Source organism: Pseudophryne corroboree, chromosome 2 (genome assembly GCF_028390025.1).
Source record: "Pseudophryne corroboree isolate aPseCor3 chromosome 2, aPseCor3.hap2, whole genome shotgun sequence".
Lineage (NCBI taxonomy): Eukaryota > Metazoa > Chordata > Amphibia > Anura > Myobatrachidae > Pseudophryne > Pseudophryne corroboree.
In genome coordinates this window covers 164,109,718-164,253,896 of record NC_086445.1, presented here as the reverse complement: position 1 = coordinate 164,253,896, position 144,179 = coordinate 164,109,718, and the positions used below count along the sequence as shown (strand labels likewise).

General features: G+C 46.1%; 1 protein-coding gene and 2 pseudogenes across 1 annotated transcript; 1 reads left to right on the top strand and 2 right to left on the bottom strand.

Annotated features, from left to right (window-relative positions):
* The first annotated feature begins 66,106 nt into the window (after positions 1 to 66,106).
* Positions 66,107 to 66,225, top strand: LOC135051388 (5S ribosomal RNA; annotated as a pseudogene).
* A 17,150-nt stretch (positions 66,226 to 83,375) lies between these two features.
* C2H13orf42 (chromosome 2 C13orf42 homolog) lies at positions 83,376 to 143,284 on the bottom strand. The gene is made up of 3 exons (XM_063957046.1): positions 142,818 to 143,284; positions 86,458 to 86,605; positions 83,376 to 83,983 (listed from the first exon to the last, which is right to left on the bottom strand). Exons 1-3 carry the CDS (start codon positions 143,232 to 143,234, stop codon positions 83,757 to 83,759), a joined length of 792 nt encoding a protein of 263 aa, XP_063813116.1. The 5' UTR covers positions 143,235 to 143,284; the 3' UTR covers positions 83,376 to 83,756.
* On the bottom strand, positions 133,012 to 133,130 carry LOC135052208 (5S ribosomal RNA; annotated as a pseudogene).
* Positions 143,285 to 144,179: the final 895 nt, after the last annotated feature.

The window sequence follows — 144,179 nt, the reverse complement described above, 5'->3', positions numbered from 1 at the left end:
GTTGGAAGGGAGGGTGTCTGACGTCAATTCCGGTCCTGGACAGGCTGAAGTGATCTCAGTGGCTAAGTAAGTCCTGGGCTGCGTTCGCACACTTGCACAGCTAAAATACACTCCCCAATGGGCGGTGACTATCTGATCGCAGGGATGCAAAAATCGCTGCCCTGCGATCAGGTCTGAATTACCCCCATTATGTCCACACAGTCACACATAAACACACAGATACACATACACAGATATACATACACACACTTTCTCGAGCTCACTCACTCTCTTTCCATCCACTTACCTAAGGAAGTCTGGCTGGCTGGAGCTGCTCATTCTCCTGTTTCTATTCCTCCTCATCAGCCTGGTCCCATGTAGCTCTGACCCCTTTTTGGGTCCTGCACACTGTGCTGTCACAGGGGAGGGGAGAGGACGCTTAAAGCATCCGGCACCACTGCCTGTCATACAGTGTGACATGCGCAGCAGCAGGGAGGTGCCAGGCTGGAGAGGCTCTCCCTTTCTATCTCTGCTTCCAATTGCTTCATTAATCCCGGGGGGGGGGGGGGGGGGGAGTGGGTGGCTTTGGGGAGGGGTCTCAGAGCACATCTGTGATTTTTCACTATTTTAGGAAAAATCAGCCTTGCTCTGGAGATGGGTGTACTTTAAATTTCCCACCGGCAACTGGATTCCTCCCATAGATTTGGGTGAGCAGTGGCACACGCAGGGGATGTTTCTGAGTACCCAGAAGCCCCACCTGATGATAGCAGAGGCACTGTGATGAAACTTTCCGAGATTTAAGTGATATTCGCGGGCCTGTGGGGAGGGGGCGGAGCCTATTTATGTAAGGTGTCTGGCTCCACTGAACAACCTTGGGTCCTGCTGCAGTACTTACAAAGTGTACAGTAAGTGAAAGTATGTGTGTGTGTAATGTGTATGGAGGCAGAATTACTACCATTTAGATGAATTTGCTTCTAGTTAATATATTGATAGAAGGAATTATATTATATGTATATATGTGTATTGGAAGGAGATATATATATATATAGTGGAGAATGAAGGCGGCACTCACGCAGGCTGGTGCAGATGTAGAAAAATCAGTTTATTGATCCAACATGTTTCGGGGACTAGCCCCGTCCTCAGGGCTAGGACGGGGCTAGTCCCCGAAACATGTCGGATCAATAAACTGATTTTTCTACATCTGCACCAGCCTGCGTGAGTGCCGCCTTCATTCTCCACTGCATTCACTGAGGAATACACCTCTGGGAGGGCACCGCAGCACCTTAAACAGATATAAGAGGAGTGCCGGGATCTTTTGTATGTATATATATATATATATATATATATATATATATATATATATAATTTGCGCAGCCAAACTCTCTTTCCCTCAGATAGGATGGATTGCCTTAGCACTCAATGCGCTTGCCTGTCACCCTGCTCTCCCGACTCCCCACTCTCCCAGCTCAGGCTGCTGCTCCATTAATGGTCAGTGGCAGTAGCTCCATCGGAAGGAAGATGGCAGCCAAGGATGCCGACTACACTGACCCCAATATACCCCACAAATGTCACCTATCGTGCCTGTACCTGTGTCTGTATAGTAACGCTGGCTACGCATGCACTGGGAGGTCAGGAAGCCCACCTCTTACAAATGCTGCGTTTGCCACTGGTGAGGTGTGTCCAAACTGAAATATAAATTGCAATAAATCTAAATGAAGCTGTCTAACATGTGTGGGTTACATACAAAAGCCGCCAGCATTTACCCTGCACAGAAAAAAATATACAGTACATGCATTTATTCCCCTTGCACGACCACATGGTTTGTTCCAGACACAAAATTACTTACTTTTTTCTCTGACGTCCTAAGTGGATGCTGGGACTCCGTAAGGACCATGGGGAATAGCGGCTCCGCAGGAGACTGGGCACAACTAAAGAAAGCTTTAGGACTACCTGGTGTGCACTGGCTCCTCCCACTATGACCCTCCTCCAGACCTCAGTTAGAATCTTGTGCCCTGCTGAGCTGGATGCACACTAGGGGCTCTCCTGAGCTCCTAGAAAGAAAGTATATTTAGGTTTTTTATTTTACAGTGAGATCTGCTGGCAACAGACTCACTGCAGTGAGGGACTAAGGGGAGAAGAAGCGAACCTACCTAACAGGTGGTAGTTTGGAGCCAGCTCCAGAGGGATCGACCGCAAGACCCGACCTTGGTATTCGTACCCGGAGCCGTGCCGCCGGCCCCCTTACAGAGCCAGAAGCAAGAAGTGTTCCGGAAAATCGGCGGCAGAAGACTTCTGTCTTCAACAAGTTAGCGCACAGCACTGCAGCTGTGCGCCAATGCTCCTCATGCACACCTCACACTCCGGTCACTGATGGGTGCAGGGCGCTGGGGGGGGGGCGCCCTGAGGGCAATATAAGACACCTTGGCTGGCAAATCATCACAATATATAGTCCCAGGGCTATATATGTGATAAATTACCCCTGCCAGAATCCATAAAAAAGCGGGAGAAAAGTCAGCCGAAAAAGGGGCGGGGCTATCTCCCTCAGCACACTGGCGCCATTTTTTCTTCACAGTGCAGCTGGAAGACAGCTCCCCAGGCTCTCCCCTGTAGTTTTCAGGCTCAAAGGGTTAAAAAGAGAGGGGGGGCACTAAATTTAGGCGCAATATATGTATACAAGCAGCTATTGGGGGAAAAATCACTCCGTTATAGTGTTAATCCCTGCATTATATAGCTCTCTGGTGTGTGCTGGCATACTCTCTCTCTGTCTCCCCAAAGGACTTTGTGGGGTCCTGTCCTCAGTCAGAGCATTCCCTGTGTGTGTGCGGTGTGTCGGTACGGCTGTGTCGACATGTTGGATGAGGAAGGTTACGTGGAGGCGGAGCAGAGGCCGATAAATGGGATGTCGCCCCCTGTGGGGCCGACACCAGAGTGGATGGATAGGTGGAAGGTATTAACCGACAATGTCAACTCCTTACATTAAAGGCTGGATGACATAACAGCTGTGGGACAGCCGGCTTCTCAGCCCGCGCCTGCCCAGGCGTCTCAAAGGCCATCAGGGGCTCAAAAAACGCCCGTTACCTCAGATGGCAGACACAGATGTCGACACGGAGTCTGACTCCAGTGTCGACGAGGTTGAGATATATACACAATCCACTAGGAACATCCGTTACATGATCTCGGCAATGAAAAATGTGTTACGCATTTCTGACATGAACCCAAGTACCACATAAAAGGGGTTTTATTTTTGGGGAGAAAAAGCAGCCAGTGTTTTGTTCCCCCATCAGATGAGTGAATGAAGTGTGTAAAGAAGCGTGGGTTCCCCCGATAAGAAACTGGTAATTTCTAAAAAGTTACTGATGGCGTACCCTTTCCCGCCAGAGGATAGGTCACGTTGGAAGATATCCCCTAGGGTGGATAAGGCGCTTGCACGTTTGTCAAAAAAGGTGGCACTGCCGTCTTAGGATACGGCCACCTTGAAGGAGCCTGCTGATAAAAAGCAGGAGGCTATCCTGAAGTCTGTATATACACACTCAGGTTCTATACTGAGACCTGCAATTGCCTCAGCATAAATAGTGCTGCTGCAGCGTGGTCTGATACCCTGTCAGATAATATTAATACCCTAGACAGGGATAATATTTTGCTAACATAGAGCATATTAAAGACGTCGTCTTATATATGAAGGATGCACAGAGGGATATTTGCCGGCTGGCATCCAGAATTAATGCAATGTCCATTCTGCCAGGAGGGTATTAGAAACCCGGCAGTGGACAGGTGATGCTGCCTTTATATATTCTTTATTTTGGTTTTACAGAAAAAGTAAGGACGTTATCAAAAGTACAACAAGTCGTACAGTGCAGAAATACATGGGTTAAGATACCAGTAAAATATACAACATCCAAAATCTACACAAAAAACAAGACAGAGGTTAGAGGGGGGAAATGGGAATAGAATCAGGGGAGGGGGATGAGCGAGCTAATCAATCTTAATTAGATATTAGTTTGGGTTCCACACAGCAAAGCGAGTTACACAGATAAGCGGCATCATGTTGAGTCTAGTGGGATCTGGTCTTTGTAGGTAGAGGTAGATCCAAGAGAACCACGTGGCGACATAATCGGCACGTGAGTTAAGGACTGAATGAAAAATATCCTCCATTGATCTATAAAATTCTATCCGCTGAAACCATTCCCATATTTGAGGGGGGGCCCGGGACTTCCAATGGACTGGTACCACAGCTCTCGCTGCGTTATTGAGGTGTTTGAGAAGGGAGTGTTTATACTTTGCCAGTGGAATTGTAGTGTGGGAGAGCAGCCAGAAGTCAATTCCAGTAGGCGCTTGAAACCCCAGGATCTTGGAGGATATTTGAATTATTTGGTTCCAAAAGGTAGTGATCAGGGGACAGTCCCACCATATATGGAGAAGGGTGCCACATTCTTTTCCACATCTCCAACATAAGGGGGATACTGAGGGATAAAACTTATGTAGCAGGGAGGGACAGCGATACCATCTAGTAAGCAGTTTATACTGTGTTTCAATAACTTCTAAGCTTGTAGAGCAACGGGACATAACTTCACAGTGCTTCTGCCAATTGATGTGTATCCCTCTAGGTATGAGATCTGCATCCCATTTCGCGCAGAAAGCGGGGTCGCCGGGGTAGCGACCATGTAGCAATATCTTATAGATACCAGACACGACATATGAGGGTTCTGAGGATTGGCAGCACATTGTTTCAAAGGGGGTAAGACTACCAGTCAATGCAGCAGCTGTCCTGTGAGATAAAATGAAATGGCGAGTTTGGAGATAGAACCAGAAGTCAGTCGCAGGAATATCAGTTCCCTTCCTAAGGTCATTGAAAGCTTTGATCTTCCCTCCAGAGAGCAAATGTGTAATTCTAGTCAAGCCTGCCCTGCCCCACCTAGCGGCTACACCACCACCCATACCTGGTCCAAACAGCGGGTTGTCAAGGAGCGGGAGAAGCAAGGAAGTTGATGAGGAAAGGCCCATTTTAAATCTCAGTGTTCTCCATAGAACCAAGGTGGGCCCAACCGTCAGATGTGAGGAGTGGCCAATGGTTCCAAGCCAGGGTACTGCCTGTAAGTGTAGACCCGAAGACCGTTTCTCCAAGTCAACCCACTGTTTAGAGCCGGCGCCAGTTCGTGACCAATCCAGGACCCTGTTCAAAATTGTAGCCTGATAGTATGCCGAGACCATGGGCAGTTGTTGGCCCCCCTGAGCTTTCCTTAAGAATAGGTAGCAGTGTTTAAACCTGGGTTTTCTGCCGCTCCAAACAAAGTGGCTGATCGCCTTGTGCGCATTTGCCAAGAACTGATGGGGGAGCTTTAAGGGGATAGTTTGGAAAAGATAGAGCAGCCGTGGCAGGATATTCATTTTCACAATGTTCATACGGCCTAGCCAGGAGAATTTCTGTTGGAGCCACTGCGACATTTCCTTACGCAGTTTTCGCAATAAAGGAATGTGGTTCAGAGTGACAGTGGTCGAGAGGGAGGAGGGGATCAGAATGCCTAAGTATTTAATATGTGAGGGGTGCCAGGCAAATGGGAATGTAGTCTTTAGGGACAAAACTAAGTCCGTGGTGAGAGAGATACTAAGGGCCGTTGATTTAGCATAGTTAATCTTGAAGTTGGACAATGCTCCAAAGCGTGCAAATTCTTTCATAAGCTCAGACAGGGAAACAGCAGGATTTGTAACGACCGCCAGAAGGTCGTCCGCAAATAATGCAAGTTTATGTTCGTTTCCCACCTTCAGGCCAGTGACATCCGGGTTCTGCCTAATGGCTCTAGCCAGAGCCTCCATGCAGATAACATAGATCAATGGCGACAGCGGGCATCCCTGTCTAGTCCCATTAGAGATGGCTATCGGGTCAGAGAGTATTCCGTTTACCCGCACTTGTGCTGAGGGTGCTCGATATAGTGCCAAGATTTTTTGCAAGAACATCTCTCCCAAGCCCAGCCGACGCAGCGCGACCTCCATAAAGACCCAGTCGATACGGTCAAAGGCTTTCTCAGCATCTATGGAGAGAAGCATCATGGGAACCTTAGCGGTGTTCGCATGGGCAATCAAGTCAATCACTCGTATGGTGTTGTCTCTCGCTTCTCTGCCACGTACGAAACCAACCTGGTCCGGGTGTATTACTGTTGGAAGCAGCTGACACAGGCGGTTCGCTAAGAGTTTAGCATATAATTTAAGGTCAACGTTAAGGAGGGAGATTGGCCTGTAACTAGAAGGCAATGAAGGGTCTTTTCCGTCTTTAGGGATGACCGTGACATGGGCCTCCAGGGACTGGTTTGAGAAGGGGGCCTGTGGAGAGATAGCGTTGCATGCACGGAGCAGGAGGGGGAGAAGTTTATCCTGAAATGTTTTGTAATAGGATATGGGAAAACCGTCGGGGCCCGGGCTTTTTCCAGACGGGGAGGACTTCAGAGCGGACTGCAATTCGTCGGCTGTAAAAGGGACGTCAAGGGCCTTAACTATAGCAGGGGAGAGGGACGGGAATTTAATCTCTTCTAGATAATCCTCCACTGCCTTCCCATGTAATGACTGCTCGCAGTGGGAGCGCTGAGACGTCAGATTGTAGAGTTTCGTATAATACGCATGAAAGATCTCAGCCATCTTACCGTCAGAAGCATGGGGGACACCAGAGGAGTCCTTAATCTCTCTGATATAAGTCAGGGATCTTAGGGCACGAAGGGCGCGGGCAAGAAGTTTCCCGGGTTTATTACCCCATCTGTGGAACTTGTGTCTACAGCAGCGGAATGCCCTACGAGTGCCCTCATCCAGCAAGCCATTAAGAGAATATCGAGCGTCTTGCAGTTCTGCTAACACGTCTGAGGTTAGTGTGGATTTATGAATAAGTTCTAACCGTTTAATTTTAGCAAGTAGCACTTCCCGACATTCATTTTTTTGTTTCTTAAGGAGGGAGCCCAGTTGGATGCATTTGCCCCTAATCACACATTTATGGGCTTCCCATACCGTCACTGGGGAGACTTCACTAGTCATGTTAAGAGCTATATAGTCCTCAATAGCACTGTCCAGTTGGGCCCGGCAGTCTGGGTCTCTGAGGAAATGCTCGTTAAAGCGCCAACGCCACTGACGCGGGGGGTGGGGGGTGGGGCATTGCAAGGACAGGGTAACCGTGGTTGGGGCACGGTCAGAGACGACTATTTGACCTATTGTGGCATCTACTAGAATATCGAGGGAGTTATGGTCTACAAAGAAATAATCAATACGGGTGTAAGAATTGTGTGCGTGGGAGTAAAACGTGTAGTCCCTATCTTTGGGATGGAGCAGGCGCCAGGTGTCTATTAACTGAAAATCATGTAAGATTGACTTAAAGCGTCTAATATCATTCATAGAGGATCTAGGCGCTCCCGTTGAAGTATCTAGAAGAGGCTCCAACGCCCAATTGAGGTCGCCTCCTACCACTAATACCCCTGCCAGAGATTGTTCTATCAATTCCAAAGCCTCCCTCACAAAGCGAATCTGACCCTGATTAGGAAGGTAAAGGTTAACAAATGTAAAAATTTGGTCAGCGATGGTAGCCTTCACCATCAGACCCCTCCCGTCTCCAATAGGGATTTCTAACACGTCATGTAGTCTAATATGTTTGGCAAACAGAATTGCAACTCCCTTAGCCTTAGCCCCAGAGAAATCATTATAATACCCCTGCGGGAAATGACGGGAATGCAGCTTCGGGGAGGCACCCTTTTTAAAGTGCGTCTCCTGAAGGAACACCACGTCTGCTTTGTCGGTGTGTAAAGGGTGTAGGAGCCGGGACCTCTTCTCTGGGATATTGAGGCCTTTTACGTTAAACGATATTAACTTTAAAGTAGCCATAGTGATCTAATATTCGTGAATACCAGCATTCTAATTCGCTGTGGTACCCACACAACCCTACTAAAAGAGCAGTCGCCCAGAACACCTTGTCTGAGTAAGGGGAGAGGGGTAGGAAAACACAAGAGGGGGGGGAGGGAGGGAAGTGACAGAGACAAAAAGAGATAAAGAAAACAGCTGTCAATGCAACAGCAATACTCTGCATCGTTAGTCATGGGAGACCAGCAACGGCCCATGATCTACAAATGTATAGCAGAGCAAGGGGGGGTCTGGGGGGAACCGGGACACATCCCCACAGGTAGCATTGAGGTATAAACAATACTGTTCAAAATTATTCAGTGGATATAACAGTTCTAGTAAGGGAGAAACTAAATCAGTAAACTGCAAAAACCCAGTAGGGCAGTAGGTACATGGAGGCAGGACAACGTAACAGGGAGTGTTAGTCCAGTATAAGGGTGACAACCTAGAAACCAGGAAACAAACACAGAAACCAAGGTATATAATGTGGCAGGGTGTATCAGTACGTAGGCATCCATGAATGGCAGTCGAGTACTGAAGCAGTCACCAGAGTAGACTATTCAACCTGCATTGAAAGAACATCGTAAAAGAGAAAATAACACTGGTAACTTAATAAACATCTCCAATAGTCACGTGTCTTTATGATTCGTAGCCGGAATTTCTGTCCGTCTCCATCACCCCGTGCCATCCGTGGTACCCGCATCATCAGGCACAGATGAGGGTTCTCCGGACGTATCATTCCGCCGCCGCCTCCGAGGATTGCGGACTCTTTGCCACCATTCCCTTTGGGGTGGTGGAGCCAGTGAAAGTTCAAACGGGTCCAGCCAGTTAGGGAGGCTCTGGGCCGGGATATCCAAAGCTAAGCAAAAGTCCTTGACGCCATCATATTCCTGCAGAACATAAAGGGATCCTTTATAAGTCACTTGGATAGATATTGGAAAACCCCACCGGAATTTGATGTTACGGCTTTTGAGTTCATCTGTGATGGGGCGGAGTATACGCCTCTGCTGTAAGGTAGACCACGAAATGTCCGGGAAGATTTGTATCTTCTGGCCCTCAAAAGTAATGTCCGGTGCCCGTCTGGCTGCTCTGAGAATCTCCTCCTTCTCCTGAAAGTAGTGGAGTCTGCAGATAACGTCTCGGGGTCGTTCCGTCGGCGCTCCTCTAGGGCGTAAAGCCCGATGTGCTCTGTCAAACACCATCTGGTATTCAGAATCCATCTCCAAAAGTTCATTAAATATTTTGGTTAGGGCAGATTCAAGATTTTGGGACGCGACGTCCTCAGATAGACCCCGTATTCGTAGGTTATTCCGGCGACCTCTGTTGTCCACGTCATCGAGTCGTCGACCCATGGCTACCAGAGAACACGACTGCCGAGAGATGAGATCATGGAGATCAGAAATTTTTGTATCCGTCTTTTCAGAACAATCTTCTAGTGTTACTACTCTATCTGCAACTTGCGTGATGTCCGACTGCAAGGAAGAGAGACGGGTCTGAATAGAATCCTGTATTCGTTGTTCCATGGATTGAAGCTCTTGCTGCAGGTCCTGGCGGGTAGGCAGGGACCGCAATGTGGAGAGAATGGTAGATAGGTCCGAGGACTTCCCCACAGGAGAAGATGGCGGAGGGAGAGCAGGTTGCTCTCCAACTGTCTTGCCCGCCATGACTCTGGATGGCAAGGAGGACGAAGAAGGGGTGGTTGAGGCTGAAACAGTTATCGGCAGTCGGAATAGCGTTTGAAAGGCCTTGGTTCGGGATGATTTGGCTGAGGCAGATGACCCTTTCTTGGTAGACCGTCTGCCCGGCATGAGGCACGATGCTAGGCGTGAGCAGAGGGGGTTATCGTCGAACTGGGTATCCATGTATAGGTATGGGTGTCATATCACGCGTTCCCCCCAGCGTGGCTTGATCAGGTCATTGTAGTTTAAAGCCCAGGCACCATAGTGTGAAGGGTTGAGTATCGTAGTTGGAGAGTGTCGGCGTATCGGTCATCCATCTTGGTGCACTCCTAGCCCACTCTCCAGAAGTGCAATATAGTATAAGAAAATCTGGGGAGAGGGGTGTAATTCAAGAGTTCGCCACAGGAGGGAGATCCAGTCCCAGCAATGGTATGGAGAGGTGAAGCTGGCTGCGTGTCTCTCAGCAAGTAAGAGCAATGTCAGTGTGCAGAGACACGGGGGTCAGGGGATGGGGGACAGTAGATGTACCACATATACCTAGTCTCCGTTCTATTGTACTGTAATGGTGTGTGGCAGGATGGTCCAGAGGCAGCCCAGTACTTATAGGGAGCTGAGTGGGCATATAGCCCACAACCAATATGGCGGCGCCGGCTTCACATACAGGGCCTCCGGGATCGAGTTATTTACTGTGACCCCGGAGCGTTCCGCAGCATTGGTGGTAGTGCAGGAAAATCCTCCCGTCAGTAAGGCAGTCCTGAGGCCGAGCGGGCGGCGGGGCCCGGCGCAGCCTCCACACGCGGCCACGTCAGCTCCGGCGCACCGCAGTCACCCGGCGCCGGTCACCAGGTCTTCGCTCCGGGCCTCACAGCGGAGCAGGAGCTCTCCAGCCGGGCTCGTTAGTCAGGGGGAGTGCCGCAAAGGTGAGGCAGGGATGGGGGGACCGCCGTTTCAGTCCGGCGAGGCGCCAGCAGGTCACTTCCGGTCTGGGCTGGCAAAATAAATTGAGGCCCCGGCTTCGGGTGGGCGAGTAGGCCGCAACCTGCACGGGTGCAGGAGGCACCCGCCGGCTCTGCAGACCCGTGTGCTCGGGGGAGAAGAGGGACGGGGTATAGAGAGAAAAAAAAAAGGGACCTCGGGCTCTCCTTTTAGCAGGATTAATGGGTATTTCAGGCAGGAGCTCTGATGCCACACATCTGCCTGGGTTAAGCACCAAGCCACGCCCCCCCCCCCCCCCCCCCGTGATGCTGCCTTTAAAAGGCACATGGAGATTCTGCCTTATAAGGGTGAGGAATTGTTTGGGGATGGTCTCTGGGACCTCGTATCCACAGCAACAGCTGGGAAGAAATTTTTTTACCTCAGGTTTCCTCACAGCCTAAGAAAGCACCGTATTTTCAGGTACAGTCCTTTCGGCTTCAGAAAAGCAAGCGGGTCAAAGGCGCTTCCTTTCTGCACAGAGACAAGGGAAGAAGGAAAAAGCTGCACCAGACAGCCAGTTCCCAGGATCAAAAATCTTCCCCCGCTTCCTCTGAGTCCACCGCATGACGCTGGGGCTCCACAGGTGGAGACAGGTGCGGTGGGGGAGCATCTCGGGAACTTCAGGGACCAGTGGGCTTGCCCACAGGTGGATCCCTAGGTTCTGCAAGTAGTATCACAGGGATACAGGCTGGAGTTCGAGGCGACTCCCCCTCGCCGTTACCTCACATCAGCCTTGCCTGCTGCCCTCGGAGAAAGGAAGGTTGTACTGGCGGCAATTCACAAGCTGTACTTCCAGCAGGTGAAATCAAGGTACCCCTCCTTCAACAAGGCCGGGGTTACTATTCCAAAATGTTGTGGTACCGAAACCAGACGGTTCGGTGAGACCCATTCTAAAATTGATCTCCTTGAACACTTATATACGAAGGTTCAAGTTCAAAATGGAATCGCTCAGGGCGATTATTGCAAGCCTGGTGAATTTCATGGTATCACTGGACATCAAGGATGCTTACCTGCATGTCCCTATTTACCCTCCTCACAAGGAGTACCTCAAAATTGTGGTACAGGATTGTCATTACCAATTCCAGACGTTGCCTTTGGTCTGTCCCTGGCACCGAGGTATTTACCAAGGTAATGGCCGAAATAATTATCCCGTACTTGGACGATCTCCTTATAAAGGCGAGGTCCAGGGAGCAGTTGTTCGTCGGAGTAGCACTATCTCGGGAAGTGCTACAACAGCACGGCTGGATTCTGAATATTCCAAAGTCGCAGCTGGTTCCTACGACGCGTCTACTGTTCCTGGGTATGGTTCTGGACACAGAACAGGATAAAAAGGGTTTCTCCCGGAGAAGTCCAAGGAGTTGTCGTCTCTAGACAGAGACCTCCTAATACAAATACAGGTGTCGGTGCATCAATGCACGCGAGCCCTGGGAAAGATGGTAGCTTCTTACGAAGAAATTCCATTCGCCAGGTCCCATGCAAGAATCTTCCAGTGGGATCTGTTGGACAAGTGGTCCGGGTCGCATCTTCAGATGCATCGGCGGATAACCCTGTCTCCAAGGGCCAGGGTGTCGCTGTTGTGGTGGCTGCAGAGTGCTCATCTTCTAGGTGGCCGCAGATTCGGCATGCAGGACTGGGTCCTGGTGACCACGGATGCCAGCCTTCGAGGCTGGGGGGGCAGTCACTCAGGGAAGAAACTTCCAAGGCTATGGAAAAGTCAGGAGATTTCCCTACACATAAATATTCTGGAACTAAGGGCCATTTACAATGCCCTAAGTCAGGCTAGGCCCCTGCTTCAACACCGGCCGGTGCTGATCCAGTCAGACAACATCACGGCGGTCGCTCATGTAAACCGACAGGGGCGGCACAAGAAGCAGGATGGCGATGGCAGAAGCCACAAGGATTCTCCGATGGGCGGAAAATTATGTGTTAGCACTGTCAGCAGTGTTCATTCCCGGAGTGGACAACTGAGAAGCAGACTTTCTCAGAAGACACGACCTCCACCCGGGAGAGTGGGGACTTCATCCAGAAGTCTTCCAAATGATTGTACACCGTTGGGAAAGGCCACAGGTGGACATGATGGCGTCCCGCCTCAACAAAAAGCTACAAAGATATTGCGCCAGGTCAAGGGACCCTCAGACGATAACTGTGGAAGCTCTGGTAACACCGTGGGTGTACCAGTCGGTGTATGTGTTCCCTTCTCTGCCTCTCTTACCCCGGGTAATGAGAATAATAAGAAGGAGAGGAGTAAGAACTATACTCATTGTTCCGGGTTGGCCAAGAAGAGCTTGGTACCCAGAACTCCAAAAAATGATCTCAGAGGACCCATGGCCTCTGCCGCTCAGACAGGACCTGCTGCAGCAGGGGGCCTGTCTGTTCCAAGACGTACCGCGGCTGCGTGTGACGGCATGGCGGTTGAACGCCGGATCCTGAAGGAAAAGGGCATTCCGGAGGAAGTTATCCCTATGCTATTTAAAGCTAGGAAAGAAGTGAACGCAAACCATTATCACCGCATATGGCGGAAATATGTTGCGTGCTGTGAGGCCAGGAAGGCCCCAAAGGAGGAATTTCAGCTAGGTCGATTTCTGCACTTCCCACAGTCAGAGGTGACTATGGGCCTAAAATTGGGTTCCATTAAGGTCCAGATTTCGGCTCTATCGATTTTCTTCCAAAATAGAACTGGCTTCACTGCCTGAAGTTCAGACTTTTGTTAAGGGAGTGCTGCATAGTCAGCCCCCGTTTGTGCCTCCAGTGGCACCGTGGGATCTCAACGTGGTGTTGGATTTCCTGAAGTCGCATTGGGTTGAGCCACTTAAATCCATGGAGCTACAATACCTCACGTGGAAAGTGGTCATGCTGTGGGCCTTGGCGTCGGCCAGGCGTGTATCAGAATTGGCGGCTTTGTCACACAAAAGCCCTTATCTGTATTTTATATGGATAAGGCGGAATTGAGGACTCGTTCCCAATTCCTTCCTAAGGTGGTATCAGTTTTTCATGTGAACCATCCTATTGTGGTGCCTGCGGCTACTTGGGACTTGGAGGATTCCAAGTTACTGGACGTAGTCAGGGCCCTGAAAAGTATATGTTTCCAGGACGGCTGGAGTCAGGAAAACTGACTCGCTATTTATCCTGTATGCACCCAACAAGCTGGGTGCTCCTGCTTCTAAGCAGACTATTGCTCGCTGGATCTGTAGCACGATTCAACTTGCACATTCTGCGGCTGGACTGCCGCACCCTAAATCTGTGAAAGCCCATTCCACGAGGAAAGTGGGCTCTTCTTGGGCGGCTGCCCGAGGGGTCTCGGCTTTACAACTTTGCCGAGCTGTTACTTGGTCGGGTTCAAACATTTTTGCAAGTGTTTACAAGTTTGATACCTTGGCTGAGGAGGACCTAGAGTTTGCTCATTCGGTGCTCCAGAGTCATCCACACTCTCCCGCCCGTTTGGGAGCTTTGGTATAATCCCCATGGTCCTTACGGAGTCCCAGCATCCACTTAGGACGTCAGAGAAAATAAGATTTTACTCACCGGTAAATCTATTTCTCGTAGTCCGTAGTGGATGCTAGGCGCCCATCCCAAGTGCGGATTGTCTGCAATACTTGTTTATAGTTATTGCCTAACTAAAGGGTTATTGTTGAGCCATCTGTTGAGAGGCTCAGTTATATTTCATACTGTTAACTGGGTATAGTATCACGAGTTATACGGTGTGATTGGTGTGGCTGGTATGAGTCTTACCCGGGATTCAAAATCCTTCCTTATTGTGTCAGCTCTTCCGGGCACAGTATCCTAACTGAGGTCTGGAGGAGTGTCATAGTGGGAGGAGCCAGTGCACACCAGGTAGTCCTAAAGCTTTTTTTAGTTGTGCCCAGTCTCCTGCGGAGCCACTATTCCCCATGGTCCTTACGGAGTCCCAGCATCCACTACGGACTACGAGAAATAGATTTACCGGTGAGTAAAATCTTATTTTTTTTTGTTTTATCTCCAAATCAAAATCAGGTCCTGAGTCAATTTGATACCTGTATGCTATATTCATTCTATTTCATTTTTTGTTTTTGAAAATTACATTTTTATTGAGTGTTTATAAAACACATATATACAGAAAAGGGGGGGGGGGTACAGAAAGAAGAAAAGGGGATTGGGGGGTGGGGGTGGGGGGGGGGAGCAAATACACAGATACAAGGTTGTTAGGCGTTTTGCCTACCTAGAATCAACAGGCATAAATAGGCATATATGAACTTATATACACATATAAATATAAACATGTACTGGTCAGTAACGAAATACAACAAACAGTTGCCGAAAGAAAACAGACTCTTGGGAAAACCCGAGTGTAGACACCATACGAAGAGGATGTCCTGGGTCTATCATGGTACCGTAACAGCCCTATAAGCACACCAGGAAGACCAGCGGGACGAATGGTCCGATTGGCGGCTGGAGAAGGGCAAGCCTGCAGTCTCAAATTCGTAGTGAGATTGAACTGCACGTTCGACCTCTATTACAGTTGGAATCTGAGCTGTACGCCAATATTGAGCAAGCAATGATTTGGATGAAATCAGGATATGGCCTATCACATATTGATCAGTTGGGGAAATATTACCTGGGAATATATGAAGGAGGGCTAATTTAGATAGTGAGGCAATACGAAATCCTAATACCTTAGAAATAAGAGCGAATACCACTGACCAAAAATTTGTGAGAGCTGGGCAGGACCAAAACGTATGGAGCAAAGTACCAATATTATTACAATTGCGCCAACACATGTTGGAGCTGGATGGCCAAATGGAATGGAGTCTAGATGGGGTTAAATATAGGCGATGGAGAAGTTTGTAGAAAAGTTCCACATGGGACATGCATTTGGATAAATGAAAACAAGCATAAAATACCCCTCGCCATTCATCCTCTGAAATCGTGCAAACGAAATCTGTCTTCCATTTTTTCAAAGAATTTAATTTCAGGGGGGAATAGAGACCAATTATAAAATTGTACCACCGACTTATACCGCCTTTAGTGTCAGTTCTATCCAATAACACTCGTAACTGTCTAGGGAGGTGGAAAACTCCATGGGGGGTCAACGTGACACTATGTAGCCAGTGACGCAACTGTAAATATTTATAGAGATCCGTTTGCGGGAGGGAAAATCTAGATTGGAGCTGACTAAACGGTAGAAGGGCACTATCCTTGAATGCTCCGCCTAGTGAGGACAGACCATGGGATACCCATACATCTAGGTTTAAATTCGGGATTAGGGAGGCTACACCAATTAATGACAGGTCCGCCGATGGGAGATGGTCGTCCGTCATTGTAGAAACCAATTCGAGCCATGCCTTACGTGCTGATAACGCCACAGCTGAGCGTGACACAAAACGTAGACCCTCTGATTCCGGGAGCCTTAATACATCAGCTAACGGAAGCGGGGAGACTAAACCTCTTTCTAAAATAACCCAGGATTTGGGATTATCTTCAACCATCCAAGCACCGGTTTGGGAAAGGATACATGCTATATGATAGGATCAAATATCAGGGAATGCTAACACCCCTTCCAATTTGGGGAGTGCCAATGTGGTCCAGGCCAATCTGGGTTTCTTCCCCTTCCAGACGTAATGAATAAACGCTGAGTTAAATTTAGCTTACAAGGCCTTAGGGATCAAAAGTGGAATCGTCCTAAACAAATATAATAACTTGGGGAGTACCATCATTTTTAAAGCCGCAATGCGGCCCATCCAGGACACGTGATACATCATCCAGTCAGACAACGACAGGGAAATGTTACTGAGGAGGGGTAAATAATTACTCGATACAAGGTCTGAGACCCTCGGAGTGATCTGGATCCCCAGGTATTTTATACTCCTATCCTGCCATGCATAATTATATTGAGCTTTCAAAAAAAGTAACTGAGGTGGAGGGCGATTAATCGGTAATGCCTCCGTTTTGAAGGCATTCAACTTATAATATGAGACCGAGGAATACTCCTCCAACGTCAGCTGTAATTGCCGAAGCGATGAGACTGGATTTATCAGAGTGAGAAGAACGTCGTCGGCGAATAGGCTAATCTTGTACTCACGGCCATGTACGACCGGACCTTGCACTGAGCTATTGGATCGAATTGCTTCCGCCAGGGGCTCTATTGCTAGCGCAAAGACTAACGGGGATAGTGGACAACCCTGACGGGTGCCATTGGTGATTTGGAACGCAGAAGAGAGGATGCCGTTCACAAAAACTCTAGCCGTTGGGTTCGAGTAAAGCGCTTTTATAAAGGAAAGAGCCCTGCCCCCTATTCCGAGCCTCTCAAGAACCGCAAATAGATATCCCCAGTGAAGTCTATCGAATGCCTTCTCCGCGTCCAGCGAAAGCAAAAGGAGCAGCCGCGAGGACGCGGAGAAGGCATCCAACACATCAATGATCCTCCTGGTATTATCTGGGGCCTGCATGCCCTGAACAAAACCAACCTGATCACATGTCACCAAGGTGGGGATCAGAGGGTTCAGCCTAGTAGCTATTAGCTTCGTGTAAATCTTCACATCGGTGTTCAGGAGGGCTATTGGGCGGTAATTGACCACCGAAACCGGGTTCTTTCCCTGTTTAGGGAAAGTGACAATCCTAGCCTCCAACATTTCAGATGGGAAAGTCCCCAATGTGGAGGCTTCATTAAACACCTGGAGTAACACTGGGATCAACATCTCCTGGAAGTGAGTGTAGAACTTATTAATATAGCCATCCGGGCCTGGGGCTTTATCTACAGGGAGGGCTTTAATAACCCGCCGGAGTTCACTCTCCGACCAGGGGAGTGACAGGGATTGGAGGTCCGATGACTCTATATGTGGGAAAGACAAATTCTCTAAAAACTGATTAATAACAGCAGGAGTTCGTTGTGGAGTTAAGGGATCATCTTTCAGGTTATACAGAGAAGTATAATAGGTGGCAAAAGCAGATGCTATGTCCACCGGGTCTGTCACTTTTGTACCATGCGGATCATTAACAGGGCCGGTTCCGGGGCTTCTGGCGCCCCGGGCGGCATTTGGGGGCGTGGCTTCGTACAGGGGGCGTGGTCATTTACACCCCCTGTACAGACTGAAATGATGTGCGGTGCGCGATGACGTCAGCGCGCACCGCACAGCAAAGGTCCTCTCCACGAAGGGAAACTAGACGCGTAGCGTCTAGTTCCCTTCGTGGAGAGGACCTTTGCTGCGCAGTGCGCGATGACGTCATCGCGCACCGCACAGTAAAGGACCTCTCCACGAAGGAAAACTAGACGCGTACGCGTCTAGTTTCCCTTCCCAGCGGCAGCGGGGGGGCACACAGCAGCAGCGGATCTTGCCCTGGTGCGGCGCCCTCCTGCTTGCCCGTGGCAAGGTCCGCTACTGATCATTAATTACCTTCACCCGGTCCCTCACCGTCTTTGGTCTCAGTTTCCTGGCCAGCAATCTGCCTGCTCTATCTCCCTGGATGTAGAACCGTTGCTTCAATCTAAACAGATTCTTCTGAACTTCCGCCAGCGCGAGGACATTCCACTCCTCTCTAACCTTAAGAAGTTCTCGGTATAGGGATTTATCCAAAGGGGTAGATTTAAGTTTATTCTCGAGAACAGCCAGCCTGTTCTCCACATTCTTCTGGAGGGCCGCCCTTTGCTTGCGCAGCCGGGCCGCCGCTTGTATCGCTGACCCGCGGGTGACCGATTTGAGAGCACACCAGTGCGTGAAGACCGACGTGTCGGCCAGGTCATTAGTGGTGTCAAAGTCAGAAAAATATCTCTATGCACACTACCATATTTGCACCTCACACAGGTCCGTGCTGCGCGTGCGTACGCTCTCCCGTACGTGCGCATACTCACAGTCGCGGGCACCCGCAGGCGCACGGTATGCGTATTTACGGTAGAGTTTATGTGATCGTAGCGTGCGACTCAATCATTACATATTTTCACTATATAATGTATTTTTTAGATCATGGTCCCTTTGATAGATTCTGAAAGTTTGGTTAATATAGCATGTTCCTGAACAGAGAGATCCCTCTTTGTATTGTACGAAGGGGCTAACAGGGGTCATACAGTGGTGTTTGGTACCCATCGGAAGAGTATTTAAATAGCAATATTCCGGTGTTGGTTTGGAGCGGATTAATCGCTCATGCGAATAGTTATGGACATAAGAAGTTTATGTCCATCTACTATTATTTGTTCTTATTTAGTCATGCGGCGGGAAACTCAGTATCCCACCCACCTGAACAGTTGGAAGCAGTCACAGCCCACCTGTATGAATCAACCTATGACCTTTTGTTATAATGCGAAGCCGAATTCCTGTGTCCAATGAACAATGAGATTGTAGGGACCATTGAATTGTATTGTGTGTGGGGCATAAATAGGCAGGCCGACCATATCCAGTTCACTCTCTTCAACGGTTCTCATTGCTGATAATCGGGAGCTGGATATCGAGGCGCATGCGATCGTTTCCCCTTGTGCGTAAGTGTTTCTCCGCAACTATATTGATCTTCTTGTTATTGTGGGCCAATCTCTCTCAATTTCTCTCTCTCTCTCCTTCTCTTTCTCTCTCATTTTCCCTTAAATTGTATTGTATTGTATTTCCTGTGTAGTTATCTGGTTAGGTAGTCTATGTTATATTGTAGTGTATGACTTGTATTGTGTTTAACTCTTTTGCAAGTATAGCATTCATAATATATATTTTAGGCGTTGGACCCTGAGCACGGTATCTGTGTGTTTCTTATAGTATTAAGTATTCTCAGAGCGTCGGTGACGCTCAAACAGCTTTTAAGGTAATAAGGTTATACTGTGTTGCATTTACACTCTAACATTACACTAAGGTTTTACTGCACAATACACTGTTTATGGTTTAGATACAAAGGTTTAATATAGTGAGCGTCAGCGCCGCTGGTGATCTCCTCGTGGTCCCGAGCGTCCGCTACGCTATAGCGAATCATTACGTTAGTCAACAGCCAATAACGTGCCTGCCTGTGATCTCTTGGCCGTGAGTGAACGTGACGCTTGAGCGTCTCGATCACGGCGAAGCAATTGTTACGCAACTAGCGTACCCTTACGGTACTTCATACGTAGATAGCGTACAGTGTTCTTAGACCTCATAAAGGGTATTATATACGATAAATATTTAGCTTTATCAGTGGCTAGGTACATGGCGAGTGTTTGAGTAATGGAGGTCCTGGCCTCTTCATTAGAAAGAAGATGGTCTCCGAGGCGCCATGGACAGGGCGGAGTACCAAACAGAGAGGAATCCCATCTAAGGGATAGGGCGGAATGATCGGACCATGCAACTGGCAGGATAGAAGCTTTTTTAATCTGTTGGAGGGTCCATTTATCCGAGAACATTAGATCGGTCCTGGAGTACGATCCATGTACCGGAGAATAAAAAGTATAGTCCCTACCAGTGGGGTTTTTGGCTCTCCAGACATCATATAATTTGTATTTGTGTGTTAAATGTCTAAACGCCACGGAATGATCACATTTAGATAGAGCTTTCGGACACCGGTGCTTGGATGTTTTATCTAGGGTCGGATCTAGTACCATATTGAAGTCTCCTAAAAGAAGCAAAGATCCCGTTAAGCAGGATTGGAGGACGTTACAGAACTTCCGAAGAAAGGGGATCTGTTTGGAGTTGGGGGCATAGACTACCGCTAAGGTGACGGGTTTATCATCTTATTTGCCTATCAGTATCAAATATCTGCCATCAGAGTCAGAAAGTTGTTTGGTCAGTAAAAAATTGCAGGATTGGGATAGTAAAATGGCCACCCCTGCCTTTTTGCTAGGGCCATTGGACATGTAACATATCAGGAACTTATTATTATGAAATGTAGGAGGAGAAGGAGACCTGAAGTGGGTTTCCTGTAGGGCGACAATGTGGGCTTTCAACTTAGCAAAGTGGGAAAGTGCTAATTTTAGCTTATTAGGGGAGTTCAGACCCTTGACATTTAGAGAAAGTATATTAATCATTGGGAAACACAAAAAAAAAGTGCGTCTCGGCTCTGACCAGTAATAAGATACTAAAACGGGAGTGTATAAATGACCGCATGCTGAAGAGCATACGCCCAAACCTGTTACCTTGTGCTGTCTTGTAACAACCGTAAGTTGAGAATAGGAAAAGGCAATGGGGGGTAAATAGAGAGAAATATGGGACTAGAAAAAGGAGACAAAACATGCACCGTATAGGTGCACCCTTAGACCACCAAAAGCGGTGGCACATTGGGGGAAGTGGCATCTGCAGCCACCACCACCACTCTAGAAAGCCAAAAAAAAAGAAGAAGTAGGAACAGGACTAAGTACAACAGAAGCTGGAATCCCCCGGTGCTCCGCCCCCGACCGAAACAACTCAGGGACGGGACAGCGGAGGAGACACATATCTGTGAAACACATAGCCTACCCTCTATTAACTGCAACAACAAATAAAAACAAACCATGGTAATATGGAGAACAATTATCAGACAAACGAACCAGAAAATGGAGTACATATAAAAAAGAAACATGAATCTACTCACGTAGACGGACCCTACATTAAACATTAGTATCAATTGGAGTCTGTGTTGCAGTCCGCCAATTGAAGTCCTTGTTTGAAAGACTGAGCTAACTCGGGTCGTCTAAAGAAAATAACTGGGCCAATAAACATAAGGTATAACGATAATCAAGGTGATTTACGTATAGTGGACCACTCTTGGGGTATTCCGGGTGCATGTGGGCGGCTATCGGAGATTGCCTCCAAGTTCCAGGAAGCCAGAACCCGGGAGCCTTCATCCGGAGAGGTGATGACATTTGTATAACCATTTCGCCTGACAATCAGACGTGTGGGGAAACCCCAGCGGTACTGGATATTTGCTTTCCGAAGCGCTCTTGTGATTGGGGTAAAGGACCTCCGGAGTGCCAGCGTAGCCGCCGATAGGTCCCCAAAGACTTGAAGATCTCCCAATATTGAGCCTGAGGTATCCGCAGCTCTCGCAGCTTGGAGCACCCTTTCTTTAACATGGTAATAATGGAACCGAATGAGGGTGTCCCTGGGTGCTTCCTTCGGGGCCGAACGCGCCTTGGGTAGGCGGTGGATGCGGTCCAGCAGGAAATCTGAGAGATGATCTGTTGGCAACAGTTTCGTGAAGAGGTCAGTAACAAACTCTGTTAAGTCAGAATTAGCCACGGACTCCGGGATCCCTCTAATCTTCACATTATTCCGTCGCGATCTATCTTCGAGGTCTCCAACCTTACTACGTAGTGCCGTTACCTCCACTTGCAGGTCTTCATGCAAAGAAATGAGGTTGTTGTGGGATTTGACCACCTCTTCTAATTTGCGTTCTAAATGGTCAGTTCGCTGACCTACAGCGTCAACGGATTGTTGGCAGCCGTGCAGAGCCAGTTTAAATTCTTGCGAAATGTCCGATTTGATGGAGGCTAGTAGCTGCTTTATGGAGCCAATCGTCAACGAGGCATCATCCCCCATCCCGGTCGCCATTACCACAGTTGACGGAGATGGGTCTGAAGAGGTATGAATTGCAGCAAGTGGTTTGGATTCCATATCGGTCGCGGGTTTGCCCTTGCCACTTTGTGATGAAGGCGACTGCTTGAAGAAGCTCACCGGTGGGGCCCCGGATGGGTCTTTCTTACATTTAGGTGGCATTCCGTCTCAGAGAAGGGGAAGATCTGTGGACGTTAAGCACAACAGACCCGGATATGGTGCTATGTTGCAAGTACTGTCCCGTGCCTAGAGTGTCACATTAAATATCTATAGACATATAGAGCGGTGGTGGTGTGAATACATCAATCTACCACGGAGGCATCACATTCGCGTGTCACGGTCGGTCCGGATAAACCTGCGTCTACTGGGGACCTGCAGCAGTGTACATATTATATATCAAAAACACTGAGAGGTAAAGGCTTGTAATTGCGACCAGTGACCCCTAGATGGTGCTGAACCTGCATGAAGTATACTGATACAGGGAAATCCTTGCGACCCAGGGTGAAAGGGTGCACAATCTTCTATATAGTGGCACACAAAGGGGTGTCAAGGGTCATACAGTGGTGGAAGGATCCCAGACTCGGACCAGCCTAAGGCCTGTTCCTCCCACAGCACCCAGGTACACTACCTCAGCCTGTCTGATGCTGGCAGAGAGATCCAAGATGGCCGCCGCGTCTCCTGGCTGGCTGCCTTGCTGCAGTCTCCCTCAGCCAGAGGTCCTCCTGGCTCACTGTGGCCGCTGTGCCTGCTCTGGGGGGGTCAGGGGAGGCTTGTAGGGTGAGCTGGTGGTCCGGGGGGGTCCAATCGCGGGTACGCGAATCACGCGAGGCACCGGCTTCTGGACGCGACTAGGCCGCAACCTGCGGGAACAGGCCGAGCTGTTCCCCGGCTCCACAGCACTCAGCGCCCTGCACCGGGGGTCCCCAGGGAGGCAGATAAGGCCGTTTTAGGGCACCTCAGTGTGCATTAGCCCCTAAGGAGAGAGAAAACGGGAGCTCAGCAAATGCACTGCTGCACTCCTCCACAGCTAGGCCACACCCCCATTCTATTTCATTTTGATTGTCATTATTGAATTTTTTGGTTGCGTTTTTGTGGTCTATTGCTGGAAAATCTTTATACTGTTGAACAAGGTAAGCTGGCTGCAAATTATGATGTTTTAAACTGGGCACATATGGAGGCAATTCAACTCTCAGTGAAAGGCAGTATAACTGCTACTATTGGTAGATACTTTGCTGGGAAAGTTACTTATCTGAGTAGCTGTTATTGTTACAGGAGCAGTAATGAATTACTCTGATAGATTAGGGCTTGTGGCCAGGGCCAGTTCTAGACCTTGTGGCGACCAGGGCGAAAGTTTCCTGTGGCGTCCCCTTCCCTCCCCTCCAGGTAAAATACAGATGGTGCATGCTGAGGGCGTGGCTTCTTCATAGGAAAGGGGCATGGCTTCTTCATAGGGAAGGGGCGTACCCACAGTTATCCCCCTGTACTTGTGCCCGCTGTAACTGTGCCCCCAGTAGCTGTACCCCCAGCAGCTGTGCCCCCAGTTAATTTTCCCCCAGTAGCTGTGCCCCCTGTAGTTGTGCCCCTTGTAGCTGTGCTCCTTGTAGCAGTGCCCCCTGTAGCAGTGCCCCTTGTAGCTGTGCCCCCAGTTGATTTGCCGCCAGTAGCTGTTCCTCCTGCAGCAGTGCCCCCTGTAGTTGTGCCCCCTGTAGATCTGACCCCAGTAGCTGTGCCCCCTGTAGTAGTGCCCCCAGTATGTGCCCCCTGTAGTAGCGCCACTTTGAAACCCTAAAAAACCCACAATACTTACCAGCCTCGCTCCTGCTTCTGGACCGCTGCTGCTGCTGTCTCCGGGCGCTGGCTCCTCTCTATGGGAGAGACGTCATGACGTCTCTCCCATAGCAGCGCCGCACTGACACTAGGGGTCAATTTTGACCTCTAGCGTCAGTCAGCGACGCCGGCTGCAGCGGGCGCACGCGGCGCTCACTGGGGCCAAAAAGCGGGGAGGGTGGATTAGTAGCGGCTCTTGCCACAGCGGCGGCGCCCTCAGGGCCGCTACTGCTTGTGGCCACAGATAGTGATGAGTTACATTGTTAAATTGTATGGGGCTTTCACATTTATTGATAAATTGTTCTCAGTAAGATATTTTATACTCTCAGTACTATGTAATAAGCATAGTTCTATGATGATATGTAACAAGTAATTGAGTTCTCTGGCCCTGAGATCTAACATCCCGCATTGCCAATATGCACTCTGATATGCAACTGTACGAGAATGCTAAACCTGTCCTATCGCCACTGAGTGCAGCAGTGAGAGATTACACTGCTTGGTTCTATCCATGTGCATGAAAGGAGTAGGAGGGATCTCAAGAGTTCCCTCTTCTCACTCTGCAAGCACTTTCCATACAGGACTATGGGGGTCATTCCGAGTTGATCGATCGCTAGCTATTTTTTGCAGCGCTGCGATCAGATAGTCGCCGCTTATGGGTGAGTGTATTTTCGCTTTGCAAGTGTGTGAACGCTTGTGCAGCAGAGCAGTACAAAAACAGTTTGTGCAGTTTCTGAGTAGGTCTGAACTTATTCAGCTGCTGCGATCACTTCAGCCTGTCCGGGCCCAGAATTGACGTCAGACACCCTCCATGAAAACGCTTGGACACGCCTGCGTTTTTACAAACACTCCAAGAAAACGGTCAGTTGACATCTACAAACACCCTCTTTCTGTCAATCTCCTTGCGATCGGCTGTGTGAATGGATTCTTCGTAAAATCCTTCGCTCAGCAACGATCCACTTTGTACCCGTACGACACGCCTGTGCATTGCGGAGCATACGCATGCACAGATTTGCAGAGTTTTTACCTGATCGCAGCGCTGCAAAAAATAGATAGCGTGCGATCAGGTCGGAATGATCCCCTATGGGGACAGTTTCAGCGTGACACGAGTTGTTTTGAAGACCCCTGGTAGCTAACTGTGAGCTATTGTTGTCAGGGAAAGAGACCTATATTGAACTCAAATAAACCTGAAAAGGCAAATGATACAAAGATAACTGATATGTTTTTCTCTTTTGCTTACACTAGCGGTAGGACTGAGTAATAGAATACTTATTTATTTATTTATTTATTAACAGTTTCTTATATAGCGCAGCAAATTCCGTTGCGCTTTACAATTGGAAATAACAATGATATAACAAACTGGGTGATAACAAACAGTCATAGAGGTAGGAAGGCCCTGCTCGCAAGCTTACAATCTATAGGGAAATAGGCATGTGTACACAAGGAAAGGTGCTATCTATTGCATAGTTGTCCGCCAGATTGCAAAGGTTCTTGGTGGGCTAGTGGATGCAATTTGATAGGAAGGTTTATGAAAGTTATGTGGACGGTTCTGGAATTTGATATGCTTGCCTAAAGAGGTGAGTTTTCAGGGAACGCGTGAAGGTTTGGAGACTAGAGGAGAGTCTTATTGTGCGTGGTAGGGCATTCCACAGAGTGGGTGCAGCCCGATGAAAGTCCTGCAATCGTGAGTGGGAGCGAGTAATGAGTGTGAATACTTCAGCAGTACTGCTTGTATTTCTAACAGAAGTTTTTTTAGTTTAAACTTTTTGGCTATGTAGAGATTTAGAGGAAGCTGGCAACACATGAACCACCTGTTATTTCCAAATTGTCATGGTCACGATTGACTGCCATAACGTTACATTCATACAAAGAGAGACTTTTTATAAGTTGATTAGCAGCAGAGCAGTAGCTAGGGCACAGGGCCTAGGCTGAGGCAGAGTTGCTCCCTCATGGCACAGCTAGGGCACAGGGCCTAGGATGAGTTGCTCCCTTATGGCACCTTCATTTGCCTTGCCAGACACCTTATGCATCTTAGAAAACCGCTGCAGGGCTGCTTTTGGCAGTCAGCTTTTTCCTTGTCCCAGTGGCTCATCCCCCTCATTGGGATCATAATGCTGTCCAGAGTATCCTAAGGACACTTGTGGCGCTTAGCTACTTCCTCATCCCAGTGTGGGATCATAGAGCTGTACAGAGTGTCCTAAGGACACTCGTAGCACTCAGCTACTTCCTCCTCCTGGCAGCCATTACACCATTGTGGGGGTGGTGCTAACAGGGTGTTTTATTGCCCTGCTTCTGCCCTGCGTAGCAGCGTTTTGCGGTCTTTATTACCTTGCCCTCTTGAAGTGGTTTTCAGAGGATTAATGAAAGTAATTTAATACTCAGGCAGGGTTGTTTATTTTCATTGTCCTGGGATAAAATACAAATTGCTATGTGGGTACAAATTATTACCTTATAAGAAAGTGTCAGGTAGCTATGAAGAGCATCTAGATTCTCAATGAATTCCATTAGATTCCCTCCCAAAGTTCGTAACATTCGATCATATCCAGACTGCTTACAGAAGGAGAAGAAGTAGGTTCCAAACAGCTTGAGAACTTCTTCCTCAGATACATCTAAAAACACAATTAAAAGAAAACACCTGAAGCATTGAAGATTTTGTTTTCTTTGGGGTTTCAGTATTTTTCAGGTTGTGTGAAAACTACTGTATTTATTAAAGGGAAAGTGACCGGAAGATTGGATATATAAGGTTGAAGTTTCCCAAACCGCAGGGAAGGATGCAGGGCTGAAACTAGGTTTTTCAGCACCCGGGGCAAGGCAGTAATTTGTCGTCCCCCCCCCACACACACACACACACACACACACACACACACAAAATCTAATTATTTTACACCCTGTTATGTCACACAATAGAGACCCTTATTAACAGTAGTAATGCCCTTTATAGCACAATATTCCACACACTAGTATCCCTTATACATCTTATGCCACACAGTAGTAATGCACCTTATGTACATAATGCCACACAGTGGTATTGCCCTTTGACTGAAGTTCATAACATGGGACCATGGGAGAAAGGGTGGTGGGGTGGAGGAGAGAGAGAGATGAGAGGGGGGAATGGGAGAGAGAGAGGGGGGAGAGAGTGAGCAAGCCCAGGCTTGGAATGGCAATGAAAGTAAACAACCAGTTACCACACTACGTCACTGATGAAGATGCAGGCTGCCACCATCATACAGTCATGTCCTGTACATGCACAGTTTCCCCACCTTCGGAGTTGTACACAAACCATCGGGTTAGCATACAAGTCTAAATTAGGCCCGCATGCAGAACCAGATTAAGACCTTATGGGGCTGGTTTGGGGCCCCCTCCTCCGATTGGGCTTGATGAGGATACGGCCATAATGCAGCCCTTAAACCCACAACAGAAGCATCTGTCTGTAACACCAATTATTAGGTAAAATCAGAACCTTGAAAGAATCACAAAGAAATCACTCGGCAGCGAGAGATAACGTGTGACACTCAGGGGACCTCCCCAGTCATATTTGGAGCTAACTATTTTTGAAAATCGGCAATAGGGCTACCAAGGTTGAGAGCTGAGGAATAAAATGTTATTGAAATGTTCATGATAAATCAGAATATTATCAAAGTAGGCAGAAGCAGAATTCAGGTGAGGACTGAAGGCACAGAAAGAATATGGGAGAAGCATGAAGGCCAAAAGGCCTGGTTACAAATTGAAGTAAACCCAAGACGCAGAAAATGCAGTCCTATGTTAAAATTCCCTGTCCAGTTCAATCTTTCTATAAGAGGACTCTATATTTATGTTCTCTGATAAAATCTGGGCAGGTTGCACAAAATTAAGCAACCTCAGCAAAAATAACCAGACAGAAGAACCTAGCTAGAACCTGCTGCATTGCCTTTTCTTGGCCTAAATGGCACACCAAAGCAACTGAATGGGCCAAAGACAACACTTTGTTTGGGAAAGGTGTGGTGACCACCAGCTACCTTATAACCTCCCCATTTGTCTATGCTGGTCCTTCTGGTACATAATAGCTTACAAAACGAAGCTATAACATTTTTAATGCCTTTGAATGCCCAGACTCCCCTTTGGGGAGCTCTAAGATCGCAGATTGATGAAGGGGGAAGAGCCAACAAGTCTTCATTGATATTTTGCACCACCACATCATTAGCACTATGCAAATTGTCATCATTATGCAGATTAGTATCATGCAAATCCACATTATTATTATTAGGCAGAATCGCGTTGTCATTAATATCATCATATGCAGTCAGCTCTTCAGCTCCCCCTCCCACTGCAATGTATTGAGAGACCCTGCATTTTGATATATTCTTTGTTCCACTTACATCCTTATACAATGTTCTAATACAGAAACCAGTAAGTATGATATAGTCCTCCAAAGCTGACCACCTTAACAGTATTATGTCAATGTATCAACAGGTTTCTGACTGCAAGCGCAGAGTTTGGTCAGGATCAGAATAGGCTCTAATACAGGTACTTGTAAGAAAGCACTTACTAAGTATACTGCAAGCTTCTTTGATCATTCTCAATGTAATAACATCATCATAAACTTCATAAGTCATAAATGTATCCTGTACTTCAGCCAAGCCTCTGAAAAAGAAATAGAATTAGTTGTACTATAGGCCTATGTTACAGCAGAGTGCTTACAGATAACATTATGGATGGACTAAAGAGTTTTTTTGTTCGATTAATTAGTTTTTCAGGTAATTCCATTCATCCATTTTATATATTTCAACAGATTATGAGAAATAACAGGCAAAGGTGGAGATGCGAGAGCACAAAAATCAAGTTTACTTTGTACCTCAAATTGTATTATTATTATAATAACATCAAGGCCCAAATGTAATAGCCTGTGATTTTTAGCCACCGGTGCAATTTTGATGATACAGCCACTAGCTAAAGTGGCAATTGGTTTTAAGGAAAGAACAGCCAGGTTTTGCATTAAAAATATTTGCTGTGGGGGTGTGGCCTAACAGCCTAATATAGAGGTCCCTTTCTAGGAGAGTTTGTGTGCTACTCTATGGCAATCTGCTCTCATCCCCCAAATTTACCTCCATAGGGCCTCACAACCATCATCAACCATCATTCTGTGAGTCTTGACAGTCAGCCACCTGCATTGGAGTAGGGTTGTTTTTTTTTGTGAGAGCATTGCTTGCAGCTTTTGCTGGAGTAACACCAGGCTTGTGGAACACTGTCTCTGTTTGATTCTCCATGCAGTCTATGGTCTCTTCCCTGATCCCCCTGACAGAACAAACTGCACCCCGCAGTTCTTTTGGGGTTGCCTTCCACCCACCATCTGAGCCAGGCGATAGCTGTTTCCCTCCTGTCCACAATCATATACTTAATCAACTGGATGCAGCAGAGAGATTCAACTTTCTAGTGCTCTGTCTTCCATCCCGTGGCTGGGCATGATCAACAGTGGCTCCTAGAGCATCTGAAGCTTTGGAGTCTGTCTAGAGGAGGCAGCAAAATATGTCTCTGGGAACACTGCTCTCCATGAAAAGCATCCGTTCTGTTTTAGACAACCACTGTCCCCTGGTGACATGTGATAGTGCATCTGCTGTTTCTGCTGATGAACCAGTGGTGCTTCTCCCGCACCTGCCTTAATCAATGCTTCCCATCACAGAGCCTCTCACCATGTGCTAGGTGTGTCCAGTATGGGGGTGGGGGCTAATTCTGCCTGACATGGAGTTGGGGGATGCTAAGTGTGCCCTGTATGGAGAGGAGCTAAGTGTGCCATGAATGGAGGGGAGCTAAGTGTGCCCTGAATGGAGGGGAGCTAAGTGTGCCCTGAATGGAGGGGTGCTAAGTGTGGCCAGTATGGGGGTGTGCTATATTCACCAAGTGTAAGTGGAGGAATGAAAAGAGTGCCCATTTAGAGAGGGTTCCCAATTGTGTCCATTAGGGAGAGGGGTAGCTAAGTATGTCCAGTAGGTCATATGTTGATAAGTGTATCCGTTAGGCACATACACTGTAGTAACAGTCCCTTACTTTGTCAGGGACCTCAGACCCCTAGATACACCCCTGATCTGTGAAAACATTGGCATAGCATACAGCTATCAATCAGGCCCAATGTTATTTTCCTGAATGCCTTGATCCAAGAGAGAGTCCACTTCAAAATGGTTAAACCTTGCTGTGCTTCCTTCCCTACACCTCTCCCTCATACTCTATGTATCCTTATTCTTTGTTCATTCTTTTTTTTAAACACCCCCCCCCCCCCCAAAAAAAAAAAAAAAAAAATCCAGGAGGAGTACAGAAGCCAGCTCCCTGAACATTTATAGCATTAACAGTTCATCCTCATGGCCACAATCAGAGCAAACATCCTCTCTTATCTCGACCCTTCCATTGGACAAGGAATTAGGGCTGGGAGCTCTACAAGTGACTACTAGCGATTGAAGCTGCCTTCCGTCTGGAATTGTAACAAGCCATGGATGACCTTAAAGCAGAGATTGCAGGTCTAGGCAGCAGGATAGACATGGTCTTGAATGTAAAACTTAAGACCTATGTAGATCACAAGCTGCTTTTACAGTTATCTGTTCAGAGCTGGAGGCATTGAAGGAAAACAAAAGGCTTTTTAAAACAGGTTGAGTTGTAATAATGTGAGGCTCTGTAACATTTCAAAATTATCAGTCCCCTCAACCTTGCCATATATTTGATGTTGCTGTTTAAACAGATCCTCACTAATGCCTCTGATCATGAACTCCTGATGGACAGAGCTTTCACAGCTCTTAGAGCTAGGTCCGACATGGGCCATATCCACTAAATGTTATTGTAGGTAGTAGCTACATTGTACCATAGCTCCGTTATTATAAAACTAAAGAAAACAATGGTTGCCTTGCAGTATCTTTTCAAAATGCCCAAACACTACCAGGGTTTGTTTTATCCATAATCCAGAAGAGTCAGGACTTATCACCAGGATTCTCCGCCACTATGACATCAGATAAAGATGATGCTTTCCATTCCAGCTACAAGTTTTATCAGGTACCACAGTACTCTTTGCAAAAGCACTGGCTCAAGGCCAGACAGTTCTCTGAAAGTGTGACATCTGCCTTGACCAACCTTCCTCCCATACTAATCATGGGTCTTCCTCTCAACCAAGCAATTCACCCACCCCGGAGTGGAAGAGAGTTGAGTCCCGTTATTCAAGAAATGTGTAGGGATGGACATCTGTTTTAACACCATCTATGTTTTTTTGTTGATGGTAGTAGTTTCACCATTTGATGGCGGCTTTCCGATGGTAGCCGCCATCAACTGGTGTGGAAGTGACGGCCATCCAATGTTAAAATAAAGCTGAATTCATCTGTTTAACATGGAGAATGGCAGTTAGTGGCTAAGAATTTTTTTGCACATTCCTAACCTTCGGAATGTTTTCCTCATCCAAATCTTTTTATATAATGGTTAGTTACCATCGCATTGAAGGTTTCAATGCTGGAAGCCCAACCATCATTTGATGAGGGTCGTCTGCTGTCCATCCCTAATGCGGTGGTGTCTAAATCATCCCAGCCAGTAGAAGTGGGGGACTCATTCAAATTATTGGCTGGACAGGAGAAGGGAAGTGGAAGTGGGTAGGGGCAGCATATGTGCTGCTTCTGATCGGAGTTGGCACAGGCTATGTTGGCCTATGTAACATGTTATTCCAGGTACTGCCTCATTATTGCAAGAGGCAGCGCATGGCTAATGCTGGTGCCAAGGAATTGACAATGGGACTGTCCTGCTGGGCATCTGCCATCTCACCCTTGGCCCAGTCTGCCCCAGGTGGTTAGCTAATGCATTCTGAATATGGGCATCTCTGCTATTTGCTATATTGGGAACTTTTTCCAATCCCAGGTGGTCTGCGGTGGCAAAAAAAAAAATTGTATGCCACAGCAATTGCCCAGGACATAGGCACAGCTTGCTAGACCCAAGCTATGCCCCTGAATTTGTGTTAGTTTTGTATTATTTTTTTGATCAATTCCTTAGTTATGTATTTTCACAGTTTGCATATATTTGCTGTATTCTGTGTATTATATATGCTATTAGTGATCACATTTACTGCCATGTCCACCTTATTCCTCTTCTTTCTACAGCTTTGTTTTTTTATCCATTGTTGCTAAGCAACAGGTCTGCTCCAGTTTTTATATGGGCTATAAATACTGTTTGTGCAATACTGAACTGTTACCTGGATAAAGATGGGATGTTTCCCACAGACGCCTCAGTTTTGTTAATTAAATAAATTATTTTTACAACTAGCAATGCTAGTGCTTCCATCATGGCTTTTTATATATCCAATTATATTTTTAAGCAAGACGCAGGAGCAAGGCAAGGGAAGTATACAGTGAATAAAAAACAACTCTTGTTTAAAAACAAAAAACCATGCAGTATCTGACAAAGATCCCTGTACACGGGCTCTGTGTCATTATACACACATATAGCCATGTCCAATTGTCTCTTCAGCAATCATTGAGTGATAAATCTTTGTCCTTTTGGATATTTTTTGGAAAGAACTTACTGTCTGTAACTGTTAAATTACTTTTTTAGTGTGACATTGTTCATGTTGCAAAAACAATTTAATAAAATAAATAAATTAAATTTAAATATGCTGTTTCCACAAGTTTTATACTTACCAGTGATAATCGAGCCCTTGTGTTATGAAAGTCTACATCGGTGAAGAACAATTGCCAAAAGAGGACACATCTAGTAAATCATTAAAGTAACATTTGCTGATTTTCAGTGATATCATACAGGAATGATCACTTCATATTTTTTCCTAGTCACTGTGATCAGCACTACTATATAATTTATTAATGAGGGCGAGAATGTCAGGGACAGAGTGGGGAAAGACAGAACATTTTAAAATTGAATAATTCTTTACATTTTAGATATTGTGATCCAGGCCGAATTATTTTGTATAAAAATACTTCTATAATTGCAGTGTTTCAAGTCTCCCCTTTTCCAACCATAAACACACCATTTCCCCCTTTCCTGGTTAGTTCAATGGTTTTAGGTAACCTCCAGGTGAGTTTCACTTTCAGCCTCTGAATAATATGTAACAAGATGTTGGTTTGATTGATCAGAGTCTGGACATTCACTGTGTAAGTTGTAAGATAGCTTATATATAACTAGCAATTTATACAGCTAATACCTATTTTATAATTGTCATTAGATGCATGATTTTGAGATTAAAGTGAAAAGTGAGATTATTTTAGAGTTTACCAAATATATTCAGTAAAGTCCGGCAGACAACTAATAACTTATATCTATAAATCATTTATGCTGCTATCACTGATAACGCAAACAGTCCCCAAGCCACATTTTAACGTAAACTACTTTAACAAAATACATGCAATCGCAATAGTACTTACTTCAGTTTCAGCCAGGTGTCATCCCCAAATTTTTCTATTACTAGCGATTTTAAACAGGTATTGATAAATCCATACTAAGTAAATAAATAAATAACTTGAATTATTTACTGATGATAACTCTGCACTAAATACTTCAGTAATAATTTCTATCATAAGAACATTGTTGTTAAGATAATTTAATTTTAACATTTCATTATAATATGCATTATATTAATTGAATTTTACAATACATGTATAGTATAATAAAAGCAATATTGACTTTTGTAATACTAACAATAATTTGAATTTCTAAAACTTTTTGTAAAAAATAATGTAATAAAAAAATAAATACAAAATACACATCTTGTTGTGTGTACAGTAACCTGAAGTAAAGTAAGCTTTCCTACCATGGTCCTGCAGATAATGATCGTGTGTCTGTGCCAGACAGCTCCTCACTGGACTAATAATATCCTTCTATGTCACCTGCTGTACTATTAGCCTTTGCCAAGAAAGCAGATTATATAAACGTACTGTACATCTAAGCACACCTGGGGTTGGGAGGACTTGACATGGCAATCATGAAACATTCTAAATTAATAGGAAGCCAAAATTCTTATTGTGTAACATTCAATGGGAGCCCTCAGAGAATAGCTGGTGATTTTTATTTTTTTAAAGAACATTTTGGGTCTGATTCTGACTTTACCGGACGGCTGTGGCAGCCGTCTAACTAGCTTATGCTAATGAGAGAATTTGCCCGTGTAGAAATCCATGCGATTGCACATAGAAGCCTATACCCTCCACTGTTTTACCATCTGCTGGGTGCATAAGATCTGTTTGAAACAGGCGTCCCATGTCCGTCTGCACGCCGACGCTTCCACGACACTCCCATGACATTCCGACTAGATGGAACAGATCCAAGTGTATGCAAGATCGCTGCTCGGGCACAGCTCAGAAATGACTATTTCACAGATATTGTGGTTCAATAAGAACACATCAATCCATATGCACTAATGAACTCTTGGCCTCATTCACATCAGCAGTGCCAGATTGAGGTCCACATGGGCCTGGAGCTGAGATTTAGGAAAGGCCTATTATGTCACAGGTAGTGTGATCAGCGCCGTAGAGAAGTTCTCCCAGGTGGGAAGAGGGGGTGTGGTGACATGCTCACTGCACTACTTCCCCACACTAAATCACTGCACAACCTCCCCACACTACATCACCAAGCTACCTCCCCACACTATTATTACTATGATATTTATCCACACTACATCACTGTACTATGCTGCACTACCTCTCCAGACTACATTCCTGCACTACATCTGCCTACCCACACCACATTACTGCGCTACCATTGCACACCACATTACTGCCCTACCTTCCCACACCACATTACTGCGCTATCTTCCCTTACAACCATACTGCTGTACCTTCCCACACCACATAACTGCGCTACCTTCCCACACCACATTGCTGCGCTACCTTCCCGCACCACTATACTGTGCTACCTTCCAGCACTACTGTACTGTGCTACCTTCCCACACCACTATACTGTGCTACCTTCCAGCACTACTGTACTGTGCTACCTTCCCACACCACTGTACTGTGCTATCTTCCAGCACTACTGTACTGCTACCTTCCCACACCACTGTACTGTGCTACCTTCCCACACCACTGTACTGTGCTACCTTTCCACACCACTGTACTGCGCTACTTTCCCACACCACCATACTGCGCTACCTTCCCACACCACCATACTGCGCTACCTTCCAAAAGCACATTACTGCCCTACCTTCCCACACCACATTACTGCGCTACCTCTTTACACACTATCACTACACTACCTCCCCATATTGCTTTACTGCACTGTCTCACCACAATACATAACAGCACTATGCTACCGCCCCATTCTGCACCACTGCACTACCTACCCATACTACATTACTACTCTGCCCCCCACACTACATCACTACCTACCTACCATAATTCATTTCTACACTGCCCCCCCTCACTACCCACCCATACGGCATCACTCAATGCCTCCCTTCACACACATTACATGGGTGTAGTATGTGTTGCCGGCGGTCGGGCTCCCGGCGAGCAGCATACCGGCGCCGGGAGCCCGACCGCCAGCTTACCGACAGTGTGGCGAGCGCAAATGAGCCCCTTGCGGGCTCGCTGCGCTCGCCACGCTGCAGGCACGGTGGTGCGATACGCGCGCCACGCTATTTTATTCTCCCTCCAGGGGGGTCGTGGACCCCCACGAGGGAGAATAAGTGTCGGTATGCCGGCTGTCGGGATTCCGGCGCCGGTATACTGTGCGCCGGGATCCCGACAGCCGGCATACTGAAGACCACCCCATTACATAACAGCACTAACTCCCTACACTACATCACTGCATTACACTGCACTCTCTCCCTCCCATTACATGAGAACAGACCCTACACAGGCACTTACCAGTTAGGAGAACTGGTTGCAGGCACAGAAGCCCCTCCTCTGGAGAATCAGCATAGAGTATAGGCTCGGATATGACAGGGGGTTAGGAGAGGCGGGTCTGAGGATGGGGATGGGAGGAACAGGCAGCTGGGAACATAGGAGCAGAAGGGGGCAGGCCTGGAGGTGGGAGGGGCTATCTAGACATCTCTTCCTAGTCACAATGCAGTGGCAGGGCAGCCCATAGCTGGGGGAGGGACCAGCCACAGCATACCAGTATGTTAGACTTGGTAAACCAGCAGAGATGAGCAGCAGGGCGGGCGACACTCGACACGGGGTAGAGGAGGGGGATGTTGATGCTGGAGGGGGCGTGGCCATGGATGCTGCAGGCTGCAGCATCCATGGCCTATCTACACCTGCATAGAGACTTGCAGAAGCTGTGGGCCTATCCTGGAGAGCTGCAGCTCCATCAGCCCCATTGTTAATCCGGCCCCGCACATTATTTGCAAATGCGAATAATTGTGCAATGAGCGATTATTGTCATTTACTGTAGCAATGATAAAAAGGAGTGGTGGAGGCGTGTCAGTGGGATGGGTGCGCAATTTCTGTGATGCGGGGTCTGTAGTGGGCATGTTGTGGGCGTTGCAGTCATACTATATGTAAAACAGATTGCAGGAATTGTAAACACACCAACACCACAGACTGAGTAGCTAGAGGGCTACGCAGACTGTGGAAGTTCTGATGGCAGCAGCAAAAGTTTCGATGGTCAAGCTAATAATTGCAAAATCACAGGTGGCTGATGGTGTCATAGTGATGTGGAGAATGCTGTTTAGTGAGCTGCATGCCTAATTACACAAATAACACTTTTCTGTAGATATGTATGTTGTCATGTGTATGCTCATTTTAGCTCTGTGTTGTGCATAACTTACTACTATTGTAACTTAAACATTTTACATGTATGTATTGTGTTTACACCATGACCCTTAATACTACAATATAGCGAGAAGGGTGCAGGTGCTCCATACACCATTAAATTATAATTATAACAACCATCATATTTGAGGTTCTTTGCATATATTGGCAATATATGAGCCTGCCCACCTGCTTCACGGTGACCTTGTTGGACAGGTCCCTAACATTATAGGGGTTCACCTCTGGGGTGCAGAGCACCCCCAAACCACCCCAGCCATAACACCCCTGGGCATCACACAAGGTAGCACATCCCATTATAAGAAGCTAGGGTGTGCAATCCAGGCCCCCTCTCCACCATGACCCTTAATGCCTGCCTAACATTATTCTGACAAGATGCAAATCATCCCAGCACAGTAGTGCAATATGATTTTTGAACGCCATATTTTAACATTGCTACATTATTACCAATGACCGTCGCCTCTCCACCGCCCTGGTCACTGCTTCCCATGCTCGAGTTCAAGATTCTGCCCGTGCTGCACCCCTTCAGTGGAACGCACTCCCCGGCTCCATTAGACTATCCACGACCTTGCAAAGCTTCAAATGGGCACTAAAATCCCACCTATTCATCAAAGCGTACCCTCCCGACTCATAACCTAGTCCTTAGGCTGCTCCTCCACCCCCCCTGCCTCATGCCTTGAACATCTCAGCTTTTCTTAAATACTGCCATCAGGCTTCCTCCTGCTTGCTTGCACTTCATGTCATCTGTCTGTCGACCCTTCCCACTAGATTGTTAGCTCTTCAGAGCAGGACCCTCTTTCCTCTTGTTATCTACGCCCTCTTCTCGACACATTTCACTCGCAGCTCTCCCCTACTCAGCGACCATCTTTACCCGCTTTTTCTACTGCTGGTAAAGGCTCATCTCTATCTATGGCCGCCAGCCCCAAGTAGTACGATGATCACTCCCTCACTACTTACATCTAAGCTGTATTTTGTTATGAGAATTGTGCTGCTCTTTGTTACCTGTACTCTATTTCTGTTATTTATTCACTGTAATGCTAAGTTTTATCTCCCTGTACTGTCCTTTGTACGGCGCTGCGAAACACTTGTGGCGCCTTATAAATAAAATGTAATAATAATTTCTCTGACGTCCTAGTGGATGCTGGGACTCCGTCAGGACCATGGGGAATAGCGGCCCTGCAGGAGACAGGGCACAAAAGTAAAAGCTTTAGGATCAGGTGGTGTGCACTGGCTCCTCCCCCTATGACCCTCCTCCAAGCCTCAGTTAGGTTTTTGTGCCCGGCCGAGAAGGGTGCAATCTAGGTGGCTCTCATAAAGAGCTGCTTAGAGTAAAAGTTTTGATAGTTTTCTTATTTTCATTGAGTCCTGCTGGCAACAGGCTCACTGCAACGAGGGACTTAGGGGAGAAGAAGTGAACTCACCTGCGTGCAGGATGGATTTGCTTCTTAGGCTACTGGACACTAGCTCCAGAGGGACGATCACAGGTACAGCCTGGATGGGTCACCGGAGCCGCGCCGCCGACCCCCTTGCAGATGCCGAAGTAAGAAGAGGTCCAGAAACCGGCGGCTGAAGGCTTTTCAGTCTTCATGAGGTAGCGCACAGCACTGCAGCTGTGCGCCATTGCTCTCAGCACACTTCACACCAACGGTCACTGAGGGTGCAGGGCGCTGGGGGGGGCGCCCTGGGCAGCAATGTTAATACCTTTTCTGGCTAAAAAGAATACATCACATATAGTCCCTGAGGCTATATGGATGTATTTCACCCCTGCCAGGTCTCAGAAAAACCGGGAGAAGAGCCCGCTGGAATAGGGGGCGGGGCCTATCTCCTCAGCACACAGCGCCATTTTCCCTCACAGAACTGCTGGTGGGAAGGCTCCCAGGCTCTCCCCTGCACTGCACTACAGAAACAGGGTTAAAACAGAGAGGGGGGGCACTTATTTGGCGATATGATTATATATATTAAGATGCTATAAGGGAAAACACTTATATAAAGGTTGTCCCTGTATAATTATAGCATTTTGGTGTGTGCTGGCAAACTCTCCCTCTGTCTCCCCAAAGGGCTAGTGGGGTCCTGTCCTCTATCAGAGCATTCCCTGTGTGTGTGCTGTGTGTCGGTACGTGTGTGTCGACATGTATGAGGACGATGTTGGTGAGGAGGCGGAGCAATTGCCTGTAATGGTGATGTCACTCTCTAGGGAGTCGACACTGGAATGGATGGCTTATTTAAGGAATTACGTGATAATGTCAACACGCTTCAAGGTCGGTTGACGACATGAAACGGCCGGCAAACAAATTAGTACCTGTCCAGGCGTCTCAAACACCGTCAGGGGCTTTAAAACGCCCATTTACCTCAGTCGGTCGACATAGACACAGACACGGACACTGACTCCAGTGTCGACGGTGAAGAAACAAACGTATTTTCCTTTAGGGCCACACGTTACATGTTAAGGGCAATGAAGGAGGTGTTACATATTTCTGATACTACAAGTACCACAAAAAAGGGTATTATGTGGGTGTGAAAAAACTACATGTAGTTTTTCCTGAATCAGATAAATTAAATGAAGTGTGTGATGATGCGTGGGTTTCCCCCGATAGAAAATTATTGGCGGTATACCCTTTCCCGCCAGAAGTTAGGGCGCGTTGGGAAACACCCCTTAGGGTGGATAAGGCGCTCACACGCTTATCAAAACAAGTGGCGTTACCGTCTCCAGATACGGCCGCCCTCAAGGAGCCAGCTGATAGGAGGCTGGAAAATATCCTAAAAAGTATATACACACATACTGGTGTTATACTGCGACCAGCTATCGCCTCAGCCTGGATGTGCAGCGCTGGGGTGGCTTGGTCGGATTCCCTGACTGAAAATATTGATACCCTTGACAGGGACAGTATTTTATTGACTATAGAGCACAGAGAGATATTTGCACTCTGGCATCAAGAGTAAGTGCGATGTCCATATCTGCCAGAAGATGTTTATGGACACGACAGTGGTCAGGTGATGCAGATTCCAAACGGCACATGGTAGTATTGCCGTATAAAGGGGAGGAGTTATTTGGGGTCGGTCCATCGGACCTGGTGGCCATGGCAACAGCTGGAAAATCCACCTTTTTTACCCTAAGTCACATCTCAGCAGAAAAAGACACCGTCTTTTCAGCCTCAGTCCTTTCGTCCCCATAAGCGCAAGCGGGCAAAAGGCCAGTCATATCTGCCCAGGGATAGAGGAAAGGGAAGAAGACTGCAGCAGGCAGCCCATTCCCAGGAACAGAAGCCCTCCACCGCTTCTGCCAAGTCCTCAGCATGACGCTGGGGCCGTACAGGACCCCTGGATCCTACAAGTAGTATCCCAGGGGTACAGATTGGAAATTCGAGACGTCTCCCCCTCGCAGGTTCCTGAAGTCTGCTTTACCAACGTCTCCCTCCGACAGGGAGGCAGTATTGGAAACAATTCACAAGCTGTATTCCCAGCAGGTGATAATCAAAGTACTCCTCCTACAACAAAGAAAGGGGTATTATTCCACACTATATTGTGGTACTGAAGCCAGACGGCTCGGTGAGACCTATTCTAAATCTGAAATATTTGAACACTTACATACAAAGGTTCAAATCAAGATGGAGTCACTCAGAGCAGTGATAGCGAACCAGGAAGAAGGGGACTATATGGTGTCCCGGGACATCAGGGATGATTCCTCCATGTCCCAATTTGCCCTTCTCACCAAGGGTACCTCAGGTTCGTGGTACAGAACTGTCACTATCAGTTTCAGACGATGCCGGTTGGATTGTCCACGGCACCCCGGGTCTTTACCAAGGTAATGGCCGAAATGATGATTCTTCTTCAAAGAAAATGGACGATATCCTGATAAGGGCAAGGTCCAGAGAACAGTTGGAGGTCGGAGTAGCACTATCTCAAGTAGTTCTACGACAGCATGGGTGGATTCTAAATATTCCAAAACCGCAGCTGTTTCCGACGACAATTTGCTGTTCCTAGGGATGATTCTGGACACAGTCCAGAAAAGGGTGTTTCTCCCGGAGAAGAAAGCAAGGGAGTTATCCGAGCTAGTCAGGAACCTCCTAAAACCAGGAAAAGTGTCAGTGCATCATTGCACAAGGGTCCTGGGAAAAATGGTGGCTTCTTACGAAGCGATTCCATTCGGCAGATTTCACGCAAGAACTTTTCAGTGGGATCTGCTGGAAAAATGGTCCGGATCGCATCTTCAGATGCATCAGTGGATAACCCTGTCTCCAAGGACAAGGGTGTTTCTTCTGCGGTGGCTGCAGAGTGCTCATCTACTAAAGGGCCGCAGATTCGGCATTCAGGACTGGGTCCTGGTGACCACGGATGCCAGCCGGAGAGGCTGGGGAGCAGTCACACAGGGAGAAAAATTTCCAGGGAGTGTGATCAAGTCTGGAGACTTCTCTCCACATAAAACAATGCTCTAAGCTTAGCAAGACCTCTGCTTCAAGGTCAGCCGGTATTGATCCAGTGGGACAACATCACGGCAGTCGCCCACGTAAACAGACAGGGCGGCACAAGAAGCAGGAGGGAAATGGCAGAAACTGCAAAGATTCTTCGCTGGGCGGAAAATCATGGGATAGCACTGTCAGCAGTGTTCATTCCGGGAGTGGACAACTGGGAAGCAGACTTCCTCAGCAGGCACGACCTCCACCCGGGAGAGTGGGGACTTCATCGGGAAGTCTTCCACATGATTGTGAACCGTTGGGAAAGACCAAAGGTGGACATGATGGCGTCCCGCCTGAACAAAAAACTGGACAGGTATTGCGCCAGGTCAAGAGACCCTCAGGCAATAGCTGTGGACGTTCTGGTAACACAGTGGGTGTACCAGTCGGTGTATGTGTTCCCTCCTCTGCTTCTCATACCCAAGGTACTGAGAATTATAAGACGTAGAGGAGTAAGAACTATACTCGTGGCTCCGGATTGGCCAAGAAGGACTTGGTACCCGGAACTTCAAGAAATGCTCACAGAGGACTCATGGCCTCTGCCGCTAAGAAGGGACTTGCTTCAGCAAGTACCATGTCTGTTCCAAGACTTACCGCGGCTGCGTTTGACGGCATGGCGGTGGAACGCCGGATCCTAAGGGAAAAAGGCATTCCGGAAGAGGTCATTCCTACCCTGGTCAAAGCCAGGAAGGAGGTGACCGCACAACATTATCACCACATGTGGCGAAAATATGTTTTGCGTAGTGTGCGGCCAGGAAGGCCCCACGAAGAAATTTCAACTCGGTCGATTCCTGCATTTCCTGCAAACAGGAGTGTCTATGGGCCTCAAATTGGGGTCCATTAAGGTTCAAATTTCGGCCCTGTCAATTTTCTTCCAGAAAGAATTGGCTTCACTTCCTGAAGTCCAGAAGTTTGTCAAGGGAGTACTGCATATACAACCCCCTTTTGTGCCTCCAGTGGCACTGTGGGATCTCAACGTAGTTCTGGGATTCCTCAAATCACATTTTAAACCGCTCAAATCTGTGGATTTGAAATATCTCACATGAAAAGTGACCATGCGGTTGGCCCTGGCCTCGGCCAGGCGAGTGTCAGAATTGGTGGCTTTGTCTCACAAAAGCCCATATCTGATTGTCCATTCGGACAGGGCAGAGCTGCGGACTCGTCCCCAGTTTCTCCCTAAGGTGGTGTCAGCGTTTCACCTGAACCAGTTTATTGTGGTACCTGCGGCTATTAGGGACTTGGAGGACTCCAAGTTGCTAGATGTTGTCAGGGCCCTGAAAATATAGGTTTCCAGGACGGCTGGAGTCAGGAAAACTGACTTGCTGTTATCCTATGCACCCAACAAACTGGGTGCTCTTGCTTCTAAGCAGACGATTGCTAGTTGGATGTGTAGTACAATTCAGCTTGCACATTCTGTGGCAGGCCTGCCACAGCCAAAATATGTAAATGCCCATTTCACAAGGAAGGTGGGCTCATCTTGGGCGGCTGCCCGAGGGGTCTCGGCTTTACAACTTTGCCGAGCTGCTACTTGGTCAGGAGCAAACACGTTTGCAAAATTCTACAAATTTGATACCCTGGCTGAGGAGGACCTGGAGTTCTCTCATTCGGTGCTGCAGAGTCATCCGCACTCTCCCGCCCGTTTGGGAGCTTTGGTATAATCCCCATGGTCCTGACGGAGTCCCAGCATCCACTAGGACGTCAGAGAAAATAAGAATTTACTTACCGATAATTCTATTTCTCGTAGTCCGTAGTGGATGCTGGGCGCCCATCCCAAGTGCGGATTGTCTGCAATACTTGTACATAGTTATTGTTACAAAAATCGGGTTATTATTGTTGTGAGCCATCTTTTCAGAGGCTCCGCTGTTATCATGCTGTTAACTGGGTTCAGATCACAGGTTGTACAGTGTGATTGGTGTGGCTGGTATGAGTCTTACCCGGGATTCAAAATCCTTCCTTATTGTGTACGCTCGTCCGGGCACAGTATCCTAACTGAGGCTTGGAGGAAGGTCATAGGGGGAGGAGCCAGTGCACACCACCTGATCCTAAAGCTTTTACTTTTGTGCCCTGTCTCCTGCGGAGCCGCTATTCCCCATGGTCCTGACGGAGTCCCAGCATCCACTACGGACTGCGAGAAATAGAATTATCGGTAAGTAAATTCTTATTATTAATGTACAAATCATTTATAAATATACCAGGTTATTTGCTAACATCGATGTATAAGCGATGCATTGATTCTCGTAATTTTGAGTGAATGTACACATGTCGCATTTGAAGCTATGCATGCAATGGGAGTGGGCTAGATTTGCAACGGGGTTGTAGTATACGCAGATGCGTTTGTGGGTTTGGCTAGAAGTCTTTGCAGATATGCCTTTGCGATCGCAATAAGTGTGCGTTCAGCTGCAGTTGCAGTCTGTGCTGAATCAGACTCTCTGTCCATGTGCTGATTTGGTGCATTCACAAGTTCGTTTTGTGGTGCATGTGCTGGATACTGAGGTCTGTCTCCATTTCCACTAACCAGAATCAGCCCCTTGGTGCATCCTTCATGTTGTGTCTTTCCTGCAGAATGATGCAGTGGGGAAGCTGCATAGTACACCTGTATGTATCTGTGTCTGTGCAGTGGGGAAGCTGCATAGTACACCCGTACGTATCTGTGTCTGTGCAGTGGGGAAGCTGCATAGTACACCCGTACGTATCTGTGTCTGTGCAGTGGGAAAGCTGCATAGTACACCTGTACGTATCTGTGTCTGTGCAGTGGGGAAGCTGCATAGTACACCTGTACGTATCTGTGTCTGTGCAGTGGGAAAGCTGCATAGTACACCTGTACATATCTGTGGTTGTGCAGTGGGGAAGCTGCATAGTACACCTGTACGTATCTGTGTCTGTGCAGTGGGAAAGCTGCATAGTACACCTGTACGTATCTGTGTCTGTGCAGTGGGAAAGCTGCATAGTACACCTGTACGTATCTGTGTCTGTGCAGTGGGGAAGCTGCATAGTACACCTGTACGTATCTGTGTCTGTGCAGTGGGAAAGCTGCATAGTACACCTGTACGTATCTGTGTCTGTGCAGTGGGAAAGCTGCATAGTACACCTGTACGTATCTGTGTCTGTGCAGTGGGGAAGCTGCATAGTACACCTGTACGTATCTGTGTCTGTACAGTGGGAAAGCTGCATAGTACACCTGTACGTATCTGTGTCTGTGCAGTGGGGAAGCTGCACAGTACACCTGTACGTATCTGTGTCTGTGCAGTGGGAAAGCTGCATAGTACACCTGTACGTATCTGTGTCTGTGCAGTGGGAAAGCTGCATAGTACACCTGTACGTATCTGTGTCTGTGCAGTGGGGAAGCTGCATAGTACACCTGTACGTATCTGTGTCTGTGCAGTGGGGAAGCTGCATAGTACACCTGTACGTATCTGTGTCTGTGCAGTGGGAAAGCTGCATAGTACACCTGTACGTATCTGTGTCTGTGCAGTGGGGAAGCTGCATAGTACACCTGTACGTATCTGTGTCTGTGCAGTGGGAAAGCTGCATAGTACACCTGTACGTATCTGTGTCTGTGCAGTGGGAAAGCTGCATAGTACACCTGTACGTATCTGTGTCTGTGCAGTGGGAAAGCTGCATAGTACACCTGTACGTATCTGTGTCTGTGCAGTGGGGAAGCTGCATAGTACACCTGTACGTATCTGTGTCTGTGCAGTGGGAAAGCTGCATAGTACACCTGTACGTATCTGTGTCTGTGCAGTGGGAAAGCTGCATAGTACACCTGTACGTATCTGTGTCTGTGCAGTGGGAAAGCTGCATAGTACACCTGTACGTATCTGTGTCTGTGCAGTGGGAAAGCTGCATAGTACACCTGTACGTATCTGTGTCTGTGCAGTGAGAAAGCTGCATAGTACACCTGTACGTATCTGTGTCTGTGCAGTGGGAAAGCTGCATAGTACACCTGTACGTATTTGTGTCTGTGCAGTGGGAAAGTTGCATAGTACACCCGTACGTATCTGTGTCTGTGCAGTGGGAAAGCTGTATAGTACACCTGTACGTATCTGTGTCTGTGCAGTGGGAAAGCTGCATAGTACACCTGTACGTATCTGTGTCTGTGCAGTGGGGAAGCTGCATAGTACACCTGTACGTATCTGTGTCTGTGCAGTGGGAAAGCTGCATAGTACACCTGTACGTATCTGTGTCTGTGCAGTGGGAAAGCTGCATAGTACACCTGTACGTATCTGTGTCTGTGCAGTGGGGAAGCTGCATAGTACACCTGTACGTATCTGTGTCTGTACAGTGGGAAAGCTGCATAGTACACCTGTACGTATCTGTGTCTGTGCAGTGGGGAAGCTGCATAGTACACCTGTACGTATCTGTGTCTGTACAGTGGGAAAGCTGCATAGTACACCTGTACGTATCTGTGTCTGTGCAGTGGGGAAGCTGCACAGTACACCTGTACGTATCTGTGTCTGTGCAGTGGGAAAGCTGCATAGTACACCTGTACGTATCTGTGTCTGTGCAGTGGGAAAGCTGCATAGTACACCTGTACGTATCTGTGTCTGTGCAGTGGGGAAGCTGCATAGTACACCTGTACGTATCTGTGTCTGTGCAGTGGGAAAGCTGCATAGTACACCTGTACGTATCTGTGTCTGTGCAGTGGGGAAGCTGGATAGTACACCTGTACGTATCTGTGTCTGTGCAGTGGGAAAGCTGCATAGTACACCTGTACGTATCTGTGTCTGTGCAGTGGGGAAGCTGCATAGTTCACCTGTACGTATCTGTGTCTGTGCAGTGGGAAAGCTGCATAGTACACCTGTACGTATCTGTGTCTGTGCAGTGGGAAAGCTGCATAGTACACCTGTACGTATCTGTGTCTGTGCAGAGGGGAAGCTGCATAGTACACCCGTATGTATTGCAACACCCTGCTAAGGTTCTTGTATGAGTTATAGTTTACGATGCTTATGTGTGTTACAGGTAGGGGTATATAGAGGAATGTTAAAACATAACTATAGTTGCTCTTTGGGAAGGTAATAAGTGTTCCCCATGACAGAGAGATTGAACCGATCTGCACAGTATGGGTACAGGGTCTGGGAGTATTATCATAGAAAGGATTCATGTTAGCAGGAAGGGTTAATACAAAGCCGGGGGACACGAGCCAGCTCGTGCAATGGACCATTGGCGGGACAGATCCGGGCCACTGCGGGAGAAGATATATAAGGGAGTGAAAAAGGTCCGTTGGTTCGTTGACCGGGACTACCTGGAGGAGAGATAAGCTGCGCAACGCCAGGCCTGTCAAGAAGTGCGACACACACCTGATCTAAAGAGAGACTATCCCAGGGAAAGAGGGAGATTGGGACCCGGTGGAGAAGGAACTCCGGTGTGGAACGGCTGAGAAATCCGGCTTTAGTGTCTCCCGCTGGGCGGAGCGGAGGAGGCGGGCTGGAGGGACGATCAGCGCGGCTGTGGGCAGCGGAATCAGAAGGACCTCTCTGGTGTAATACAGGTCGGGGAGGAGCTGGGAAGACGCTCCCCTATCCATCATCCACGGAGGTGGAGGCCGGGCGGTTAGTGACAGTCAGATAACGGTAGGGGGCGGAATTACCTTAGTCAAGTCAGCCCAGAAGGGGAGTTACCGCCTGATAGTGACAGCAGAAGGCAGGACCGTAGTTCCGTCTAAGGTACCTTCTAGAGCAGGGGTTCTCAAACTCGGTCCTCAGGACCCCACACAGTGCATGTTTTGCAGGTAACCCAGCAGGTGCACAGGTGTATTAATTACTAACTGACACATTTTAAAAGGTCCGCAGGTGGAGCTAATTATTTCACTTGTGATTCTGTGAGGAGACCTGCAAAACATGCACCGTGTGGGGTCCTGAGGACCGAGTTTGAGAACCTGTGTTCTAGAGCATCACTGCAGCAGTTTCACTGAGAGAAGTGTAGTAATTTCACTGTCTCCATACTACAACTGTTAGTGTTAATGACCCGGACTCTTGTTAATCCGTTGTAACCACTAATGCATAGGTGGTATTAACTGAACTGTGCATACATTATAGCTGTGAGGTACCAGCAACTCTCTGCTTCAATACCCATTTAGTCTGTTTGAGAGACAGCCACTGTTTAATTGCTAATGTCAGTCACTCACATAGTAAATCCCAAGCTATAAACCGAACTGGTACCAGTAAGTTCCGCAGAGTTCACACCCCAATCAAAGTGTCTCTACTTTTGATATTCTGGTACCAAAAATTAAGCTACATTATTAGCAAGGAATTGACTAGTTACTGATACTTCTCTGCAAGGATACTATACCTTCGTGAGCTTCCTCTCACACACCAAGGATATCAGACAACATACCTATGGCAGGATTACAAATGTGAAGTAGTGTTCTTATCACAAGGCGTTCAGCCTCAACAGTAAGACAGAAATTACGGTACCGCACCGTATACTTAATATGTGCATCAACGGAAGAGAGCGAGTACTCAGATAAGATAAGCCGGCAGGGACAGTTTACTGGACATTAACACATACAGTGTGCAGAGACCAGACTAATTTAGATAGATTTCGGGGACGACACAGTATAATTTAGTCTGTTAAGATTTGTGATAGAGTAAAGTGATGAAACTTGAAATAATTTTTGTTTAAGGTAATTTAGTAAACCGAAGTAACGAAGAATTCTTCAACAATGAGTTCCAGTACATTAAATTGATCGTATTCGTGTTGAGTCTTACATTGATATATGGTGATGTTAATATACTATGATATGTGAGAGTATAAAAGTATTTGTAAAGCACAGTCGTTAATAAATTAATTCACTATAGAGCAACGTTTTCCCCAATTCTTCACTTGGAAATTCTGCTCCGCCTCTCCATAGACGACTGAATCACCGAACCCCGGTGAGGAAACCAGGTACCGAGTCATTCTATATATACATTTATTAGACTTATTAGTTATCATCTGGCTCAGTAATATCAGGGAGATTACATAAAATTTGGCGTCCAGCGAACAGGATTGCGAACAGATATATACAATATATAACAATATAACAATTATATAACAATTTATATAAAAATGTCAGACAATGAACAACTACCGACAACAAGCACAGCAAGTGCAGCCGGCGCACCAAGTACAACAAGTACTACAAGTACGACGAGCACATCTGCAATAAACATGACAAGTACGGCAAGCGCACCAAGTACAACAAGTGCGGCAAACACATCAGCGGCCACTAACGGGAATCCTATTACTCTTCCTTATTATTTCTCTGACGTCCTAGTGGATGCTGGGAACTCCGTAAGGACCATGGGGAATAGCGGCTCCGCAGGAGACTGGGCACAAAAGTAAAGCTTTAGGACTACCTGGTGTGCACTGGCTCCTCCCCCTATGACCCTCCTCCAAGCCTCAGTTAGATTTTTGTGCCCGAACGAGAAGGGTGCACACTAGGGGCTCTCCTGAGCTGCTTAGTGAAAAGTTTAGTTTTAGGTTTTTTATTTTCAGTGAGACCTGCTGGCAACAGGCTCACTGCATCGAGGGACTAAGGGGAGAAGAAGCGAACTCACCTGCGTGCATAGTGGATTGGGCTTCTTAGGCTACTGGACACCATTAGCTCCAGAGGGATCGAACACAGGCCCAGCCATGGAGTCCGGTCCCAGAGCCGCGCCGCCGGCCCCCTTACAGAGCCAGAAGCAAGAAGAGGTCCGGAAAATCGGCGGCAGAAGACATCCTGTCTTCACCAAGGTAGCGCACAGCACTGCAGCTGTGCGCCATTGCTCCTCAGCACACTTCACACTTCGGTCACTGAGGGTGCAGGGCGCTAGGGGGGGGGGGCGCCCTGAGCAGCAATAAAAACACCTTGGCTGGCGAAAGTACATCACATATAGCCCCCAGGGCTATATGGATGAATGTTAACCCCTGCCAGATTACACTGAAAAACGGGAGAAAAGGCTGCAGAGAAAGGGGCGGAGCCTATCTCCTCAGCACACTGGCGCCATTTTCCCTCACAGCTCCGTTGGAGGGAAGCTCCCTGGCTCTCCCCTGCAGTCACTACACTACAGAAAGGGTTAAAAAAGAGAGGGGGGCACTAATTAGGCGCAGTATAAACAATACAGCAGCTATAAGGGGAAAAACACTTATATAAGGTTATCCCAGTATATATATATATAGCGCTCTGGTGTGTGCTGGCAAACTCTCCCTCTGTCTCCCCAAAGGGCTAGTGGGGTCCTGTCCTCTATCAGAGCATTCCCTGTGTGTGTGCTGTGTGTCGGTACGTTTGTGTCGACATGTATGAGGAGGAAAATGATGTGGAGGCGGAACAAATTGCCTGTAATAGGGATGTCACCCCCTAGGGGGTCGACACCTGAGTGGATGAACTGCTGGAAGGAATTACATGACAGTGTCAGCTCTTTACAAAAGACAGTGATTGACATGAGACAGCCGGCTACTCAGCTTGTGCCTGTCCAGACGTCTCATAGGCCGTCAGGGGCTCTAAAGCGCCCGTTACCTCAGATGGCAAATACAGACGCCGACACGGATACTGACTCCAGTGTCGACGGTGAAGAGACAAATATGACTTCCAGTAGGGCCACACGTTACATGATTGAGGCAATGGAAAATGTTTTACACATTTCTGATAATACGAGTACCACCAATAGGGGTATTATGTTCAGTGAGGAAAAACTACCTGTAGTTTTCCTGAATCTGAGAAATTAAATGAGGTGTGTGATGAAGCGTGGGTTTCCCCCGATAAAAAAACTGATAATTTCTAAAAAGTTATTGGCATATATCCTTTCCCGCCAGAGGTTAGGGTGCATTGGGAAACACCCCCTAGGGGGGATAAAGCGCTCACACGCTTGTCAAAACAAGGGCTCTACCCTCTCCTGAGATGACCGCCCTTAAGGATCTTGCTGATAGAAAGCAGGAGGGTATCCTAAAATGTATTTACACACATACTGGTGTTATACTGCGACCAGCAATCGCCTCAGCCTGGATGTGCAGTGCTGGGTTGGCGTGGTCGGATTCCCTGACTGAAAATATTGATACCCTAGATAGGGACAGTATATTATTGCCTGTAAAGCATTTAAAAGATGCATTTCTATATATGGGTGATGCACAGCGGGATATTTGCCGACTGGCATCAAGAGTAAGTGCGCTGTCCATTTCTGCCAGAAGAGGGTTATGGACACGACAGTGGTCAGGTGATGTGGATTCAAATGGCATATGGAAGTATTGCCTTATAAAGGGGAGGAGTTATTTGGGATCGGTCTTTCAGACCTGGTGGCCACGGCAACAGCTGGGAAATCCACGTTTTTACCCCAGGTCGCCTCTCAACATAAGAAGACGCCGTATTATCAGGCGCAGTCCTTTCGTTCCCATAAGGGCACGTGGGCAAAAGGTTCCTCATTTCTGCCCCGTGACAGAGGGAGAGGGAAACGGCTGCAGAAATCAGCCAGTTCCCAGGAACAGAAGCCCTCTCCCGCCTCTGCCAAGCCCTCAGCATGACGCTGGGGCTTTACAAGCAGACAGGGAGGCAGTGTTGGAAGCCATTCACAAGCTGTATTCCCAGCAGGTGATAATTAAGGTACCCCTCCTGCAACAGGGAAAGGGGTATTACTCCACACTGTTGTGGTACCGAAGCCGGACGGCTCGGTGAGACCGTTTTTAAATCTAAAATCTTTGAACACTTACATACAGAGGTTCAAATTCAAGAGAAGGGGACTACATGGTGTCTCTGGACATCAAGGATGCTTACCTTCATGTCCAAATTTACCCTTCTCACCAAGGGTACCTCAGGTTTGTGGTACAGAACTGTCACTATCAGTTTCAGACGCTGCTGTTTGGATGGTCCACGGCACCCCGGGTCTTTACCAAGGTAATGGCCGAAATGATGATACTCCTTCGAAGGAAGGGAGTTTTAGTTATCCCTTACTTGGACGATCTCCTGATAAGGGTAAGATCCTGGGAACAGTTGGAGGTCGGTGTAGCACTATCTCAGGTAGTGTTGCGACAGCACGATTGGATTCTCAATATTCCAAAATCGCAGCTGGTTCCGACGACTCGTCTTCTGTTCCTAGGGATGATTCTGGACACAGTTCAGAAAAAGGTGTTTCTCCCGGAGGAGAGAGCCAGGGAGTTATCCGAGCTAGTCAGGAACCTCCTAAAACCGAGCCAAGTCTCAGTGCATCAATGCACAAGGGTTCTGGGAAAAATGGTGGCTTCCTACGAAGCAAAGCCATTCGGCAGATTCCACGCAAGAACTTTCCAGTGGGACCTGCTGGACAAATGGTCCGGGTCGCATCTTAAGATGCATCAGCGGATAACCCGGTCACCAAGGACAAGGGTGTCCCTCCTGTGGTGGTTGCAGAGTGCTCATCTTCTAGAGGGCCGCAGAGTCGGCATTCAGGACTGGGTCCTGGTGACCACGGATGCCAGCCTGCGAGGCTGGGGAGCAGTCACACAGGGAAAAAATTTCCAGGGCTTATGGTCAAGCCTGGAGACATCATTTCACATAAATATCCTGGAGCTAAGGGCCATTTACAATGCTCTCAGCTTAGCAAGACCTCTGCTTCAAGGTCAGCCGGTGTTGATCCAGTCGGACAACATCACGGCAGTCACCCATGTAAACAGACAGGGTGGCACAAGAAGCAGTCAATGGCAGAAGCTGCAAGGATTCTTCGCTGGGCGGAAAATCATGGGATAGCACTGTCAGCAGTATTCATTCCGGGAGTGGACAACTGGGAAGCAGACTTCCTCAGCAGGCACGGCCTCCACCCGGGAGAGTGGGGACTTCACCCAGAAGTCTTCCACATGATTGTAAACCATTGGGAAAAACCAAAGGTGGACATGATGGCGTCCCGCCTAAACAAAAAATTGGACAGGTATTGCGCCAGGTCAAGGGACCCTCAGGCAATAGCTGTGGACGATCTGGTAACACCGTGGGTGTACCAGTCAGTGTATGTGTTCCCTCCTCTTCCTCTCATACCAAAAGTACTGAGAATTATAAGACGGAGGGGAGTAAGAACTATACTCGTGGCTCCGGATTGGCCAAGAAGGACTTGGTACCCGGAACTTCAAGAGATGCTCACGGAGGAACCGTGGCCTCTACCTCTAAGAAGGGACCTGCTCCAGCAAGGACCCTGTCTATTCCGAGACTTACCGCGGCTGCGTTTAACGGCAGGGCGGTTGAACGCCGGATCCTGAAGGAAAAAGGCATTCCGGATGAAGTCATCCCTACCCTGATCAAGCCAGGAAGGATGTAACCGCAAAGCATTATCACCGCATTTGGTGAAAATATGTTGCGGGGTGCGAGGCCAGTAAGGCCCCGATGGAGGAATTTTCAACTAGGTCGATTCCTGCATTTCCTGTAAACAGGAGTGTCTATGTGCCTAAAATTGGGGTCCATTAAGGTTCAAATTTCGGCCCTGTCAATTTTCGTCCAGAAAGAACTAACTTCAGTTCCTGAAGTTCAGACGTTTTGTAAAAGGGGTACTGCATATACAGCCTCCTTTTGTGCCTCCAGTGGCACCTTGGGATCTCAATGTAGTTTTGGGGTTCCTAAAGTCACATTGGTTTGAACCACTTGAGTCTGTGGAGTTAAAATATCTCACATGGAAAGTGGTCATGTTGTTGGCCCTGGCCTCGGCCAGGCGCGTGTCAGAATTGGGGGCTTTATCCTGTAAAGGCCCTTATCTGATCTTCCAGACAGGGCGGAATTGAGGACTCATCCTCAATTTCTCCCTAAGGTGTTTTCAGCGTTTCACGTGAACCAGCCTATTGTGGTACCTGCGGCTACTAGGGACTTGGAGGACTCCAAGTTGCTGGACGTAGTCAGGGCCCTGAAAATATATGTTTCCAGGATGGCTGGAGTCAGAAAATCTGACTCGCTGTTTATCCTGTATGCACCCAACAAGCTGGGTGCTCCTGCTTCTAAGCAGACTATTGCTCGTTGGATTTGTAGCACAATTCAGCTTGCACATTCTGTGGCAGGCCTGCCACAGCCAAAATCTGTAAAAGCCCATTCCACACGGAAAGGGGCTCATCTTGGGCGGCTGCCCGAGGGGTCTCGGCTTTACAACTTTGCCGAGCAGCTACTTGGTCAGGGGCAAACACGTTTGCTAAATTCTACAAATTTGATACCCTGGCTGAGGAGGACCTGGAGTTCTCTCATTCGGTGCTGCAGAGTCATCCGCACTCTCCCGCCCGTTTGGGAGCTTTGGTATAATCCCCATGGTCCTTACGGAGTTCCCAGCATCCACTAGGACGTCAGAGAAAATAAGAATTTACTTACCGATAATTCTATTTCTCATAGTCCGTAGTGGATGCTGGGCGCCCATCCCAAGTGCGGATTGTCTGCAATACTTGTACATAGTTATTGTTACAAAAATCGGGTTATTGTGGTTGTGAGCCATCTTTCCAGAGGCTCCTCTGTTATCATGCTGTTAACTGGATTCAGATCACAGGTTGTACGGTGTGATCGGTGTGGCTGGTATGAGTCTTACCCGGGATTCATAAATCCTTCCTTATTGTGTACGCTCGTCCGGGCACAGTATCCTAACTGAGGCTTGGAGGAGGGTCATAGGGGGAGGAGCCAGTGCACACCAGGTAGTCCTAAAGCTTTACTTTTGTGCCCAGTCTCCTGCGGAGCCGCTATTCCCCATGGTCCTTACGGAGTTCCCAGCATCCACTATGGACTATGAGAAATAGAATTATCGGTAAGTAAATTCTTATTTTTGGGGCTCCGTGGCTTCCCACGTATGCAGGAAGAGATGCGAAAGGAAAAGATTCCAGTAACTTCACAGAATTTAAAACAAAACTACAGGGTATGTTTAGACTTTACCCATTGACTAATTTGCAACAAGTAGAAATCTTGGTTGGCCAATTGAAAGGATCAGCTCTGAGAGAAGTGCTGTCTTGGCCACTAGAGGAATGGAAAACAACGGATCAAGTGTTCCAACGTCTGGCAATTATTTTTGATACTAACACGATATCAGAACTTAAGTCCCGTTTTTATTCTCGCAAACAGCAATCTTCGGAGTCGTTGCGGGATTTCGCCTTGAGTTTGCAGGAGGCATTACGCGACATTCAAGATGTGGACCAGTCAGAGATAAGAGAGGTGGATGAAGTCTTAGTGAGTCAATTTATCGATGGTGTAAACTGCGAAAATGTCAGAAGTCAATTGAAACTGCTAAGGATGCAGAAAAATACAGCCTCCTTCTTAGACTTTAAAGAAGCGGCCATTAAAGTGATCGGTCCTGTACAATCTAAGCAAGTGTTTTTCCCTGAATTGCCCGGCTATCAGGAGCGGCCGGATGAAACTGAAACTGTTAGCCGTCCATGCATAGAAGTGACAAGCTCCAAGAAAACTACCCTGCAAGGTATGCAAACTCCTAATTCTGATCCGGTTTTCATTTTAAAAGGTCAAATCGAAGAGTTGACGGTTTAGATGGCTGCTATGAACCGGGAGATGCAGAAGCTCGCTAGACCCAATTCCTCTGATCGAAATATAGCAAATTGGCGTAGAAACAGACGAGAGGCAAGGAATGATTGGTGGGAACCGTCCCAGGGGAATGGTCGTAGACCTACTGACCGATTTGATTCTCAAGGGCATCCCATCTGCCGTATATGCAATAGGAGTGGTCATGTGGAGAGAGTATGTCGTCAAGAAGAGCCTTTAAACACCAAGGCCCCGAGGCCGGAGACCGATCCTCGGGGAGATCAGACAGAATAGGTCCTACCCCCGAAGAGTTGTGCCCTAGATATATAGGGCAGTGCCCCGTCATTACTATCTGGATAAACGGGGTACAAGTACCAGCTACTTTGGATACGGGTTCTCAAGTTACCACCATTCAACAGAATGTTTTCCAGCAGTACTGGGGAGGAATGGGGATGGTTCCACCACCACCGGCCTGGCTTCGACTTGTCGCCAGTAATGGGTTGAGCATCTCCTGTCAGGGATATTGTGAATTAGACTTTCAGATCGGGCAGGCACGGTTACCCAGACAGGGCTGTATCATCACGAGAATATCACTGATCTGGTTTGGGAGTGTTGTGGACTCGGGGTTTCTTCCGGTGACCGGGAAAAGGAACCGCAACTGGGCCGCAGCAGAGATGGCCGAATGTTAGTTTTCCTCATGCAGGATCAGGTCGGCAAACAGGAGGCACACGTGGATGCTGAAGGTCTCCTGAAAGACAGAACTTGAAAGGTGCTGGTGAATCAGAGAAGAATACCAGGTGCTGGAGGCACAACTGCGCTTACGTGCGCTGGGGCTTGGAGACACTGAAGTGTTTGTAGGCGCTGAAGTGCTTGGAGGCACTGAGATGCAGGGAGGCGCTGAAGTGCTTGGAGGCGCTTGGAGACACCGAGGTGCTTGGATGCGCTGAGGCGCTTGGAGGCACTAAGGTGCTTGGAGGCGCTGAGGCGCGTGGAGACACTGAGGTGCTTGGAGGCGCTAAGGCGCTTGGAGGCACTGAGGTGCTTGGAGGCGCTAAGGCGCTTGGAGGCACTGAGGTGCTTGGAGGCACGGAGGTGCTTGAGGAACGGAGGTGCTCGGAGGCACGGAGGTGCCGGAGGCACGGAGATGCTCGGAGGCACGGAGGTGCTTGGAGGCACGGAGGTGCTTGGAGGCACGGAGATGCTCGGAGGCACGGAGGTGCTGGGAGGCACGGAGATGCTCGGAGGCACGGAGGTGCTTGGAGGCACGGAAGTCTGGCGATCACCACTCCTTGGGAACTGATGATACTCAGGCACTGATGCAGTTCCTGGTGCCTGAATTTATACTTCCCACCACCAGCTGGTTGGTGGGAAGTGCCTGATGACGTCACCCGCCCAGACGCCGGGCCGAGCGACGGGAGCCGGGAGCCGCCAGCGAGGACGGCCGCAGAGAGGACCAGCGCGCCCGGAGAGGTAAGTAAGGGGCGGCGGCGTGACAGAGCATAGAGGATCCCACTGTGCCTCCCATCATCGTGGGAATGAATGTACTGCAACAATGTCCAGGTGATCTGATCGCGGCTCTCCGAGCCGAGGTAATCTACGCGTCACCCGCCTGTCAGCAGGCCCTACATAAGACCATCAAAATCCTTCAAGGCCGACAACGATTCCTCAATGCCTTTGGGGAGGTAGGCAAGGTGAAGACAGTTGACGGAAAACCTATCATTTTGCAGCCAAATACTGAGACCATTGTTTGGGGAAAAGCTCGGTGCGGGCCTCAAGGAGAAAGTTATAATGCTATTGTTGAGCCGAACGCTATGTCCAGCAGAAAAGATATTATAGTAGCACGAGCCTTTGTAACTGTGGAAGGTGGGAGAGTTCCTGTAAGGATACTCAACCCTCATGATCACTGTGTCCGACTGCATCGGAATAGTACCCTGGCAACACTGGTGTGGGCTACATTTCAGGATGTAATTGATGTCAGTTCATCACCAACACAAAGTGTAATTCTTGATGAGAATGGAAGAGTTGAGAAGCAGTCTCTGTGGTGGGAAGACATTCGAATTGGGGATAGTCACACCTCGGTAGAACTTAAAGCAGGCGTGTTGCGAGTAGTAAAGGAAAATTCTGACACTTTCAGCAAGAACTCGGCTGACTTTGGGAAGGTTACTCAGGTTCGGCATCACATTCCAACCTGGAGTGCACCACCTATTAAAGAGCGATACAGACCGTTAGCGCCAGCATTGTATCAGCCAGTTCGTAATATGTTGGAAGAAATGGCAACTTCGGGAGTTATTCGTGAAAGCCACAGCGCCTAGGCAGCTCCTATAGTGCTGGTTCGGAAAAAAGACGTAAGTCTTCGCTTTTGTGTCGACAATAGGAAGCTGAATCAAATAACCCATAAGGATGCTTATCCCTTACCGAGAATTGAGGAATCCTTAACAGCACTGAAAGCTGCCACCTACTTTTCCACCCTTGATCTAACCAGCGGTTATTGGCAGATTGAAATGGCACCGGAGGATAGGGAAAAGACAGCATTCACGACCCCTATGGGATTATATGAATTTGAGAGAATGCCTTTCGGGCTTTGTAATGCTCCCGGAACCTTTCAGAGAGTAATGGAGCATTGCTTAGGACACAAAAATTTCGACATGGTACTCTTATACTTAGATGACATCATTGTATATTCCAAGTCCTATCAGGAACATCTTCAACACCTCAATGATGTCTTCAAGAGGCTTGCCGAGTACGGCCTGAAAGTAAAACCATCCAAGTGTCATCTGCTGCAGACCCAGGTCCAGTATTTAGGACACATTGTGAGCGCTGAGGGGATTGCACCAGATTCAGAAAAGGTTGCAGCAGTACAAGAATGGCCAGTCCCGACCACGGTTAAAGAGGTACGGCGATTCCTCGGATTTGTGGGCTATTATTGGAGGTTTATCGAAAGATTTGCTCATGTGGCAGCACCTTTGCAGGAGTTACTTCGCGGCATGCCCAGAATTCATCATAATGAGAATGAAGAAAGAAAGGAGCATCTGAATTTTTGTGCGCACTAGTGGTACTAAATCTCGAAGAGAGGTTTTCCCAGCCCTTCACCAAAAGTTACTAGACAAAAAAATAGAAAGATACTTCCACCAGCGCAAACAGTTATAAGAAATGGATACTTATTCCAATATCGTTGATGGTATTGGCAACTTTGTTTTTTTCTCCCAGTCAGATGTCATAGAATTTACAGGAGAGAAAATAAAAATACCATAGTGTGATACAGTTTTTAATCAAAAAATCAACAATATATAAAAATATCCCTGCAAGGATATTGTATAAAACAGATAAAACACCGTTTTCACACAGATTTTCACACTGAACATATGATTATAGGCAGCTGGGTATTGAGTGTAATTACCAATGTAATAAGAGAACTGTGTCACGAGTTCTCAAATAAGCATGCACCAAATGAATTCCATATATGTCAGCAGCATGTGAACACACTTAAAAAAGCTGGGATATCCTAAACCGATCCGTGAGGTGGATAATTACCAGTTCCAGATGAAGAACTGGCAGCGCTCAGTTCTTAAACGCTTTTTGAATCGAGAGAAAGCCCTGGGCTGCAGCTCCAAGTCCCTCCGTTCTGTCCGCACTCAGGATCGTCTGGTTCCCCCAGCAGCGGCACCCACGCGTTCCGACCCTCACCAGGGGTCTTTCTCAAGGTAAGCCGTAGAGCAGAGTAGGTTCATACTTCTTTGGAGGTGTTTAAAAACCTCCCGCTGTCTCATGATTGGTCCCGGCGCGTGAGTCTCTATACAGCACAAAACTACATGTCCCATGACTCCTTGCGCAAGGACCGTCACATCCTGTTTCCTGAACATCGCGTCTCGTTGTGATGGTGACGCGTGACAGAGAGAATTTTGGCTGTTTTAAATTAAAAATGCAACATCTTAGTATTGTCACATAGGTCCCAGCCATAAAATCTAATTAGAGCTTAATAATGAACTTATTTGCTATATCCCGCAACCAATTTCAAGTGACATATCCACATACAGAATGAAAAGTTTAAATGGAAATGTTTTGATAAAGAACGGAGTCAGTGTGAAACATTAGAGATAGACATAGAAAAGTAGGAAAAATATTTTCTAGAGGAACCACTTTACCTCGAAATCGGTATTTAAACCGCCTGGTTTTAATGTTCCAAATCCATATATCCTTTTCATCTCTGTTTTTGCCAATTGGGCATTTGTGTCCCTTTTTCTCCAATGTCCCTTAACACACTGAATACCTATAAAAATTTTTATAGCCTTTGGGGAGCAGTCATGATGTCTACGGAAATGGTCTGACAGGGCATGGCTCTCCAAGCCATTTTTAATGTTCCTCAAATGTTCCCCTATACGGACCTTAAGGGGTCTAGAAGTCCTACCTATATAGGATAACCCACAAATGCACTCGATGTTATAAATTACATTTTTCGTATGGCATGTAATAAACTCGTTGATTTCCCAAGTGTTGTTATTGATTATCACTTGGGAAATCTTACCAGTGCTTTTTGTTTTGATGGCTTTGCACCCTAAACAGGTCCCGCACCTAAAAAAAACTTTCGTTTTTATCCCTACAGTAGGTTTTAATGAGGGGAGGTCACTCCTTAATAGGTTTGTGCCAATATTGGGAGCTCGCCTATATATATATTTGGGTCTTTGGGAACTGGTAATTATCCACCTCACGGATCGGTTTAGGATATCCCAGCTTTTTTAAGTGTGTTCACATGCTGCTGACATATATGGAATTCATTTGGTGCATGCTTATTTGAGAACTCGTGACACAGTTCTCTTATTACATTGGTAATTACACTCAATACCCAGCTGCCTATAATCATATGTTCAGTGTGAAAATCTGTGTGAAAACAGTGTTTTATCTGTTTTATACAATATCCTTGCAGGGATATTTTTATATATTGTTGATTTTTTGATTAAAAACTGTATCACACTATGGTATTTTTATTTTCTCTCCTGTAAATTCTATGACATCTGACTGGGAGAAAAAACAAAGTTGCCAATACCATCAACGATATTGGAATAAGTATCCATTTCTTATAACTGTTTGCGCTGGTGGAACTATCTTTCTATTTTCTTGTCTAGTATCATAATGAGAATACCCGGGTGATGTGGACGGAAGTACAGCAAGCAGCGTTTGACAAGTTGAAGAAACTGTTAACCCAGGCGCCAATATTAGCATACCTGGAAAACATGCACTGTGTGGGCTCCCGAGGACCGAGTTTGAGAACCTCTGCTGTACAGGAACGCCTAGAATGGCCTACTCTACTTCCGGAAATTACGTTTGTATATAACAACACAGAACATAGTTCCACGGGATATACTCCGTTTTATTTGCTGTTCGGGCGGGAAGGAAAATTACCTGCGGATTTGAGATTAGATGTACCCGCAGAAAAAGAAACCCTGCATACTGACTGGGTACGAGAACACCAACAAAAATTAAAAGCGGCACGGGCCATAGTTGATCAAAGGATGGCCAATGTACGACACCGTCAAGCTGAATACTACAATGAGAATGCTCTCGCCGGACGGTTGGAAGTGGGCGACGTTGTCTGGAAAAAACACAATAGGCGTCAAAGCAAGCTGGACAGTTACTGGGAATTAATGCCTTACACCATTATTGAAATCCCACGTCCTGAAGTCGCAGTGTATAGGGTTTCCAGAAACAACGGTGAATCATCCCTAATAGTCCATCGTAATCAATTGAGGAAATGCCAGAGTCTAAGCGCAATGGATGACACTGATGAAGAGAAAAACACATACGGATCAAGTCCAAGTACAATGTTAGACTTCAGTGATCCTATGAGCATCATAAAATTGTTTTGGCCAGTCGGGATGTGTAGGATTTCCAATAGCGAAAATGCTATCAATGAGTCCGCAATAGCCCCTTTAGACGGGAGAGAACAAGAAATATATGAGATTCTCGCTTCTCCAACAGCAGTGCTAGATGTAACAGAGGTAGCAGATCAGGATGTAACAGAGTCTGTTCCGGTATTGCGAAGGTCAGAACGAAGTACAAAAGGTATTCTACCTCTTAGATATCGATATTAAGTATGACTGAGCTTCACCGAAATTACATCAAAGGTTATCTAAATAGCCCAGACGATGTCTACCCGGATAAGAACACGATTTGAGATTCACTAGGAAAAAGTAAAGGAAGTGCGTGCAGATACGCATTTTTCCAGCAGGGGAGTATGTAATACCCTGCTAAGGTTCTTGTATGAGTTATAGTTTACGATGCTTATGTGTGTTACAGGTAGGGGTATATAGAGGAATGTTAAAACATAACTATAGTTGCTCTTTGGGAAGGTAATAAATGTTCCCCATGACAGAGAGATTGAACCGATCTGCACAGTATGGGTACAGGGTCTGGGAGTATTATCGTAGAAAGGATTCATGTTAGCAGGAAGGGTTAATACAAAGCCAGGGGGACACGAGCCAGCTCGTGCAATGGACCGTTGGCGGGACAGATCCGGGCCACTGCGGGAGAAGATATATAAGGGAGTGAAAAAGGACCGTTGGTTCGTTGACCGGGACTACCTGAAGGAGAGATAAGCTGCGCAACGCCAGGCCTGTCAAGAAGTGCGACACACACCTGATCTAAAGAGAGACTATCCCGGGGAAAGAGGTAGATTGGGACCTGGTGGAGAAGGAACTCCGGTGTGGAATGGCTGAGAGATCCGGCTTTAGTGTCTCCCGCTGGGCGGAGCGGAGGAGGCGGGCTGGAGGAACGATCAGCGCGGCTGTGGGCAGCGGCATCAGGAGGACCTCTCTGGTGTAATACAGGTTGGGGAGGAGCTGGGAAGATGCTCCCCTATCCATCATCCACGGAGGTGGAGGCCGGGCGGTGAGTGACAGTCAGACAACGGTAGTGGGCGGAATTACCTTAGTCAAGTCAGCCCAGAAGGGGAGTTACCACCTGATAGTGACAGCAGAAGGCAGGACCGTAGTTCCGTCTAAGGTACCTTCTAGAGCATCACTGCAGCAGTTTCACTGAGAGAAGTGTAGTAATTTCACTGTCTCCATACTACAACTGTTAGTGTTAATGACCCGGACTCTTGTTAATCCGTTGTAACCACTAATGCATAGGTGGTATTAACTGAACTGTGCATACATTATAGCTGTGAGGTACCAGCAACTCTCTGCTTCAATACCCATTTAGTCTGTTTGAGAGACAGCCACTGTTTAACTGCTAATGTCCGTCACTCACATAGTAAATCCCAAGCTATAAACCGAACTGGTACCAGTAAGTTCCGCAGAGTTCAGACCCCAATCAAAGTGTCTCTACTTTTGATATTCTGGTACCAAAAATTAAGCTACATTATTAGCAAGGAATTGACTAGTTACTGATACTTCTCTGCAAGGATACTATACCTTCGTGAGCTTCCTCTCACACACCAAGGATATCAGACAACATACCTATGGCAGGATTACAAATGTGAAGTAGTGTTCTTATCACAAGGCGTTTAGCCTCAACAGTAAGACAGAAATTACGGTACCGCACCGTATACTTAATATGTGCACCAACGGAAGAGAGCGAGTACTCAGATAAGATAAGCCGGCAGGGACAGTTTACTGACTGTGGGACATTAACACATACAGTGTGCAGAGACCAGACTAATTAAGATAGATTTCGGGGACGACATATTATAGTTTAGTCTGTTAAGATTTGTGATAGAGTAAAGTGATGAAACTTGAAATAATTTTTGTTTAAGGTAATTTAGTAAACCGAAGTAACGAAGAATTCTTCAACAATGAGTTCCAGTACAATAAATTGATCGTATTCGTGTTGAGTCTTACATTGATATATGGTGATGTTAATATACTATGATATGTGAGAGTATAAAAGTATTTGTAAAGCACAGTCGTTAATAAATTAATTCACTATAGAGCAACGTTTTCCCCAATTCTTCACTTGGAAATTCTGCTCCGCCTCTCCATAGACGACTGAATCACCGAACCCCGGTGAGGAAACAAGGTACCGAGTCATTCTATATATACATTTATTAGACTTATTAGTTATCATCTGGCTCAGTAATATCAGGGAGATTACAGTATCTGTGTCTGTGCAGGGATCCGGTCTGAAGATCGACAGTGTCTAGGTCGACAATGTTTAGGTCGACAGCCACTAGGTCGACATGGATGGAAGGTCGACAGGGTTTCTAGGTCGCTAGGTCGACATGTGCTAGGTCGACAGGTCTAAAGGTCGACATGAGTTTTTCACATTTTTTTTATTTTTTATTTTTTCATACTTAACGATCCACGTGGACTACGATTGGAACGGTAAAGTGTGCCGAGCGAAGCGGTAGCGGAGCGAAGGCACCATGTCCGAAGCATGGCGAGCGAAGCGAGCCATGCGAGGGGACACGGTGCACTAATTTGGGATCCCGGTCACTCTACGAAGAAAACGACACCAAAAAAACAAAAAAACTCCTCATGTCGACCTTTAGACCTGTCGACCTAGAAACCCTGTCGACCTTCCATCCATGTCGACCTAGTGACTGTCGACCTATAGTGGTCGACCTAAACATTGTCGACCTAGATACTGTCGATAAAACGAACCACACCCGTCTGTGCAGTGGGGAAGCTGCATATAACACACATACGCATTTGGCTTTGTGCAGTGGGGAATCTGCATATAGGGGGTAATTCCAAGTTGATCGCAACAGGAATTTTTTTTAGCAGTTGGGCAAAACCATGTGCACTGCAGGGGGGGGGGCAGATATAACATCTGCAGAGACAGTTAGATTTGGGTGGGTTATTTTGTTTCTGTGCAGGGTAAATACTGGCTGCTTTATTTTTACACTGCAATTTAGATTGCAGATTGAACTCACCACACCCAAATTTATCTCTCTCTGCACATGTTATATCTGCCCCCCTGCAGTGCACATGGTTTTGCCCAACTGCTAAAAAATTTCCTGCTGCGATCAACTTGTAATCTATGTAGTGTGTGGCTGGACCCCTACATAGATCTGCCTAGTTGCAATGGTTTTGTAGTAGCTTCATATAGTTAGAATCTGTCGGCTTGCTATGCAGGAGCAAATATGTGTGTGTGTGTGTGTATATATATATATATATATATATATATATATATATATATATGGCACCAATATTTTTCTTGCCTCCGGGCAACTGGGACAAACTTACGCCACTGACTATGATACATATCCATACACAGTAAGACTCTGTTTAGCCATTCCTTATTCAATGGATAAATGGTTAGAACGAACAATGCTTCCTCACCTTCTTTATACCTTCCACTTTGCCGTTGCTTTCCTCTGAAACCGGGTTGGTATCTATATTCCAGTGCAAAGGATCCTAACAGCGGCATCCCAACAGATTTTGGCAAGTCATTTAACCCTAACCCACCCCACCGTGCAGGGGCCTGCCCTAACCCACCCCTCCTGCCGCCTTGCCCTAACCATCCCTTTCCGCAGTCTAACCCTACACCTAACCGTAACCCCAGTACTTACCTTTGGGATCTGTTGGCATTCTGACTCTAGGGATGCCGTTGTCGGCATTCTAAGCTCTGGGATAATTAACTACATCCCTGAAACCCCATCTTTTCTGATCTATTTCAAACCGCAGCTAATTACCTCCCCCAGGGCTATCCAATTAGCCCCAACGCCGCCACAGGGATTTTGTTTCGCCTGCCTCAGGCAGGTGAAAGCAAATCTGCGATAAGCATGCATTTTTTACTCAATCACGGCCGCAAAAACACATAGGCCTGTGGCTTTTTGTGGATCCTATGTGTTTTCACATAGGGGCTTATTGGCTAGTCCAAAATGTTTTTTTTTTTTCAGGACTAATTGGATACCTTCCTTAAGGGGGGTACTCACAGAGCGATCGCTGCTTAAAATCTAAGCAATCTGACTAGATTGCTTAGATTTTAAGCAGTGATCTCTCCTTGTGTACCCCTCACAGCGATAGCGTTGGTGCTAGGCTAGATTGGCCTGCATGCAGGCCAATCTAGCAGGTCGCTCACTTCACCCGCTGGGTGAAATGAGCGCCACCCCCCCCCCCCGCACGCTCAGCACACATCTCTCCCCACATCTGCCAGTGAGTACTGGCCTTTAGGTTGCTGTATCGAGCAGTGATTACAGTGTAGAAGTGGACAAGTGGAGAGGTTGCTCATTGCAACCAATCAGCATCAAGATAACACTTCAAGCACATTTTATAAAAAAAATAGGTAGATGTGGATTGGTTACTATGGGCATCTTCTCCTCTGGTCCACATCTCTTGTCACTGCTTCATATGTACATCACCCTTAGGCTGTGTACACAATGGGGGTCATTCTGAGTTGATCGCTCGCTAGCTGTTTTTAGCAGCCGTACAAACGCTATGCCGCCTCCCACTGGGAGTGTATTTTAGCTTAGCAGAAGTGCGAACGAAAGGATTGCACAGTGGCTACAAAATAATTTTGTGCAGTTTCAGAGTAGCTTCAGACCTACTCAGCGCTTGCAATCACTTCAGACTGTTCAGTTCAGGATTTGACGTCACAAACACGCTCTGCGTTCGGCCAGCTACGCCTGCGTGTTTCCTGGCACGCCTGCGTTTTTACGAACACTCCCTGAAAACAGTCAGTTGCCACCCAGAAACGCCCACTTCATGTCAATCACTCTGCGGCCAGCAGTGCGACTGAAAGGCTTCGCTAGACCTTGTGTGAAACTACATCGGCCGCTGTGAAAGTACGTAGCGCATGCGCATTGCGCCGCATACGCATGCGCAGAAGTGCCTTTTTTTGCATCATCGCTGCACAGTGAACATTTTCTGCTAGCGATCAACTCGGAATGACCCCCCTTATGCGATATCGCATGTGGTACGGCAGATAACCCTCTGATTAAATAGCCAAGTCAGGACATTGTTTAGGAGAATCTGAACAAATCTACAGAGGATCTATACACACAGTCTGTCGTGAACAAATTATGACAAATATGGTCTTATATGTGTAAAATAATTTTTCTTTGCAACAGACAGACCAATGATCACACTGTGGTTTTGTGCTTTTGTGCTGGATTTTATGTGAAACATTATGCTTTTCATGTGATAACATATGGTATTCCTGCAAAGTATTTAGTAATTCATTTATCTATCTAACCTTGAATTTGTCTAAATTCAGACTGACGTATTATTTCAATTACCAGAATATTATTCCACCAAGCAATTTGCTTGGATTATGCAGACATTTATACCTACCTTGTATTTGTCTAATTCAGACTGATATATTGTTTGAATTACCTGGATGTGCACATATACATATGTATACTTTTTTGCTCTATTGGCACACTTCATTCTGCCAGTAGGGAAATTGTCACATACTCACAGATATCACCACAACTTAGTTGTGGGAGACAGTGAGTATGTAGAATTTGTTTTGCCCTTCTTGAGGATCTTTTTTTATGTTTTTCTTATGGTTCCTTATAAATTCTTATTACTAGTATGGCTGTATTTGAACGCTACATTTTGGGCAAGCAATTGGGTATCTGACAACGTTAATACACTCGGCACCAGTGTTAATATCAGGATACGGGCCGCCCCATGTACAATTTTGGTATTGTATATATGTGAATAAATCCCTTTGCACTCGGCTTCATTTTTTCACCCAAAATACTGGGACATAGTGTCCAGATACTTTGAAGTAACTGGGATTAATTTTCCCCATACTTTTTCAGACCAGCCCAAACCTATTAAGCAATTGGTTTCTCCATACGCAGATAGGTATATACTTGACTATCTACAGTCATACCATGCTGGACATGCCCGACCTCGTCTGATCTTGGAAGCCAAGCAGCATTGGGCCTGGTCAGTACCCGAAAGGGTGACCCTCTGGGAATACTGGGTACTGTAGTATCAAGGAAAACACCTTCCGTGTATATACCCTTCATTCACCAGTAATCCTACCGCTATCAGTCTTTGCAGTACTATTATCTGTGTTACCTATTAGAAGGAGCCCGGAGTCGTCAAAGCCGGTTTTCCCTGTTTCTCTCACATGAATATACTTATGTATAAAAATTCATAAATCTATAGAGAATACAGGATTTACCAAATTTTCGCTCTGATTAAATTCAAACATCAATACTCGCTTATTCTCAGTGGGTGTGCGGACAAACCATCTGCCACCTACTTTACACTAAGTGAGTCACATATCGTCACATTGTGATTTAATACTTTTTTTATCACCTTGCTGATATATACAGCATTATTTGTGTATGTTGTCTGTCTCCCCCTTTTTTTCCGTCTGATATGAAATAAAAGTTACGTTTTATCTTTATAATTACATTTCACACCATTCTATCTTCATCTACAAGTTAATTTATAAAAAGTGTGCCCCAGAGAGACACCAAAACAGTCTCTTTTTGCCTCTATGCAAAAAAAACCCTACAGGTACGGCAGATATCGTATGATTGCATACAATATCATGTAATGTGTACACATGATATTGCATGCGATGCGTGCTCCCGCGTGTCACATGCTACATCCTCCGTTGGACCTGCATGCTGGTCCAACGTGCGATGTTGATAACGAGGGCCATGTTGTCGAATGCAGCATGGCCCCGCTCCTCCTCTCGCCGACGCTCGTCACAGCTGACATCAGCAAGTGTATATGCACTTGCCGATATCAGAACCTCGTCGCAGACGATGCCCCATTGTGCGCACATTGTTCTGTACACAGCCTAAACCACCATCTGTCTTTTGAAGGAAAGTGAAATCCTACGTTATAGACACAGCGCTGCTACAGATCTTAAAGTATTGTGATTATTATACCTTATTAAGTGTCAGTGTACTGTGTGATGCATTTCAGCTCTTGGGGACATGCATTCAGTCATGTTGCGGGTATGGGTCGTTGGGTCGACCCAACTTAGGTTGACACTCATTAGGTCGACCACTGAAGGTCAACATTGCCCTTAGGTCGACATGCATTAGGTCGACAGGTCAAAAGGTTGACGTGAGTTTTTTGACTGTTTTTGGTGTTGTTTTCTCCGTAAAGTGACGGGGAACCCAAATTAGTGCACCGCAGGGGTTAAAGTGAGCCGGAACGGGGCGGAATTGCTTTCCATCAGTTCCATTTGGAGACGGAACGCAGTTCCGCCTCCTCCGGCTCTCCTAACCTAATGTGTCCCAGGCGCCGTACACGGAGGTGACGGGCGCCCACTGAGATTGTGTTACCAGCGGGCGCCCGTCTCTCCTCACCGAAAGCCGGAGGAAGGAGCTCAGTACTGAGCTCCGGCTTCCGGCGCTGTCACTGTGTGTCGCGCGCTATGGGAGAGACGTCAGTCATGACGTCTCTCTCATAGTGCTGAGGAGCGGACGCCAAGAGGAGGAGGACTGCAGCGGTTTGGAAGCGGGAATGGGGCTCGGTGAGTATGTTGTGTTTTCTCTTCCTCAGTGCAACCGGGGCATCTACTGAGGGCAAACTACGGGGGTACATTACTACTGGGGGGGGGGGGCATCAACAAGGGACATTACTATTGGGTGGGGGGGCATTACTACTGGGGGCCCATCTCCTGGGGGGCATTACTACTGGGGGCAAACTACTAGAGGACATTATTACTGCGGGTCAACTACAAGGGGGCAAATTACTGGGGGTAAGCGACAAGGTGGCAAGCTACAAAGGGGCTAACTACTGGGGCAAACTACAGGAGGACATTACTACTGTCGGTGTAACTACAGGGGCATTACTACTTTGGGGCATTACTACTGGGGGCATAACTACAGGGGCTAAACTACAATGGGGCAAACTACAGGGGGGCATTACTACTGGCGGCTAAACTACAAGCAGGCAAGCTACTGGGGGCATTACCATTGTGAGGCTAAACTAAAGGGGGGGTAAACTACTGGGGTCATAACTGCAGGGGCATTACCACAGGGGGCATAACTATTAGGGCGCTAAACGACTGGGGGCATTACTACAGGCAACATTACTACTGGGGGCAATACTACACAGGGGCATTACCATTAAGGGCATTACTACTGGGGGCCCTACTAATGAGGGCATTGTAAAGGGGGCACTTCATAAGGGGCATCACTCCTGGGGACATAAGGGGCACTACTATTGCGTGCATTGCATAATGGGCACCACTACTATGGGGTCTATATAAGGGGCACTACCACTGTGGGCACTACCAGTACAGTGGACAGTGCATAATGAGCACTACTACTGTGGGCATTATGTGTATTAGGGGTGCTACTACTGTGGGCATTATTACTATTGTGTGACCACGCCCCATTCTCTTGGAGACCACACCCCTTTTTGTGGCGCACGCAATACCCTTATTTCTTGGGCGCTGTTGGGAGGGGGGTGAGTTCCACAACCTCTCTAGGACCACTTTAAGTACTGGTGCACCGTGTCCCCTCGCATGCTTTGGGCAAGGTGCCTCGCTCTGCTACCGCTTCACTCGGCACAGGTTACCGTTCCAATCGTAGTCCACGTGGATTGTTAAGTATGAAAAAATCTAAAAAACAAAAAAAAGGTGAAAAAAATCATGTCGACATTTCGACCTGTCGACTTAACGGTCATGTCGACCTAATGCATGTCAACATAAGTGCAATGTCGACCTTCAGTGATCGGCCTAATGAGTGTCGACCTAAGTTGGGTCGACCTAACGACCGTATCCCTATTGTAAATGTCAGAACTGTTTAATTCACTTTGTCATACACGGTGCTGCTGTATGCTGCAGTATAAATACACTTATACATACAAGATTTCGTGCTGACATTAGTATTCTCGCTCTATTGTTGCTTATCTTTGATATCATTTTTCCTCCTTGATTTGTTTTCACGGATGCTCGTCTTTACACTGTCCATGTTTCCTGACCACTGAAGGCTTACTATCCTGAAGAGCAGGGAGGACATTCCCTAATGTGACTGACCAGGTGACAAGTGCAACCAGCACAGAGCTTATGGTGATGATAAGTTACTGCGTGCCATTGGGGTAAGTGAATAATGTGTCAGCATTTTTGAATGTCTGCTTCCAAAATTATGCAGATATTATATATATCTCCCAGTATTACGTCCAATGAGAGGCTCTAGGGATGTCATGGTCTTGTGGGATTTATTTGCTGCACCTTTAAAACATAATAGAAGATACTTGTCCTATAAAATCATAAACCTGTATGAAGTCAAAATGAGAATGCTCTGTATGTATTGTACCATTGTGAGAAATAGGAGAGAATATGTGACAAAGCATCAGAAATGTTGTGTAAAATACTATTGTACAGTATGTCAGCTCTGTAAAAGATAATAATATTATATAATGTAATATAAAAGAATCATATTGGTTGTACGGTTACCCTGACCCCTGCTGGCCATCAGGCCTATTGAAAAAAAAAGTTTAACAATTCTGACGATAATATTGTCAGTTTTATCCCCTTTTATTTACAAGTTTACTAGAAACAGTTTTATATTAGTCCTATATTTGAAGTAATCTCTATCTAGATATACAATAAAGTTGTCATTTTTGTTTGTCTGTTCGTTCTGGCATCATGCAAAAACTAATGGATGAATTTGAATGGCATTTTCATTGTTGCATTAGTGACCTAGAAAGAAACTGAGCTACAGTATGTATGATCTCGATGTGACAGGGAGACAAGAAATAAAGGTAAAATCAGATCCTTGACACTCATTCAGGTTTGTTAGCAAAGCAAAAAAGCACTCTTATGGACAAAACATGAGCAGTGCAGGTGGGGCAGATGTAACATATGCAATAAAAGTTAGATTTGGGTGAGTTATATTGTTTGGGCTGGGTACGGGATCCCGGTGGTCAGAATACCGAATCCGGGATCCTGACCGCCAGAATGCCGGCCGGGGGCAAGCGCATTGAAGCCCCTTTCAGGCTTGCTGCACTCACCACACTCACTGCGTTGCGGGCTCGGTGGCACGCTGCACTCACCACAGGTTCTGTTTCCACACAATGGGTGTCGTGGACACCCAGGAGTGGGAATACCTGTGGTGGCGCTGCCACCATTGTGGCACTATTCTGACTGCCAGGATTCCGACCGCCGGGATCCTGACTACATCCCTATTGTTTCTGTGCAGGGTAAACACTGGCAGCTTCATTTTTACCCTGCAATTTATGTTTAGATTTTAGATATTAGTTTGAACACACCCCACCCAAATCTAACTCTCTCTGCACATGTTACATCTGCCACTCCTGCACCACTCCTGCACTGCACATGGTTTTGCCCATTAGTGTGCTTTTTTGCTTTGCTAACAAACCTGAATAAGGCCCGCTGTGTGCAGGCTCCTCAAGTCCATAATGACTACAAGTATATAAATATACATTTTTGGGGAGAAATATACTTTTAGGAACTGCTTATGAACTATGGAGACAATTTTTTTATTTTTATACAGAAGACATCCAAGCGAGCAAAGCCTCGGGCATAGGCTAGTAATAATAAGATTTTACTTACCGATAAATCTATTTCTCGTAGTCCGTAGTGGATGCTGGGGACTCCGTCAGGACCATGGGGATTAGCGGCTCCGCAGGAGACAGGGCACAAAACTAAAGCTTTAGGATCAGGTGGTGTGTACTGGCTCCTCCCCCTATGACCCTCCTCCAAGCCTCAGTTAGGATACTGTGCCCGGACGAGCGTACACAATAAGGAAGGATATTGAATCCCGGGTAAGACTCATACCAGCCACACCAATCACACCGTATAACTTGTGATCTAAACCCAGTTAACAGTATGACAAACGTAGGAGCCTCTGAACAGACGGCTCACAACAATAACAACCCGATTTTTTTGTAACAATAACTATGTACAAGTATTGCAGACAATCCGCACTTGGGATGGGCGCCCAGCATCCACTACGGACTACGAGAAATAGATTTATCGGTAAGTAAAATCTTATTTTCTCTGACGTCCTAAGTGGATGCTGGGGACTCCGTCAGGACCATGAGGATTATACCAAAGCTCCCAAACGGGCGGGAGAGTGCGGATGACTCTGCAGCACCGAGTGAGAGAACTCCAGGTCCTCCTCAGCCAGGGTGTGCCCCTGACCAAGTAGCAGCTCGGCAAAGTTGTAAAGCCGAGACCCCTCGGGCAGTCGCCCAAGATGAGCCCACCTTCCTTGTGGAATGGGCATTTATATATTTTGGCTGTGGCAGTCCTGCCACAGAATGTGCAAGCTGAATTGTACTACACATTCAACTAGCAATCGTCTGTTTAGAAGCAAGAGCACCCAGTTTTTTGGGTGCATACAGGATAACAGCAAGTCAGTTTTCCTGACTCCAGCCGTCCTGGAAATCTATATTTTCAGGGCCCTGACAACATCTAGCAACTTGGAGTCCTCCAAGTCTCTAGTAGCCGCAGGTACCACAATAAGCTGGTTCAGATGAAACGCTGACACCACCTTAGGGAGAAACTGGGGACGAGTCCGCAGCTCTGCCCTGTCCGAATGGACAATCAGATATGGGCTTTTGTGAGACAAAGCCGCCAATTCTGACACTCGCCTGGCCGAGGCCAGGGCCAACATCATGGTCACTTTCCATGTGAGATATTTCAAATCCACAGATTTGAGCGGTTTAAACCAACGTGATTTGAGGAATCCCAGGACTACGTTGAGATCCCACAGTGCCACTGGAGGCACAAAAGGGGGTTGTATATGCAGTACTCCCTTGTCAAATTTCTGGACTTCAGGAACTGAAGCCAATTCTTTCTGGAAGAAAATCGACAGGGCCGAAATTTGAACCTTAATGGACCCCAATTTGAGGCCCATAGACACTCCTGTTTTCAGGAAATGCAGGAATCGACCGAGTTGAAATTTCTTCGTGGGGCCTTCCTGGCCTCACACCACGCAACATATTTTCGCCACATGTGGTGATAATGTTGTGCGGTCACCTCCTTCCTGGCTTTGACCAGGGTAGGAATGACCTCTTCCGGAATGCCTTTTTTTCCCTTAGGATCCGGCGTTCAACCGCCATGCTGTCAAACGCACCCGCGGTAAGTCTTGGAACAGACATGGTACTTGCTGAAGCAAGTCCCTTCTTATCGGCAGAGGCCCTGAGTCCTCTGTGAGCATCTCATGAAGTTCCGGGTACCAAGTCCTTCTTGGCCCATCCGGAGCCACGAGTATAGTTCTTACTCCTCTACGTCTTATAATTCTCAGTACCTTTGGTATGAGAAGCAGAGGAGGGAACACATACACCGACTGGTACACCCATGGTGTTACCAGAACGTCCACAGCTATTTCCTGAGGGTCTCTTGACCTGGCGCAATACCTGTCCAGTTTTTTGTTCAGGCGGGACGCCATCATGTCCACCTTTGGTCTTTCCCAACGGTGCACAATCATGTGGAAACAACTTCTCGATGAAGTCCCCACTCTCCCGGGTGGAGGTCGTGCTGAGGAAGTCTGCTTCCCAGTTGTCCACTCCCGGAATGAAAACTGCTGACAGTGCTATCACATGATTTTCCGCCCAGCGAAGAATCCTTGCAGTTTCTGCCATTGTCCTCCTGCTTCTTGTGCCGCCCTGTCTGTTTACGTGGGCGACTGCCGTGATGTTGTCCCACTGGTTCAATACCGGCTGACCTTGAAGCAGAGGTCTTGCTAAGCTTAGAGCATTGTAAATTGCTCTTAGCTCCAGTATATTTATGCGGAGAGAAGTCCCCAGACTTGATCACACTCCCTGGAAATTTTTTCCCTGTGTGACTGCTCCCCAGCCTTTCAAGCTGGAATCCGTGGTCACCAGGACCCAGTCCTGAATGCATAACTGTGGCACTTTAGTAGATGAGCACTCTGCAGCCACCACAGAAGAGACACCCTTGTCCTTGGAGACAGGGTTATCCGCTGATGCATCTGAAGATGCGATCCGGACCATTTGTCCAGCAGATCCCACTGAAAAGTTCTTGCGTGAAATCTGCCGAATGGAATCGCTTCGTAAGAAGCCACCATTTTTCCCAGGACCCTTGTGCAATGATGCACTGACACTTTTCCTGGTTTTTGGAGGTTCCTGACTAGCTCGGATAACTCCCTGGCTTTCTCCTCCGGGAGAAACACCTTTTTCTGGACTGTGTCCAGAATCATCCCTAGGGACAGCAGACGTGTCGTCGGAGACAGCTGCGATTTTGGAATATTTAGAATCCACCCGTGCTGTCGTAGAACTACTTGAGATAGTGCTACTCCGACCTCCAACTGTTCTCTGGACCTTGCCCTTATCAGGAGATCGTCCAAGTAAGGGATAATTAAGACGCCTTTTCTTTGAAGAAGAATCATCATTTCGGCCATTACCTTGGTAAAGACCCGGGGTGCCGTGGACAATCCAAACGGCAGCGTCTGAAACTGATAGTGACAGTTTTGTACCACGAACCTGAGGTACCCTTTGTGAGAAGGGCAAATTTGGACATGGAGGTAAGCATCCTTGATGTCCAGGGACACCATATAGTCCCCTTCTTCCTGGTTCGCTATCACTGCTCTGAGTGACTCCATTTAGAATAGGTCTCACCGAGCCGTCTGGCTTCAGTACCACAATATAGTGTGGAATAATACCCCTTTACTTGTTGTAGGAGGGGTACTTTGATTATCACCTGCTGGGAATACAGCTTGTGAATTGTTTCCAATACTGCCTCCCTGTCGGAGGTAGACGTTGGTAAAGCAAACTTCAGGAACCTGCGAGGGGGAGACGTCTCGAATTTCCAATCTGTACCCCTGGGATACTACTTGTAGGATCCAGGGGTCCACTTGCGAGTGAGCCCACTGCGTGCTGAAACTCTTGAGACGACCCCCCACCGCACCTGTTTGTACGGCCCCAGCGTCATGCTGAGGACTTGGCAGAAGCGGTGGAAGGCTTCTGTTCCTGGGAATGGGCTGCCTGCTGCAGTCTTCTTCCCTTACCTCTATCCCTGAGCAGATATTATGGGGACGAAAGGACTGAGGCTGAAAAGACTATGTCTTTTTCTGCTGAGATGTGACTTGGGGTAAAAAAGGTGGATTTTCTAGCTGTTGCCGTGGCCACCAGGTCCGATGGACCGACCCCAAATAACTCCTCCCCTTTATGCGGCAATACTTCCATGTGCCGTTTGGAATCTGCATCACCTGACCACTGTCGTGTCCAGAAACATCGTCTGGCAGATATGGACATCGCACTTACTCTTGATGCCAGAGTTTCGCATATATAGAAATGCATCTTTAAAATGCTCTATAGTCAATAAAATACTGTCCCTGTCAAGGGTATCAATATTTCCAGTCAGGGAATCCGACCAAGCCACCCCAGCGCTGCCCATCCAGGCTGAGGCGATCGCTGGTCGCAGTATAACACCAGTATGTGTGTATATACTTTTTAGGATATTTTCCAACCTCCTATCAGTTGGCTCCTTGAGGGCGTCCGTATCTGGAGACGGTAACGCCACTTGTTTTTATAAGCGTGTGAGCGCCTTATCCACCCTAAGGTGTGTTTCCCAACGCGCCATAACTTCTGGCGGGAAAAGGTATACCGCCAATAATTTTCTATCGGGGGAAACCCACGCATCATCACACACTTCATTTAATTTATCTGATTCAGGAAAAACCACATGTAGTTTTTTCACACTCCACATAATACCCTTTTTTGTGGTACTTGTAGTATCAGAAATATGTAACATCTCCTTCATTGCCCTTAACAAGTAACGTGTGGCCCTAAAGGAAAATACGTTTGTTTCTTCACCGTCGACACTGGAGTCAGTGTCCGTGTCTGTGTCTGTGTCGACCGACTGAGGTAAAAGGACGTTTTAACGCCCCTGACGGTGTTTTAGACGCCTGGACAGGTACTAATTGGTTTGCCGGCCGTCTCATGTCGTCAACCGACCTTGCAGCGTGTTGACATTATCACGTAATTCCTTAAATAAGCCATCCATTCCGGTGTCGACTCCCTAGAGAGTGACATCACCATTACCGGCAATTGCTCCGCCTCCTCACCAACATCGTCCTCATACATGTCGACACACAAGTACCGACACACAGCACACACACAGGGAATGCTCTGATAGAGGACAGGACCCCACTAGCCCTTTGGGGAGACAGAGGGAGAGTTTGCCAGCACACACCAAAAACGCTATATTATACAGGGACAACCTTTTTATAAGTGTTTTTCCCTTATAGCATTTTAATATATATATACATATCGCCAAATAAGTGCCCCCCCCTCTCTGTTTTAACCCTGTTTCTGTAGTGCAGTGCAGGGGAGAGCCTGGGAGCCTTCCCACCAGCCTTTCTGTGAGGGAAAATGGCGCTGTGTGCTGAGGAGAATAGGCCCCGCCCCCTTTTCGGCGGGCTTCTTCTCCCGTTTTTCTGAGACCTGGCAGGGGTTAAATACATCCATATAGCCTCCAGGGGCTATATGTGATGTATTTTTAGCCAGAATAAGGTATTATACATTGCTGCCCAGGGCGCCCCCAGCAACGCCCTGCACCCTCCGTGACCGTTGGTGTGAAGTGTGTGACAACAATGGCGCACAGCTGCAGTGCTGTGCGCTACCTTCATGAAGACTGAAAAGCCTTCTGCCGCCGGTTTCTGGACCTTCAATCTTCAGCATCTGCAAGGGGGGTCGGCGGCGCGGCTCCGGGACGAACCCCAGGGTGAGACCTGTGTTCCGACTCCCTCTGGAGCTAATGGTGTCCAGTAGCCTAAGAAGCCAATCCATCCTGCACGCAGGTGAGTTGAACTTCTCTCCCCTAAGTCCCTCGATGCAGTGAGCCTGTTGCCAGCAGGACTCACTGAAAATAAGAAACCTAAAAACTTTTTCTAAGCAGCTCCTTAAGAGAGCCACCTAGATTGCACCCTGCTCGGACGGGCACAAAAACCTAACTGAGGCTTGGAGGCGGGTCATAGGGGGAGGAGCCAGTACACACCACCTGATCCTAAAGCTTTAGTTTTGTGCCCTGTCTCCTGCGGAGCCGCTAATCCCCATGGTCCTGACGGAGTCCCCAGCATCCACTTAGGACGTCAGAGAAATAAAGGATAAAGGGTAATATAAAGGGATATTCAATTAGCCCCGAAGAGACATCGGGTGTAAAAACCCCCAATGTTTCTTCAGGTTTTGCAGTCGAGCTATTCGATTATCTTGTCCGTTAAAAAGTGCATTTTCACCCGAAAACACACACGTTCAGTGAAACCTGTGTGTTTTCAGGTGAAATAGCCCCGTTTTCATCCTGTTATCGGGAATTTTGCTTCGCATTATCGGGGCTAATTAGATAGCCCCCCCTGGTGATACTTTACACCCGACAGTATGTGCGTGTAATTGAATATCCCCCATAAAGTGATAAAACAGGCAGTGTAACCACACTTAAATGTATTCACATAAATTGTACATATTTTTATGGTGGAAATCGAAACCCGTAATTATCTAGCAGAAAAAGGCAGAAATGCATATCCAGTGATTTGGGCACCTTCAAGAATATCACAATAATACATAAACACACAGCGCTTATATAACCACCAAAAAATCTATTATCATTATCTGATTTAATTGATATCAAGTTTCTGCAGCTCCTACTGGTGGTACTGTTCCACCCACTAAATACCAGAAATACAATAGAGCTTATAAAGGAGCGCTAAAACAAAGATATACAATTCAATTAAATTATAACCAATTTATTTAAATACACTCCACATAGAGCAACAGTTAAAATAGTATTCATAAAATGTGCAATTACGTCAATCCCATGCCCTTATCTCCAAATAAACGTCCATTAGAACCTTCCTAAGTAGCAATCGATAGGTCTGCTTGTGACCAAATTGTATCAACAGTTTATTGAGTGGACACAATAGTCCCTTTAGAGTACATTTTTACAGTCTCTGTGATACCACTCAAATTTCTGTCCAGAACGGGGGAGAGCGCTGTGTAATACAGATGACCACAGCGGTATGCTACGCTCCCTTTGATCTTTCCCAGCCGTAGTATGAGATGCTGGATACTCGCAGCCATCACGGCTCCTGCTACACGGGGAGCGGATCTCCTTAGCCAGGTCCCGCTTCAGCTGTATCCCCGGTCAAACGGCTCGCCGGCCCACCGCAAGGTCACAAGATGAAATGGAGAAACTACGGGCAACGGGATCCAAACAAAAGTGCCCTCTTTACGCGTTTCTCCTCCAATGGGGCAAGCGGTTTCGTCAGAGGAATATCATAGCTGCAGTGTTGAATCATTTTTATAGCAGGACTAGCCAATCATTGTGCTGATTACCTTAATTGCACTCAGTTGTTGAACTATGCATGTGTGGCTTGTTAATATGTCCACCCAACACATACAGTTGTCACTATTAAGAACAAGCAAACATTTATCCATTGCAACATTTCTTGACAATTGTTAACATTTAACAATAGTTTTTAATATTTTTTTTGGTGGTATGTATCTACAACAATTTCTAAAAGAAAAATATACTTAATAAAATAAAATAAAATTATTAGAACTGACCAGGAGACTAAAAATTCTCAATGTACAATACTATATATTGAGAAATCCCTCCACAGGCCCAGTGCAGCCTCAATAGCTCGGAGGGTTTTTTCACTGCACGCAACACCCGGAGTCACGGGTTCAAATCTGTCCAAGATCCACATTTTAACATTCCATTTATTACAATAGTTGTACTCCTAAAACTTTTTTATATAAATAGAAAAATATTATTATTTATATATATATATATATATATATATACACTCTCATTCGCAAAATTAATGGCAATAGGTATGAAAACATAATTGTATCTTCTAAGAGAGGCCTTTTGGATATTTTCATTGGGTACCCTTACTCCTGCTGGTCTCAATGAGAATATCGAACTGAACAACATTGGGGGTTGTTAGTTTATTGTGTCATCTCTAACCCCCCCTTTTTTTCCTATATAACTGAATTTCCCCTTTACTATACGCTATACCATCTAGAATGATATCTTTCTTTTCGTTCTCTAGAAAGTGTTTGTAGTTATTCGAAACCAGAACAATAGTAAAACTTTATACCCTTTCTCCTTGCCCACCGCTCTCTTCCCCTTTCCCTTTCATTTCTTTTTTTAGATATTTTTTACATTTAAGACATTAGTATGAACTAACAAATTATTGTTATTATATTTACGAATTGTTTATAGTCATAAGTTCAGATAAAATGTAACCCTAACGGGTATGGTATACATAAGGATTGTATCTATGATGATTCTTAAGCTACAATTTAACCACTATTAATGGGCCGTTGTGTTATTCTATTAGATTGGATACGATAAGATATAAGGTTAATGGATAGGTATTTTTGTGTATAGATAACACATTTAAGATGTCCGTAGAAGATACAATGATGTTATCATACCTATTGCCATTAATTTTGTGAATGAGAGTATATATATATATATATATATATATATATATATATATTTTTTTTTTTTTATAATATTTTTCTATTTACATAAAAAAGTTTTAGGAGTACAACTATTGTAATAAATGGGAAGTTAAAATGTGGATCTTGGACAGATTTGAACCCGTGACTCCGGGTGTTGCGTGCAGTGAAAAAACCCTCCGAACTATTGAGGCTGCACTGGGCCTGTGGAGGGATTTCTCAATATATAGTATTGTACATTGTGTATTTTTAGTCTCCTGGTCAGTTCTAATTATTTTATTTTATTTTATTAAGTATATTTTTCTTTTAGAAATTGTTGTAGATACATACCACCAAAAAAACTATTAAAAACTATTGTTAAATGTTAACAATTGTCAAGAAATGTTGCAATGGATAAATGTTTGCTTGTTCTTAATAGTGACAATTGTATGTGTTGGGTGGACATATTAACAAGCCACACATGCATAGTTCAACAACTGAGTGCAATTAAGGTAATCAGCACAATGATTGGCTAGTCCTGCTATAAAAATGATCCGTCACTGCAGCTATGATATTCCTCTGACGAAACTGCTTGCCCCATTGGCGGAGAAACGCGTAAGGAGGACCCTTTTGTTTGGATCCCGTTGCCCGTAGTTTCTCCATTTCATCTTGTGACCTTGCGGTGGGCCGGCGAGCCGTTTGACCGGGATACAGCTGAAGAGGGACCTGGCTAAGGAGGTCCGCTCCCCGTGTAGCAGGAGCCGCGACGGCCGTGAGTATCCAGCATCTCATACTACGGCTGAGAAAGATCAAAGGGGTCGTAGCATACCGCTGTGGTCATCTGTATTACACAGCGCTCTTCCCCGTTCTGGACAGAAATTTGAGTGGTATCACAGAGACTGTAAAAATTTACTCTAAAGGGACTATTGTGTCCACTCAAACTGTTGATACAATTTGGTCACAAGCAGACCTATGGATTGCTACTTAGGAAAGTTCTAATGGACGTTTATTTGGAAATAAGTGTTAGGCGCCGGGGTCCGCTCGTCGGTGCGGCCCGGCGCCTAGCAACCAGGGACGCCGTGCGCGTACAGCCGCCGGCTCCCTGGCAACGCTAGACGCCGGGCGCACGGAGCCGCACGGACCCTAGCAACGGGGACGCCACTGGCGGACCGCGTTCCCCGTTGCTGGGTCCATTTAAATTAGTAAGGGCACCTGTTTCCTGGCCGTGCAGCAAGGCAGCTGCACGGCATTCATGCAATCAGCACTGGCAGCAGTTGATTGGAGGGCTTCGGTTTATATGCTCTTGCAGTGCCTCACACAGACGCCGGTAATAGCTTCCTGCATGCTGTATCTGTTTGCTGAGAGTGTTTCCAGTCCTGCTGTATCCGGTCGTTCCTGTCCTCAGTTGTCCTGCACTCGGAAGTCGTCATCTGTTCCTAGAGTCCTGACTGAGCACCGTTAAACATCCAGTGGTGTTCGTGAGTCGCAGCGTAGCCGTGTGTTGCGGCTTGGCCGCTTTATTCTTATTATTTATTATTTGTGTTTCGGAGCTTTTGCGGAGGATTCCGCTCCCACAGATCCACTCTGGTATCCAGCGGTGCTGGGTAGGAGTAATGGACTAGTGGATTTTGGTTGTCCTTTTGTCTGGCGGTTTTTCCGCGCATACTTCAAGTTTGGTTAGTTAGCTTGTTGCCCTTGGCCTGTTGTAGTCTGAGGTCCTCTTGTCATCATCCTGCCTCGGATTTCCCTTTGTCTCTCACTAAGACCGGGGGGCACCGGAGTTGGGCAGACATAATCCGCCTTTCAAACGTGGCTGCCAGGGGCTCAAGAAACCATAGTCTCGCAAGGGATTTCCGATAGCACGGGTGAGACAATAGAGTTAGGGCGCCAGGGGCAACTAGTCTTTCCTGCTCCCGTAACCAGCATTCCCTTCCAGTACTCTGGCCATTGTCATAAGATCTCCTCCGGTCAGGAGTACTGGAATCATAACAATAAGGGCATGGGATTGAAGTAATTGCACATTTTATGAATACTATTTTAACGGTTGATCTATGTGGAGTGTATTTAAATAAATTGGTTATAATTTAATTGAATTGTATATCTTTGTTTTAGCGCTCCTTTATAAGCTCTATTGGATTTGGGCACCTTACTGTATAACCATTTTTGCTCTTTTCTGGTAGATAACTAAGTAGCTCTCACCAGTAATCTTATACATGCCAGTAAATTATTATACAGGTTTGCAGCAACTGTATTAGGATGTTAATAATAATCAAAATGTTATTAACAAAGAGCATAAGTAATCAGTGTTATGTTTTGCACAAATGATGGTGCTTCAAGTCTGTTAGCCTATGCTATGTGGGCCTCATAACAAGATTTGAAGGGTCCCCCAATGCTTTACGTTTAGCAGCAAATTTGCTGAAAACACACAGCTCCTTAAACTCAGTACCTTCTACATAAACCCTTTAATCATTATTAAAAGGAAAATTGTACTTACCTGCCATCTTTAGGTTCAGTTATGTACATCTGAACATGGACTTGTCTCCATTCGTTCATTCTTCTTCAGTTCACCAGCCACCAGCCTTGGGGAGAGTGCAAACTGGCACAGTAGGGATGGTGGCCGAGGCAGAGTTACAGATAGGGAGAGAGGGTCAGAGGAACACATGGGGAAGAAGAGGGCTGAGGCACACTTGGGGGAGGTCAAAGGCAAATATGGGGAGGGGAGATGATAGCTGTATATGGGGAGGTAGGTAGAGGAATTCATGGGGGGGGGGTCTGAGAACAATTGAGGAGGCAGTAGTTGGGGGCATTCCTGGGAACGGGGGCAGATGTACATAGGGGGAGAAAGGATCATAGGCACACATGGGGAGGTAAGAGGCAGAAGCACTCATGGGGAGGGAGGTCAAAAGAACAATTAGGGAGGCAGTGGTCAGATGCACTCACGGGTAGGGGGGTCAGAGGTACATATGGGAAGGAGACATGATAGATGCACATGGAGAGGGAGGAGGCAGAGGCATGTTTGGTGAAGCAAGAGGCAGAGGAACATATGGGGAGGGGAGATGATAAGTGGAGATGGGGAGGTAGGCAGAGGCATTCATGGGGAGGGGGGTCAGAGGCACACTTGGTGAGGCCAGGGGCAGAGGTACTTATGGGAATGGTCGATGATAGGTGTACATGGGGAAGTAGGAGGCAGTGGCACACATGGGGAGGGGGGTCAGAGGCACACTAAGGGTGGAAGTGGGCAGAGGCACTCATGGGAAAGACTTGCTTATATTACTAATGACTCATCGGACATTAAGTAGAGATGGGGGCAGGTACAAATGTGAATAATAAGCTGTGATGATTTCCTCCCCAGTGCAGACTGAAGCCTTCTATGAGAGGAAGGAGGGACAAGGGAGCTGCTGCTGATCAGTCTGACTGGGGGCCCGCAGCGGTGATGATCCCTGCAGCAAACTGCATTCTGGTTACAGGCTGAAGTCTGTCTGTGACTAAGAAGCAGGACAGATCATCACTCCTGCATTCCTGATATAAAACACCACTCACTGTCCCACACTAAATGTTGCCCCGAGCAGTACCTGGTGTAACCCCGCTGTGTAGCTTCACTCCCATAGTTACATAGTGGGAGTAACCAGTGGTGGGAGGGAGCAGCTGTCTGTGATCAGCAAGTGGTTGCATGGTGCAGCCAGCACAACAGCTACTTCAGTCTCTTACTGTCCCCTGTGGTGAGCTGGGTGCAGGGGGGAGTCAGGCTACGGAGGTGCTGTGGGCCCCATAGCAACCGCACTCCCTGCACCCATAGTATCTACTCCCTTGGATACAGGATTCTGGACTGCCTATAGCTCTAATGCAAAAAACTGAACACAGCTACTGCATACCACTCTTGGTCATTGTGTGGCACTGTAGAGCCCTACCACTCTTCTCTTACTGACTTGATTCACTAAAATCAATACTGCTCGGCTCCCTTTTGTCATAGATTATTATTGTCATAGATGTTTCATACACCTAAACCTTCCTCAACAAATGCTCTATAAAAGCGCTCCTCGAAATTATGACAAATGGACAGGCAAAGATTAACTTGCATATTCATACCTTATAGTAGAATTTTATTCTTTCCAAAATGAGGTCAGAAACACATTTACTGTACATCTTTCCAAGTGATTTTATTAAAAAAAATATTCATTTTATTACAACTTTTTAATGCAACAGAAACCTCTGCTAGTGTCTACTGATATAGTATGTACCCCTTAACAGATTTTTATAAAACCAGATATAAAAACAATGCTTGCCATAAAAAGTTATCTTTATTGAATAATATTTCCTTATGATCGGACAGCTGGAAGACTAAGAACATTACAAACAACCCCCATCAATAAAAGGGTTCTATTTACTAAGCCAAGGATGGAGATAAAGTGAACGGAGATAAATGACCAGCCAATCAGCTCCTAACTGTCATGTAATGTTACAGGCTGTGTTTGAAAAATGACAGGAGCTGGTTGGCTGGTACTTTATCTCCGTCCGCTTAATAGATAGACCCCTAACTCATGTACTGTGTTATGTTACTTACTGTTCCATATTTGACTTATTCCTGTTTCAGGTCACAGCTCAGATCTGTCTTTCATTCTGATTATATATATATATATATATATATATATATATACTGTGTACACACACCATGCATACAGTTAGTTTACTGTCTATATATTACGTGGCACATTGGCTGACTTGTGCGTATTTCAGTAGACCAATTTCAAATACTTATTTCATTAATTTGATACACGCAGAGTATCACATAGTTTATAATTAGCAGTAGCTCTAAAATTGTATGTATTTTGATCTTTCCTTATCTGATCATTTGATGTTCTTCTTGTGTTTGTTTTTTTTGTCATTGTTTTACAGTTATTCCTCAGTTCCCCTTAATTGCATTTGTCTCACACAATAAAGAGAGTGACCCCAATTATCAGCAACGTCTTATCTGCATAATAGTAATGAGTAGCAGGACTACGGAGCGCACAAAAAGCTGACTGGGACAAGTTACGCAGGGTTACCCTAAACCCGGAAATAATATTGATGCTATTATTTGTATATTGGGCTAGCGGCACCTAAGCAGTTACACTTCAGCTATTTTATTTTGGGCTGAGGTTTAAACTTCAATGTGTTAAATGCCCCTTCAACAGCTTTCGGCAAATAGATAGGATATCGCTCTATCCTCTTGATGCTTGTGTTCCCGGTGCAGCTTCTCCAAGACTGGCTGTAAACGGACGTCCTGAAGACCTCCTCTGTGCTTCTTCGTGCCGCTCGTAGAATCCAGTTTGAATGAAGAGTGTGATCTCTGCTACTGGTGGCCACTGACAGAAGAGAGAACAATACAAGATCAGCTCTGCTGATCGTAGTGTGATTGACAGGAAGTGGGTGTTTCTGGGCGGAAACTGGCCGTTTTCAGGGAGTGTGCTAAAAAACGCAGGCGTGCCAGGTAAAAACGCAGGAGTGGCTGGAGAAACGGAGGAGTGGCTGGCCGGACGCTGGGCGTGTTTGTGACATCAAACCAGGAACTAAACTGACTGAGGTGATCGCAATCTAGGAGTAGGTCTGGAGCTACTCAGAAACTGCAAGGAAATACTTAATAGCAGAATTGCTAATCTTTCGTTAGCAATTCTGCTATGCTAAGATACACTCCCAGAGGGCGGCGGCTTTGCGTTTGCATTTCTGCTAAAAGTAGCGAGCGAACAACTCGGAATGAGGGCCTTAATACACTACAAAGCCTTCTTTAAGTCTGTAGATTTCACTGTTACAAAAGCTATACTATGCAAAGCATTTGACCAATGTAGGGGCATATTTACTAAACGCTTATTGGCAGTTCTGACTGCAGGATTTAAAACAGCAATAATGTTAAATGCAACTCAAGGAGGGGTTTGCATTTAATATAGGGGGGTAACTCTGAGTTGATCGCAGCAGGATTTTTGTTAGCAGTTGGGCAAAACCATGTGCACTGCAGGGGAGGCAGATATAACATGTGCAGAAAGAGTTAGATTTGGGTGGGTTATTTTGTTTCTGTGCAGGGTAAATACTGGCTGCTTTATTTTACACTGCAATTTAGATTGCAGATTGAACACCCCCCACCCAAATCTAACTCTCTCTGCACATGTTATATCTGCCCCCCCTGCAGTGCACATGGTTTTGCCCAACTGCTAACAAAGATCCTGCTGCGATCAACTCAGAATTACCCCCATTGTTGCTATTTTAAATCCCAAAACCAGTCCAGCCAACAAGAGGCAGCTTTTTACAGCAGCCACTTAGTAAATATACCCCTAGGTCTCATAGTAGGCCAGGCAGAAACAATGGCAGTTGCAAGATTTCAAGGTAAAAAACACATGTATCTAAAGGCCAGTACTCAAGGCCCGATTTGGGAGAGATGTGTGCTGAGCGAACCGCTCAGCACACATCTCTCCCGGCGCTCAGCACAGCGCGATCTGTGCTGAGCGTGCGGGGGGGAGACGGGGGGCCGCTCATTTCACCCAGCGGGTGAAGTGAGCGACCCGCTAGATTGGCCTGCATGCAGGCCAATCTAGCAGCAGCGATAGCGATGTGCGGGGCCGCGCATCGCTATCGCTGAGGGGGCTACACACGGAGCGATGTTGCAGAAAATCTAAGCAATCTAGTCAGATTGCTTAGATTATCGCTCCGTGTGTACCCCCCTTAACATTTGTTATAAACTCTGAATACTGTGTTACACAGCAATGTCTCTACATTTTTTTAATAAGTGGAAAATAGGCTACAAAATATTTGTACTTGAAAACACTTATACAATCTGTGTCTCTGATTCACTGTAATCTTCCAGAATGCAACCAGAGCAGCGAGCATCAAAAAACCTCTCGCTGCAGCTAAGTGCAATTCTGGTCACTGCTGAGTGGCATGCAGGCTGTACTATACACAGGTATAATACAACTCTACACTAAACAGAGATTACACTCTGGGGGGAATTCAGATCCGGCTGCAATAGCGCCCCACAGCGCAGGTTGCACAGCGGCTACGTGGCCATACACATTGCGGTTGCATCCCCAATGGATGCGACTACAATGTTAATGACAGGCGTGGTGATTGCGGAGGTTCGGTATTGTGGGGGCGGTGCTGCAAAAATGGGGGGGGGGGGGGGTTTCAGGGTGGCTGCGTGATATCACACACACCCGCTCAAAAAAAAAGAAAGCTGCTGACCGCCTGCCAGTGCAACCAGGCTGCGCTGCCAGCGGTCAATCTTAGATCCGATGCATTCAGAATTAGAACGCGGGCGCATTGGAATGCGTCCCCACACATGCTGGGTGGCCTTGCCCTGTGTTGGGTGGCCCTCAGCATGTGCAAAAATGAACGCAGATCTGCATTCCTCTCTGAATAACAACCTCAGTCATAATGGAAAGAGGATAGAACAGTATTTTTCTTCATGACCTGCTTTTTATAACACTTTTGTATGCACTTTGTGTTACTAAAGCACTGACCTACAGCAGATGCAGGCATTGTGACCGCAATGGTACCCAGAGAGCCATGCAATTCCATGCTACCTCACACTCCAAGTCTAATGTTACCCCTGTCCAACGTATAGCAGAACAAAGTGGGGTCCTCTTCTGACGTGAGAGGCATTACCAGGCCCCGACCATCATTTTACTATGAAAATGATAGTTAGAGGATATGTGATAATAAACATGCTTTGCTCACTTTCAGTCCAGACACCCATGTACTAGATTGGATGTAACTATTTTTAAGGCATTACATAACTATGATATAAGTGTATATTTTCTTTACACTGTAATAATTAGATAAAATCACAAACCATCAAAGTCCACATCTGCATGCTTGTAATTACTCGTTGTCGTTCTTATTCTCTTTTCTGCGTCCAGTTCTGCAATGATGGAGTCGAAATAAGCGATTGCATCTAAGATATCACAGTTGGGAAGCTGTCTTACATTGTCCTTCGAAACCTGCACAGACAAATAATTATTGTCACATATTGCTGGAAGCTTGTTCTTCTGGGCACATGGGATGAGACACGAGTTCCCCAAGGGACAAACACTTATGAGAAATTATGGGGTCTGTTTACTAAGCCTTAGATGGAGATAAAGTCCACAGAGATAAATTACCAGCCAATCCGCTCCTATCTGACATGTCACAGACTGGGTTTTAAAAATGGCAGTTAGGAACTGATTGGCTGGTACTTTAACTCCATCCAAGGCTTAGTAACTAGACCCCTATATTCCTTATAACTCAGATCCATCCATAGTGCACAATTAATGCAAATATACACTATTGATAAACCTCTCAATAATATCTGTGTACAAACAGTAAGGACTTGTGTTGTCCTTATAATCAGTGAGTCCTTATATTATAACTTCTGTGCTCATTTAATGAGGGAGATTCAAATGTTTGAAAAGTCAGTTGGGAGTCTGTTTTTTCCTATCTAATAGACAGGAACATACAGACACCCAACCGACTTTTCAAACATTTGAATTCCACCCAAAGAATAATACCCCCCAAAATGTAATAATGACAGATACTAGAAGCCAATTGAGGCTGCAGTGATAGGTATAGAAGCAATCAATCATGCTTTTATATGGTCTTGGAACTAGTCGGTAACTTCTAAAAATTACAATAATTTGCAGTGTGAGGTGCATTATTTATTATTATTATTATTATTATTATTATTATTATTATTATGTCTCCTATCTTTACCCATTGTTTTAATTACCCACATACCTATTGAAGCTTAATCAAGTGTGACTACATTCATCGCCCTTGTCCAGACTTTAAGAGGCAGATGTACTAAGCACTGAAAAGAGTGAAGTGAGCCAGTAGAGAAGTTGCACATGGCTACCAATCAGCTGCTCTGTATAATTTAATAAATAAATGTTACTTTAATGCTGATTGGTTGCCATGGACAACTTCTCCATTGGCTCACTTCTCCACTCTTTTACTGCTTAGTACATCTGAAAATATATGAAAAATACACACCCCGAAAAATTATATTCTTGAAATAAGGACAACCCCAGGGTATGAGGGGCAGAGGAGGGGGCCCTTGTGCAGGCTCTGGTGCAGGTGCCGAGTAGCACTCTGGCAGTGTGTCAGATTCTACTGCGCATGTGCATATCTCCTGGAAAATGCCACCACCGCCATTTTCACTGTGGTCTCCGCAGCGCTCAGCGGACAGGTGAGGTGCACGCATTATAGATAGTCCCATGCCCGCAGGGCGTCTTCTGTCTTGCAATCCAATCAGCCAAAAAGAAAAAAAAAAACACATTGAACAAAGCTAGACAGGTCCTTAGGGAGCCCCAAATAATCAAAGTGGCTTTGCTCTGATTGGTTAGAGTGTGAGAAAAACAACTCTGATTTGTTAGATCTGTACTCTGCTTTTCTCATGTCCTGAACAATCAGAGTAAAGCCACTCTATTTGACTGGATTTACAGACACCAATCCTGTCATTCAGGGAAGTTCATACCAGACGCTCAGAGACAAAATAGACAATGGTGTGACACCACCCCCATATGAACACACATACACACACACACACACACACACACACCCCCATATACACACACACACACACACACACACACACACACACACACACACACACAGCCCCATATACACACACATAGCCGACCATATGCACACATACAACCCCAAATGCACACACATAGCTCCATATGCATACACAGCCCACCATATGCACACACACACAGCCTCATATACACACGGGTGTAGTATGGTATGCCGGCGGTCGGGCTCCCGGCGACCAGCATACCGGCGCCGGGAGCCCGACCGCCGGCATACCGACAGTGTGGCGAGCACAAATTAGCCCCTTGCGGGCTCGCTGCGCTCGCCATGCTGTGGGCACGCTATTTTATTCTCCCTCCAGGGGGGTCGTGGAACCCCACGAGGGAGAATAATAGTCGGTATGCCGGCTGTCGGGATTCCGACGCTGGTATACTGTGCGCCTGAATCCCGACAGCCGGCATACTGAAGACCACCCATACACACATAGGGCTAGATGCGTAATCACTTGGAGAGTGATAAAATGGAGAGAGAGAAAATACCAGCCAATCAGCTCCTGTCATTTCTCATACGTCCTAGAGGATGCTGGGGATGCTTCAAGAACCATGGGGTATAGACGGGATCCACAGGAGACATGGGCACTTTAAGACTTTAAAAGGGTGTGAACTGGCTCCTCCCTCTATGCCCCTCCTCCAGACTCCAGTTAGATTCTGTGCCCAGTGAGACTGGATGCACACTGAGGAGCTCTCCAGAGTTTCTCAGAAAAAATACTTTTGTTAGGTTTATTATTTTCAGGGAGACCTGCTGGCAACAGGCTCCCTGCATCGTGGGACTGAGGGGAGAGAAGCAGACCTACTTCTGTGAGTTTCAAGGCTCTGCTTCTTAGGCTACTGGTCACCATTAGCTCCAGAGGGTCTGATCGCTAGGTACGCCTAGATGCTCGTTCCCGGAGCCGCGCCGTCACCCCCCTTGCAGAGCCAGAAGTCAGAAGCCGGGTGAGTAGAAGAAGATCAGAAGACTTCAGTGACAGCAGAAGATTTCAGTGACGGCTTTTGAGGTACCGCACAGCGGCCGCGCTGCGGGCCATGCTCCCACATACAAAACGGCACTGCAGGGTGCAGGGGGGGCGCCCTGGGCAGCATAAAATCTCAATAGCAACTGGCATAAGAGTATACAGTGCCTGGGCACTAAATACAGACCCCCGCCAGTATAAATATAGAAAAATAAGCGGGACTGAAGCGCGCCATTAAGGGGGCGTGGCTTAGCCCTCACAGCTCTAACTAGTGCCATTTTCTCTTCATAGCTGCAGAGACGCTGAGCCTGGCCTCCCACACTGCTGTACAAGTAACAAGGTTCAAAACGGGGAGGGGGGGGGGGGGGGGCACAGTTGATTTGGTGCTATTTTATTGATATTAAAAGCGCTAACAGGTCTGGGCAGTATATTACATGCTTCAGAACCAGGATAGGCGCTGGATTGTGAGCTGGCAAAACTCCCTCTGTGTTTCTCTAACAGGCTTTGCTGTGGGTCTGTCCCCTATAGCCCCAGTGTGGTTGTGGGTGTCTGTACGCGTGTGTCGACATGTCTGAGGCTGAGTGCTCTTCCCAGGAGGAGGCTGGAGTGGGGACAGAAAAGACTGTGGGAGTGACCGTGTCGGCACTGCCGACGGCTGATTGGGTAAATGTTTTGAGTGTTTTGAATGCAAATGTGGCTCGGTTGAATAAAAGATTAGATAAATCTGAGTCTAAGAACCAGACATGGAGAAAATCCATGGAGGATGCATTGTCGCAAGCTCAGACCCCCTCGGGGTCACAGAAACGTGCATTTACCCAGATAGCAGATACAGATACCGACACGGACTCTGATTCCAGTGTCGACTATAGTGATGCCAGATTGAATCCTAAACTGGCTAAGAGCATTCAGTACATGATTGTGGTGATAAAAGACGTATTACATATAACGGAGGACCCTACTGTTCCTGATACTAGGGTCTGCATGTTTAAGGGAAAGAAACCTGAGGTGACATTTCCTCCCTCTCATGAACTGAACGCTCTTTTTGAAAAAGCTTGGGAAAATCCTGATAAGTAGTTACAGGTTCCCAAGAGAATTCCGGTAGCATATCTGTTCCCCTCTGGGGACAGGGAAAAGTGGGAGTCAAACCCCACGGTGGATAAAGCTCTATTGCGTCTGTCCAAAAAGGTGGCACTTCCGTCTCCTGACACGGCAGCCCTAAAGGATCCTGCGGATCGTAAGCAGGAAAATACATTAAAATCCATTTTTGTCACTACAGGTACGCTGCTCAGGCCTGCCGTTGCATCGGCATGGGTGAGTAGCGCTATTGAAAAGTGGGCAGATAACTTGTCATCTGATATAGATTCCCTGGACAGGGATAGTGTGCTTTTGACTCTGGGTCATATCAGGGACACTGCAGCCTATCTAAAAGAAGCTGCAAGGGATATTGGTCTTTTGGGATCAAGTGCCAATGCCATGGCAGTCTCGGCTAGGAGGGCATTGTGGATTCATATAAATTTAGTGGATGTAGAAGAACCCACATCTCACCAAAAGAAAAGAAATTCCTTTGTTTGGAGCACTCTTTTATATATGAATTTATGAAAGATTTATTTTATTAAAACTTAGCTTTTATTATTCCTTACTTGACTAAAAGATAAAAGGGGTATGCTATAATTAATGAATCCCCTTATAAACAGTGGTAAAAATCTATAAATAAGAGCAATTACACTCGTTTATTATATAATGATGTAATTGTTCAAAAATTAGAAAGTACAATGATAGTGATCTATCAGTAATCAGATAAACAGCAGTAGTGATATTTTTTACTCTCGTATACTCAGAAATTCATTAACATTTGGGTATTTAATATCACAAATAAATTCAGACCAATTATATGCGTCTGGATTTGATCAAGCGGTGTAAATAATGCTAGAAAACTTCTTTGGATCAGCTTCTCCCCACAATTCAATCAAGCTTATACACAAAAAGACCGATACTTTCTCATAGAGATAAACAGAAATGCTATCCATAACTGTATCGGTAAATAAAGAGTACAAGGTTGCATTTTGACTTCTTTAAACAAGAACCTGACATATATTGTATCACAATTGTATGAAACAGGTGTTGGTGCATAAGTAGCCACCTGTTATTAGGACCAGATTCCAGTCACAATGTAGCAAAGTCGTGTGAGTCAATCAGCACATAATCACATTGAAAGAGAGGGTTATACATTACAAATCCTGTACTCTTTAATGATTGTCCATAATCTGGAAACACATTGCTACATATAAGCAAAAAATTGTATTGTGATATAACAAAAAGGGAGGGGAGAAGGGAAAAAGAAAAAAACAGAAACAAAGTGTAGACACTCTAGTCAGCTGATCCCATCTGCTGTCCGACCTCATCCAAGAGCGGAGGAAAGATGAGAGTGGGACCGTCGACTGTGACGTAGAAAAAAGAAAGACAGGCACATTGGCTGAAGACCCCGTCGTGGTGTTAGATGGGCCCTGATGCTAAAGAGCCTTGCAGGGTCTAAATGCGCCACTTGGGCCAGAGCCAGAGGCCGAAATGAAAAGACAAGTAATACAAAAATGAAAATTATATTTTTGCTCTCAACTGAAGTTATGAGAGATGAAGTTAATGAATCTTTTGTTCTTTAGAGCAGGGTTTAAATTTAAACTGCAATTGCCCACATCTAAATTGCTCCTAAATTGATGAAACTAATTTCAATCTATAACCTTATGAGCACTGGCTGATTAATATCTCAAATATTTAGTGTGTCCACCTTTATTGCACTTTGCTGGATTGATGAGACTATTTTAATGTCTAACCTTATGAGCACAGGCTCAAATATTAGTGTGTCCACCTTTGTTGCACCCTGCTAAATTGATATGACTGATTTAATTGTATAACCTTATAAGCACAGGCTGATTAATATCTCAAATATTAGTGTGTCCACCTTTGTTGCACCTTGCTCATTGCCATATCTTTCAAAGAGGTATATACCTATTAAAAAGAATAGAAAAACCTGTGTTTAAAAATACCTAACAGGTGAGAGCTGAAGAAAAAAGGAATAGTGGGTACTCCAGTTCATTAGTCCCATCTGCTGTCTGACCTCATCCAGAGAGCGGAGGACAGATGAGAGTAGGATCATGGGATGTGCCGTGAAAAAGGAGAAAAACCGGACGGCAACTTGAGAAGCCGTATGTGGTGTTAGGCGGACCCTGATGCTTAATAGCCTTGCAGGGTCCGGATGCGCCACCGGAGACCAAATGTCCGTCCGTGAAGAAAAAGAGGGAAAAGGGAGAGGGTGTGGGGAGTACCGGAATGTTGTGTCTGGAGCGCAACTCGCTGTAAGTCACTGCTCTGGCAGCGGTCCGTTGATCGCTTGGAGCTGCTGCTGCTGATCACGTCTCCCCCGCTGCTAGCCGCGGTCAGTTGATCCAAGCCGCTCGATTGCTTGAAACTGCTGCTGCTGATCACGGCTCCCCCTGCAGTGAGGAGACCGTGCATAGGGCCGTAATTAGGATGTACGTTTCACCACCTGGGCTTGCTCACCTAGCAGCCCAGGTGAGCAAGCCCAACTGACCGCGGCTAGCAGCGGGGGAGACGTGATCAGCAGCAGCAGCTCCAAGCGATCAACGGACCGCTGCCAGAGCAGTGACTTACAGCGAGTTGCGCTCCAGACACAACATTCCGGTACTCCCCACACCCTCTCCCTTTTCCCTCTTTTTCTTCACGGACGGACATTTGGTCTCCGGTGGCGCATCCGGACCCTGCAAGGCTATTAAGCATCAGGGTCCGCCTAACACCACATACGGCTTCTCAAGTTGCCGTCCGGTTTTTCTCCTTTTTCACGGCACATCCCATGATCCTACTCTCATCTGTCCTCCGCTCTCTGGATGAGGTCAGACAGCAGATGGGACTAATGAACTGGAGTACCCACTATTCCTTTTTTCTTCAGCTCTCACCTGTTAGGTATTTTTAAACACAGGTTTTTCTATTCTTTTTAATAGGTATATACCTCTTTGAAAGATATGGCAATGAGCAAGGTGCAACAAAGGTGGACACACTAATATTTGAGATATTAATCAGCCTGTGCTTATAAGGTTATACAATTAAATCAGTCATATCAATTTAGCAGGGTGCAACAAAGGTGGACACACTAATATTTGAGCCTGTGCTCATAAGGTTAGACATTAAAATAGTCTCATCAATCCAGCAAAGTGCAATAAAGGTGGACACACTAAATATTTGAGATATTAATCAGCCAGTGCTCATAAGGTTATAGATTGAAATTAGTTTCATCAATTTAGGAGCAATTTAGATGTGGGCAATTGCAGTTTAAATTTAAACCCTGCTCTAAAGAACAAAAGATTCATTAACTTCATCTCTCATAACTTCAGTTGAGAGCAAAAATATAATTTTCATTTTTGTATTACTTGTCTTTTCATTTCGGCCTCTGGCTCTGGCCCAAGTGGCGCATTTAGACCCTGCAAGGCTCTTTAGCATCAGGGCCCATCTAACACCACGACGGGGTCTTCAGCCAATGTGCCTGTCTTTCTTTTTTCTACGTCACAGTCGACGGTCCCACTCTCATCTTTCCTCCGCTCTTGGATGAGGTCGGACAGCAGATGGGATCAGCTGACTAGAGTGTCTACACTTTGTTTCTGTTTTTTTCTTTTTCCCTTCTCCCCTCCCTTTTTGTTATATCACAATACAATTTTTTGCTTATATGTAGCAATGTGTTTCCAGATTATGGACAATCATTAAAGAGTACAGGATTTGTAATGTATAACCCTCTCTTTCAATGTGATTATGTGCTGATTGACTCACACGACTTTGCTACATTGTGACTGGAATCTGGTCCTAATAACAGGTGGCTATTTATGCACCAACACCTGTTTCATACAATTGTGATACAATATATGTCAGGTTCTTGTTTAAAGAAGTCAAAATGCAACCTTGTACTCTTTATTTACCGATACAGTTATGGATAGCATTTCTGTTTATCTCTATGAGAAAGTATCGGTCTTTTTGTGTATAAGCTTGATTGAATTGTGGGGAGAAGCTGATCCAAAGAAGTTTTCTAGCATTATTTACACCGCTTGATCAAATCCAGACGCATATAATTGGTCTGAATTTATTTGTGATATTAAATACCCAAATGTTAATGAATTTCTGAGTATACGAGAGTAAAAAATATCACTACTGCTGTTTATCTGATTAGACTGATAGATCACTATCATTGTATTTTCTAATTTTTGAACAATTACATCATTATATAATAAACGAGTGTAATTGCTCTTATTTATAGATTTTTACCACTGTTTATAAGGGGATTCATTAATTATAGCATACCCCTTTTATCTTTTAGTCAAGTAAGGAATAATAAAAGCTAAGTTTTAATAAAATAAATCTTTCATAAATTCATATATAAAAGAGTGCTCCAAACAAAGGCATTTCTTTTCTTTTGGTGAGATGTGGGTTCTTCTACATCCACTAAATTTATGTGTATTTGGTACATTATTCCTAGGAGCACCTCCAACGTTAGAATAGTTGCCCATGGGGGCCTAATCTTTTTCTGTTAAGTTGGTTATCACTATTTAGTCAATTAATTATATTCAGTCTGGTGCAGGATAAGTCTTGTTTTGTCATGCATTGTGGATTCATCAATGGAATGCTGATGCTGACTCTAAGAAGACTATGGAGTCTCTACCGTTTAACAGTAGTGTCTTGTTTGGTGACGGCCTCGCGGACCTGGCATCTACGGCTACCGCAGGTAAGTCATCATTTTTACCTTATGTTCCTGCACAACAAAAGAAAACGCCCCACTATCAGATGCAGTCCTTTCGGACCAATAAATACAAAAAAGGACGAGGGTCTTCCTTCCTTGCTACGAGAGGAAGAGGAAGGGGAAAAAGGTCACAGGCTGTGGCAAGTTCCCAAGAGCAGAAGTCCTCCCCGGCTTCTACCAAATCCACCACATGACGCTGGGGCTCCTCTGCGGGAGTTCGCACTGGTGGGGGCACGTCTCCAACTCTTCAGTCAGGTCTGGGTTCACTTGGCCCTGGATCCTTGGATATTGGAAATAGTAACCCAAGGGTACAAATTGGAGTTTCAAGACGTGCCCCCTCACCGATTTTTCAAATCGGCCTTGCCAGCTTCTCTTCCAGAAAGGGAGGTAGTATGCGCTGCAATACTAAAGCTGTGTCAAAATTAAGTCATTGTCACTGTACCCCCGTCACAACAGGGGGAAGGCTTTTATTCGAGCCTGTTCGTGGTCCCGAAGCCGGATGGCTCAGTCAGACCGATTCTGAACCTAAAATCCCTCAATTTCTATCTAAAAAAATTAAAATTCAAGATGGAATCTCTCTGAGCAGTGATCTCCAGTCTGGAGGAGGGGGATTTTATGGTGTCGGTCGACATAAAGGATGCCTACTTACACGTACCCATATATCCTCCACATCAGGCTTACCTGAGGTTTGCTGTTCAGGATTGTCATTACCAATTTCAGACGTTGCCGTTTGGTCTGTCCACAGCTCCGAGGATTTTCACCAAGGTTATGGCGGAAATGATGGTTCTCCTGCGCAAGCAGGGAATCACAATTATCCCGTACTTGGACGATCTCCTGATAAAGGCAAGATCCAAGGAGCAATTACTGAAAAACGTTACGCTCTCACTGACAATTCTGCAACAACATGGTTGGCTCCTAAACTTGCCAAAATCACAGTTGGTTCTGACAACACGGCTGTTGTTCCTGGGTATGATTCTGGATACAGAATTACAGAGAGTTTTTCTTCCAGAGGAAAAGGCTCTGGAAATACAGAACATGGTAAAACAGATTCTGAAACCGGCAAGTGTGTCGATTCTTCAATGCACTCGGTTGCTGGGGAAGATGGTGGCGGCCATTCAGTTTGGCAGGTTCCATGCCAGAGTGTTTCAGTGGGACCTGTTGGACAAGTGGTCCGGGTCTCACCTGTACATGCACCGGAAAATAATCCTATCTTCCAGGACCAGAATCTCTCTCCTGTGGTGGCTGCACAGTTCTCACCTCCTAGAGGGACGCAGGTTCGGGATTCAGGATTGGATCCTGGTGACCACAGATGCAAGTCTCCAAGGCTGGTGAGCAGCACACAGGGGAGAAATTTCCAGGGAAAATGGTCAAGCCAGGAAGCTTGTCTGCACATAAACATTCTGGAATTAAGGGCCATTTACAACGGCCTTCTGCAAGCGGAACATCTTCTTCGTGGTCTGCCCGTCTTGATTCAGTCAGACAACATAACAGCAGTGGCGTACATAAACCACCAGGGCGGAACAAAGAGCAGAGCGGCGATGGCGGAGGCCACGAAAGTTCTTTGCTGGGCGGAGAGACATGCAAGCGCTCTGTCAGCTGTCTTCATTCCAGGAGTGGACAACTGGGAAGCAGACTTCCTCAGCAGACACGATCTCCATCCGGGAGAGTGGGGTCTTCATCAAGAGGTCTTTGCAGAAGTGACAAGTCATTGGGGAATTCCTCAAATAGACATGATGGCGTCTCGCCTCAACAAGAAACTTCCGAGATATTGTTCCAGGTCGAGGGACCCTCAAGCAATAGCGGTGGACGCCCTAGCGACACCGTGGGTGTTTCCGTCGGTCTATGTGTTCCCTCCACTTCCACTCATTCCAAAGATGATAAAGATCATAAGAAGAACAAGGGTTCAGGCGATTCTCATTGTTCCAAACTGGCCAAGGAGGGCCTGGTATCCAGATCTTCAGGAGTTGCTCATAGAAGATCCCTGGCCTCTTCCTCTACGAGAGGACCTGTTACAACAAGGACCATGCGTGTATCAGGACTTACCGCGACTGCGTTTGACGGCATGGCGGTTGAACGCCAAATCCTAGCCCGAAAGGGTATTCCCAGTGAAGTCATTCCCACACTTCTTCAGGCTAGAAAAGAAGTAACGGCAAAGCATTACCACCGTATTTGGAGAAAATATGTGTCTTGGTGTGAATCCAAGAAGGCTCCTATGGCGGACTTTCAGCTGGGGTGTTTGCTCCATTTTTTTGCAAGCAAGTGTGGATGCGGGCCTAAAGTTAGGCTCCATTAAAGTACAAATTTCGGCCTTATCAATTTTCTTTCAGAAAGAATTGGCCTCCCTTCCAGAAGTTCAGACCTTCGTGAAAGGTGTACTGCACATCCAACCTCCCTTTGTGCCCCCAGTGTCACCATGGGATCTTAATGTGGTGTTGCAGTTCCTGCAATCTCATTGGTTTGAACCTTTACGTAAGGTTGAGTTAAAATTCCTTACTTGGAAAGTAGTCATGTTGTTGGCCTTGGCATCCGCAAGGCGGGTATCTGAATTGGCGGCTTTGTCTCACAAAAGCCCCTATTTAATCTTCCTTGCTAATAGAACAGAGTTGAGAACTCGTCAGCAATTTCTGCCAAAAGTGGTTTCATCGTTTCACGTAAACCAGCCTATTGTGGTGCCAGTGGCTACTGACGCCTTGGCGGAATCGAAGTCTCTCGATGTGGTCAGAGACTTGAAAATCTATGTCGCCAGAACGGCTGAAATTAGGAAAACAGTGTTTGTCCTATGGGCTCCCAACAAGATTGAGGCTCCTGCTTCAAAGCAGACTATTGCACGCTGGATCTGTAATACGATTTAGCAGGCTCATTCTACGGCAGGATTGCTGTTACCGAAATCGGTGAAGGCCCATTCTACAAGAAAGGTGGGCTCATCTTGGGCGGCTGCCCGAGGGGTCTCGGCATTACAGCTTTGCCGAGCTGCTACTTGGTCAGGATCAAACACCTTTGCAAAGTTTTACAAGTTTGATACCCTGGCTGAGGAGGACCTCTTGTTTGGTCAATCGGTGCTGCAGAGTCATCCGCACTCTCCCGCCCGTTCTAGAGCTTTGGTATAAACCCCATGGGTCTTGAAGCATCTCCAGCATCCTCTAGGACGTATGAGAAAATTGGATTTTATTACCTAACGGTAAATCCTTTTCTCTTAGTCTGTAGAGAATGCTGGGCGCCCGTCCCTGTGCGGGCTGTATCTTCAGTTTTTGGTTATGGTTACACTCAGGTTGAGTTGAGTTCAGTCAATCTGTGGCTTATGTTAGTCATACCATTGCATGCGTTGTTGTTGAATGCCATGTTGTACGGCGTGTTTGAGGTGTGAGCTGGTATGTATCTCACCTTAGTTTAAAAATTATATAAATCCTTTTCCTTGAAATGTCCGTCTCCCTGGGCACAGTTCCTATAACTGGAGTCTGGAGGAGGGGCATAGAGGGAGGAGCCAGTTCACACCCCTTTTAAAGTCTTAAAGTGCCCATGTCTCCTGCGGATCCCGTCTGTACCCCATGGTTCTTGAAGCATCCCCAGCATCCTCTACGGACTAAGAGAAAAGGATTTACCGGTAGGTATTAAAATCCTATTTTTTCAAACACAGCCTGTAACATGGCAGTTAGGAGCTGATTGGCTGGTACTTTATCTCTCTCCACTATATCACTCTCCAAGAGATGATGCATCTAGCCCATAGTGTCCCAAACATTGCAGCCATGGCTGCCGATCCTCACCTATTGAAGGTAATGCATCTTCTAGAACAGAGCAGCCAACTCCTAGACAGCATGAGCCGCTGGCGGGGGTGGGGTGGGAGGGGGTTTGGATGCTGGTGGGAGACAAGCACCAGCGGGGCTGTTAGTAGGTGGTGCATTGTCTGACACTGCCGGTAAACACCGCCTCCTTCCCCAATGATATTCGGCTCGGAGTGGAGCAGTCTCCGGTGGCTATGGAGAAAATCAGGCCAGATGCCCCCTTCAGAGTTGGAGCCCGGCCTCCGGTACTTCCTCCTCTGATAGACAGATATAGATATATACACACAGTTTATATTTCTTTATAAAGAATACTGCTGTCAGATCGGTAGACTCTTGTGTTCCCAGAGATGCTAGGGCTGCTTCAGAGGTGAAAGTCGTATGCAGGAAGCTGGGCAGTCGTATGTAGCTTCTTCGCGTGAGGTGAGAACAAGGGCTAGAGATTTAGCCCAAATGACTGAAAGCAGGGACATACCTTGCTTGAGTGCCAGGCTCGGGCCAACTGGGCTAGATTGCCGGACTGGGACCAGCTACTTTGCTATGGTGGACTGGAACGGACTATGCTGGAATGCTGGCCTGGAACCAGCTAAACCCATTACCGGGCTGGGACTGGTTGTGCTGAGTGCCGGGCTGGGAACGGCTAAGCTGGTTATTTGGCCGGGTTTAGTTATGCTGAGTGCCTAGCTCGGACTGGCAAAGCTTGTTACTGGACTGGGACAGGTTAGGTTGGATGCCGGGCTGGGACTGGCTTTACTGCAGACCAAGCTGCAACTGAAGTCTGAATTAACCAGGCTAGGTGGTAATGTTGGTAACTGAACTGGAACCAGTAGTGCTGTAGACTGATCTGGAGCTGGTATCTGGATTAACCAGACTGGCTGGTGATGCTGGTGGCTGGCTGGGGCCAGTGGTGCTGCACACCAGGTGAGATGGTGATAATGGTGACTGGCTGCGAACATTAGTGCTACAGACCAGGCTGGAACTGGAAACAAGCAACAGTAACTTTGAATCAGAAGGCTGATCAGGCAGATAAGGATCTGAGGGATGTAGTAGGAGAGCAGTGTTGCACTGGCAGTTTGCTAGTTTACCTAGACAGCCTTTAATACCCCTTGCTGCACTTGGTTTGATAACCTGATTCACATGACTGAATCCTGTTGTGTCATTGGTGGTTGAGTGGTTAGCTGACCTGAACCAAGATGGCTGCGTCCAGTGCACAGAGCTGGAGAGAAAAGTGCTGAGGACAGAGCAGGCCTGAACTGTGAAACAATGGGGGTCATTCAGACCTGATCGCTCGCTAGCACTTTTTGCAGCGCTGCGATCAGGTCAGAACTGCGCATGCGTATACACCGCAATGCGCAGGCGCGTCGCACAGGTACAAAGCGGATCGTTGCTGTGCGAAGAATCCATTTCGCAGGTTTTACGAAGAATCCATTCGCACAGCCGATCACAAGGAGATTGACAGGAAGAAGGTGTTTGTGGTTGGCAACTGACCGTTTTCAGGGAGTGGTTGGAAAAACACAGGCGTGTCCAAGCGTTTGAAGGGCGGGTGTGTGACGTCAATTCCGGCCCCGGACAGGCTGAAGTGATCGCAGCGGCTGAGTAAGTCCTGGGCAACTCAGAAACTGCACAAATTTTTTTTATACTGCTCGGCTGCACATGCAATCGCACACTTACACAGCTAAAATACACTCCCCTATAGGTGGCGACTATGCGAACGTAGGAATGCAAAAAACAGCGAGCGATCAGGTATGAATTACCCCCAATGTGCAGCTGCCAGAGAGTCACCCATCGTACAGATAAGTGATGGGAAGCCAGCTGCTGAGTGCAGACAACTGCTGCACAGATCCATGGAGGGTTTGTAGTCACAAACAAAAAATGTGTCCTGAAAGACAGCATTTTCTGCCTATGTGGAGTTGGCTTCATGTCGCGTTTGCGGACAAATATTCATAGATACGAAAACGTCCATTTTTTCAGGGTTTTATATGGATTGCATTGAATATGTATGAAACTCTGCCTAAGACCCTGTACAGTATGTTCTCCTGTAAACTGAGAAACATCTCCTATATACTGTAACTATCATAGGCAAACGCAGGGGGGGTTTCCGGTTGCTCGGAAACCCCCCTCCTCTTGACAACTGGCTCACATAATGAAAATAGCAATGGTATATAATATGATTACTAGAGCTGTTGCCTCAACATGCAGTATAAGGTACAGAGCAGAGCTGCTAAACATGCCCAGTGGTAGCAGCTTCTTCTACAAAGTTTGCTGTGTGTGTGAATTTGAGTCCTCAATCAGTTCTCTGGACCAGAGAGTAGCTACTAGGAAGAAGAGACAGGAGCCTTACCATGAGGTGAGAGAATGTGTGCTTAGAAAGTGCAGTACTGGTTCTATTATGTTTGTGTATTTATTTACAATGGTATGTTTAACCTTTTAGTACCCACTTTGTTTGATACAGCCTATCTATAGTGTTAAATATTAATACTGTATTCCTTACAGTTTCCAGAGTAAAAATAGACCAATGTTTACATTAATGTCCAGGTTCTTCTACCGCTCCCCCAGACTCTTGCACTGGCTCCAATGTTATGCAGAGTGGGAGATTGTGGACTGGCATTTAGAAACCCCCCTTTAGAAATCCTGCGTTTGCCACTGACTATGGGCCTAATTCAGACCCAATCGCTGGTACAATAGTGATCACAGCCTGAAGTCCTTGCTGGAGTGCGCTCCCCGTGAGACCCAGTGAGATGCAAAAGCATCTCACCGCTACGATCGCCTCTGCCTAATTGTCATGTGTGGAGGGGCAGGGCCTGACATGAGGGGCGGACTAGCCCTGTGCTGCTGGGCACCCCACCGCATGTCAGAGAAACTGATCGTAGATGTGCTAAATTTAGAACATCTATGATCAGCTCTGAATCACCCCCTATGTCTTCTCCAGCCTCATCTACATAATTCTATGATGCAAAATTCCATCTCAGTACTAAGCAATGGATGCCTGCGATGCTCCTAACTCCTCCCATCAGCCAGTGCAAACATCTCCTATACATTAGCACAGATCTGTGACTCTGTGACTCATTTCCTAATGCTGGGCAGTCACAATGCTGGGCGGAGTCAGGGCGGGATGTTCTAACTTCTCCCACTGCGGTATCTGGCTTAATGCATCCTGTGTGTTCTCCTCGGTAATAGGATCGCCGCCCGCTACCCGTAGTTTTCTCCTCACTGCGCTTCCACCTCATCACCACTCAGTCCTGAACTCTCCGTAGCGGTTGATCAGCGTTGTGCTCCCCCTGTCAGTCGCGCATGCGCACTTGTCTCTGCTGTGTGCCGCAACCAGTGTGCGCGACTGACAGGGGGAGCGCAGCGCTGATCAACCGCTACGGAGAGTTCGGGACTGAGTGGCCATGGCGGTGATGAGGCGGAAGCGCAGTGAGGAGAAAACTACGGGCAACGATCCTATTAATGAGGAGACCACACAGGATGCGATAAGCCAGATACCGCAGCGGGAGAGGTTAGTACATCCCGCCCCCTGAGTCATAGAGTCACAGATCTGCCCAAATATATAGGAGAGGTGGCTGGATGCAGGCCATGACCCTTTTACTTTCTGGTGAGTAGTTGATGTACCTAAGACGCAGAGGTCATGCTCCTTGCCTGACCACACGCTGCTGTGTCTATTTCCATTCTGAACCAAACACCCCACCCCTCCCCCACCCACGGCACCTCCGCAACCCCCTTGCCATCTCCCACGCACCCACCTACTAGGTGATTCATTGTGCCCTGCGTGCGATGTTCACGCCGTTGCAAGGGGCTACGTCCCCTTAACCATCGCACGCCCTTGTCCGTGCAATATTTAACCACTCACAAAATGATTGGAGGTAATACTCGATATAATAAAAATATTGCACGCCCCAAGAGCGTGCAAGGATTAAAGGGGCTTAGCCCCTTGTGACGGTGTGAAGAGCACCCGTAGGGAGCGATGAATCACCTAGTTATTTTAATTTATTAACAGTTACTTATACAGAACCAGCATGTTCTATTGCAATTTTCAATTAGGAACAGAGCAGTAATAAAAACAAGACTGAGTAATAACTAGAGATAAGCAGGTTCGTTTCCCTGAGAACCGAACCCCCCCGAACTTCACTACCTGAGCCCGGATCCGAGTTCGGCTCGGGTCTTCCTGCCTGATCCGGAAACCAGAACGAGGCAAAACGTCATCATCCCGCTGTCAGATTCTCGCAGGGTTTGGATTCCATAAAAGGAGCCCCGCGTCGCCGCCATTTTCACTCCGGCATTGGAGAGTGTAGCGAGAGGACGTGTCTCCATTGTCAGTGTCTGTGCGGGAGGGAAAGTGGGGTGGCGATTCCAGTGCTGTCTTGTGCTGCTCAGTCAAGTGTAGTGTCTTATGCTGCATCAGTCCAGTCACAGTGGTGGTGTCCTCTGCTGCCATATGTCCAGTGCTGCTGTAGAAGTCCAGTCCAGTGGTGCTGTGTTGTCCTGCATCAGTATAGTGGTAGTGTCTTGTGCTGCATCAGTCCAGCAAGGGTCGGACTGGCCCTCAGGGGTACAGGGGAAACCCCCGGTGGGCCCCACTGCCTGTGGGCCCACCTTCTCCTCAAGGGATCAACTTCCTGACTGTTCATCATGCATACACTAGCAGTATTTACTATATATATTCATCAAGGGGCCCATGGCTCTATTGGCTAGCCAAAATCTCTGGGGTGGCTGACCACCCCCCCAAACATGGGCCCCTTTTACTGGATTTCTCCGGTGGGCCCTTCATGCCCCAGTCCGACACTGAGTTCAGTCACAGTGGTGGTGTCCTCTGCTATCATATGTCCAGTGCTGCTGTGTAAGTCCAGTATATTGCAGTGGTGCTGTGTTGTCCTGCTTCAGTCCAGTGGTGGTGTCCCTGTGCTGCTGTATAAGTCCAGTGGTACTGCCGTATATGTCCAGTGATACTGCCGTATATGTCCAGCGTTACTGCCCTATAAATCCAGTGATACTGCAGTATATGTCCAGTGGTACTGGCATATATTAATCCAGTGGTACTGCCGTATAAATCCAGTCCAGTGATACTGCCATATAAATCCAGTGGTACTGCTGTATAAATCCAGTGATACTGCCGTATATGTCCAGTGGTACTGCCATATAATTCCAGTGATACTGCCGTATATGTCCAGTGGTACTGCCATATAATTCCAGTGATACTGCCGTATATGTCCAGTGGTACTGCCATATAATTCCAGTGATATTGCCATATAATTCCAGTGATGCTGCCATATAGGTCCAGTGATACTGCCATATAATTCCAGTGGCACTGGCGTATAAGTCCAGTGATACTGCCATATAAATCCAGTCCAGTGGTACTGCCGTATAAGTCCAGTCCAGTGGTACTGCCGTATAAGTCCAGTAATACTGCCGTATAATTCCAGTGATACTGCTGTGTAAGTCCAGGGATACTGCCATATAATTTCAATGGTACTGCCGTATAATTCCAATGGTACTGCCTTATAATTCCAGTGGTGCTGCCATATATATATGTCCAGTCCAGTGATACTACCGTATATGTCCAGTGGTACTGCCAGATAATTCCAGTGATACTGCCGTATATGTCCAGTGGTACTGCCGTATAAATCCAGTGGTACTGGCGTATAAATCCATTCCAGTGATACTGCCGTATATGTCCAGTGATACTGCCATATATGTCCAGTGGTACTGCTGTATATGTCCAGTGGTACTGCCGTATAAATCCAGTCCAGTGATACTGCCGTATAAGTCCAGTGATACTGCCGTATATGTCCAGTGATACTGCCGTACATGTCCAGTGGTAATGCCATATATGTCCAGTGGTACTGTCGTATAAGTCCAGTCCAGTAGTGCTGCCATATAAGATCAGTGGTGCTGTCCTGTGCTGTATATTATTTACTCCAAATAAAGGGGTTATTAATATTTAATCCAAATAATTTTTATAGGGTTTGCCCTGTGTGGTGTAGAGGTACGCTCTCCTTTGTAAAATAGCTATACAAGTGCACAGTCAACAGCAGCTGGTAGGGGAAAGTCAGATCCCTTTAAATAAATGCAAAAAGAATATGTAAACCAGCGCTGGCTGTATCATATACAAAATCTCTACAAGTAGGAAAAGTTTTGTAAAAGAATTAATAAAATTTATTCCATAAATTCATTCAATAAAACATGAAGGGTATATAGCACACTATATGAAGAAATTTACAACACCTATACCATAAGTGTAGGATTTAGGATTAAAGTCCACTTTTAAATGGATTTGTAGCTCCAATACATTCGGCTAGGGCATCTTCCAATCAAATCAGGTACAGTCACTATAATGCAGTATTAGTTACCAGACTGGAGTATGAATGATCCCTCGATGGTGCATCAGCTTGAGGAAAAGTCCATTTGATATGGTGGAGGTATAGACTGGAAATGTGCTGCAATGTGATTCAAATTGATGGAACAGATGTCCAATGGTGGTACTGGTATGGAGACCAAAATTCCAGAAGTGGTTTAATGAGTGTTGTAAATCCAAATGGGTGGTGAATAAAAGTGACAAGCTCAACGCATTTCACTGGTTGGTTTAGATATCCAGCTTTCTCATGAGCTTTCCTTTGCTGCATTTTGTTATATAACTCCAGAAAAATAATGGAGAACAAAATTGTGAGGATAAAATAGGGAAAGATCAAGAACCACTTCCTCCTACTGCTGCTGCTGCTGCTGTTATTGCTGCTGCTGGGAGTCGATCGTCATCCCAGAGGGAAAGTCGGAAGACCACTTGTACTACTTCAACTAAGCAATTGACTGTCCAACAGTCCTTTGTGAGGAAGATGAAATATGACAGCAGTCATCATTTTGCAAAGCGGATAACTGAAGCCTTGACAGCTATGTTGGTGTTAGACGTGCGTCCGGTATCCGCCATTAGTGCAGTGGGACTGCAGTTCCAACCCTAGATGGGCCAGGTGTTTTTGCCGCACACTTCTGTCGCTTAGCTTAGCCATACAGCTACCTCATTGAACCTCTTTTACTTCTTTGCATGATGTGCTGTTTGGGGCCTATTTTTTAAATCTGCCATCCTGTCTGCCACTGCAGTGCCACTCTTAGATGGGCCAGAAGTTTGTGCCGCACACTTCTGTCACTTAGCTTAGCCATATAGCTACCTCATTGCACCTCTTTTACTTCTTTGCATGATGTGCTGTTTGGGGACTATTTTTTTTTAAGTGCCATCCTGTCTGCCACTGCAGTGCCACTCCTAGATGGGCCAGGTGTTTGTGCTGCACACTTGTGTTGCTTAGCTTAGTCATACAGCAACCTCATTGCACCTCTTTTACTTTTCTGCCTGTCACTACCATCACCTCTCTGAAGGAACCGACGAATAAGCGTGTGGAGGGTTGCTTGAAGTCTATTTACGCTCTTGCAGGAGCTGTGCATAGGCCCACTATTGCGGCTTCTTGGGCTGCAAAAGCTATCGAAGCCTGGGTTCAGGAAGTTGAAGCGGAACTACCGTCTGATTTTCCTAATAATGCTAGACAGTGTCTTTCATATATTATTACAGCCTCTCATTATATTCAAGAGACGGCATCTGATGCTGGTGTCCTGGCGGTCAAAGCGTCTACTATGTCCATTCTGGCTCGCAGGATTCTCTGGTTGCGGTCCTGGTCTGTAGATCTGGACTCTAAAAAGACCTTGGAGGTGATCCCCTTTAAGGAAAACATCCTTTTTGGGGACGATCTCAACAAGATTGTTGCTGACTTAGCTTCCGCTAAGACTGCCTGTCTGCCTAGTACTAACCCTTCGGCTCCGAAGGCTAAAAGTACTTCCTTTCGTTCCTTTTGACCTCCAAGTAAAGCAAAGGGTCAGGCGTACCCGAAACAGGCTCGCACTTCCAAATCCACTAAGCCCAAACCTAAACATTCCTGGGCTGCCCATCAGCCTGCTTCCAAAACAGATAAGCCTGCTTCATGATGGGGCGGGCCTCCTCCTGGGGGATCCCAGGGTGTGAGGCCGACTTCTACGGTTTGCTCAGGTGTGGTTACAGACAACTTCATATGCCTGGATTCAGGAAGTCGTCACTCACGGATACGCCATCTCTTTCAAGAAACGTCCCCCTCGCCAGTTTTGCTCAACAAACATCCCTTCGGATCCGGTGAAAGCAAAAACTCTCCATTTGGTGGTACAATCCCTCCTGGGTACAGGAGTGATAGTGCCGGTGCCTCTGACTCAGAGAGGCAAGAGGTACTATTCAACGTTGTTCCTAGTTCCAAAACCGAATGGGTCTTCCCGGCCCATTCTCAACCTTAAGTCTTTGAACAAATTTGTGAAGGTATCCAAATTCCGTATGGAAACTCTTCGCTCTATTGTTCTGGATTTGGAGCCCATGGACTCTATGGTATCCCTGGACATATAGGATGCTTACCTGCATACTCCTATTGCCATGTCGCATCAGCAATACCAGCAGTTTGCTATTGACAATCTACATTTTCAATTCCAGGCCTTACCTTTTGGTCTGACCACGGCTCCGAGAATCCTCACCAAGGTCATGGCGGTCATGACAGCTACGCTCCGCCATCAGGGTATCAGGATCCTGCCGTATCTGGACAACTTGTTGATCCTGGCGAACTCACCAGAGGTTCTCCTTCGTCATCTGGAACTGACGGTCCAGTTCCTGCAAGCCCACGGGTGGCTCATCAACTGGAAGAAATCCTCACTGGTCCCTGCTCAGAGCATGGTGCACCTGGGGGCATTACTGGACACCCACAACCAACGGTTGTTCTTGTCGCCAGAGAAAGTCCTGAAACTTCAGGACAAGATAAGATGCTTCCTGTCTCGCCTGCTTGTGTTGATACACTCGGCGATGCAAGTTCTAGGCCTCATGGTGTCGGCTTTCGACATGGTGGAGTATGCTCAATTTCATTCCTGCCCTCTGCAGAGGTTAATCCTTTCCAAATGGGATGGCCTACCACACCGGATCAGGACTCACATGATCTCCTTGACTCCGGAGGTTCGCCTGTCACTGTCCTGGTGGCTACAGGACCAGCAATTAAGCAGGGGTTATCCCTTCTGGATCCCCAACTGGGTCCTTCTAACGACGGATGCCAGTCTACGGGGTTGGGGCGCAGTGTTCAAGCAACACTCTCTTCAGGGTCGATGGACCAGGGAGGAATCCCTCCTCCCGATAAACATCCTGGAGTTGCAGGCAGTGTTCAGTGCTTTGAAACTGGCCCTGCCTCTGGTACAGAACAGGTCTGTTCAAGTAACAGTCGGACAACGCCACCACGGTGGCGTACATAAATCATCAAGGCAGCACTTGAAGCCGCATGGCAATGGTGGAAGTGTCAAAGATTCTTCTATGGGCAGAACGCCATCTGCCAGCCATATCGGCAGTGTTCATTCCGGGGGTCCTCAACTGGGAAACGGACTTCCTCAGTCATCAGGACGTACACGCCGGAGAGTTGAGCCTTCATCCAGAAGTATTTCCACTCCTAGTGGACAAGTGGGGCCTACCAGATGTAGACCTGATGGCGTCTTGACACAATCACAAGGTTTCTGGCCTTCGGAGCAAGGACAAGTGATCCTCAAGCAGCGTTCGTGGATGCACTGGCAATTCCATGGAACTTTCGGCTGCCGTAATGATAACTACTTAGTTCAACTAATTGAGGAACCAACTAGGTACAACTCAATCTTAGACCTGGTATTAACAAACAATGGGGATATGGTATCAGGTATTATAGTAGGGGAACCCATAGGAAACAGCGACCACAATATGGTCACATTCAATATCAGTTTCCATAAACAGCCCTATACTGGCTCAACTAGGACTCTAAACTTTAGCAAAGTGAATTTTGAAAAGATGAGGGTATTTTTCAGGGATATTGAATGGGAAGGTTTGTTTTTAGGAAAAAATACTACGGAGAAATGGGAGGTACTAAAATTCCTGCTAGCTAAAAACACACTCAAATTTATTCCTACGAGCAGCAAAAAAAGGAATAAAAATCATAAACCGACGTGGCTTAACAAAAAGATTAAGGAACTTATGGGCAAGAAAAGGTGAGCATTTAAAAAATACAAATCTGACGGGGAAGCAGAGTCATTTCAGCACTATAAGGAATGTAACAAAATATGCAAAAAGGAAATAAGAGCGGCTAAAGTAGAAACTGAAAAACTAGTAGCAAAGGAAAGCAAAGCGAATCCCAAAAAATTATTTAAATACATTAATAGCAAGAGATTAAAGAAGGAGAGTATAGGCCCTTTAAAAGACAAGTTGGGAGTCTTAAGCAAAAATGATAATGACATAGCGGACACACTAAATTAGTTTTTTTCAACAGTATTTACTAGAGAGGACCCAATTCAGGGACTAACACATAATCTCAATAATGAGAATATCCCACTGATAGGTACTTATTTAAGCGAGGAAGTAGTCTGTGACCGATTAAAACATTTAAAAATTAATAAGTCACCAGGTCCCGATGGTATTCACCCAAGGGTTCTAATGGAGCTTCACTCTGAACTTGCAAAACCGCTATTTTTGATCTTTTTTTTTCCCCAAATATATTTTATTGAGGTACATGTATAAACCAGAACGAACAATACAAGTAATAGGTACAAAGCCTAACATACAATACTAAGAATATATGAACGAGGAAATATAGGCCCTCATTCCGAGTTGTTCGCTCGCAAGCTGCTTTTAGCAGCATTGCACACGCTAAGCCGCCGCCTACTGGGAGTGAATCTTAGCTTAGCAAAATTGCGAACGAAAGATTCTCAAAATTGCGAATAGAAATTTCTTTGCAGTTTCTGAGTAGCTCGGGACTTACTCTGCCACTGCGATCAGTTCAGTCAGTTTCGTTCCTGGTTTGACGTCACAAACACACCCAGAGTTCGCCCAGACACTCCCCCGTTTCTCCAGCCACTCCCGCGTTTTTCACAGAAACAGCAGCGTTTTTTCACACACTCCCATAAAACGGCCAGTTTCCGCCCAGAAACACCCACTTCCTGTCAATCATATTACGATCACCAGAACGAAGAAAAAACCTCGTAATGCCGTGAGTAAAATACCAAACTTCTTAGCAAATTTACTTGGCGCAGTTGCAGTGCGAACATTGCGCATGCGCAATTAGCGGAAAATCGCTGCGATGCGAAGAAAATAACCGAGCGAACAACTCGGAATGAGGGCCATAGAGCGGCCGCTGTACAATTCCAATTAAACCTCACATTTTCCATTTTCAAATATAAAACATATGGACTAGAAAGAAGTGACCAGTACATAGTGCGATAGAATGATATGAATAGGTGTAGAGGTGAAGATACACCTCTACAAAATCATGATAGGTCCAATAGTATCTTAAGCTATATTTATATCAAGGTGTCCTTCAACATGTCCAAAAGAGAAAAAAATAAAATAAAAACAAAATAAAAACATAGAAAAATAAAAACATACAACAAAAATAATAAACTTAACTAAAACCTTGTCCGCCAAAACCAGTGGGTCCTCAACCCATTCATGAAAAGAACATCCGAGCAGAGAAATAAAAAGAAGGAAAAAGATATGAGTACTGGAGATCAACGAGAGATTAAAGAAGGAACAATGTGAGACGGGGAGGGGGGGGGAGAGGTAAAGTAAGAAAGAAAGAGAGAGAGATGGCACCGAGAAAAGAGGGAGGGCTCCCATCGTATCTAGTTATGGGAGAGAAACAGGGGGTCTATGGTCTAAAAGTTGGTGACAGTACCATCTGGTGTAGTGGAAGCTTTGTTGGATAGCTCATTTAGTGGATGTGGGTAGTGTGTGAATGTATTTACCCCAGCAGAGGAATAATGCAGGGGTAAGAGTCTCTTTATCAAGAGAGGTCTCCAACCAGTCCATGGTGAAAAGGAAGAGCAGTCTGGAGGTGGCCATGGGTAGGGAAGGGGGAGTAGCATGTATCCACTGCTGGAGAATAGCTTTTCTGCCCACAGCTGATAAAAGAGTCACTAATTTTTTGTTGGTAGAGGGAATGGTTGGCTGGTCGAGGAGGTAGCCAAAAAGAGCCCAGGAGGCGGGGCAGTGAAAGTCAATACCTAGTGAGGAGGAGCTGTATGCTTGCAGTTCGTCCCAAAACGTTTGTATGTGAGGGCAGTGCCAAAAGCAGTGCATAATGTTGGCTACTGGTGCGGAGCATTTAACGCATGCTGCAGACTCCGAGAGGCCCATCAAGTGACTTAGTTTTGGGGAGATGTAAGCCCTATGTAAGATTTTATATGACATTTCCTGATAGACACTCGCTGGAATAAGCCTCAAAGATGAGTTAAAGCAGTCCAATACCGCTTCCGGGGATAGAGAAGGAATTTGGGACGACCATTTTGTAAGTTGTATAAGATCGGAAGAGGGGATAATGTCCGTGCGTATTCGAGAGAATATAGTTGATATAGAGTATGTGCCAGAGTGTAGGAGCGTATCAAGGGGGTTGAGAAAATCCTTAGCATCAAGTCGTACCAGAATTGAACGTATATAATGGGATGCCTGAAAATAATAAAAGTCATGGTTGGGGTTAATGTTATATTTGTCTATAGCTTCGGTGAAGGTGAGTGGTTCATGTGAGGAGTTGAGGAGATTGTGAATGTGTGTGATTCCTCCCGTATGCCAGCTGTTGAAAGGAAAAAAGAGGCCAGTCCGTTGTGAAAGTCTAAGTTTCCCAGAAAAGGAAGGAACGGAGAATGAAGACAATGTATGTCTGGTGATTTCCTAGACCTTTTCCATGCTAATATAGTAGAGGTTAAGAGGGCATTGTCAAGGTGAGGCGTCTTCAAAGTAGCATTACTGGCATGTAGAATGTTACTAAGGGACAGGGGGCGCATAGTTGAGAGTCCAGCACCGAGTCAGTGAAGACATTCGTGGAGCTGAGCCAGTCCATGGCTATGTGGAGAAAGCAGGCCCTATTGTATTGCTCTATATCAGGCAGATTTAGCCCTCCATTTTGTACTGATTGGGACAACTTGAGGAAGCTTATCCGAGGCCATTTGTTGGCCCATATAAACTTAGATATGTGCGCATTAAGGAGGGATAGGTCCGATTTGGTGAGCAATACAGGGACCATCTGCAGTATATAGAGCAATTTGGGAAAGCTAGCCATTTTGACAAGGTTACATCGTCCTAGGAGGTTGAGAGAGAAATTTTGCCAGAGGGCTAGTTCAGTTTGAATTTTAGTAAGAATAGGTTGGACATTGTAGGAATAAAGAAGGGAAGGGTCTGCAGGTAGTTGAACGCCTAGATAAGTGAGATGGGTGGGGGCCCATCGGAACGGAAAGGAGGGGTCCCAGCCTACAGTGGCTTGTCGAAATATAGCTAAGGCTTCAGACTTGTCATAGTTAATCGAAAAGCCTGCAAAAGAAGAGAAGCGGGTTATAGCTTCTTGTAGTGCCGGGATTGATTGTTTGGGATTTGAAGTAAGAAGAAGGATATCATCCGCGAATGCTATAATTTTCAATTCCTGAGTACCAATCAAGATGCCTCTGAAACTAGTTAAATTAATAATGTGGCGTATAAAGGGTTCTAAGGCCAAATTGAAAAGGAGGGGAGAAAGGGGGCATCCCTGTCTAGTTCCTCTTTCGAGGCTGAAAGGAGAGGAGGAAATATTATTGATCATCACTTGCGCCGTAGGGGTAGTATAAAGGGAATTGACAAGACCACAAAACTCCCCGAAATGTTGATTACGCAGGACCCGATCAAGGTGAGGCCAGGCGATTTTGTCGAAGGCCTTTTCCGCGTCTAGGTTAATCAGGATGTTGTCTACTACGTTATGGGAGCGAGAGTAAGTAATAGCAGCCAGAGCTGCTCGTATGCCTTTTACAGATTGTCTGTTTTTAAGAAAGCCCAACTGAGCTGGTGATATGATGCGGGATAGACAAGATTGTAAACGAGTGGCCATGAGTTTGGTTAAGATTTTAAAATCTTGATTCAAGAGGGATATTGGTCTGTAGGAACCAGGAAGGGAGGGGTCTTTGCCAGGTTTTGGTATGACACTGATTTTAGCCTCATTGAACCTAATAGGGGTTAGTTTAGAGGAAGGAATGTGATTGTAAAGGGACGTGAGTGTAGGGGCCAATTCATCACGCATCATTTTGTAAAATTCCGCGCTAAAACCTTCAGGGCCAGGGCTTTTGTTATTAGGCAAGCTTTTAATAGTGTCTATGACCTCCTCAGTAGTAATTGGGCTGTCTAATAGGTCTCTTTCTTCCTGAGAGAGGATCGGGAGATCAGCGGATTCAAGAAAAGAGTAGTTAGCAGCAGGGTCGTCAGGGCCCTTGGTGTATAAGGAACGCTAGAAATGCATACATTCGGTGCAGATAGATTTGGGGTCTGAGACTAATTTACCTGAGATGTCGATGGTGTTAATCCAAGTGAGGGATTTTGGGCCCTTAATCAAATTGGCCAATAATCTGCCCGAATTGTTGCCCCATCTGTGGAACTTATTCCTTTGATAGTCAAAGGAGAGTTGGGCCTGTTCAGTGAGGAAAGTGTCATAAATGAGCTTTGCTGAGAGATATGCCTCTTTACAGGCAGGGGTATCATGTTGTTTATATCTCCGATATGAGGAGGTGAGCGATGCACTCAGAGTCTGCAGCTGCGAGGAGAATTTTTTCTTTTTGGCATGAGTATAGGACATAATATGTCCTCGAAGGACTGCCTTAGCAGCACCCCAAAATACAGGGGAATCTGGTGTTTGGTCACTATTATCTAGAGTGTAGTTAAGCCAGGACTGTTTGAGGTCAAGAAGAAAGTCAGTAGAGTGTAGGAGATATGATGGGAAACGCAAACATGGGGGGCTACGAGGAGACAGAGTCATTCGGATATCTATGGATATAGGGGCATGATCAGAGATAATGATGTCTGCAATAGACGTATGTGTAACCTTGGGGAAGAGAGATGTGGAAGTGAAGACATAATCAATGCGAGAGTGGCAAGAGTGGGGATGAGAGTAGAATGTAAAGTCTTTCTGGGTTGGGTGAAAGATGCGCCATGGGTCAAGTAAGTCGAGTTGGGTGCAGAAAGAAGATAATAGTCGAGAGGTGGGAAGAGAGACTGAGGCACTTACCCGAGATCTGTCCATGGAAGGGTCGAACACCAAATTGAAATCGCCACCTACAACCAAGTTCTGGCCGCCCCATTGTAGGAGCGTCGACAAGAGGGCTGCAAAGAAAGAGTCAGGGGAGACATTGGGAGCATATACATTAAGGAGAGTGTACATGGTACCATCAATTAATGCGTCAAGTAGAATGAATCTACCTTCAGGGTCAATGTGTTTCCTACTGATCGAGTGTTGTAAATTAGCATGGAAAATGATGGCCACTCCCCGGGATTTAGTGTGATATGGGGCCGCTATGCATTCCCCTATCCAAGGAGCCCACAAGGAGTTCCGAGGGTCATCTAGCCAATGCGTTTCCTGAAGAAACACTATCTGAGGAGCCATACGTTTTAAATGAAAGACTACTTTCTTTCTCTTAACGGGGTGATTAAGACCTTCTACATTCCAGGAGATTATGCGTAGAGGGATATTGTGAGAAACTCCAGTACTGTGAGAGGGTGGGGAGGTCATAGAAGCCATATCAACCCACGCCTACAGGTGGGAACAGTATGTGAAACATATAAAAGGTAAAATGGGCTCCCACCCTATCCCAGCGAGCGGGGGGAAGACAACCTAGGAGGGGCCTGAGTCCCCGGGTCAGGCAAACATAACAAATCAAAAAACATAGAAATATTAACATGAACAGTAAGAACTGTAAACAATTAAGGAGTGAACTAGAAGCAGTCATGCTTCACATATATGGCACTTCACAATCGAAACCCGTGAAAAAGGATCAAAACAATGATAGGCAATAAGGTAGTAGGCAATAGTCAAAGTCAAGTATCGGGTAAAGAGAAGTGTAGTTTCGCCTCTCCCGGGTCATCAAAGAACAGTGGTTTTCCGTTTTCGAAAATCCGGAGGCGGGCTGGGTAGAGGAAAGAAAACTTGACCTTAGTGTCGAAAAGGTGTTTACAGACAGGGGCAAACTCTCTGCGCTTGGTAGCTACAAGTGCTGAGAAATCTTGAAAGATGAGGAGGCGTTCTCCGTTGTAGGATCAGGAAGCCGTTTTACGATAGTGGTCAAAAAGTCTCATCTTGTCGGTATAGTTCAAGATTCTCATTATGACGGGACGGGGACGTCCAGCGGGGTTCCTCCGCTCCGGTCCGAGCTGGTGAGCTCTCTCAATCATGAGTGGGACTCCTTTAAGATCCATAGCTAATTGCTCTGGGATGCCAGAGGAGAGAAGATCCATGAGTTCATGACCCTTGACGGATTCTGGGATGCCAATGACCCTCAGATTATTACGCATGCTGCGATTTTCAAGATCATCGATCTTCTCCGATAGGTCAGCAATTTCCGATTGGTTAGCTTGCATGGTTTTCTGGGCTGAGGACTAATCATCTTCCAGTGTAGAGGTTCGCTGTTCTGCTTCATCCAAACGTGTGGAATGTTGGTTGAGTTGAGTTAGCGTGGATTCGATGGCCTCCTTTATGCCCGCTAATTTTTCGTCTAGCAGGGGTCCAAGACAGCCACCAGGTCGTTGTGCTTCATTTTCAGCTGTTTAACCGGCGGTCTGGATCTACGTGAGCGTTGGGACGCAGAGCGTGAAGTTGAGCGGTCGGAGGAGTTACCACCAGGGGTTCCGTCACAGGATGGCAGTGAAGCCCCCATAGAAGTCATTGACGTAGGAATCAAGAACTTTTCCATGCAGTCGTAGAATAGTGACCACTGTGGAGGTGTGCAGAGAGTAAGAAATGCCAGAGGTGTGTGGGGTCTCGCACGCGGAGTACCAGGCTAAGTCGGTGTCACATCACTGTGGAGTCACAGTATGCATCTAGGTTCGGGGCGAGCCGACTCAAAGGGTAGGATGATGTGATTACAATCCGCCCATATAGGACATCCTGAGGAGGGTTGCGTGAAAGATGGGTAATATGCAGGGAGGAGGGCAGTGAGCTGAGGCAGATATATAGCGATTCTGTCTCGAAGAGGGGGGGGAGAGTTCTTCACCTCACCACTAGTACCGGATGATACCAACAGTGCGGCTCCCATCTCCCACCGGCACCACACCCCGAAGCAGCGTGGGTATGGTTGAGTATTATGGCCAGCAGCCTATGTAGTACGTGGAAAATGCGGGCTGTATCTCTTCTCCCCGTGGGTATCGGGGGGGCGCTGGATATGTGGGTGAAGAGCTCGGTGGTGGGTTAGCAGGAGATGGCGTGTAGGAGCTGCCCAGGGGAGGACACCTTACCAGTTATTTTGCTGGCCGTGCTGTGCTGGTGTTCTCTCCCCTGTGTTCTGCTCCGTGTCAGGCAGCCACAGCAGCAGGGGTGAAGGAGCCGCCAGGTCCCGCCGCCACATTCAGGAGGCCTTCCGCGACACCGCTAGCTGGGGCCTCCCACAGGAACAGTGATCGCGGGTCGGAGGGAGACTATCTCCGCAGGCGTCAGGTCCGGGGGCCGCCAGGTGGTAATGAACAGGGATGCGCGCCATGAAAACGGCGCGGGTGGGAGTTCGGCGGGGTAGTTACATAATCGAGGCCCCGGCTCTGGAGCACAGTATAGGCTGCAATCCGCGGGAGCTGTGCTGAAGCTCCCCGACTCCGCGGCTGCAGGATTCCAGCAGTAGAGGAAGCAGGGGAGAATGTAGAAAAGGGGGTAGGGGCAGATGAGTGAGTTTGGGTGGGTTAGGAGAGTGATAAAAGGGGTTTTGAAGCAGGAGCTGTGGATAGCTGCGACTGCTTAACCCGATGTTAGGCCACCCCCCCCCCGCTATTTTTTTTGATCATTAAGGATTCAGTAATATCAGGTATGGTTCCCAAAGACTGGCGTATAGTGGAAGTAGTGCTTATATTCAAAAGGGAAGTAAAGCTGAACCAGGTAATTATAGACCAGTTAGTCTTACATCTATAGTGGGGAAAGTATTGGAAGGTATTCTAAGAGATAGTATTCAGAAGTTCCTTGAAGTCAATAAGGTCATTAAAAGGAATCAACATGGGTTTATGAAGGACAGATCCTGTCAAACCAACTTACTTGGCTTTTATGAAACAGTAAGCGCAAACCTAGATCTGGGTAAAGAGGTGGATGTAATCTTTTTAGATTTTGCCAAAGCGTTCGACACTGTACCACACATGAGACTTATCTACAAGCTACAAGAATCAGGGCTAGGAAGCACAATATGCACTTGGGTCAAAAACTGGTTAGATAATAGGGAGCAGCGCGTTGTGGTTAATGGCTCTTTTTCAACTTGGACTGAAGTGCTAAGTGGTGTTCCGCAAGGCTCAGTATTAGGACCGCTATTGTTCAATATTTTCATTAACGACCTAACAGAAGGTCTAGAGAGCATGGTGTCAATTTTTGCAGATGATACCAAATTGTGTAAAGTTATAAATTCGGAGGGGGATGCTGAGTCGCTTCAGAATGACTTAGTTAAATTAGAAGCTTGGGCAGCGAAATGGAGAATGTGGTTCAATACAGACAAGTGTAAGGTAATGCACTGTGGTAACAAGAACAAAAATAACACCTACCTACTAAATGGGGTAAAATTAGGGGATTCTGTACTGGAAAAGGACTTAGGTGTCCTCATAGATAGCAAACTAAGCAGTAGTACCCAAAGTAGGACTGCAGCAAAGAAGGCTAATAAGATATTAGCATGCATAAAACGGGGAATTGATGCTAGGGACGAGAGTATTATACTCCCAGTATATAAATCACTTGTGAGGCCACACCTTGAATACTGTGTACAATTCTGGGCACCTTACTACAAAAAGGATATCCTGGAGCTAGAAAAGGTTCAAAGGCGGGCGACCAAACTAATTAAGGGTATGGAGACGCTGGAATATGAGGAAAGGCTTGCAAGACTAGGCATGTTTATACAAAAAAAAAAAAAAAAAACTGGATCAACATTTACAAATATATAAGGGTACAATATACAGATCTTGCGCAGGACCTGTTTTTGGTTAGATCAACACAGAGAACTAGTGGATACTCGCTCAGGTTACAGGAGAGGAGATTCCGCACAATACGGCGTAAAGGCTTTTTTACGGTAAGGACGATACGTGTTTGGAATTCCCTGCCTGAGGGAGTTGTAATGGCCGACTCAGTCAACACCTTTAAGAATGGGTTAGATAAATTCCTAATGGATAAGGATATCCAGGGTTACGGGGCATAGTCACGCACTATGTTTATTATAAAAAAGAGGGGTAAAACGTAACGGCAGTCATCAACTTCACTCAAAATTTTATACAAAATAATCGTGCATAGGAGACCACAAATAGGTTAAACCCAATGGACAATTGTCTTTTTTCAACCTTAGATACTATGTTACTATGTTACGTGTTCCCTCTGATGTCACTCCTGCACAGGGTAATAAGGAAGTTCAAGCAAGAAGGAGGAATACTACTTCTAATTGCTCTGGCATGGTCCAGACGGCATTGATTCTCAGATTTTCAGGGTCTCTTGATAGAGTGTCCTCTTCTACTTCCGCAACGCCCAGACCTTCTCGTTCAGGGCCCTCATGTTTACCAGGATCTGGCCCGACTGGCTTTGACGGCGTGGCTCTTGAAGCTTCAGTTCTGAGGGCCAAAGGATTTTCTGAGGCGGTCATTCAAACTATGTTGGAAGCCCGTAAACCGGCCTTACCTCTCCTGGTTTGTCCTCCAAAGAGCTATAATAAGCTAATAAGCAGACCTTGGCCAGATGGATTAGAATGGTGATTGCACATGCTTATGTACAGGCTGGCCTTCCAGCTCCTGCTACCATCAAAGCCCATTCTACTCGGTCTGTTGGACCTTCTTCGGCGGCCCGCTGTGGTGCGACCCTTGAACAATTGTGCAACGCGGCTACGTGGTCCTCAGTGAACACGTTCATAAGGTTCTATGTCTTTAATACTTCCGCCTCCCAGGATGCCTCCTTTGGACGCCGGGTACTTGTACCGGCTACAGTACGTCCCCTCCCATGAGGAACTGCTTTAGGGCATCCCCGATGTTATTTCCTGTGGAATACCAGTGTATCCCACTGCAGAAATGGAGACTTATGGAAGAACTTACCGTTGTTAAATCTCTTTCTGCGAGGTACACTGGATTCCACATGGTGCCCACCCTGACACACTTCGCTTCTTTGGGTTTGTATGGCATTAGCTGCTGGTACCTTCTCCTGTCGTGAGAATGTGGTTCTGTGTGGCTACTAACTGTTGTCATCTCTCTTACCTGCTACTGCATTGGACTGGTTAACAATACTGAGCTCCAGTGCCTGGAGGTGGGTATATAGAGGAGGCAGCGCTGGGCATTCTGGGAACAGTCAAAGCTTTTAGCCTGTTGGTGCCTCGGATCAAGATCCAACTATACACCCCCGATGTTATTCCCTGTGGAATCCAGTGTACCTCTCAGAAAGAGATTTAACAATGGTAAGTTCTTACCATAAATCTCCTTTTTCCTTTCCCATTCCCTTTGGGTATACTGTACATCATTTAGCTCATAAAATAGCATGTGTAAAAATGGCTTAAGGTGTTATAATCAACTTGATGATGCTGTGCAAAAAAAAAAGAGTAATTTAAATAAAACCAATTTGCTCCCCCCCCAAAGTAACTAAGTAACCAGCACTAGTGTTATCATTGCCATTAAAACAGCAGAACAATGACCATGGAGTCCCCATAATATGAAACCACTCCCAGTCACACTGGGTTTAAGAAACCTGCTTTCCCTCATTGTGACATCCAGGCCCATGCAGGATACCACTAGGGCTCATCCGGGCACTAGGCCCAAGGGCCTAATTCAGACCTGGTCACAAGCAGGCGTTTTTTGCACTGCTGCGACCAGGTAGTCGCCGCCTACAGGAGGAGGGGGTAATAACTGTGCAGGGGTGCGACCAGATGTGCAGAGAGCTGCACAAACCAAAGTTTGTGCAGTCTCTGCACAGCCCAGGACTTACTCTTGCCGTGCGATGATCGGGTCCGGAGCTGACGTCAGAATCCCTCCCTCCAAACGGTTGGATACTCCTGAGTTTTTCTGTACACTCCCTGGAAACGATCAGTTGCCACGCACAAACAGCCTCTTCCTGTCAATTTTCTTGCGATCGTCGGTGCGATCGCTTTCTTCGTACATCCCGTTGCTGTCCGGCACTCCCCATAGCTGGGGGGGGGGGGGTGACACGCCTGCGCATTGCGGGGCATACGCATGTGCAGTTCAGACTCGATCACTGCTGAGCGAAAACGCACAGCAGCGATCGGGTCTGAATTACCCCCCAAATGTGTTAAGCCTTAACAAGAGATAAATCTGAGACGCATAAGGAGTGATGGCAGTTAGGAAGCTGATTGGTTGGTCACTTATGTGCCAGTCCAGTAGTGCCAGAGAATGCTAGGGCTTGGGAACTACAAGCACCAGCATTCCCTGGCAGTTGAGGCCAGCTGCAACGTGTAGTTCCTTACTAGTACCTAAGAAGGAAAAAGAAACACAAACACCATAGAAAGTCTTTATATTGAAATAAAATCTCCCCTTAAACCTCTGTTTATCTTTTTATTCAGTTTCCTATATCCACAGAGCATCTTCTGGCTTCTTTTCTGAAGCAGTCCATAGGGATTAAAAATAACAGAACAGTGTTACTTTTCTCTAGCAAAGCTGTGACCAGAATGAATGAAGGGGTCAGTATGGTTGGGACTCGCGTCTGATTGTCTGTTGGCGTGGGAACACCGCTGCTCTGATTGCCTAATCCTGTATGGACCCCTCAAGGTCAATTAAGTTCATTCACTTTTGTTATTGCTCCCATCTAAACCATTACTGTTGCTCTGTTATAGTATTTTATTTTTATTGCTAGTGCTATTCAACACAGGCTAGTTGTCACTGATGGACAGTCCAATTGTTGTTTTGTGGGTCTGATCTCCATAGGGATATCAGCCTCATGCTGACCTGGCTGGGGCAAGTTTTACATCATGACAGTGGTCTCTCTTATAGCGTGACTAGCCCAGTCTGGAATAGTCTGGTACCGGTTATCAAATGTTTTCCTTGGGGGTACTGCGCAGGTTCTCACAGAACAAGACCTGCACACGAGCGGTGCGGCATCTCTTACCATCTGAGTTTTATGCAAACAACTCTGAATGAGGCTCATAGTGCAAGTATAAGGAAACTCACTGCATCCAATTAAACTTTTTGGGGTATATTTACTAAAGCTCGATTTTTCATCAGTTTTGCTATTTGTAGATTTACTAAAGTCAAAACCAATGGAAAAAAATAAATCAAAAACCCAATTTTCGACCTATATCAACCATTGGACCAACATCAGTACTTTTACATGGAGAATTATTAAAAAAAACAGAGATTTACTAAAGGTCTAACCTTCCCAAACAATGGAGTCGGCTGTGAGGGAGGCGAGTTTGGGGAAAGCACTGCACAAATCATAATTACCTGTGCAGATTTCTTAGGGTTACAAAAAAAAAAAAACATTTTAGAAACCACACTTCATACTTACAATGTCTTTGGAAGTGCTCTGTCCTCTTCTTTCCCTGATGTAGTCCACTCGTCTTCAGAAAAAAACAACCCGGCCACCTATTCCCACAGACTGTCCCAAAATGACACTCCGGGGTCACTATCATTGAAGTGAATAGGGATGCGCTTATTGGCTAAGAGATGGGCAGTTTCTATAGCAACGTCCGCTGATTCTGTGGCAGCACGCCCCCATACCTAGTATTGCCATCTTTCCGGTGATGATGGTGTATATGCAGGAGATAGCAAAGACTCTGGGACCTTCAAATGTAGCCATTCAGCTTCAGGCATTCATTGCACTTCTGTGCAAGGCTTTTGCAGGGGTGCCACAGGTTGGTGTTCGAGGACCAAATCAAATTATTTATGGCGAAATTGATATGGCCAAAACTAGTGCTGGTGGCGGCCAATTATAAATGATGTGGACAATCAGAAGCACAACTGTACACCGCCACATAACTGACCCTAAGGATGATAGGTAGGCACAATTTACTTAATTTAATATTGTGATGACTTGGGGTAACTACCTCAGTAGAGAGGTGTATTGGTGCAGTGTCTAGGTGCTTAATCAGGATCCAAACACAGCTTGTCAGGTAAATAAATGAAATACTGCTTTACTGTCATCATAAATTAAATAAAACACCGAACCTCCATTCAGGGCAATAACTCACATCTTCACCGCTGATTATCTTTGGGCAGCTAGTCTGCGTCACAAAGTCTCTGTTTCTTTGCAGGTCTAAGTAGCACAGACTCCATCATGGTTTAGCTTGCTGCCACAGCAACTCACAGTCTCAGTCCTGTCTCTCACAGGTACAGTAAGGCATTGTGTGGCCTACTCACATTCATCAGGCTCACTGGCCTGACTTCTTCTCAGTCATATGGAGCTCAGCCCCAGAGTTTGAGGGCCTTCCCTCTCTCCTACAGGTATAGGCTCAGGCCTCCTGGCCCTCAGAAGTTTCCTAGCATACTGAACTCTGACTGGCTTTCCCAACCCCAGTTAGGCAGGATACACAGACCATAGCCTGTCCTGACTATAGAGTCTTCCAGACTGACTCTCCCCTGCAGCAATTAGGTGTGCTCACACCTGGCTTCTCTTCCCATTGTGGCCAGATCCCTCTTGCTGCACACAGAATGCATGTTTCATCAGTGCAATACTGCCACAATATTTGTTTCTAAATTTATAAATAAAAATCTTTTATCCTATGGGTGCCATCAAATAAAATGCTGATACTCTAGGGCGCAGTGATTCAAAGAAAGTTGGCAAACTACTGTACTATGCTTTAGAAGCTGCCAGGCCTATATGCATCACTTTGCTGGCTGCTACTCATACTGGCCAATCAGAGGCATAGCCACAATGGGTACAGGGATGCCGTTGCTATGAGGCCCAGACCACTTCTGGGGCCCACCTCCACTGCACCAAGCTCGCACATTCTATTGTATAAACCTTCATTTTGATGCCTGTGAGAGCATAGCTGATGGATGCCATGATGATGTCTTTGCAACTGAGCGATTATCGGTAAATTGCGCATGCTTATGCTTCTCAATGCACATATGCCAAAGTCTAATAGCGATGCTGCTCAAAGAGTTTACTTCCGCACAGAGTGAGTGACAGGCACCATTTGTGGTCACTGAACACAGACCTGTCGTGATCATGTTTGGGAATCTCTGTTCAAGCTGCCATGCTGCTTGGCCATTGATTTACTAAAGCTGACGATTATTGAAGTATCTATCTACATGTGCACTGCAAATGTGTACACTCTTGCTCTGCCTTTGTTATGGATCTGGGGGGTTTCTGTATTTTTCATAGTTGATGTTTTTTTTGCATACTTTTGCACATCCTCAGTATGCACAATCTCAGCTGCAAACACAATAGCGTCTGTCAATTAATGAAACAGCTCAGGGGGCACTGCGCAGGTGCCCCACCATTGGAGATGTACGCAAACCATCAAAGGCACCCCACTATAGGAGATGCATACCTCCCAACTGACCGCTATTCGGACACTGTCCCGCTGTCCCTCCTGGGGGTCGCAGTGTCTCGCGAGTGGTAGGGACAGTTGGGAGAACCAGTAGTCACCGCTGCTCTGCAAAGCAGGTGGTGATCACTGACTAGATGCCGCACGGCATCTGCACAGTGCGGGGAGGAGAAAAAAGGGCTGCCCTGCTGCTTGGGGCGCGCTGGGCACACCCCCAAAATATAAAAAATGGGGGTCGTAGTGTGCTGCCCGCCCCTTCATCCAAGGCTCCACCCATTTTTAGAGAGGCTCCACCCCTTTATGAACACGGGTGCGCCTTCGGCGCAGCATGTTCCGCACTACAGACAACACAAGTTGGGAGGTATGGAGATGTACACATACTATCACAGGCATCCCACCATCATAGATGTACACAAACCATCGCAGGCATCCCACCATTGGAGATATACATAAACCATTCCAGGCATCCTACCATCAGAGATGTATGCACACCATCGCAGGCACCCACCATCATAGGTGTACACAAACAAGAATTAGAGGAACCACAACAGCTTCTTGCATGCTGTGGCGGATTTCCCATAAGGCACGTGCCTAGCGGCATCACTTAGTGAGGGCGGTAAAGCAGGCTGGCCTCCCTCCTGCCCACCAGGCCCTTTTTTTAATAGGAGAGAAGAGGGAGAGTAAGTGTGGGCAGAGGGGTTGAGCTACACTGGACCCAGAGGGCTGCTGTCATAGAGAGAGGTTTAGATGCAACAGATCCCCGTGTGTTTGTGTATATGTGCAATTTATGTGTATGTATGCTGTGTGTGTGCGTGTATGTGCAGTGTTTGTGTGTGTAACGCGTGTGTGTATGTACGTTGTTTGTGTTCGTTTGTGCAGTGTATGTGTGAAGTGTGTGTGCAGTGTGTGTGTGTGCCTGCAGTAGGGGGGACGCGTTTCATGCACTTCAATGCACTTTCTCTATCGTCCTAGTGGATGCTGGGGTTCCTGAAAGGACCATGGGGAATAGCGGCTCCGCAGGAGACAGGGCACAAAAAGTAAAGCTTTTAACCATGTGGTGTGTACTGGCTCCTCCCCCTATGACCCTCCTCCAAGCCTCAGTTAGGTTTTTGTGCCCGGCCGAGAAGGGTGCAATCTAGGTGGCTCTCCTAAAGAGCTGCTTAGAAAAAGTTTAGCTAGGTTTTTTATTTTACAGTGATTCCTGCTGGCAACAGGATCACTGCAGCGAGGGACTTAGGGGAGAAGGAGTCAACTCACCTGCGTGCAGGATGGATTGGCTTCTTGGCTACTGGACATCAAGCTCCAGAGGGACGATCACAGGTACAGCCTGGATAGGTCACCGGAGCCGCGCCGCCGGCCCCCTTGCAGATGCTGAAGACAGAAGATGGTCCAGAATCGGCGGCAGAAGACTCCTCAGTCTTCTTAAGGTAGCGCACAGCACTGCAGCTGTGCGCCATTGCTCCCAGCACACTTCACACGGCAGTCACTGAGGGTGCAGGGCGCTGGGGGGGGGGCGCCCTGGGCAGCAATGAGAAACCTTTTTTAGGCATAAAATACCTCACATATAGCCTCCGGGGGCTATATGGAGATATTTAACCCCTGCCTGAATCCATTGAAGAGCGGGAGACGAGCCCGCCGAAAAAGGGGCGGGGCCTATCTCCTCAGCACACGGCGCCATTTTCCTCTCACAGCTCCGCTGGTCAGGAAGGCTCCCAGTCTCTCCCCTGCACTGCACTACAGAAACAGGGTAAAACAAGAGAGGGGGGGCAAAATTGTGGCATTATATATATTTAAAGCAGCTATATAGGGAGCACTTATTATAAGGCTATCCCTGTCATATATAGCGCTTTTGGTGTGTGCTGGCAGACTCTCCCTCTGTCTCCCCAAAGGGCTAGTGGGGTCCTGTCTTCGTTTAGAGCATTCCCTGTGTGTCTGCTGTGTGTCGGTACGCGTGTGTCGACATGTATGAGGACGATATTGGTGTGGAGGCGGAGCAATTGCCAAATATGGGGATGTCACCTCCTAGGGGGTCGACACCAGAATGGATGCCTTTATTTATGGAATTACGGGATAGTGTCAACACGCTAAAGCAGTCGTTTGACGACATGAGACGGCCGGACAATCAATTAGTGCCTGTCCAGGCGCCTCAAACACCGTCAGGGGCTGTAAAACGCCCTTTGCCTCAGTCGGTCGACACAGACCCAGACACAGGCACTGATTCCAGTGGTGACGGTGACGAATCAACCGTATTTTCCAGTAGGGCCACACGTTATATGATTTTGGCAATGAAGGAGGCGTTACATATAGCTGATACTACAGGTACCACTAAACAGGGTATTATGTGGGGTGTGAAAAAACTACCTATAGTTTTTCCTTAATCAGAAGAATTAAATGAGGTGTGTGATGAAGCGTGGGTTGCCCCCGATAAAAAAATGCTAATTTCAAAGAAGTTATTGGCTTTATACCCTTTCCCGCCAGAGGTTAGGGCGCGCTGGGAAACACCTCCTAGGGTGGACAAGGCGCTCACACGCTTATCAAAACAAGTGGCGTTACCCTCTCCTGAGACGGCCGCACTTAAAGATCCAGCAGATAGGAGGATGGAAAATATCCAAAAAAGTATATACACACATACAGGTGTTATACTACGACCAGCTATAGCGACAGCCTGGATGTGCAGTGCTGGAGTAGCTTGGTCAGAGTCCCTGATTGAAAATATTGATACCCTGGATAGGGACAATGTTTTACTGTCTTTGGAGCAAATAAAGGATGCATTTCTTTATATGCGTGATGCACAGAGGGATATCTGCACGCTGGCATCACGGGTAAGTGCTATGTCCATTTCGGCCAGAAGAAGTTTATGGACGCGACAGTGGTCAGGCGATGCGGACTCAAAACGGCATATGGAAGTTTTGCCGTATAAAGGGGAGGAGTTATTTGGAGTCGGTCTATCGGATTTGGTGGCCACGGCTACAGCCGGGAAATCCACCTTTTTACCTCAAGTCACTCCCCAACAGAAAAAGACACCGACTTTTCAACCGCAGCCCTTTCGTTCCTTTAAAAACAAGAGAGCAAAGGGATATTCATATCTGCCACGAGGCAGAGGAAAGGGGAAGAGACAGCAACAGGCAGCTCCTTCCCAGGAACAGAAGCCCTCCCCCGCTTCTACAAAAGCCTCAGCATGACGCTGGGGCTTCTCAAGCGGACTCGGGGGCGGTGGGGGGTCGTCTCAAGAATTTCAGCGCGCAGTGGGCTCACTCGCAGGTAGATCCCTGGATCCTGCAGATAATATCTCAGGGGTACAGGTTAGAACTAGAGACGTCTCCACCTCGCCGTTTCCTGAAGTCTGCTTTACCAACGTCCCCCTCCGACAGGGTGACGGTCTTGGAAGCCATTCACAAGCTGTACTCTCAGCAGGTGATAGTCAAAGTACCCCTTTTACAACAGGGAAAGGGGTATTATTCCACTCTATTTGTGGTACCGAAGCCGGACGGCTCGGTAAGACCTATTCTAAATCTGAAATCCCTGAACCTGTACATAAAAAAGTTCAAGTTCAAGATGGAGTCACTCAGAGCGGTGATAGCGAACCTGGAAGAAGGGGACTTTATGGTATCCTTGGACATCAAGGATGCGTATCTCCACGTCCCAATTTACCCCTCACACCAGGGGTACCTCAGGTTCGTCGTACAAAACTGTCACTATCAGTTTCAGACGCTGCCGTTTGGATTGTCCACGGCACCTCGGGTCTTTACCAAAGTAATGGCCGAGATGATGATTCTTCTTCGAAGAAAAGGCGTGTTAATTATCCCATACTTGGACGATCTCCTGGTAAGGGCAAGGTCAAGAGAACAGCTAGAGATGGGAGTAGCACTGTCTCAAGAAGTGCTAAAACAGCACGGGTGGATTTTGAATATTCCAAAATCCCAGTTAATTCCGACAACACGTCTGCTGTTCCTAGGGATGATTCTGGACACGGTTCAGAAAAAGGTATTTCTCCCGGAGGAAAAAGCCAAGGAGTTATCCGAACTTGTCAGGAACCTCCTAAAGCCAGGAAAGGTGTCTGTACATCAATGCACAAGAGTCCTGGGAAAAATGGTGGCTTCTTACGAAGCAATTCCATTCGGCAGATTCCACGCAAGAATTTTCCAGAGGGATCTGCTCGACAAATGGTCAGGGTCGCATCTTCAGATGCACCGGCGGATAACCCTGTCTCCAAGGACAAGGGTATCTCTTCTGTGGTGGTTGCAGAGCGCTCATCTATTGGAGGGCCGCAGATTCGGCATACAGGATTGGATCCTGGTGACCACGGACGCCAGCCTGAGAGGCTGGGGAGCAGTCACACAAGGAAGGAACTTCCAGGGCGTGTGGTCGAGCCTGGAGATGTCTCTTCACATAAACATTCTGGAACTAAGAGCAATCTACAATGCTCTAAGTCAGGCAGAACCTCTGCTTCTAGGAAAACCGGTGTTGATCCAGTCGGACAACATCACGGCAGTCGCCCATGTAAACAGACAGGGCGGTACAAGAAGCAGGAGTGCAATGGCAGAAGCTGCGAGGATTCTTCGCTGGGCGGAGAATCATGTGATGGCACTGTCAGCAGTGTTCATCCCGGGAGTGGACAACTGGGAAGCAGACTTCCTCAGCAGACACGACCTTCACCCGGGAGAGTGGGGACTTCATCCAGAAGTTTTCCACATGCTTGTAACCCGTTGGGAAAGACCAATGGTGGACATGATGGCGTCTCGCCTCAACAAAAAACTGGACAGGTATTGCGCCAGGTCAAGAGACCCGCAGGCAATAGCTGTGGACGCGCTGGTAACGCCTTGGGTGTACCAGTCGGTGTATGTGTTTCCTCCTCTGCCTCTCATACCAAAGGTATTGAGAATTATAAGGAAAAGAGGAGTAAGAACGATACTAGTGGCTCCGGATTGGCCAAGAAGGACTTGGTACCCGGAACTTCAAGAGATGATCACGGACGATCCGTGGCCTCTACCTCTGAGAAGGGACCTGCTTCAGCAAGGTCCCTGTCTGTTTCAAGACTTACCGCGGCTGCGTTTGACGGCATGGCGGTTGAACGCCGGATCCTAAAGGGAAAAGGCATTCCGGAAGAAGTCATTCCTACTTTGATTAAAGCAAGGAAGGAAGTAACCGCGAAACATTATCACCGCATTTGGCGAAAATATGTTGCGTGGTGCGAGGATCGGAGTGCTCCGACGGAGGAATTTCAACTGGGTCGATTCCTGCATTTCCTGCAATCAGGATTGTCTATGGGTCTCAAGTTGGGATCTATTAAGGTTCAAATTTCGGCCCTGTCAATATTCTTCCAAAAAGAATTGGCCTCAGTTCCTGAGGTCCAGACTTTTGTTAAGGGTGTACTGCGTATACAGCCCCCTGTAGTGCCTCCGGTGGCACCGTGGGATCTAAACGTAGTTTTAGATTTCCTCAAATCCCATTGGTTTGAACCACTAAAAAAGGTTGATTTGAAATATCTCACATGGAAAGTGTCCATGCTACTAGCCCTGGCTTCAGCCAGGAGAGTGTCAGAACTGGCGACTTTATCTTACAAAAGCCCATATCTAATTTTCCATTCGGATAGGGCAGAACTGCGGACGCGTCCGCATTTTCTCCCTAAGGTGGTATCAGCGTTTCACCTGAACCAGCCTATTGTAGTGCCTGCGGCTACAAGCGACTTGGAGGACTCCAAGTTGTTGGACGTTGTTAGAGCTTTAAAAATATACATTTCAAGGACGGCTGGAGTCAGAAAATCTGACTCGCTGTTTATACTGTATGCACCCAACAAGCTGGGTGCTCCTGCTTCTAAGCAGTCGATTGCTCGTTGGATTTGTAGCACAATTCAACTTGCACATTCTGTGGCAGGCCTGCCACAGCCCAAATCTGTTAAGGCCCATTCCACAAGGAAGGTGGGCTCATCTTGGGCGGCTGCCCGAGGGGTCTCGGCATTACAACTCTGCCGAGCAGCTACGTGGTCGGGGGAGAACACGTTTGTAAAATTCTACAAATTTGATACCCTGGCAAAAGAGGACCTGGAGTTCTCTCATTCGGTGTTGCAGAGTCATCCGCACTCTCCCGCCCGTTTGGGAGCTTTGGTATAATCCCCATGGTCCTTTCAGGAACCCCAGCATCCACTAGGACGATAGAGAAAATAAGAATTTACTTACCGATAATTCTATTTCTCGGAGTCCGTAGTGGATGCTGGGCGCCCATCCCAAGTGCGGATTATCTGCAATAATTGTACATAGTTATTGTTGCCTTCATCGGGTTATTGTTGTAGGAAGCCATCTTTCAGAGGCTCCTCTGTTATCATACTGTTAACTGGGTTTTAGATCACAAGTTGTACGGTGTGATTGGTGTGGCTGGTATGAGTCTTACCCGGGATTCAAGATCCTTCCTTATTGTGTACGCTCGTCCGGGCACAGTACCTAACTGAGGCTTGGAGGAGGGTCATAGGGGGAGGAGCCAGTACACACCACATGGTTAAAAGCTTTACTTTTTGTGCCCTGTCTCCTGCGGAGCCGCTATTCCCCATGGTCCTTTCAGGAACCCCAGCATCCACTACGGACTCCGAGAAATAGAATTATCGGTAAGTAAATTCTTATTTTTTCGAGTGAAGTTTCATGCACTTCACTCCTCGAAAAAGTGCATTGAAGTGCATGAAACGCGTTGGAGATCATCTACACTGTAAGGAGGAAATCCTCTGCATGGCCATAACATCAGCCGCAACACAAGCAGAATAAACATCTGCTGCAACTGAAGCCGGGAGTAACATCACGCCGGCGTACAGCCCGCAGGACACAGCGGGACACGTAGGCGCTGCCAGCCCAGGACACAGCGGGACACGTAAGCGCCGCTGGCCCCGCCAACAACTAACAGCCGCGGAGGAAAAAGCATCGGAGCCGCAGTGCTCGCAGCGGCTTTCCAAGCGGCACCCAGCAGTCTCAGTGCCCAGTGTTCTCAGCGGCCCCGGAGTCAAGTATAGGGAAAGGTAGGAAACCACGGATATCCAGGATAAATAAAGTGTTGCTGGCCACCTCCTTTACCATATTCACTCAAAAGAGTGTAAACATTATATCACCAACAATAATTCCCCTTCTTTTTTTACAGGTACCGCTTTTTACATTTTAATTCATTCATTATATGCACATATTTGTTAACATTTTTAGCGCTTTCTTTTAAACATTACAAAAATTATTCTTAAGAAAGCAGCTTATATTTCATTAGCGCAGGCAATTAAAATATATCCTTACATCATCACAGCATTTAAGCCACGCCCGCTCTGTAATGCCGGTATAACCGGCATTATATAGCAGGGGGCGAGACTATGAATCACGTTGACTGTCCGGACCACCCAGTTTATTCTCAATGTGGGCGATCGGGCAGGGGGGACGACAAAAAAATCATGAGACTTGTCTGCTCTTCCGTGGGGCCGGGAGGGTCTCCTGATTTTCGGGAGAGTAGTCAAATATTATATATATATATATATATATATATATATATGAATAGAAAAGAGATTATTGCGCCACTTGTGTACAACAACAGCAATTTAAGAACAAAAGGTATAAATATATCCAAAATAAATGACACTCCCTAAAGGCTAATACAGGGCGTCAGCTGTCCCCCAAAAACAGGGATGGTGGTTCCCCGTAGCAAGAGATTAATAACACACAGGGGGGTGGGGGATATAGCGACCAATGGTGTCTTAGAGAGATTCAATAAAAGTAAGTAGATCTAAAAATATATATATATATATATATATATATATATAATATGATAAAAGAATAGTCAAAATGAGTAGATCTAATAAATTTATTAACACATTAAACAAAATAAAAAATGGATTAACAGCTATGATAAAATTTGAGCATCAAATCTCTTTTATATATAGGGCAATGGATAAGGTGTTTAAAAGCGACCAATGGTGTCACATAGGATATAGGGAGACTAACTTATGTAAAGATAGATTTGCAATTTATTCATAAACAAAACACACCAATAAAAAATGAAATATCAAAATCACAGATAAATAATTACTAAAAAAGTCTCTGGAGCTGGATAAAACTACAACTTATACCTCTAAAAATTCATAAGTGATAAAAAGGACCATAAAATGCACAGTACTGCCAATGTCAGTAACAGAACAAGTAAAAAAGAATAAGATAGCTTAACTTTGGAGGATAGGTTAGGTCTGGTAGTACCCGACGCGTTTCGTCCTATCTGTACTTCATCAAGGGGTGGTATGTAAGTGGGACAGCTCAGATATAAATACACACATTAATGAGGAAGTGATTATTACATCACTTCCTGTCAATTACAGATTCAGAATTACAAGTAATCTATTATAGTCTAAAACACATTATAAAAGGTTCCTCCTCAGGTTTAGGGCGGGATGTACTAAAGCAAAAATGCGGTAAAACCCCCGAAAACGGGGGTTTTACCGCATTTTCATATTTACTAACACCCTACCGCTGCGTTTTCGGCGTCCAGAGTATCGCCATCTCTGGATGGCGATACCCTACAGAAGCCTATGGGCTTCTTTTCGCCGACCGCCGCAACCCGCCGACACCGCCGCAGACGCCGAACCCCCAGCTTACCTTCCTCAATGATGCCCCGGACCCGGAAGGTAATCTCCTCCCCCCCCCTAGCAACGCAGCCAGACGTCCTTCCGGCTGCAGGGGGGAGGAGGAGGCGCCGGGGGCAGCCTGCTGCTGCTACCCGGCATCAAGGCAGTGTGGGAACCCCATGGAGGTGACGGAGACCCCCCGCAGACCACCTAACAGGTATCGCGGGGGGCCTCCGTCACCGCATCGCGATGTTGATCGCATATGTTAGTACATACGCGATCAACATCGCTACGGTAACCGGCGAGGTGCGGCGATGTATGTTAATACATCCCGCCCTTAGTCTGGTACTGGGACTGACCGCTATAATAAGAGCCTGGTTTGAGTGTTTAAACTCTGTATGTGGAGATCGAAAGTTCATTACATCCGGACTTCCTGTCCGGATCGCGGGTGACGTCACGTCCGTCCCGCTTCCAGCGTCGGAAGTCTCTTGTGCGCATGCCCTGGCTCTGCATAGCGGACATCAGCCGTCCATCAGCCGTTGCGCATGCGCCCGCCTTCATAGTAGAATTGGGTAGATGGTGTGTGTCGTTTCCACAGTGTATATGCGGTGGCCATTTTCTTGGAGTCCCGGATTTCAACAGACATTTCTTATACAATATGTAGTGTCCCGGCAGCCATCTTTGGTATGATAATTCCGATTGGCAACATCTAAAAGGAGCTCATACTCCGTGAGTATGATAAACATTGAAAAAGAGCGGAGAGTAGTTAAGAATTTAGAAAGGCTCACTGCTCATTATATTAGGTCAATACCCTCTATTAGGATACAAGGTTTAGATTGCCAGCAAAAATGCTGTTTATTTAAAAAATACAAATATATATAGGTGTATAATCATATATATAATTACTACAATACTATATGAAAGGGAGAGAGCAAATAAATACATTTTAGCATAATACTTTCAAAGGTGACGAATGTGTATATGTGGTAAACAGAAGCGGGGGGTATTAAGGTGGTCCTGCATGTACACAAATACACATACCCCCCTGTATATATGCATACATACATGCACATGCGTTCCTGGCCCATATACTATTAATTGAAATATCCATCTCTGGACATATAACAGAGCTCCCATAACAGGTACGCAGTTCAGAAGAGAGAGGTTCAAGTGAGATATATAGGCAACCTCATATTTCTCTTTCAAAAATACAGCACCCAGACTTCCATGATGGTCCCCCATCTATGTACTGCCTGGGCCCGACACTGCTTGGCTTCCAAGATCGGGCGGAGTTGGGCATCTCCAGTGTGGTATGGCTGTAGTAGTTGTACGAGACCGAGGTCGAAAATTAAAAGAAGTAAAGTGAAATGAGAAGTTGGAGGTGAAAAAGGTCACTCTATATATATATATATATATATATATATACACACACACACTGTATATAGAATAGAATATCTTGTGATTGTGGACTAGCCTATATAGGTAAAACGAAACGCATGATTAAATTGCGTATTCAAGAACATTTGAGAAACATTAAAAATAAGATAAATATTCATAGTTTGTCAAGAAATTTTTCTGAGTTCCAAAACTCAAATACAAATGGGTTCAAATTCACTATTTTAGAACATGTTAAGGAAAACGACAAAGGAGGAAGTAGGGAATTAGAACTGTCAAAACGTGAATCATTTTGGATCTTTACTTTGAATACATTAACTCCCTATGGGATTAATGAAAATATAGATATAGTCTCATTCTTGTGATTAATATCAAGTTTCTAATTGTAAAGCACAACAGAATATGCTGTGCAATATAAGAAACTGTTAATAAATAAATAAAATATCAAACCCCAAGTTTTTCCATTATGTCAGTCAATAACTGTGAGAACTAAAAAAGTAGATGGTTTAAAATATATAAAAAAATTGTTTTATGGTGAACCGTGAAATCATATATCAATCTGTTTTATTGCTCGCCACTATATAAAATTAAAAATGTGGTTAGCGTTATAAGAACATCTTATGGTGAATACTATTTATTTATGACTCCTAGGGGTATATTTACTAATATTCATGTTTTAGCCGTTTTTAAGGGTGTTTGAACTCGAATGGTATCGGGTGCATTTTACTGCAACATTTTGAATCCTGATACGGTCATTTACTAAGCTGCCGAGTTTGCAACATTCGTCTTTTCCGATGTCGATGTGATTCGTAATGTCAGGCAGTATTTTACGGGAGTGATGAGTAAAACACTGTCTGACAAAACACAAGGAATCTCGGCCGGATCTGTGAGATCCGTGCAGGGCTTCATTGTGCACCTTTAAAAAAAAAATTAAAGTGTTAAAAATCAAGAAAAAATTGCGTGGGGTCCCCCCTCTTAATCACAACCAGCCTCGGGCTCTTTGAGCCGGTCCTGGTTGCAAAAATATGGGGAAAAAATTGACAGGGGTTCCCCCATATTTTAACCAGCACCGGGCTCTGCGCCTGGTCCTGGTGCCAAAAATACAGGGGACAAAAAGCGTAGGGGTCCCCCGTATTTTTAACACCAGCATCGGGCTCCACTAGTCAGAGAGATAATGCCACAGCCGGGGGACACTTTTATATAGGTCCCTGCGGCCCTGGCATTAAATCACTAACTAGTCACCCCTGGTCGGGGTACCCTGGAGGAGTGGGGACCCCTTAAATCAAGGGGTCCCCCCCCCTTCAGCCACCCAAGGGCCAGGGGTGAAGCCCGAGGCTGTCCCCCCCATCCAAGGGCTGCGGATGGAGGGCTGATAGCCATGTGTAAAAATAAGAATATTGTTTTTTGTAGCAGTACTACAAGTCCCAGCAAGCCTCCCCCGCAAGCTGGTACTTGGAGAACCACAAGTACCAGCATGCTACAAACACACAGAAAAAGCAAAAGCTCTATTCTGGGTGCACTGAGAACCTCACAATTATATTTAAAACTTAACTTTTATTAGTATATACTCATGCAAAAATTATTGATCAGCCAATATGAAATATTAAAAAAGATAGTGTGATGATAGAAAAGAAAAAGTGTTTAAAACAAATCTTTTATTATTTAAAAACAGAGACTGTTACGAATCTAGGGAATTCCCTATATAAAGGCTATATAGCCCACCGCTGTAGTATTATGTATTATCCTTTCTGTCCTCTAAGTGTTACTTTCTGTAGTTAAATTGATTCACATAAGTTGAAGAACTAGATATATTCAACTATCTTACTTTTTAGATTGTGTTGATACAAATAGAAGAAAAAGGTTGTCACATTTAAATTATACTCATTTCATAATGTATCCTAGTGACAGTCTGTAATAAAGTATCCTATTAGTTGCTTCTGTTCTTCAATTCGTTACATATTACAGAGGTCAGGTAATGTGTTATCAACATTCTGTATTATCATTCTAAATGCTACTTTATTTAAACAGAATTTAACCAGAAATCGCAACCATGTTCTTTGTATTCTAACTAATCCGTATGCTCTCCAGCACCCCGTCTCTGACTCTTAGTGCTGATTAGTCTGGTGCTGACTGATTGCCTGTATTAATTTTCAGTGTTTGTCTGTTACTATTGTGTCGCAAAAATAGGAGAGTCCTTTATAGGTACAATTCATTGTTTCCTTATAGCCTGCATTTTAGTAGGTTAATGGCACCAGTAAGGAAAGATTTACAGATCCCTGAATTTCACTTGTGCCTATTGGCCTTTACTAGGTTTTAATAATGGGCACACTCTTATTGTTTTAAATACGTTGCCTCTGTACCTCCTACTGTGCCTACTTGCCTCCTGTCGCTATTATGAATCACATACAACTCCCCTTTGACACAAATGTATCTAGACAAATGATATTGTACACTGTGTAACAAGCTTAGAAGTGGCTATTGATTAGATCCTGCTGCATGTGAACCGCAGCCGTCTGTGTGCTAACCGCCGCTTGTTGGTGATTGTAAGTAGCTGACCACGTGTGGCCGCCCTGCTGCTGTGAGCAGTGTGCGGCTCGTTCTCCCTCCGGCGTTCGTACCGCCGTAGCCCGCTCACTACCACACAGTGACACTAAGGTGGTCCACATAAAATTGGTGTAACACTATACTTGGTACAATCATGCACATTAATCTACAGCGGTTCTGATCTCGTAACAGCCTCTGTAAATGCCTACGCACGTTTCACAGAAGGCTGCTTCGTCAGGGCATCTCTGCTGTGCGCAGCCTGACTGACAGCTCAGGAGCGCACAGCCAATCAGGAGAGTGCCACGACGTGGCGCTCCCTGATTGGCTGAAGGGACCCTCTGTGACAGGAGTCACGGGGGGTCTCGGCAGTCGGGAAAAGGGGTCCCATGTGTAAACATGGGACCCCTTTCAGTGCGTTGTTCGGGTTTTTCGGTTTGTTTTTTTGTCAAGTACGTGGATTACAAGCTCAGAAGAGGACCGATCTACACTGGATTTTTGTGAGTATAATTTTATTTTCAGGTACCCCATGGATTCTACTTGGAGAAGTGGACCGACCCTCGTGTGAACATAGGTAAGTATATGTGAATGTAGGTGTGCATGTATGTAATAACGTTTTACTTTCACGGTGTGTGAGTTCTGTTTTTATTTGGGTATTTATTTTGTAGTAGCACTACAGATACCAGCGGGCCCGTTTTTCCACCGCATGCTGGTACTTGTGGTTCTCCAAGTACCAGCTTGTGGGGGAGGCTTGCTGGGACTTGTAGTACTGCTACAAAAAACAATATTCTTATTTTTACACATGGCTATCAGCCCCCCATCCGCAGCCCTTGGTTGGGGGGGACAGCCTCGGGCTTCACCCCTGGCCCTTGGGTGGCTGAAGGGGGGGGACCCCTTGATTTAAGGGGTCCCCACTCCTCCAGGGTACCCCGGCCAGGGGTGACTAGTTAGTGATTTAATGCCAGGGCCGCAGGGACCTATATAAAAGTGTCCCCCGGCTGTGGCATTATCTCTCTGACTAGTGGAGCCCGGTGCTGGTGTTAAAAATACGGGGGACCCCTACGCTTTTTGTCCCCTGTATTTTTGGCACCAGGACCAGGTGCAGAGCCCGGTGCTGGTTGTTAAAATATGGGGGAACCCCTGTCAATTTTCCCCCATATTTTTGCAACCAGGACCGGCTCAAAGAGCCCGAGGCTGGTTGTGCTTAGGAGGGGGGACCCCACGCAATTTTTTTTTAAAGTTTTTACACTAAACGACCCTTTCCCATAGATAACCATGCACAGATCTCACTGATCCGTGCATGATTATCCAAACTCGCCAGGAAAAAGCAGGTCTATTTTTTTGCTGCTTTTTTTTACGAATTGCAAAAAAAAACACCCGCACTTGAGCATTCAGAGACTAACACCCAAATACGAATTAATAGTGAATACCCGTGTTGTATGAAATAACAGCCGCATTTGACCGATGGTCTATTCATTCGTATTTCTGAACTTAGCCTTAAAAACCATTACGAATAGCCCAAACACTGCCGAGATTTGAGTTTAGTGAATTCCCGTGTTGGGACTTAGAAAAAAAAACACAAATCGGTCAAACTCGGATTATTAGTAAATATAGGCCCTAGTGTAAAATGCGTGTCAGTTGAAAGACTATCCATTAAGATCTATTTCGGCAGATAATCATAGACAATATAACAATAATAAAAATAAATATAAGAAAATTCATGTCTTTAATAGGCTAAAGAATTAATTAGATTAATAATAAAAACACAATCAGGAAGTGAAATCATATGGGTTTAATAAAAATATTGTACAAATACAGCACAATTATCACTTAAAGAGCACCACAATAACTAATAATAATAATAATAATAATAATAATAATAATATCAATATATTTGTAAATAAGCACATTAAGGTATTAATGATAGTTATATCGCGCTGCCATTATTATGGCAACTCGATCTCTATAGTTCACTAGGGTTCTATAAATAAAAATTGTATATTTAGAGTACACAGTTGTTTAAAACAACATTATATATGGTCCCCGTTGTTGCTAAGGGGACTTAAACGCGGTTATTAGGGAATACAGGACATCGTTGCTGTGACAACGCTGGTCTTCCTGTTACAGATCACGGCTCACGTCACGTGGTGCGCGCAATGACGCGACGCACCACTGTTTTAGAACACAGGACGCCGTTGTCAAGATAACGCCAGTCATCCAATCACGGTATGCGGCTTCTCTAACGTCATCACACTCGAGCGTGATCACGTGATGTGCGCAATGATGCGTCACATCGAGAAGGAGGCCTGGAATGCACCCAGGAAGCGGGATGTCTACTCCTTGAACGTAAACGAGCTATTAAGCTCGTTTTTAAACAGTGCAAATGATTCACTGACCACCAATGAAGCTCACAATGTTTCTAATACAGATAATAAGTGGCACCACTAACAGAGAACCTGTTAAAAGGTTAAAACTAGCACTTAGGAATAATCAGTTTAATAAGACACATGATATGATGTAATCAATTAGGGGGTTTAAATAGAGGACTAGAGATAGCCTCATTCATGTCATTTTTGAGCTCCAGACTGAACAGAGCTGCTGCAATAATGCTGGTGAGTCTATGGAATACTTTCATATAATACTCTACTCCACGCTCCACGCTCTCTATGTACCCCATCTGCAGTGTCGGACTGGGGCAAGAAGGGCCCACCGGGGTTATGCAGTGGTGGGGGCCCATACTTAGGGGTGTGGTTAGCCTACAAAGGGGGTGTGGCCAACCTCCACAGAGTGCAACATATCTACCATGTATAATACAAGTGCACAGTCTGGTACCTGATCCCTAGAGGAAGGAGTGGGCCCCCAGGCAGTGGGGCCCACCGGTGGTTTCCCCTGTACCCCTGTGGGCCAGTCCGACCCTGCCCATCTGTGTCACCCCTGTCTGTCTACCCCTCCCCTTAGAATGTAAGCTCTCACGAGTAGGGCCCTCTTCCCTCATGTGCTTATACTTTTCTTACTTTAGTAATCCTCAACTGCCCAGATCCCACAGTTTTTTGGCCACCTGGAACTTATCTCTATGTTGTTTACTGGTGTAGATATGCTTAGTTACCCTGTACTTGTCCTATATTGTCTTCAACTGAAAGTCACTGTTTTCATGTTTTGATTATGTGCATATGTACTCTGTAATTGGGCGCTGCGGAACCCTTGTGGCACCATATAAATAAAGGATAATAATAAATAATAATAATACAATTTACTAGTTCAATGCCAATAGCATTAATATAAATGATCTTTAAATAGGTACTCAGATAAAAGCCAGTCCTTAAGTCTCTAAGTAAGTATCAATCTATGACTCAGTTTAACTTTTTGGCTTAAATAAAACTAGCAAGTTTACAAATTTTATAACCCTTATATTTTGGATTATAGGAACCCACAGTACGAATCATATTATAAAGCATTCTGCTGGCAGAATTCAAATAAGACTACTATAGAAATAAAAAAACATTCTCTATCTTTTAAAAGAAACACTCCCAGTAAGTAAGGATCAACAACAATAATAAAAAAATTATAACAGGACTTCCAATATTTAATGATGGTATAACTAAGAAATCTTTTTGTTATCTGAACAGGCAAAATTGTTTGCTATTGCATTGGGTGCAAAACCTGCACCAGTCAGCAATGAATGGAAACCTTTTCTATCATTAAAAAACAGGAAAATATAATGAAAATTAGTAAGTATGTCTATACCAATACCTAGTTTTGGAGTCTTTCAGCTGACTGTCATTAATAAAGATATCAGTAATAAATTTTGCACATTAATTATATTGATATAGACCTGGTTTAAAAACAGAGATCAGCTGTTGTTACTTGTATCATTGGATTAAGTGAAATACCTATGTATACGTTCCCCCTAAGGGTAATTGTGAATTGTGAAATATGTACCTCCATACCAGATATTGTGGAAATTGAGTAGTCACATTTTAAATGTTTTTTTTAGTAAATTATGTAACATTTCTGCCACTAAAACACCGCTTGTTCTCTTTTTTTCACACTCAAAGACACCCCTGAAGAAGTCGCCTAAGACGAAACGCGTTGGATGAAAACTATATATGTTATATCTGTAAAAGTGAATGGGCTATTAAAAGCCTGGAAGTTGTTACTGTTATTTCTGGTGAAAAATTGTTTTGTGAAAATTAAATCTTTAATTCATTAATTTTTTAAATAACTGTTTTAATTGTATTTTAGTAAACTAATCTATATATATGAATACATTGGATGTATCTGTGCATTAAGGTAATAACAGTCATTCCTCAGTTCATATTCTCTACCATTTTAAATGGTTTCTAACTTATTAAGATATTTCTAATCGATCAGAGCGCCCGTCAAATAAAACCATATATATATATATATATATATATATATACATATATATATTCTTTTTTGGGGAGAGGCAGCCTGCAACCCTAAATCCGCCTCTGCTTGCATGTGGTATGTTTTGTCCAATCACAGATCAGCAGGAAGTGGTAGCCGATTTTTAACCAATTTTTATGTCTACATGCTGTCAAATTTGAATGGAATTGACAAAAAAACAAATGACTTTAGACGCTGAATTGCTCACATTGAGGATATACTCAGACAGAAAACCTGCAGCTTCCATAGAGTAGATGCAAGGTATCTCAGTCCTTGCGCAATCAGACACATGCTTGTGCACCATGGGAGGGGCTGATACTAGCATTAGCCTATAGTCGCATATGTGACTATGGCAAAAGGCGATCGTAGCAGCGTGCAACTCAGTCAGTCCCTAAATGGCAGATGTATCAAAATTTCGAGATAAAGCGAGTAGTTGTCAATAGCAACCAATCAACTTCTAGCTATCATTTATCTAGCACAGTCTATAACATTACAAAATATTGTGGTTGCTATGGACGTCTCCACGTTATCTCTCGCAAAGGTTTACTATATCCCCCACCATGATACTATGTGAGACTATCTACGTATGACACACACACACACACACACACACACACACACACACACACACACACGATACACCAAACATACACCTTATTTCACACAGTCGCATCTAACACCTGCCTCATTGGGTACTCCTCAGAAAGGTACAGAAAGCAGGTTTACCATTACCATCCATAAAGTCGACTTATAACTTAGGGCCTGATTCAGACCTGATCGCTGCTGTGTGTTTTCGCACAGCGGGCAATCAGGCATTAACTGCGTATGCACCGCAATGTGCACGCGCACTGGCCAACAACAACAGGCATCGTCGGTCAGTGTCAGGCTGGTGCAAAAATTCTAATCGTACAGCCATTCACATGCTGATTGACAGGAGGAAGCCGTTTGTGGGTGATAACTGACCATTTTCAGGGAGTGTCAGGGAAAACGCAGGCGTTCCCAAGTGTTTTCAGGGAGGGTGTGTGATGTCAGCTCCCGCCCCGATCAGCCCATTTTAATCGCACTGTAGGAGTAAGCCCTGGGCTGCACACAGACTGCACACACTGGTAAAAGCCAGTCACTGGTGAGTGAGGTGCGAACGGATTTGCAGCTGTCCGCTGACTGAGGTTTTTTTTAGCAGCTCACCGTACACATGCGATCTCACACTTGCACGGCGACTATACACTCCCCCAGGGGGCGGGTCCTTAATGCGTTCCTCTGTTAACTCAAACATTTCTGATTAAACCGTTGTTTGGGTTAATGGAGAAACGCGTTAAGGACCCGCCACGCTGCTATTAGCTCCTGCCCGTTCACCCATCCATCTCCACAGCCAGAGCCTTTGTACCAGCTGTACCTGTCACAGCCGTCCAGCCGAGAGCTGCGCCCTCCCTTCCCATATATCGAGCTGTCACCGCCGCTCCCACATACAAACCACGGACCCTGCATGCCGACTGCTGGTCTCGCTGAGACCATATTGGAACCAGTGGTGAGCTAACCAAACAATAGGCGGATGGGGATGTGGTAGCATAGCGCACTCTCTATGGCCACATCTCCGCTAAACAGCAACCATAAAAGCATCATAACTCAGCCTTTATTGGAATTTTCTTGAAATATATGAACGTGGATTACCACTTGAACTATATTCTGTCTGTGGACTGACTGATGGTGCATTAGGTGATCCTTAAAAAATGTGCCACATTGTTCTTTACTATCAGCAGTGTTATATATTGTTTTTATATCTATATATGCATTTAAATTATTATTAAAATTTATATTATTCATAAATTGTCTGAGACAAATATATAAATTTTTTACTTAAGCGCTCTCTTGTGATACTTTTTTGTCATATTTTTTAGTTTGAGTTCCTTATTATCCAGTACCAGATGAGTTCCCAATTGTCCAGTACCAGATGATTTGCCTATTGTCCAGTACCAGATGAGTATCTTATTATCCAGTACCAGATGAGTTCCCTATTGTCCAGTACCAGATGAGTTGCCTGTTGTCCAGTACCAGATGAGTATCTTATTATCCAGTACCAGATGAGTTCCCTATTGTCCAGTACCAGATGATTTGCCTGTTGTCCAGTACCAGATGAGTATCTTATTATCCAGTACCAGATGAATTCCCTATTGTCCAGTACCAGATGAGTAACTTATTATCCAGTACCAGATGAATTCCCTATTGTCCAGTACCAGATGAGTATCTTATTATCCAGTACCAGATGAGTATCTTATTATCCAGTACCAGATGAATTCCCTATTGTCCAGTACTAGATGAGTTCCCTATTGTCCAGTACCAGCTGAGTGTTAGTCAGGAAGTGCCTAAGTGATATCACTGGTCTGCATTCTAGCTCAGCCCATACGCCTCCTCCTAATATAGGTAACTGCCCTATTTTTTTTAAAAATACAGCCATACATGTGACCAGGGAATGAGGAACCTAGCAGAATTTCTACTCTTTAGAAGTATATTCAGAAGAGATGTTTTATAACATACTTTAATTATATTTCATTTCATACAACTTAAATCCTACAAATAATTCCTCTTTAATGTAAAAACTGAAATAAATGATTAAACAAATCCATAAATGAAATAGCAGTTTAACTTTTTGGACATCTCAGCTGTTTCTTACCTTGCAATCACCCGTCTCTTGTGATGGTGCCGGTTTTCCAGATCTGGAAGACTTTGTTGATACTGGAGAGTATTCGGAGACTCCGGTCATACACCTCAAGTTATTGAGACTGCTCAGGTATTTTTTTCTGAGCGCTAATAGATCCTGTAGATATTGGAGAAAATCCTGAGTCTTGCCAAACATCCACGCTGAGTCCTCATCTTTGTAATGGCAGCATCCTGACCCCTCAATATTCGTGGTACTTTTGTATTTTTTTAAGGACCCAGAAATGGTCTGTTTACCACCTCCAACCACAAACATAGAGGTGCTGCGGACCAGTCGTACTGGCGAGAGCGTGCCATCATAAGATGTGTTACCCTCTATAAGATCACGACTGCAGGAATTCGGATGAAAGGCTGAATGGATTTTTTTTAGCATTTTTTTTTTTTTCAAAACTTTGCTGTATAATTACAATATGCGTTTGATCTACTCTCTTCCAGGTAACCCAAACTTTTTGAGCATCCGAAAGCAGACATCATAGATTGGTGTATGAAAAAGACTGGCACTTGTGATCTTTGTGGTTGATTCACCCATGGACTTTTTGTTCTCAAGCACACCAAGTGCAAATCTCCATAAATATTATAATACTGATTTTTCCCTAATAAAAATTGCTTCTTCGTTCAACATCCTTTAAGTGCACTGCAAAGTTAGCCAGCTCAGACACAAAGACCCATCACTGATACAGTCTCCGACAACGGATCTCAAGTGTTCCTCTCCATGGTGACAGGAAAGCACATGGGTATCTGGTATCCGATTATTGTTAAGAAAATGGAGTCAGGTAACCAGATGCAATGAACACTGTACACAGGAGGCTGAGTAAGAAATTCATTGCATTAGCTAATTTATTAGACACAAATATTTCTATCATATGAACAGTTTGGAATATGAGTAGGATTCTGTAAGAACTACCAACAAAACATAATAGTCTAATGTTTTGTAAAGTGTGTCATTTCTTTTCAGTGTATTTCAGAAGAAAGAAGTAGTTTATATATATATTAATGTTTTTCTCAGCCTCAATAGTGTTTTGATGCCTGGAGCTTCTAGTCACTGACTAAACACCTGCTATTTTATTGCAGAGCTATGTAAATAACTCCTGAAGGTTAATGCTACAATTTAGTTTTAGTAGAGAACATATTAATGAATGCACACAAAAAAAATTATCAAATAAAAGCAATTGTATTATTGCCATGAGCTAAAATGCATTCCTCACCTCTGTTCTCTGTTTTTCTGTTCACCCATATTGCCTTTAGAATGTAAAATCTTGACAATAATATATATTCCCCAAACACAATGAGTAGTATCAGCAATGAAATTGTAAACTGC

Coding starts and splice junctions, on each gene's coding strand:
- C2H13orf42 (XM_063957046.1), bottom strand. CDS start 143,234: ATGCTAAAAAAAATCCATTCAGCCTTTCATCCGAATTCCTGCAGTCGT. Junction 86,606..142,817: donor AAGAGACGGGTGATTGCAAG/GTAAGAAACAGC, acceptor TTGTCTGTGCAG/GTTTCGAAGGACAATGTAAG. Junction 83,984..86,457: donor TGCAGATGTGGACTTTGATG/GTTTGTGATTTT, acceptor CTCTTCTGTCAG/TGGCCACCAGTAGCAGAGAT.